This window comes from Spermophilus citellus, assembly GCF_964194105.1.
Source record: "Spermophilus citellus genome assembly, chromosome: 16".
NCBI classification, from domain to species: domain Eukaryota; kingdom Metazoa; phylum Chordata; class Mammalia; order Rodentia; family Sciuridae; genus Spermophilus; species Spermophilus citellus.
Genome location: NC_138196.1, coordinates 27,010,190 through 27,133,993, shown reverse-complemented (window position 1 = coordinate 27,133,993; position 123,804 = coordinate 27,010,190). Strand labels below are relative to the sequence as shown.

The 123,804-nt window shown below is 41.3% G+C and overlaps 5 protein-coding genes across 5 annotated transcripts; all 5 read right to left on the bottom strand.

Moving 5' to 3' along the window:
• Positions 1–6,942: 6,942 nt before the first annotated feature.
• On the bottom strand, positions 6,943–27,937 carry LOC308635286 (ubiquitin carboxyl-terminal hydrolase 17-like protein 6; the record flags this gene model as incomplete). Its single annotated transcript, XM_081269646.1, has 6 exons — positions 6,943–7,104; positions 7,813–9,263; positions 9,354–9,454; positions 17,596–17,692; positions 18,046–18,172; positions 27,707–27,937. The coding sequence occupies 6 exons, from the start codon at positions 27,935–27,937 to the stop codon at positions 6,943–6,945; spliced, it is 2,169 nt and encodes a 722-aa protein (XP_081125772.1).
• Positions 27,938–28,847: 910 nt separating this feature from the next.
• Positions 28,848–30,431, bottom strand: LOC308635285 (ubiquitin carboxyl-terminal hydrolase 17-like protein 6; the record flags this gene model as incomplete). Its single annotated transcript, XM_081269645.1, has 1 exon — positions 28,848–30,431. The coding sequence occupies one exon, from the start codon at positions 30,429–30,431 to the stop codon at positions 28,848–28,850; it is 1,584 nt and encodes a 527-aa protein (XP_081125771.1).
• Positions 30,432–55,323: 24,892 nt separating this feature from the next.
• Positions 55,324–75,238, bottom strand: LOC308635284 (ubiquitin carboxyl-terminal hydrolase 17-like protein 6; the record flags this gene model as incomplete). The annotated part of the gene is made up of 5 exons (XM_081269644.1): positions 55,324–56,789; positions 56,880–56,980; positions 64,893–64,986; positions 65,340–65,466; positions 75,008–75,238. The coding sequence occupies 5 exons, from the start codon at positions 75,236–75,238 to the stop codon at positions 55,324–55,326; spliced, it is 2,019 nt and encodes a 672-aa protein (XP_081125770.1).
• A 910-nt stretch (positions 75,239–76,148) lies between these two features.
• LOC308635283 (ubiquitin carboxyl-terminal hydrolase 17-like protein 6) lies at positions 76,149–97,066 on the bottom strand (the record flags this gene model as incomplete). The annotated part of the gene is made up of 6 exons (XM_081269643.1): positions 76,149–77,614; positions 77,705–77,805; positions 85,766–85,859; positions 86,213–86,339; positions 95,495–95,547; positions 96,970–97,066. 6 exons carry the CDS (start codon positions 97,064–97,066, stop codon positions 76,149–76,151), a joined length of 1,938 nt encoding a protein of 645 aa, XP_081125769.1.
• Positions 97,067–97,694: 628 nt separating this feature from the next.
• Positions 97,695–123,140, bottom strand: LOC308635282 (ubiquitin carboxyl-terminal hydrolase 17-like protein 6; the record flags this gene model as incomplete). Its single annotated transcript, XM_081269642.1, has 3 exons — positions 97,695–99,160; positions 99,251–99,351; positions 122,878–123,140. The coding sequence occupies 3 exons, from the start codon at positions 123,138–123,140 to the stop codon at positions 97,695–97,697; spliced, it is 1,830 nt and encodes a 609-aa protein (XP_081125768.1).
• Between the last annotated feature and the right edge of the window lie 664 nt (positions 123,141–123,804).

Here is a 123,804-nt window from a genome sequence, read left to right as displayed (position 1 = left end):
ATTGAAAAAAGGATGGTACATCATGAAATAGAATGCTGTGTGACCATTAAAAATGATGTGGTCGTAAGAGTACATCCAAATGTATTTAAAGTTGCTTTCAAAACAAGGAACTCCTAATTGAAGCAATGGTTAATTGAGAGTAGGTACAGAATAGGAATTTATTTTTCTAATTGTGTTTCTTATTTTTTACACTACATTTACAACTTTGCTTTTAAGTTTGTATAAGAAAAATTGATGGTACATTGCTAAAGACCTTGCATTTTGGGCCAAGAGGTTCTTACAGCCTTTAAAATGCACACAGGATATTGGCCAACATCAAGGAGCTTACCCCTGGCTTGTTCTCCTACATTCCTTTCCATTAGGAAGGGTGAGCACAGCATCTCCCAAATAAGATCTAAACAGGGAAGAAATTAGTCCAGGTTAGAATTCTCAAAATGAAGAATCTCTGCACTCCACAGAACGAGGGTGTGAAAGGAAAACATTGCTTAGATAGAGGCTGTTTAATCCATTTTATGGGATGAATTTGAACAATGAGAAACTCAGGGCACATTAGTCTGCTAGGGCTGCCATAATAAAATACCACAGACTGGGTGTCTTAAGCAACAGAAATTATTTTCTCATATTTCTAGAGGCTGGAAGCCCAAGATGAAGGTATTGACAGGGTTACTTTCTTCTGGGGCCTCTCTCTTTGGCTTGCATATGTGGCTGCCTTCTCCTATGTCCCCACATGGCCTTTCCTCTGTGGCTATGTCCTGATCTCCTCTTCTTCGAAGAACACCAGTCTAGAACCTTCCTAGTGACCTCATTGTAACTTAATTACTTCTTTAAAGGCCCTACCATTAAATTCTGAGGCTCTGGGGGTTAAGACTTCCACACCTGATTTGGGGAGGTACACAAGTCAGCCCATAACTCAGGGTTATCCTGGCACTGTGGCTATCAAACTGGAGGACAGGTGGCCTGATGGTAGGTTTTATCTAAGAAATAGGGTGCTTACCCTTTGTTTCAGAGATGCTCTCTACAGAAGTATAATTCTTTCTTTAAGGCACAAGATTTGGAGACTAGAAATAATTGTGAAACTCGGTAAGTGAGGATGAAGGATTGCTGTCATTCTGTCTGTGAGGCTGAGTTCTCTCTGACAGGATGGGGTAAGAGGAAGGAAAGTTTAAGAAGCCCCTCTCTGGACTGTGGGGAGCCCCAGAATTTTCTCACTACAAGTCAAAGGAAGATTTCCAAATGAGAACAGAGAAGTAAATCCAATTATGCCCTGCCCAAAGGGACTGATGGTCAGTTAAATTCAAATCCCTTCAATTTTACAAGTAAATAAATAGATTTCAGCTTCCTCTATGATGACAAATCTGGACCCATCAGCTACATGAGATTTTTAAAGCTTTACAATCCTAGACATGTCTCTGTCAATGCAAAAAAAAAAAAAAAAAAAAAAGCTTTGTAAGCAAAAACCATTCTCCTTAACTGCACACTATTTTAAATTCCTCCATTATTCTTGAAAACAAAATCAATTATTGACAATCTGAGGCTATCTCTAGAACAGAAAGCATTCACTCTTTTCCTCCCCACAAATCAATAAATGATCCTCATCTCGTTCAAATTTTCTTCCTCAATATGGACACCACAATGGAGTCAGCAGAGTTAGAGTTCTTTAAACAAAAGAGAGATGATTATCTAAGAATTTGATTTCCCAAAAGCCTGGAGAAATGGGGGGGAGGGAGAGAGAATGATTCCATGTGCAAATATAAGTGTACACAACACTCACAAACTGGGAATTCCTCCAACAGGATGGATTTGAATGCTTCAGTGCTATCCCAGGCCTGTGGTTATCAAGGAGAGGAATTTGCTCAAGAGGGAAAAGGAGCCACTACTCAAAAGGAAGGTGATACTAATTCTATCCACAGTCCCAGACAAATATTAATCTTTCTGTATCTTCCTATAATTACAGTCACACTTTCACTCACTGACAAGAAATCCTCTTGGTTTTAAGCAGCAGCTCTCCTTCCGCTGGGCCTTTGAAGAAGATAAAGGATCACAATCCTAAAATTGCCACCAGGAGGCGCAAGCGATACATTCCTGCCTCTCCTGGTTTACCCGGACCAGATCTGTGATCTTTATTGAACTGAATTTTGTCCACCGGCTAAAGGTGGACCTAAAGTCCAGCCAAGGAAGAAGAAGCAATAAGGGGAAAAGAAAATGAGTATGTTGGTGAGTTGCTGGAAGGCCAGGGTCAAAGGCTCCTGATTCAGCACTCAGGAGGACTGCTTGCTGATTCCCAGTCTGATATCGCCCCGCATCTGTTGTCTACTCTCTAGCAAAACCCAACATCTCATCACTCCCTCGCATACACTTCTGTGTCCTGGCTCGGTGGTTCCCTGCATCTGTCATACCCTTCTACTCTCCACCTGCTTGTTCCTTGTTTGCACTCCCCCAGGCCATCTCCAGAAGCCTGCCCTGTTCCTGCAGCCCAGGTGACAGTTTGCTTTCCAGAAGCTGCCCTAAGTTCCTGAGTGACCTCTCACCTCATCATTAACCCCCATGCTACTGAGATTTGGGGGACTTTTGTGTTTGTCGGAAAGGAACTTGTTGACCCTATCTGCGTAGATAGGACACCCAGCTCACTCCGGAGTGCGGATCCACTTTCTTTATGCCAGTTGTCAGGTGTGAACTATCTAACAATGTTAGAGGTTTTGTCTTGAGCCTCCCATTGTCTGTGGCATAAGAAGCACTCTGCTCCACTTACCCTCCTGGTCTTCACATTATCTTCCACCTAGAAAACTGCTTTAATAAGTGAATTGATCAAATCCAAACAAAACCAAAAGATGGTCTTTGATTTTACGATGAACCATATAACCTGAAATTGCCAGATGTGACCAGTAGATGGTGATCTTGAACCAGTGAAGTAAAATGTTGCTTTCCCCCCCCCCCCCCCCGAGTGAAAATCATGAGCCAAAGAAGCAAAAGGAAGATAAATAGAAAAAGGAACAAAAGGAAAAGCAACTTGCCCCAGTAGTGACCTTTCTACTTGGCATGGCTGTTCACAAACTGGACTTCCTAAACAAAATGGAGTCACTATAGTCAAGACATCTGTCTCATCAGAGTTTGTTCAATTTTTTCTCTCTAATATAGGGTATGGTTCTATTTGTAATTCATGTTGAACTGAGAAAATGAATACAATTTAACTGACTACCATGAATTTGTTTATCTTGACACTGTGAGAAACACAGGAAAGCAGAGATGAGAGAACATTTAACTCATAGGTGGAATTGCTATACTTTCTCATTTTTGTTGACTTTTTCTGAAGGGTTCCACCAGTTATCACAAAGGATCAATTTGGAATAAGACTCAGGAAGTTCAGGATGAGGAATACAGGTAAATTCTGAAGGTATAGAGGGGGGAGGTATTTGAGAGCTGGAAATTACTAATGTTGATGAATAGACAACTAGAACATTTTAAAAATCTTAGTTCCCCTGTGTAGATAACTAGTAACCCACAGTGCAATGCAATAAACTAGAGGTATGTTAGACAAGAGAGTGACATTACTTGTGGATCTATTTTTACATATTTATTTGTTTACTTAGCTACTAAAAATTGACCCAAGGAAGCTTTACCACTGAGCCACAACCCCAGTCCTTTCTTTTATTTTGAGAAAGGGTTTTGTAAAATGCTGATGGTCTCACTAACTTCCTGAGGCAGGCCTCAAACTTGCAGCCCTCCTGCCTCAGCCTCCTGAGTTCCTGAGATTAAAGGTGTGCACCACCAACTCCAGTTCATGTGCATGTATTTATTTCAAAAACCAAGTTGGAGTATGAAGCAGTATATTGGAAATAGTACATAAAATTTCTTTCAGTTTTCAAATGTGTGTGTGTGTGTGTGTGTGTGTGTGTGTGTGTGTATATATATATCACAATGTTTTAATATGCATAAATGTAAAGCAATAAGTTTCAAAGTATTTTAGATGTTCATAGCAGCACAATTCACAATAGCAAGACTGTGGAAGCAACCTAGATGCCCTTCAATAGATGAATGGATTAAAAAAATGTGGCATTTATACACAATGGAGTATTACTCTGCATTAAGAAATGAAAAAATTATAGAATTTGGAGGGAGATGGATGGCATTAGAGCAGATTATGCTAAGTGAAGCTAGCCAATCCCTAAAAAACAAACGCCAAATGTCTTCTTTGATATAAGGAGAATAACTAAGAACAGAGTAGGGAAGAAGAGCATGAGAAGATGACTAAAATTAAACAGGGATGAGAGGTGGGAGGGACAGGGAGAGAGAAGGGAAATTGCTTGGAAATGGAAGGAGACCCTTAGGGTTATACAAAATTACATACAAGAGGAAGTGAGGGGAAAGGGAAAAAGAATACAAGGGGGAGAAATGAATTACAGTAGAGGGGGTAGAGAGAGAAAAGGGGAGGGGAGGGGAGGGGAGGGGGATAGTGGAGGATAGGAAAGGCAGCAGAATACAACAGACATGAGTATGTCAATAAGTAAATCAGTGGAAGTGTAACTGATGTGACTCTGCAATCTGTATACAGGGTAAAAATGAGAGTTCATAACCCACTTGAATCAAAGTGTGAAATATGATATATCAAGAACTATGTAATGTTTTGAAAAAACAATAAAAAAATCAAAGTATTTTAGAAATGATTGGATCATGATTGGATAAGATGTGATTGGATCCTATTGACTAGATTGAGAGTGTTATCATGTGACTTTGAAAGGTGATCTCATCAAACTGCCTTTCTAGAGCCATTGTATGTAGATTGGGTGAGAGATTCCCCTTCAATTGGTCTAGTGCTTCAGTGAAACAAATCATCTAAAACCTGTTCACTTTCCTTTTTTTTTAATTTGTAATAATAAACATGTAAATCAAATAAATTAGAGATTTCAATTCAGGAAATGACAAATTTGATGACGATATAAATTAGGTTATTAAAATGTCAAAATCCAGCTCTATTATATTTCTTCTCTTAATGTTCATGGGAAGGGATAGGGGCTTCTATTAAATATTCCTGAAAATATACACAATTAATCTTAATTGGATAAAAGTAGGTTAGATATACTTCCCAAGTACATATTTTACAAATTATATTATTGAGATTTGACATAAAATACTTAGAAATACAGAAAAAGCAACATAGATAAAATATAAGATTTTTTAATTTTAAATAAAATTCAGATAGTTCAGAGAATAAAGGTAAATATGAGTGGGAAATTGCTATGTACCTGGAAATTAAGCACTTGATCAAACTATGGTATATGACCCACATTTGTGTTAAAGGCATTTAAATTTATAAATGAATTAATTCAGCTTTGAAACCATCTGGTCCTGGACCTTATTTTTTTTTTCTTCAGAGTAACCAATACAATTTTGTTTACAAAAAACCATGAGCCTCCTCTTATTTTTATTTTTAATTTTTCAGAGTGAATGAGAATGATCTTTACACACTTGTTTGCACTTTCCAAATATTCTGCAATGGGCATATTTCACATTTAAAACAAAACAACACCCAAAGTCGATGACTTCCCAAGAAGGAAAGATTCATGCTGATGTCAGTCATGAGAAGTCACAAAATGCCTCTCCTCCCTGGTCCCCAGGCATACTGGGGAGCTGGAGTGCAGCTCGCTGCCTGGATTCCTTCCCCAGTACTCCAAAACTGAACAAAACAAACAACATGGCCAAATGATAAGCAGTGGCTTATAAAGCATTTAACAAATGACATCCACAGAAACTTTTAGGAATTATATTTGTTAGCTCTACAAGTAGAAAAACCTTGCTGTTAGGTCTCAACATCTAAAAAAAAGAGAAAAGCTGACCACAGAGACCGTGGTTATCTTGCCCTGCTGTGGGACGGGCGAGGTGCACTAGTAAGAGCAATCCCAGCCCATTTACCCAAAGACTATGACCTGGGGTGCCCCAAGGCTTGCAACAGACTTCTCTTAGCTCCCACTATAGTAAAGTGCAAAATCTGGGTGACAGCTGAAGGCCCCCCAGACCAGATCCTCCTTCAGCAGCTGCTCCCACAGGCAGACTGTCAGTGTCCCAGGGTCACAGAAATCAGAGATGCAGCCCTGGAGGTGAGGAAGGAGCTGCTGTCATTTTTCTGAACCTTGTAAAGGTCCCCTTGAACGAGAACTTGGAGTACAGCATGGCCAAGTGGCACTGAGTGTCAATAAAGCCCTGCTTCAGGCTGGGCTCCTCATGGCCCCATGTCAGGGAGCTAGATGCCTGTCCGCCACAGGGATGAGGTGGAGTCTCCGCTCAGAATGTCCTTTTCTCCTTCACTTCTTCCAGGGAGCTTCTGCACACCTGCAGGGAGTGGGACTCTGGGTCTCTGGAGGGGCTCTGGGAGATCACTGAGGAGCTGGGGGGTGATCACTTAGGAGGCTGTGTCCTGGCTGCTGCCCACAGAGGGGTGCCAGGAGTCTTGGGCTGCTGGCCTGTAGCTGGTGTAGTCACACCAAGGACTTCTGTACAAATGAGGGGTACATGTTGTGGTCACTGGAGAGGGAAGAAGGCTCTGGAACTGCGGAGTACTTCAGGGAGACAGGCTCCTCCTGAGAGAATCTGACCCGGAGACTCGTCCACGTCACACCAGTGGCCTCCTCATGGAGGGTGTTCGATCACCACCTTCCTATCTGAATGCTTTTGGATTTCTCAACCCATCTTTGAATGTTGGAGCCATCCAAAAATTCTAGCAGGGGAGAGGGCTTGTCAATGACTGTCCTTTGGTCACCAAGTGACTCCTCAGCAGGTTCCCCCTGAGGGTCCACAATCACCCTGGTGTCACAGAAGCTGCCCCTGTCAGGCTGTTCCTCCTGGGCTCTGACCTCTGGGGGCAAGTCTTTCTCTTTCTGAGGAGTGACCTTGATGCTCAGGGCTGGTCCTTCCATAGGGTTGGGACACACTTCTGGGCTGGGCTTCACCCTAGGGGTGGCAGCTTCTTTCCTTCTGGGCACTGGATTTCCCTGGGATGTCCTGTAGAGCCTTCAGGTAGATCAGCTCGGAGTCCTGGCCCCAGCCTATTCCAGCTGCTTTTCTGGGCTTCGTTTGGTCCTTCCATCCCATCCTGCTGACCTTCAGCTTCAGCTGCAAGGAGAAGTATCTTTGGAATCAACCTTAAGGCTGCAGGCTTCTTCCTCTAGAAAAGCCATTTCTTCTAGGGAGGGATTCGCAGGGCGCATAGACAATCCCTTGGACAAAAGAAGGCCCAATGCTCCTAATTAGGCAGCCTTTGGAAGTGGCCCTGCCCACACATGGACCACAGGAAGAAGAGGAAGGAGAGGCGAGGGAGGATAGGAGCAGAGATAGAAGAGGAGGAGAAGGATTTCTGCAGGGGGATGAGTCCCTGCATAACCGCGTCCACATCCTCATGACCTTTCAGGTGCCTGGGGCTGCTGCCCCCTCAGGAACAGGGGGTGAGCTGGCAGCTGGAGAGTGCCATGTCCCTGGGCTCTGGAGGCAGCTGAGCTTGTTGGGACAACCTTCTGCAGTGGTACTTGACCTTGAACTGCTTGGATGCCACGGGCACCTTTCCCTCTTTCCACTGCCCATCCACCACTGTTCTCAAGGTTTCAGAGATGCCATGGCACTTTGGAGAAGTCCCAATGATTGGAGACTGACTAAAGGCTTTGGTTTGACTCCCAAACCCACAACTGGATTCTGTGATCACCCAGGCTTCTGTTTGCACTCCTCTACTTCAGGGAACTCAAAGCACTCCAGGGACTGCTAAGTACTTACCATTAGTTTGCAATACAAAGGCCTTCACAGTGCCCTGGATTGCTAGACCACAATTACTGTCCTCTTGCCCTGCTTGTTCTTCTTCTTGTTGGCTCTGGGCCTTCCTGCAAGACACGGGAGTTGGCCAGTGTTCACCAACTCCTCACGCATGCTGTGCTTGGTATCCTTGCTCTGCTTGTATTTTTCCTGCTTATCCATTATGTTCTCCTTTTCTCTGTGTTTTGACTGGTGAATCACAACAACATTGGGAGGCAGAGTGAATTCCACTTTCCTGAGGTTGAATTCAGACTTTGGTCGGTTCTGTTCTTGGAGAAATTTCCACTGATCCAAGGTGATTTCTCCAGTAGCTGTATCCACCAAGCGCTCTTCTGGCTCTACTGCTTTGCTACAGGAGTCTCCTTGGAGCTCTCCTTGAGTGGCTCTCAAGATATTGTCCTCAGGCCCAAGCGCTATTGTTTCCCTGCCCAGGGACACACTCCCATTGTCAGTTTCAAGTTCACTCTTCTGGACATAAAAGAGGACATAGGCACGCTGACTCAGGACACAAGTAATGTCACAGGCCACTACCTTAGCATCGTCCATTTTGTACCACTGGCCATTGCCAGCTTTTATGTAACAATAGTAGTGTCCGCTGCGACAGCTCACCCCGGCATGGACCAGCACAGCATAGAGGGCGTACACCAGTGGGCCTCTGCCCTGCTGAGACATGTATGGCTGCATGTCAAGACACTCAGGATAGTGCACGAGCTTAGCCATTTTTTCCCCTGTGAGATCCGAGAACCGTTTCAATACAAGCATAAGAACCTTTGGTGCCTTCTGCATGGTCAGGGTCTTGCAGGCTGGCCTCTTCTTCTGACAAACACCACACTGGTAGGCGTTCTCCCCTTCCAGCCACTCAGGCTTCACCAAGTGCTCCAGTGCATGCTGCACACTGGGAGCTGCCGTGATGTCTAGCATAATGTCCAGGTAGGGGTCAAAAGTGTCTGAAAGGCCACAGCAGTGGAGACACTTGATTTGCGATCTCCAGCACCCTCCAAATATCTGGCGCATGAGGGTAGGGTCCTTGGAGTGAGCACCCGGCCTCTTGTGCCCACGCAGACATGCTTCCTGCATGGCATGGAGAGTAAAGAGCAGAAATTCATGGGCATCTTCTTGCCGGGAAGTGTGGAAGCCGTCAACCAAAGCAGGCAGGGGCTGAATGACATCCCCAGGGTGGCGGAGAGCCCGCCTCACGTGGGCTTGCATCACACACAGCATGCAGGCCCTGTGACGAGGACAGCGCTGGCAGTGCTCCTGGGACAGCATGTAGTTGGCCAGCGGAGGTGTGTATGTCAGGCACTGCAGGGCTGCATTCACGTAGCAAGTGTTTCCCATGTTCTGCAGCCCAGCACCAGCCGCGGACGGTCTCTGCCAGTTCAGACAAAGTTTCCCTCTAGGAGCCAGCAGTGGCCCCACAGGAGCTGAATTCTTATTTAAGTGTGCATCAGGGCAAGGTGACAACGATGACTCTGCAGGTAGAGAAGGACCCAAATGGACTTTAGCATCAGCTGCATTTGATGAACATTCAGGTTTTATACAGTCATGAAACTGAGACTCACCTCCACAGTGGGGTGAAGCTGCCTCCATGTCTCCAGGAGCAGTGACCACCAGGTCTCCCCGCTGAATCTCGAGAGGAGAGAGCTTCTCCTTCGGAGCCGGCCTTCAAATGACAGCCGGGTCCATGTTTTCAGCCTTTTATAGCTCAGCCTCCTGACCACACCCACTAACTTCCTGACAGATCCACCAATCACCTGCAAGCACTTAATTGGATTAGGGATTTGGGTGTGGTCAGTTCACTTCCTGGAGAGACTGGTTGACTCTTTTTCCTGTTTGTGGATCTCTGGAGTTTTTGTTTTTTTGTTTGTTTGTTTGTTTTTTGAGAGAGAGAGCGAGGGCGAGAGAGAGAGAGAGAGAGAGAGAGAGAGAGAGAGAGAGAGAGAGAGAATTTTTAATATTTTTTTTTTCATTGTCCGGTGGACACAGCATCTTTATTTTATTTTTACGTGGTTCCGGGGATCGAACCCAGCACCAGGCACATGCCAGGCGAGCGCTGTTACCGCTTTAGCCACATCCCCAGCCCAAGGAGTATTTTTATAACCCCATTTCATAAGCATTTTGAGGCGTGCACATATTCATAATGGTAATATCTCAATTAAAATGTTTTTACTTATTAAAATATATAAGTATTATTAAACTTTTAAACCACTTTTCTGATTAAAAAGATACATTTCTTTTCCTTCTCAATAAACCAAGTCATGCTGGACGGGTCCTGACACATTTCCATGATGGTTTTGAATTCAAAAGGAAGTCCTTTAGGAATATGTCTGCTTGTCTTTGGCAGAAATATCAAGGAGGCAGGGAATAAGATTTTTATTATGTTCAAGATAATGTGACATCTAGGAAGCTGACTCTGCTCCTGTGGTGTTTGCCCAGCAGCCACCTTCCTGACAGCCTGCTGACAGACTAGGGATGGACAGATGGACCTCAGGTTGGATTCCCTTCCCAATGGGTTCTTCAGAGTATGGCTGGGGAAAAGAGTAGAGGAGAAACAGGAGATGATGGAGGTGTAGTCCTTGGGTAAGCCTCACTTCATTTTAAACAGGGGTGTTTGCGTTTAGAAGGATTATATTAATCATTCAACATTTGAATGACTGCAGGAAGATTCAAATTTCAAAGGAAACCTACTCCACCATTCTGGGCTCTATGGGGAGGTCCAGGAGTTCTATGGAAACTGGTCGTTTTTGCCCTGGGCATTTTAAACTGTAAATTGAACAAATTAATGGGCTTCATCCTGGTAGTTTCATCCATGCACATGTCAAGCTTTCCCCTGTTCACCCAACCTTCTACCCATTTCCCCTTCTTCTGTCTTCAATTTCCATCTCTCACCCTAGCCATACCCTTCCCAGTCCTTGGGGATCCCACCTCTACCTTTCAGTCATCTGTTTCCTTTAGTTTCCACACATGAGAGAAAACACTGGAGCCTTTTATGTTTTAAATCTTTATTTATTTATTCACTTGTATGTGGTGCTGAGGATCAAACCCAGGGTCTCACACCTGCAAGGCAAGCGATCTACCACTGAGCTACAGCCCAGCCCTGGAGCCTTATCTTTCAGTGTGTAGAATGTGGGGTCTTCCAGTTCCAGGAAAGCTCTTGACGTTGACAGGATTTCCTTCTTCATGGCCGAATGTCAGTGGTTAGTTCATTTTTGCTTTTTCTCTTGTGTCCTCCTCAGTTTTGGTAAATAAACAGGTGAAGGTTGGCTCTGAAAGGAAAGTGACCACGACACTTGGAGTGACCAAGAGATCTTTATTGTGGTGAGAGAGAGAGAGAGAGAGAGAGAGAGAGAGAGAGAGAGAAAGAGAGAGAGTGAGAGAGAAAGAGAGTGAGAGAAAGAGAAAGAGAGAGAGTGAGAGAGAGTGAAAGAGAAAGAGAGTGAGAGAGAGAGAGAAAGAGAGAGAGTGAGAGAGAGAGAGAAGACAGCAAAGCACAAGAGAGAAAAAAAAGAGAAAAGAGAGGGAGAGGGAGAGAGAGAGAGAGGGGAAGAGAGAGTGACAGGAAGGAGAGAGAAGGAGAGGGGAGAGTTTTGATAGCCAAAATCTGACGGGGTCTCTGGGTCTGCAAGCTGCTTTGTTGGCCCACAGTGATTGGATCATACAGTAGTTGCTAAGGGTCTCATCTTCTGCCCTCAATGAGAGGGAAGAAGTTAGATGTGGGTTTCCTTTGCACCAGATGTGTGGGGGTCAAGTGTTCAGCCTTGAGTGGGGTTAAGTGTTCTGACTTGAGGCAAACAAGGGATAAGGAACCAGATGGGTGAGGGTCAAGTGTTCAGCCCACCCTGCAGCTGACATTGGTTCAGCCTGCTCTGCCACTAACAGGCCCCATGGAATCGGTTTCTAAATGTTCCCCCCTTTCAATTGTATGGAAGCATGTGAGAAGCATTGCTTTTAGATCCTGTCAAAAATTTGCTGAAACTCAGCAGTGATCCTATCTACCAATGGATGTTCCTTGGGAGAATCTTTACAACAACTGGTTCAATTCCTTCCTTGTGTTTTGAATATATACTGAGGTCAATTTTAAAATGTCATGGGCATTTTATGTCCAAGGGAAGGAATTTGGGTAGGAATTTATCCACTTCCTCAAGATTTTAAAATTTATTAGCATTTTTTTTTTCAAAAAGAATTCCTCATGATTCAGGATTCCCTTAGTTTCTCTGGTGTCAGTTGTAAGGTCTCCTGTCACCTCTAATTTATTCAGGTCACCTGCCTCTCCTCTGTTATTTTATTTGTGTTTATATTTTCTGGTCTTTGTAGCAAAAGGCCTTTCAATTTTATTTATTATTTGGGTAAATGGGCTGGGATTGCTCTTACTAGTAGTGCACCTCGCCCGTCCCACAGCAGGGCAAGATAACCACGGTCTCTGTGGTCAGCTTTTCTCTTTTTTTTAGACGTTGAGACCAAACCAGATGGAAACTGTTGGAAGTTGGGCCAGAGCTTGAGGAAGTAGTCCCCTAATGCCCTTGGGGAATAAGCACCTCATCCCTGGCTCCTCACTCTCTCTGCTCCTGGTTGCCATTAGAGAGTATCTTTTCTCTCTCATGCCCTTGTGCCAGGATGTTCTGCCTCACCTCAGGCCTAAAGTATTGCAGTCAGGTGGCCATGGGTTGAAACTCTAAAACTGAGTCCAAAACAAAATGCTTGTTCTATAAGTTCTTCTTGTCATATATTTTGTTCACAGCCACAAAACCTGGCAATGAGGGGGGTAGTTTATTCGTGCAATTACAGACACTGTGAGCTAATCAAAGAAAGGGAAGGCACCTGAGAGAACCTGAAAAGCTGAGTGGTGTTACAGGAATCTATTACTTGTGTTAGGAGGTGTGCAGACAGAATCAAACTCTGAACAGGTCCCCTTCAGGCACAGAGGAAGCAACTGTGGGCCTGGGTACAGTGTAGTGGTACAGTGCTTGTCTAGCCAGCCCAAAGAATCAAACACTGCAACAAACACAAACACACCCAAATCTGCAAATTCTCACAAAATATAAGGAGACATATGAGAGGAAACAAAACTCAGGGTGTCAAAATTCAGGTCCAGAGCCCCACAGCCCCCAAGGAACTGCACCAAAGACTGAGAAAGAGAGAATCAACAGGCCCCAAGGAGATCATGATGCAGCCACCACCTGCATGAGGTCCTGTGAGAGGCTTCCAGAGGATCCAACCTGCTCTGACTTGGACTTCTGACCTGTGAGTCTATGACTTAATGGATTTTATTGGTGTTGCCACTCAGTTTCTGGCAATGTGCTGCACATAACTAGAAAAGAAGCACAGAGAATTTCCCCTTCTCCCTCCAACAATTCACAACATAAATTGAACATCCAAAGAAGATTTAAATGATGCACATGAAAGAGATGGGGAACAGGCTGAGAAAGAGAATCATGTGAAACAAATTTCATTTGTATCTTCTAAATCCAGTTGATTCTGACGTTGGTGAAAATCAGGAAAAAAGAAAAAAAAAACTACCAAATATATCTCCTTGGTGGTATAATCAAGACTTTCTACATATTACACAAATGCCAGCACAAATTAATATTGGTTTCCTTGTTCAAAGAACATGGGGGGGGCTGGGAATGTGGCTCAAGCGGTAGCGCGCTCGCCTGGCATGCGTGAGGCCCGGGTTCGATCCTCAGCACCACATACCAACAAAGATGTTGTGTCAGCCGAGAACTAAGAAATAAATATTAAAAATTCTCTCTCTCTCTCTCTCTCTCTCTCTCTCTCTCTCTCTCTCTATCCTCTCTCACTCTCTCTTACAAAAAAAAAAGAACATGGGGAAATTATCATTAAATGCAACAAATTGCAAACCAAACTTTTTGTTTCATTATGTCTCTCAGGTTAAAATTGTGTTTTTTGTGTTTTAATTATTGTTGATCTGAGTAATAGGAATACAACTGTCACTTAATAATGTAAATTCAATCATTCCACTTGCTTCACCTTTGCAAATACCAGATTAAGTGGAGAGATGAGAGAACATTAAACTTGAATGTGAAGTCCTTGAAAATGCAAATTTAAAAATAAACTTGTTTAATTCTGAAAAGTTCCCCCAGTGGACACAAGGGAACCAATGTGAATGAAGCTCAAGAAGTTCCTGAGGAATACAAGGGGTGGGGTATGCTCTGAAGGTACACAGGATTGAGGAAACCCTGTCTAGGACCTGGACAGTGTCAATATGACTTTCCTGTCAAACACTCTGGTTGGTTGAAAGCTGAGAGTTGAAACTGTAGGTTACTACATTCTTTTCTTGACAGGGTTTAAAATAAGCATATGCCATTTAAGAAAGATCACTTATTATGACCTTTTCAATCAAACATCATTCATATGGCTTATTTTACAGGGACTTGTGTATGTCAAGAGAGGATTCAAATTACTTCAACTTTTTTCATATTGATTAAGGGTGTTCTTCAATTATGGGGTGCTCAGATTTAGATTTCACAAGTACAATTGAACATTTCTTCACATTTTTTCATGGCTTTATTGAGGTAAAATTGAAGTACAATGAAATGCACATAGTGGAAGCATGCAATTTGATAGTTTTGACATGTACGTAACTAATACAATCTTATATTTTAAATTTGAAGCATTTCCATTGCCTTTTAAAAAAGTTAAAATCATGCAGATTGTTTAATGCATAATTGATTATATTAGAAATCAATCACCTTAAGATCTATAGAATCCCATCACCACACTTCAGGCCCTTCAACACAAAATGGAACACCTATACATACCTCACAGGTCAAGGAAGAAGGCACAAGAGAAGGAAATAAACAGTGTTTTGGAAGAAGTGATAATAAAAGCTTCAAATATTAGAATTTCTGGGATAAAAGAGCACTCAGATGAACATTTATAACTTAACATATTACTAAGAAAGAAGCTAGGTTAAGAATCAAATAATTTTCAAATTTGGAAGTAGGAAAAAATATGAGTAGGAGCAAAAATATGTGAACTACAGAGAAAAAAATTTTTAGTTCTTATATCTTGTAATAGCAGGTTAGAATATAGGCTACAGAAACTCAAGTTTGTCTCCATCATGGGTTCCTACATGCAGAACATTGGCAGGACCTCCCAAACAGCTGACATTCCTACGATTGATTTCTTGTACATTTTCTTGTGCAGTCTAAGGTAGTAAGATTGACTGAAGCCTTTCCCACATAGATGCCACTCATGAGGTTTCTCTCCATTGAGCTGGCTCGATTTTTCTAAGGTTAGGGTCTTAAAGAGAGGCCTTTCCACACAGGCAACACTCCCATGGCCACTCTCCAAGGCAAGTCATGTTTCATTTTTCCATACTAGGGTGATGGCCAAGGAGTATGCCACACAGCTGGCATGCATGTTATTTTTCTCCAGTGTGTGTTCTCTCATGAACTCTGAGACCAGATGATCGACTGAAGGCTTTCCCACACATAGGGCATTTGTATGGTTTCTCTCCAGTATGTGTTTTCTCATGGTGTCTCAGGCCAGATGATAGACTGAAGGCTTTCCCACATACACCACATACATATGGGTTCTCACCAGTGTGGATTCTCTGATGTGGTTTAAGGTAACAAGATTGACTGAAGGCTTTCCCACACAGGTGGCATTGATAGGGTTTCTCTCCAGTGTGTGTTCTCTGATGAAGTTTAAGGTAGCATGTTTGACTAGAGGATTTCTCACATAATTGACATTGATATGGTTTCTCTCCCGTGTGGATTATCTGATGACGACTAAGGTGAACTGAATTGCTGAAGGCTTTCCCACACACATGGCATTTGTATGGTCTGTCTCCAGTGTGAATTTTTGCATGTATTCTAAGGTAGCATGATTGACCAAAGGATTTCCCACACAATTGACATTGGTATGGTTTCTCTCCCGTGTGGGTTATCTGATGACGACGAAGATGAACTGATTTGCTGAAGGCTTTCCCACACACACGGCATTTGTATGGTTTCTCTCCTGTGTGGATTTTATCATGCATTTGAAGGTTGTATAATTTACAAAAAGCTTTCCCACACCGATGACATCTGTATAGTTTCTCTCCAGTATGGACTTTCTCATGCATTTTGAGGTTGTAAGACTTCCTGAAGGCTTTCTGACACACGTGGCATTCATTTTGTTTATCACCTGTTTGGGTTCTCTCATGTTGTCTATGCTTAGAGCAGTAACTGAAGACTTTCTCAGAAAAATTATATTCACAATTCTTTCCCCCTGTTCTAGTTTCATTGAGTCTGCTTAGATCAGAGGTTTGATTAAAGGATTTGCTGCATAGATGACATTCATATTGTATCTCTCCAGGGTCATTCTTGTTGAATTTTCTAGGTTGTAAACAGTTCCTATGTCCTTTCAAATATTCTTGCCCTTCACATGAGACACAATCATTTTTCTTGTTTTCACCAAGATACAAATTGTCAGCAAGGGATGGTGCACAGTGTTTGTTGTCCCAGTAGTTCCTTTCTTTTCTCCATTTTAAGGAATACTCTTTAAAATGAGATTCCTGTTTTGTAAAGAAGATGAACATTTCTTAACAATGTCTCCATATAAACTTAATTTTTTTTGCATAAGAATCTTAGAACAATCCATTGTAATATGAAAATGAAAATCTTCTTACTTTTAATTTCGTGAACATTGTAGATAATTCCCAGGTGAGCCAAGTATTTTCCATTTACTAGTATTTTATTTAAAGGGGCTCTGATTAACTTTATGGTCTTCAGTATTTCAAATAGCTACATGAGAAATGCTTGTGCATTTGGAATCTTTTTAATTTCTCCCAGAATGCAAGCTATACAGATGTTTTAACACAGAAGTTGTGTATTCCCAACATAATGACAGCCATCAAATTGTACTTGGTCACTAATTTATTCCACAGACAGGTTTTTAACTTACATAATGAGTGTTCCCATTCTTGAAACTTACCATTGACCTGTTGATGGGTGTAGCCTTTCTTTTCAAAACTGCTCTGCATATCATTTCATGTTTTTGATATTCATTTACATCCCTAGAAAAGTTGGAAATACAAATTGGTAGCATGAAATTCAGAGACACAAAGTTGAAAGTCAACAATCTCATGAGAATGTCTTTTTTCATCATTGACTCTTTCATGGAGGATATGGCTTAGATTAAAAAAAATACATATCTTGGAAAAATAGAACACTGGGAATTATAAAAAAAAACATCATCATAGAATTATTGTTAAAAAAGTAATGGAGAAAAAAATTTAAAGGAGAAAATCTGAAAAAGAGACATGAAAATTGACCTAAAAAACACACTAACAGGTTTTCCCCTCAATGAAAATCTAAATATAGTGGAAACATTTTGAATTTAGATTAAAAGAAGCTACATCATACATGAGAAATTTTGTCCCATGGTCCCCTACTATATTTTAGACAACCACATTAATTTCACAGCTATGTCAGTTAATATTTCCAAGCTCAGTCACTGGCTGGGCAACCATCTCTGTAGAATCACAAATGTCTCTGTCTCTTACCTGCACTCTGCCTTGGGAGAAATCCTGTCCCTTCTCCCATCCACAGGATTTTTCCTTCCTCCAGATACAAATTCACATCTGATTTGCAGAACAGATACCCTATGCATGGTAAAAAAAAAAAAAAAAAAAAGCCATTGGATTTTAGCATTTCTGCCAAGAAATGTGCATTAGCGACAAGACCAAGAAGATGAGTTAACAACAATAGAGAACCAAGGCACTGGGAGAAAGTATTTAGCAGAGAAAATTTTGAAGTTCACTCACTGCAGCAGAATAAAGTTAGAATGCTCCCATACCAGGGAGGACTGAAGGCACCAATGCTCACAATGACATTCAAAGAATGCCAGATCAGCAGCAGTTGTTTCAGGTACTTCATCTCTCCACTAAATATTACTTTCAAATGGAATCCAGATAATCACACAGAAATGTTCAGAATTCTCTTGTTTTGGTATTCAATCCTCCAGCACAGTGACAATATAAGTATAATGATTTATAAATATCAGGTCTATGTATAATTTAAGTTTAATGGATACATAACATTATGGTGTGGACTATATTGTAGTGTGGTGTAAAATAAGTTGTAATTAAAGTAATAAATAAGATCAGCTTTCTTGCATGTAATTGTAAGTTCTATGAGAAAGTCAGGACAGAGATTGGAATTGAATAGAGAGAGGCTATTCCAGATACTGTTATTGAAGAAATAGGTATACCCTCACATCTTTCATATATATCATTAATGGACTTACCAACTGATACCAGATGATTAATGATTTCCAGCATCACTGATCCGTGTAGCATTTTCTGACATGAGTCCAGCATGGCCCACTCTTCTTGGGTGAAACTTTTGCTTACATCTTCAGTGGTCACCAATTCCTAGAACGGTATTGACAACTAGTTTAGGAAGAGCAAGGAGATCAACTTCACAAAAGAAGGGTTGAGAGGACAGCATGAGGCAGAGGGGAAACTAGGTGTGCAGGAGATCAAACTGTTAAAGCACCAGCCTATTCATTTTCAGCTTCCAACATTCTTAATTTCAGAAACCCAGAATGTACATACATTGAATTCATAGAATTTATACTAAAGGAATATGGAATGATAGAGAATCATGAAATATGAAAAAAAAATTTAAGGACTGGTAAGAATAACTTTCAATCAGGCTATTATAAAGTTTTCACTTGAATCTTTTCAACTAAAATTTAAATCCCCATTTATTTAAATAACTTTCCAGAATTATCACCAGGCCAACCTTAACATTAATTTGTCATCTTGAAAATTGGTTATGTATAAAATAGTCATTTTCACAAAGAGGTATCTAATATCCCTCATCAGTAAAATATTTAGTAAAAAATGTGAGTGTTTAAACAGCCAATGAATTTTTTTATATCTTCAAAACATGATTAAACTATAACCCTATAACCAGAAAAATGCAGTCATTCTTGAACCAATCTTCAGAATTTTTGAGAACTGAGCAAACTACATGTAACTTGGTGTCAGTAGGAAGAGTCACTCTTCTCAATGTGACCAAGGAGGTCAGAATAAGGTGAAGGACAGACATTTGAGCAGCACAAGGCAAAGTCTCTGAGACTTGTACTCTGAGGCAGAATCCCAGCAACCAACCCTTACTACAACTCTCATCCTCAATTCTCTCTTGAGCTCCAAAGACTACTTTTCAAAATCTCTCTGATATCTTGATCTCATTTCTCTATTTCTTTATTAGTTTTCATGTATCCAGTTGTTCAAAATATTTGCTTCCTCTACTACGTGATTTACTAGTATATTTTAATGACAAACATCAATTAAGTTAACATACCTTGGTGTAAACAACTTCCAGTATGAAATATGAAGGAATATTTTATTAGTAAGTTGTAACAATATTGGGAATAAAAATGATCTTGATTAATTAGGTTTTTCTTGGGGGGGGATTATCAAAAGTTGACATTTGGGCTGGGGATGTGGCTCAAGCGGTAGCATGCTCGCCTGGCATGCATGCGGCCCGGGTTCGATCCTCAGCACCACATACCAACAAAGATGTTGTATCCGCCAAGAACTAAAAAATAAATATTAAAATTCTCTCTCTCTCTCTCTCTCTCTCTCTCTCTCTCTCTCTCTCAAAAAGTAGTGGCAAGGGTAAAAGGTGAAGAGGAAGCAGGCTGTGTTGTCCAGCAATTTCACAGTCTGAGCTAGAAAACCATTCTGATACTGAGAAGAAATCAGTATGGGAGAGAAATTGGCTTTTCCCAGCAATGTAGAGAATGTGGGAGTCTTGCCAGCTTACAGACATTCTGTGTCCACTTGCTGCCCAAGAAATTAGAAATCCCTGCAGTTTCTTTTGGTTTTTGTTTGGTTTGGTTTTTTTCTTTTATTATTCTTTGTTTTGGTGAAGCCAGAATTAGACAGGCAGTCAGCATAGATAGGCAAATCAAATCAGGTCAGATGAAGAGGCCAATTTTGAGTGAGTCTGGAAGCTGGACACTGTCCCTTGAGGGATAAAAATGTCATTCCTTTAGGAAGCTTTCTCCACACTCAGGGAGAAATTACCCCAGCTCCTACCTGTTGCTAAGGTGACCTGTCCCAGGAATTGTTCCTCCCTATAGTGAACTATAAGGTTGTTAATGAATTTGCCCTGAGCTGCTCCACCCTGCCCTTTGCCCTTCAGCCCAACTTTTTCCCACCTTTTGACCATCCTGCTGAGCATTTCCTTGGCCTAGTCCTGTAAGCAGGAAGGAGAAAGATAAGAAGAGGGAAGGAGAACAAAGGAAGTCTAGGACCTATAAAAAGGGCAGGACACCTCACTTCTTGGGATACCAGGATAGCAGCTATGGCGCCCTTCTCCCTCACAGGAGAAGTCTGTTACCCAGTTTTAAATAAACCCTGCTTTATATGCTTGCCTCAGCATGCTTCTCTAATGCTACACTTCAACATGTGAGGGAGCAGAACTTGTAATGAGGTATCATGGGGATTGCTTTTGATTGTGTACCCAAGATGAAGTGGCCATGGGTCCTGTATTTTCACTGACTTCCGTGCCCAAGTCTTGAGTCCACCTGGACACAGGAGTGGGAATGTGCTAAAGTTTTACCCGGAGCTTTGGGCAGTGACAGAAAATTTGGCTTCTAGGCTGTAGGTCTGCAGAGTGGAGACAACCAAAAGGGGAGTTCCATTTCAAAGAGGGGATCTGAACTCTCAGATAGGGACAAAGCCGCCAGGACATAGAGCTCTGTATATAGTTGGGGTGTGGAAAGGTGCTACCTTCTGCATTCTAGCTCAGTATGCCCCAGTTCCCCCATGCCCAGAGGTGTCTGGAGGCAATTTTCAGACTCCTCCCCCAGCAAATGGGAAGCACCTGAGTCTTGCAATCTGCATTGACTCACAGGCTGTTCAGGAGAGGGGACTGGCCAGCATCTGCAGCCAGAGCCACACTCCCAATATAGACAGAAAAAGAGAGCCACTCTGAGGACTTATTCTGCTCTGAACAGGAAAATTTCTTCCAACGCTCATTAGCAGGCAAGAAGCAGGCAGAGCTAAGCAGACAGACCCCTGACAAGTTTGTCCAGTTTGGGTCAAAGTTGAGATGCAAAAATGAGTAGAATGATTTCATGTCAAAAACACTTTCATACTCAGGGATGTTTAATCCAAATCTATGGAAACCTCCCCATTTTAAAATCCTCAGCAAGGACAAAACCCAGATCCCTTTGTGATTGTTTTTGCACTACTTCTTTACTCTCAAGTGTCCTGTAAAATCTCCCCACATTCGTTCTTTCAAAGATCTATTAAACAGGGAAAGTTTTCAATTACCTGGAATTTTCCTCAGTAGTTTTCTCTCTCCTCCATCCCTTTCATTACTCTTTCATTCTTCTTCCTCTTATTTTTCTGTGGTCTTCCTTCCCTTTCTCACTTGTTTCCTTTGTATTTTCTTTTTCATCCCCTTCCAATACATTGAATAGTGTTCATAGTTTGACTAATGCTTAAGGCTTCAGCTACTGTTGAAACACAACACAAAGAAAAGATCACTGACTCCAATTTTACATCAAATTAAAGAAATCTTATATTGTGTACACAAGAGAGCTGGCCAGTGACTATCTCACCCCAAAAGCTGGGCCAGAGAACAGCAACAACTCACAGGAAAGAAAAGGTTTTTATAGCACAAAAAGGTACAAAGGGAGTGTTGTGGTAACTTACAGCTAACAGGGATCTGGCAAATGTAATACAAAGGCCGATGTTAATGATCAGGTTAATGATCTACATGGCTTCACATTTCAAGGTAGAGAGTAAATTGAGATTCTAACATCAGAATTATGTGGCACTGCTCAGGTGTTAGGGAGGGTTTTTATCTGGTCAAGGAGAGACAGTCATGCGTGAGTTCAGAGGATGGGCAGGAATTCCAAACAAGTTTGTACAGCAGAGGGTCAGGCCAAATAGAAATCTTACTACTTTATAATAAAACCGAAACTAACTTTTCATAACTTTGTGACAAAATGACTCCCAACCTTAAAATGGAATTAGGCTGGGTTCATCACCATCTATTGTATTTATTTCTTACTTTTCTCATATTGAACATCGTTTTAGAGATCAGTAGTAAATTGTTAACATATGTTAATGAAATGTTATCATATGTTACATGGATGGCTAAAAGTGAGCTCTACTCTCCTCTCTAATTGGAACTGGAGATTGAACTTCCCTTTCTGATTACATTAGAGGACCCTCACACAACAGAAGCAACAGAGTCCATTGCAGCCTGTGCTCCAACAACTTAGAGCATATAAAAACCTGAAGAGACAAGCCAGCAGGAGGCCTCCATAGGTTACAACCACAGTAAGAGGGCCTTCAGAATTGCACTAACCAGTGACACGCAATAGAAAAGAGTCTTTACAAGTTAATGGACAACAGATAAAATGCAACTGTATTTTCTAATATGGCATGAATGGCATTAAGTAGACACTGTAAATTAATTTTCCTTTTAAATCATTTTTCCATTTTGTTTTGTGACTCCATTCTGTAAAACAACCATGCCAAGTAGAAGGGTTATAATGGGGGCAAGATGTTCTTTTCGTTTTGCTATAGAAACCTTTAAGAACATGGAAATACCTAACAGGGCATTGTTTCTATACCTAGGGCAACAGGGCTCTGTTTCTGTAACTGGGGTGATTGGGTAACTGTGATTAGTCAGGCTTCCCACCGCTTGACTGCACTCTCCCGCTTCTGTAACCTGGCTGGTTTGCATTGGCTGGACTCCTGAACATCCCTTTTGTGGTTTTCAGGCTTATAAGGAGTGCCCTTGTACTCAATAGAGGCTTGATTTGATTATATGTGAGTGGTCTGGAAGTCCATTTATGAAACAGGACAAAGCTTTACTATAACACCGGATCACCACTGTAGTCAAGCACTTCTTCATATTTAAACTAACTGTATTTGTTTTACATTTAAGTTTCTTTTCTTTGCTCCATCTATTATTGCACTGATTTTAATTGTACTTGATGTAGTATTAATGAGAACTTTGTGCTGGACTCTGCCCCCAGCACCCAAGCAGGGCAATGTGCCTTCGAGTAATCAGGAAGACATTGTCCTGGACCATGTGTTTTCAAGGCAGCCATCTGTCAATAACACCAACATGAGAACACTCTGCCCTGCTGTCTTCCACCCAAACCCTGAAATTGCTTTCTACTCACCTCCTGGGCCAAAAAAATGTAGAGAGAGTGACTGGCACTGGCACCTGCCAGGAGAATTTAAGGCACTCTGGGTAGAACCCTGTCCTCTGTGCGAAGATAGCGGTCCAAAGGCCAGAGGGGTCTCCCTTAAAGTTGCCAAGGCTGCCTCCAAAAGGCATGGCATGGGCCAAGCATCACACCTAGGTACCACCAGGTGTCCTGATGTGACCAAACAGCCCTGTCTGCAGCCTGCAGCATGTAGAGAGAGACCAAGACCCCAGACTCAGCATCAGGGCCCCAGGTGAAAGTCAAGCCCATGGATCCATAAAAAAAAAAAAATAGAAAAAACCCCACCTTACTTAGCAGCAGCCCCTTCAAAACTCCCCAGGGGGCATTTTCTCCCCCTCACACTGTGCTCTTCTGTCAGTCCCAGCACTTTCTACTCAGTATCTTCTCCATAAAACTTAGGAGCTCACACTGTCTCTGTTGCCTAGGGATCAGAATGTTATTGGTTGAAGAAGTAATTCCATGTCCGGGGCTCTGAGCACTAACACTCTCAGAGCTGGGCTGTGATATGTGGCAATGATGAAGGGATTTTTCAGATACAATTTCCACTCACTGTCAGTTAATCACAGGGAAAAATCCAGAGTGAATCAAAGTTGACCAGGTGAGCCTGACACTTTTATCCTCCTGACTCACAAAGGGGAATTACAGGCAGTTTTCAACCCTAAGAAGGTCTCTCGCTGGCATTAAAGAAGCAACCTTGGGTTGGTTGTGAGATGCAGTGGTGCACTGCAAAACCAGCAAGCCTGAGGCCCTGACTGCCCTCTCCTGAAATGGAAGAAAAAAATCATACAGGGTACCTCATAGAATACAAAGGGACAGGGACATATAGGAGGGGACAGAAGTCAGAGTATGGAAACTGAGGTCCCCAGCCCCCATGGAATGGAACCCTTCCAACAGTCTGTGGGATATGAAGAGGACCAGCAGGCTCTCCTGAGATCACAGCCCCAGACAACACCTACTGGAGGGCCCTGAGAGGTTTGCAGAGGACCCAGCCTGGCTGGACCTGGAATCCTGACTTATAAATCAGTGACTTAATTGTTTTTAACCATTTATTTTGTCCCAATATTTAGACATATTTGGAATAAAATGTGTAGATACATTTTTCTCCTTCTCCCTCTTTCACTACTGCATGAATCCAACCTCCAAATAATGGCTAAACTATGTACATGCAGCAGACAGAAACCTGACTGCAAAAAGGAAATGATGTTGATTAAGCAGCATCCTCATTTTTGGAGTCCACTTGAAAGTGGTGAAATGCAGAGAGAAACAGACAGGGGACCCCCAATCAGTCTCTTCTTTTTGGAGGTGACGTAGTGTGTGCTGGATCTTAGTACAAAATTATAATTGGGACACTTGTTCAAGGAGCATCCTAAGAGTGGTAGTTAATGATAAGAAATTGTGAATCTTCATCAGTTTTGTTATACCGATATGAGACCCTCAAATAACTCTCAGACTACACATGGCCATTCCAATGAAGCCTTTATTGCTGGCCAGCAGTGGACACTCTACTCTCTTAAAGTAAGATGGTGAGAGTGGCTCACTCCCTTCAGTCTGACCTCATATTTAAGCCAAAAAAACATGAAAGGGACATTATTGGTTTACCAATGCAAGAAGCCAAGTTACAGAAGTGAGAGATGACAATCAGGCCCCAGGAGGCTTAGCCAATAAGAATAAGCCCAGTTACCCTAGTTACAGAAACCAAAGGCTGCTGTTAGGTATTTCCATGTTCCTGAGGGCTTCCACAACAAAAGGAAAAACAACTTGCCCCAGTAGTGACCTTTCTACTTGGCATGGCTGTTCACAAACTGGACTTCCTAAACAAAATGGAGTCACTATAGTCAAGACATCTGTCTCATCAGAGTTTGTTCAATTTTTTCTCTCTAATATAGGGTATTGTTCTATTTGTAATTCATGTTGAACTGAGAAAATGAATACAATTTGACTGACTACCATGAATTTGTTTATCTTGACACTGTGAGAAACACAGGAAAGCAGAGATGAGAGAACATTTAACTCATAGGTGGAATTGCTAAACTTTCTCATTTTTGTTGACTTGTCCTGAAGGGTTCCACCAGTTATCACAAAGGATCAATTTGGAATAAGACTCAGGAAGTTCAGGATGTGGAATACAGGTAAATTCTGAAGGTATAGAGGGGGGAGGTATTTGAGAGCTGGAAATTACTAATGTTGATGAATAGACAACTAGAACATTTTAAAAATCTTAGTTCCCCTGTGTAGATAACTAGTAACCCACAGTGCAATGGAATAAACTAGAGGTATGTTAGACAAGAGAGTGACATTACTTGTGGATCTATTTTTACATATTTATTTGTTTATTTAGCTGCTAGAAATTGACCCAAGGATGCTTTACCACTGATCCACAACCCCAGTCCTTTCTTTGATTTTGAGAAAGTGTTTTGTGAAATGCTGATGGTCTCACTAACTTCCTGAGGCAGGCCTCAAACTTGCAACCCTCCTGCCTCAGCCTCCTGAGTTCCTGAGATTAAAAGTGTGCACCACCAACTCCAGTTAATGTGCTTGTATTTATTTCAAAAACCAAGTTGGAGTATGAAGCAGTATATTGGAAATAGTACATAAAATTTCTCTCAGTTTTCAAATGTGTGTGTGTGTGTTTTAATATGCATAAATGTCAAGCAATAAGTTTCAAAGTATGTTAGAAATGATTGGATCATGATTGGATCAGATGTGATTGGATCCTTTTGAGTAGATTGAGAGTGCTATCATGTGACTTTGAAAGGTGATCTCATCAAACTGCCTTTCTAGAGCCATTGTATGTAGATTGGGTGAGAGATTCCCCTTCAATTGGTCTAGTGCTTCAGTGAAACAAATCATCTAAAACCTGTTCACTTTCCTTTTTTATTTAATTTGTAATAATAAACATGTAAGTCAAATAAATTAGAGATTTCAATTCAGGAAATGACAAACTTGATGACGATATAAATTAGGTTATTAAAATGTCAAAATCCAGCTCTATTATGTTTCTTTTCTTAATGTTCATGGGAAGGGATAGGGGCTTCTATTAAATATTCCTGAAAATATACACAATTAATCTTAATTGGATAAAAGAAGGTTAGATATACTTCCCAAGTACATATTTTACAAATTATATTATTGAGATTTGACATAAAATACTTAGAAATACAGAAAAAGCAACATAGATAAAATATAAGATTTTTTAATTTTAAATAAAATTCAGATAGTTCAGAGAATAAAGGTAAATATGAGTGGGAAATTGCTATGTACCTGGAAATTAAGCACTTGATCAAACTATGGTATATGACCCACATTTGTGTTAAAGGCATTTAAATTTATAAATGAATTAATTCAGCTGTGAAACCATCTGGTCCTGGACCTTTTTTTTTTTCTTCAGAGTAACCAATACAATTTTCTTTACAAAAAACCATGAGCCTCCTCTTATTTTTATTTTTAATTTTTCAGAGTGAATGAGAATGATCTTTACACACTTGTTTGCACTTTCCAAATATTCTGCAATGGGCATATTTCACATTTAAAACAAAACAACACCCAAAGTCGATGACTTCCCAAGAAGGAAAGATTCATGCTATTGTCAGTCATGAGAAGTCACAAAATGCCTCTCCTCCCTGGTCCCCAGGCATACTGGGGAGCTGGAGTGCAGCTCGCTGCCTGGATTCCTTCCCCAGTACTCCAAAACTGAACAAAACAAACAACATGGCCAAATGATAAGCAGTGGCTTATAAAGCATTTAACAAATGACATCCACAGAAACTTTTAGGAATTATATTTGTTAGCTCTACAAGTAGAAAAACCTTGCTGTTAGGTCTCAACATCTAAAAAAAAGAGAAAAGCTGACCACAGAGACCATGGTTATCTTGCCCTGCTGTGGGACGGGCGAGGTGCACTAGTAAGAGCAATCCCAGCCCATTTACCCAAAGACTATGACCTGGGGTGCCCCAAGGCCTGCAACAGACTTCTCTTAGCTCCCACTATAGTAAAGTGCAAAATCTGGGTGACAGCTGAAGGCCCCCCAGACCAGATCCTCCTTCAGCAGCTGCTCCCACAGGCAGATTGTCAGTGTCCCAGTGTCATAGAAGTCAGAGATGCAGCCCTGGAGGTGAGGAAGGAGCTGCTGTCATTTTTCTGAACCTTGTAAAGGTCCCCTTGAACGAGAACTTGGAGTACAGCATGGCCAAGTGGCACTGAGTGTCAATAAAGCCCTGCTTCAGGCTGGGCTCCTCATGGCCCCATGTCAGGGAGCTAGATGCCTGTCCGCCACAGGGATGAGGTGGAGTCTCCGCTCAGAATGTCCTTTTCTCCTTCACTTCTTCCAGGGAGCTTCTGCACACCTGCAGGGAGTGGGACTCTGGGTCTCTGGAGGGGCTCTGGGAGATCACTGAGGAGCTGGGGGGTGATCACTTAGGAGGCTGTGTCCTGGCTGCTGCCCACAGAGGGGTGCCAGGAGTCTTGGGCTGCTGGCCTGTAGCTGGTGTAGTCACACCAAGGACTTCTGTACAAATGAGGGGTACATGTTGTGGTCACTGGAGAGGGAAGAAGGCTCTGGAACTGCGGAGTACTTCAGGGAGACAGGCTCCTCCTGAGAGAATCTGACCCGGAGACTCGTCCACGTCACACCAGTGGCCTCCTCATGGAGGGTGTTCCATCACCACCTTCCTATCTGAATGCTTTTGGATTTCTCAACCCATCTTTGAATGTTGGAGCCATCCAAAAATTCTAGCAGGGGAGAGGGCTTGTCAATGACTGTCCTTTGGTCACCAAGTGACTCCTCAGCAGGTTCCCCCTGAGGGTCCACAATCACCCTGGTGTCACAGAAGCTGCCCCTGTCAGGCTGTTCCTCCTGGGCTCTGATCTCTGAGGGCAAGTCTTTCTCTTTCTGAGGATTGACCTTGATGCTCAGGGCTGGTCCTTCCATAGGGTTGGGACACACTTCTGGGCTGGGCTTCACCCTAGGGGTGGCAGCTTCTTTCCTTCTGGGCACTGGATTTCCCTGGGATGTCCTGTAGAGCCTTCAGGTAGATCAGCTGGGTGTCCTGGTCCCCAGCCTATTCCAGCTGCTTTTCTGGGCTTCGTTTGGTCCTTCCATCCCATCCTGCTGACCTTCAGCTTCAGCTGCAAATTCAGAGTTCATGGAGTTAGGAGAACTATCTTTAGAATCAACCTTAAGGCTGCAGGCTTCTCCCTCTAGAAAAGCCATTTCTTCTAGGGAGGGATTCGCAGGGCTCATAGACAATCCCTTGGACAAAAGAAGGCCCAATGCTCCTAATTAGGCAGCCTTTGGAAGTGGCCCTGCCCACACCTGGACCACAGGAAGAAGAGGAAGGAGAGGCGAGGGATGATAGGAGCAGAGATAGAAGAGGAGGAGAAGGATTTCTGCAGGGGGATGAGTTCCTGGATAACCGCATCCACATCCTCATGACCTTTCAGGTGCCTGGGGCTGCTGCCCCCTCAGGAACAGGGGGTGAGCTGGCAGCTGGAGAGTGCCACGTCCCTGGGCTCTGGAGGCAGCTGAGCTTGTTGGGACAACCTTCTGCAGTGGTACTTGACCTTGAACTGCTTGGATGCCATGGGCACCTTTCCCTCTTTCCACTGCCCATCCACCACTATTCTCAAGGTTTCAGGGATGCCATGGCACTTTGGAGAAGTCCCAATGATTGGAGACTGACTAAAGGCTTTGGTTTGACTCCCAAACCCACAACTGGATTCTGTGATCACCCAGGCTTCTGTTTGCACTCCTCTACTTCAGGGAACTCAAAGCACTCCAGGGACTGCTAAGTACTTACCATTAGTTTGCAATACAAAGGCCTTCACAGTGCCCTGGATTGCTAGACCACAATTACTGTCCTCTTGCCCTGCTTGTTCTTCTTCTTGTTGGCTCTGGGCCTTCCTGCAAGACACGGGAGTTGGCCAGTGTTCACCAACTCCTCACGCATGCTGTGCTTGGTATCCTTGCTCTGCTTGTATTTTTCCTGCTTATCCATTATGTTCTCCTTTTCTCTGTGTTTTGACTGGTGAATCACAACAACATTGGGAGGCAGAGTGAATTCCACTTTCCTGAGGTTGAATTCAGACTTTGGTCGGTTCTGTTCTTGGAGAAATTTCCACTGATCCAAGGTGATTTCTCCAGTAGCTGTATCCACCAAGCGCTCTTCTGGCTCTACTGCTTTGCTACAGGAGTCTCCTTGGAGCTCTCCTTGAGTGGCTCTCAAGATATTGTCCTCAGGCCCAAGCGCTATTGTTTCCCTGCCCAGGGACACACTCCCATTGTCAGTTTCAAGTTCACTCTTCTGGACATAAAAGAGGACATAGGCACGCTGACTCAGGACACAAGTAATGTCACAGGCCACTACCTTAGCATCGTCCATTTTGTACCACTGGCCATTGCCAGCTTTTATGTAACAATAGTAGTGTCCGCTGCGACAGCTCACCCCGGCATGGACCAGCACAGCATAGAGGGCGTACACCAGCGGGCCTCTGCCCTGCTGAGACATGTATGGCTGCATGTCGAGACACTCAGGATAGTGCACGTGCTTAGCCATTTTTTCCCCTGTGAGATCCGAAAACCGTTTCAATACAAGCATAAGAACCTTTGGTGCCTTCTGCAGGGTCAGGGTCTTGCAGGCTGGCCTCTTCTTCTGACAAACACCACACTGGTAGGCGTTCTCCCCTTCCAGCCACTCAGGCTTCACCAAGTGCTCCAGTGCATGCTGCACACTGGGAGCTGCCGTGATGTCTAGCATAATGTCCAGGTAGGGGTCAAAAGTGTCTGAAAGGCCACAGCAGTGGAGACACTTGATTTGCGATCTCCAGCACCCTCCAAATATCTGGCGCATGAGGGTAGGGTCCTTGGAGTGAGCACCCGGCCTCTTGTGCCCACGCAGACATGCTTCCTGCATGGCATGGAGAGTAAAGAGCAGAAATTCATGGGCATCTTCTTGCCAGGAAGTGTGGAAGCCGTCAACCAAAGCAGGCAGGGGCTGAATGACATCCCCAGGGTGGCGGAGAGCCCGCCTCACGTGGGCTTGCATCACACACAGCATGCAGGCCCTGTGACGAGGACAGCGCTGGCAGTGCTCCTGGGACAGCATGTAGTTGGCCAGCGGAGGTGTGTATGTCAGGCACTGCAGGGCTGCATTCACGTAGCAAGTGTTTCCCATGTTCTGCAGCCCAGCACCAGCCGCGGACGGTCTCTGCCAGTTCAGACAAAGTTTCCCTCTAGGAGCCAGCAGTGGCCCCACAGGAGCTGAATTCTTATTTAAGTGTGCGTCAGGGCAAGGTGACAACGATGACTCTGCAGGTAGAGAAGGACCCAAATGGACTTTAGCATCAGCTGCATTTGATGAACATTCAGGTTTTATACAGTCATGAAACTGAGACTCACCTCCACAGTGGAGTGAAGCTGCCTCCATGTCTCCAGGAGCAGTGACCACCAGGTCTCCCCGCTGAATCTGGAGAGGAGAGAGCTTCTCCTTCGGAGCCGGCCTTCAAATGACGGCCGGGTCCATGTTTTCAGCCTTTTATAGCTCAGCCTCCTGACCACACCCACTAACTTCCTGACAGATCCACCAATCACCTGCAAGCACTTAATTGGATTAGGGATTTGGGTGTGGTCAGTTCACTTCCTGGAGAGACTGGTTGACTCTTTTCCCTGTTTGTGGATCTCACTTTTTTTTTTTTTTTTTTTTGAGAGAGAGAGAGAGAATTTTTAATATTTATTTTTTTTTCATTGTTCGGTGGACATCTTTATTTTATTTTTATGTGGTGCCGGGGATCGAACCCAACTCCAGGGACATGCCAGGCGAGCGCTGTTACCACTTTAGCCACATCCCCAGCCCAAGGAGTATTTTTATAACCCCATTTCATAAGCATTTTGAGGCGTGCACATATTCATAGTGGTAATATCTCAATTAAAATGTTTTTACTTATTAAAATATATAAGTATTATTAAACTTTTAAACCACTTTTCTGATTAAAAAGATACATTTCTTTTCCTTCTCAATAAACCAAGTCATGCTGGACGGGTCCTGACACATTTCCATGATGGTTTTGAATTCAAAAGGAAGTCCTTTAGGAATATGTCTGCTTGTCTTTGGCAGAAATATCAAGGAGGCAGGGAATAAGATTTTTATTATGTTCAAGATAATGTGACATCTAGGAAGCTGACTCTGCTCCTGTGGTGTTTGCCCAGCAGCCACCTTCCTGACAACCTGCTGACAGACTAGGGATGGACAGATGGACCTCAGGTTGGATTCCCTTCCCAATGGGTTCTTCAGAGTATGGCTGGGGAAAAGAGTAGAGGAGAAACAGGAGATGATGGAGGTGTAGTCCTTGGGTAAGCCTCACTTCATTTTAAACAGGGGTGTTTGCGTTTAGAACGATTATATTAATCATTCAACATTTGAATGACTGCAGGAAGATTCAAATTTCAAAGGAAACCTACTCCACCATTCTGGGCTCTATGGGGAGGTCCAGGAGTTCTATGGAAACTGGTCGTTTTTGCCCTGGGCATTTTAAACTGTAAATTGAACAAATTAATGGGCTTCATCCTGGTAGTTTCATCCATGCACATGTCAAGCTTTCCCCTGTTCACCCACCCTTCTACCCATTTCCCCTTCTTCTGTCTTCAATTTCCATCTCTCACCCTAGCCATACCCTTCCCAGTCCTTGGGGGTCCCACCTCTACCTTTCAGTCATCTGTTTCCTTTAGTTTCCACACATGAGAGAAAACACTGGAGCCTTTTATGTTTTAAATCTTTATTTATTTATTCACTTGTATGTGGTGCTGAGGATCAAACCCAGGGTCTCACACCTGCAAGGCAAGCGATCTACCACTGAGCTACAGCCCAGCCCTGGAGCCTTATCTTTCAGTGTGTAGAATGTGGGGTCTTCCAGTTCCAGGAAAGCTCTTGACGTTGACAGGATTTCCTTCTTCATGGCTGAATGTCAGTGGTTAGTTCATTTTTGCTTTTTCTCTTGTGTCCTCCTCAGTTTTGGTAAATAAACAGGTGAAGGTTGGCTCTGAAAGGAAAGTGACCACGACACTTGGAGTGACCAAGAGATATTTATTGTGGTGAGAGAGAGAGAGAGAGAGAGAGAGAGAGAGAGAGAGAGAGAGAGAGAAAGAGAGAGTGAGAGAGAGAGAGAGAGTGAGAGAGAGAAAGAGAGAGTGAAAGAGAAAGAGAGTGAGAGAGAGAGAGAAAGAGAAAGAGAGAGAGTGAGAGAGAGAGAGAAGACAGCAAAGCACAAGAGAGAGAAAAAAGAGAAAACTAGAGGGAGAGGGAGAGAGAGAGAGGGGGGAAGAGAGAGTGACAGGAAGGAGAGAGAAGGAGAGGGGAGAGTTTTGATAGCCAAAATCTGATGGGGTCTCTGGGTCTGCAAGCTGCTTTGTTGGCCCACAGTGATTGGATCATACAGTAGTTGCTAAGGGTCTCATCTTCTGCCCTCAGTGAGAGGGAAGAAGTTAGATGTGGGTTTCCTTTGCACCAGATGTGTGGGTGTCAAGTGTTCAGCCTTGAGTGGGGTTAAGTGTTCTGACTTGAGGCAAACAAGGGATAAGGAACCAGATGGGTGAGGGTCAAGTGTTCAGCCCACCCTGCAGCTGACATTGGTTCAGCCTGCTCTGCCACTAACAGGCCCCATGGAATCGGTTTCTAAATGTTCCCCCCTTTCAATTGTATGGAAGCATGTGAGAAGCATTGCTTTTAGATCCTGTCAAAAATTTGCTGAAACTCAGCAGTGATCCTATCTACCAATGGATGTTCCTTGGGAGAATCTTTACAACAACTGGTTCAATTCCTTCCTTGTGTTTTGAATATATACTGAGGTCAATTTTGAAAGATCATGGGCATTTTATGTCCAAGGGCAGGAATTTGGGTAGGAATTTATCCACTTCCTCAAGATTTTAAAATTTATTAGCTTTTTTTTTCAAAAAGAATTTCTCATGATTCAGGATTCCCTTAGTTTCTCTGGTGTCAGTTGTAAGGTCTCCTGTCACCTCTAATTTATTCAGGTCACCTGCCTCTCCTCTGTTATTTTGTGTTTATATTTTCTGGTCTTTGTAGCAAAAGGCCTTTCAATTTTATTTATTATTTCATCACAACAGTTGTTTGTGTTATGCATCTTCTGTGATATTTATTATTTTATTTTTTTCTACTTTCGGAGGTTTGGGAGGCTTACTTATTGGAGATCACTCACGCGTTATATTCACATATATAAACATATTTGTATATTTATCTAGGCACTCCTTGCCAGAAGCTTTCCTTTTAGTGCTTCCTACGGTGGCATTCCACAGGTTTTGCTATATTGTTACCCCATTTCCATTAGGCTAACGACATTGTTTAATTTCTCCCTTTCGGTTTTCAAAGATTAACTGTTTCTTGAATAGTCAGTCACTCCATTTCCAGATCTTAATCAAATGTCCGTGTTTGTTGCTATTTATATCTTTATCCCATTATGATCAGGAAAATGCAGGGTAGTATGTCAATATTTTGAATCTGTCAGTTCTTGATTTGGGGGCCTAATATATCACATGGAGATGTCAAGTATAAATATTTCCTTTGTTCAATTCTAGTTCAAATACATCGATTTCATATTTATTAGAAACTAGCTAAATAGCAAGGCAGTAATGTTAAGCCAGCACATAAGAATCAAGATCATGAGCTCAAGTTTAAGTATAAAAGAAAATAGATGTTCTTTGGGACATTGTCCCTGAAAACTGTCTACTCTGACCTCAAAGGTAGCAATGAAAATCAAGCAGGGAAACCACACTGCATTTGCGGTTTTCAAATAGGTGTCTAAGAGCATTACGTCTACCAGTCCTCGTGGCCATGGTCATCTCATCACTCAGGAAAATCACTTCCTCTCCTGGCACTGACACTGTGCCACAACAGAGAGGTGCCTGTTCTCTAGAATCAGCCACTCGTGGTGCAAATCTACCCTTACATTCCCATGCAGTGTGTCTAGTCTATGGCAGGGTCCTGTTCCTGGACCAGGTGGCCACAGCAGAGAATGGAGAAACATCTGGGGAAGGGACATCACATTGAGGGTAACAGACTTGACTCTGTGGTCATGAGCTCTGCTCAGTGTACAGGGGAAGAAAGTATCTGTTTCTCTGTGAATATGACATTTTTCCTTTCTTTTCCTTGTGACTCAGAAAATTCTAAAAGCAAGCCCCTGAGGAAGGCAGACCTGACTCCAAGGAGATGAGGCCGTGGATGGGTCATTCCCCACAGCCTCAGCCACACAGACTCATGAAACCCAGAATGTGAAAGGCAGCAGTGGGTCCCAGGGCTCCCCCACCAGAGGAGGAGGACCCCAGGTAAGAGGAGGCCTAGGTATATGGAGAGCCAGGGGGTGACTTGGATCAATGAGCCTGGGTTAGATCCTGCATGCTTCTGTCACTGTAACTGAATTGTCCATCCCAGTCCCCTGAGGGCCTAGCCTGGGAACTCCTCACCAGGCCAACTGGTCTGTTGAGATGCTGCCAGAGTCCACTATGTCTCCAAATAAGTATCATATCCAGCCAGGGTGTTGTGCATTTGTTCAAACCTGACTCCACATCCTCTGTTTCAGGATCTCCAGTTCTTCCTACTAGTGTCCTTGTCAATTCTGTGTCAACTCTAGGGAACAACCCTAGAATCTCAAATAGCATAGTAATCAATATGTCCCCCATCTGAATCCCTCCGAAAAAGGCAGTACTGAACTCAGAGTGGAAAATCTGTCCTTTGTTGACAATGGAGCCATGGTTGTGGTTCTGCTGATGCACTAAAATTTCATTTTCCACCCACAGGGGAAGGACAAGGACCATGGGGCTTTTGGACACAGTGCCAGGAGCAGAAGATGCCCCATGAAGTGCTGGGATGGGGCACTGGGCCCACAACCCTTGGGCCCAAAGGAAATGGTAGGAGACCCTCAATGTTACACAAAATTACATAGAAGAGGTTGTGAGGGGAAAGGGGGGGGAAACAAGGGAGACAATTGAACAACAGCAGATGAGGTAGAGAGGGAAGATGGGAATTGAGGGGAAGGAGGATAGAAGGGGATAGGAAAGGTAGCAGAATACAACAGTCACTAATATGCCATTATGTAAAAAATGTGAGTGTGTAACCGATGTGATTCTGCAATTTCTATTTGGGGTAAAAATGGGAGTTCATAACCCACTTGAGTCAAATGTATGAAAGATGATATATCATGAGCTTTGTAATGTTTTGAACATCCAATAATAAAAAAAAAAAATCCGGTTTGGTGGCACATGGCTGAAATCCCAACAGCAAGGAAGGCTGAGGCAGGAGGATCACAAGTTCAAAGCCAGCCTCAGCAACTTAGCAAGGCCCTGTTGCCAAATTAAAAAAATAAAAAGGGCTGAAGATGTGTTTCAGTGGTTAAGCTCCTGTGAGTTCAATCCCTGATACCAAAAACTTTTTAAAAAATTCTTAAATATTGGGTACCCACCAATAAAAACAGTAGAAAAATAAATTAAATGTATAATATTTTTTAAAAGTTCTGGGACATAATTCAATGGTAGAACACTTGCTTAGTGTGTATAAGGACCTGGGTTCAATCCCCAGTACCACCAGAAAAAAAAAAAAAAAAAGCTAAAGAAAGTTCTAGACAGTACCCTACACACAAAGAATGTTCTCTAATAACAGAAACCTCAAAAAAGAAGGAACATCAAAGCAAGTTAAAAAAAGAAAATTTGAATAAGAACAATAGGCTATCCTACTTGTTAAATCATATTTGATAACTGAAGCAAAATTTATAATGCTATCTGGTATGGAGGTCAGTGAATATAGAAGGAAATACTTCACAAATATATTTTAACAAAAGGAAGGCTAAAGAAACCTAAGCACAGGTAAATTTTCTATTCTTCACTTGAATTGGGAAAACACTGATATCAGCCAAATGAGACACTTTGCAGATAGATAGATAGTTCCACCTATAGTAACCACTAAGAAAGTTATCAAAAAGAGGTCCCCCAAAATGTTATCAATAAATCCAGATAATACCCTAAAAACTGTTCAAATAACACACAGAAAAAGAGGACAGGAGAAATAAATTGAAAACAAACAATAAAATGCAGATGTAAACCTTAACATATATGAAAATGCAAGCTATGCATTGGGAGAAAATATGTACAAACTACATATCCAACAAAGTACTAGTGTGTACAATATAATAAGAACTCTCTAAACTCAATAATTTTAAAAGACTTATTAGAGAATGGGCAAAAGACATGAAGAAACATTTTACCTATGGAGATACATATACAGATGGGAATTAAGTGCATGAAAGATGTTCTATGTCATTAGCATTAGAGAACAAAAAGTTAAAACCACAATGGCATGGCAATGCACATCTATCAGGGCAGCTAAAATAAAAATAAATTAAGGACAACAAATGCTGATGAGAAAGTGGAGAAACGATCCTTATACATTGCTGGTAGGACTATAAAATAATATAACCACTCTGGAAAATAGTTTGGCAGTTTCTAAACTAAACTTGCATTCTCAGGCATTTGCTTATCTCAAAGAAATGAAAAATATATTCACACAAAAACCTGTACACAGAAATTCATAGCAGCTTTAATCATAATAACTGAAACCTGGAAGCAACACAGATATTCTCAGCAAGTACACAGTTAAACTCTATACTATGCCACCTCTATGCCATGGAAAACTAGACAGCAAGAACAAGCTATTGATACATGCAATAACTTGACTCCATCTCCAGGGAATTATGTTGAGTCAAAGAGCCCATCTCAAAATATGACAAACTGTATGATTCCATTTAGATACCATTCTTAAATTGACAAAGTTGTAGAAATGGAGAACAGATTAGTTGTTCCCAGAGATCAGAAATGGGGAGGGGAGGGAAGAGTGGGTGTGGTTATCAGAGAATGACACCAAGCTTCTTTCTGGTGATGAAGACATCTATATCTGGACTATATCAATGTCAATGCCTTGGGTGTTATATCTGCAAAATGTTAACACTCAATGAAAGTAGATAAAGGGTACAGAGGATCATTATGTATTATTTCTTACAACTGAATTTGAACCTACAATTTTCTTATAATTTAAATTTTATATTTTTCATAGCTTTTTTCATAGCATTGTCCTGAGAGAGATTACCCACTCCTATTTTTGACCAGTAGTCCAATTCCTATTTTGTTTCTAACCTAAGCACATTTAAATTCTAAATATTCTGTTACTCTGGTCACAATGAAGGAAAGTCAATGTGTTAAAGTTAATATTTATTACAAATAAATTTTACCTAATGGCTGCTAATCATTTACCTTTTGCACTAATCAAAACTTTCTATGTCTTTATTGGGAACTGGATTTTGCTAAACACTGATTTCTTTATTAGAATGCCCACTGAAAAGATAAACAACTGAATGGGTGAAGAAAGATGATAGAATCATTAGCTTCAGTCATGAATAGAGGAAAAGGGCAAAAAAGAGAGAAAAGAAAAGTAAAAGGAGGAGAGATAGAAAACAAGTGAAACACAAAGAAAAAATACGTATACAATCTGGCTTATACCTCTTCTTATAAAAAGGTTGGTTTGCTTGGGGCTTAAGAAATTATTATGAAGATCCAAGTCATTATTCAGGAAATGAAACTGACTGGGTCATTTGCTCTTCATGCTTTGCTTTGTTTCAAGAGTTAGATAGACAGGAATTCATATAATCATATAATTGAACATATACATATGATCACATCCAGAAAGAACTGGCCCATGGCAAAAATAATAATTATGACTTGACTTCTACTTCTCACCCCAGAAAATAGATCTATCTGGCTAAGAAAATGCCCAGAAAACTAGTGGCTTCTGCATATATTTGGGTGGAGTTTTTGTTTGTTTGCTTCTTTTGCCAAAAGTTCAGGGTTAAAGCTATCAAAATTAAATCAGTGAGCTATTCTTCACTAAAAAAAATGAACTGCAGACTAATTGATAGTTTCTACAATCACATATCTCTAAATTCAGGGCAATTTTATTTATTGTTTATTATTGAATTAGCATACTCTTGAGAAATTAGTTGCCCTTTTGATATCATCAAAGGCCAGTAACACAGGGCTCAGCAGTAGAGTGCTCGCCCTGCATGTGGGAGGCCCTGGGTTCATCCTCAGCACCACATAAAAAGAAATAAGTAAAATAATTGTGTCCAACTACAACTAAAAAAATAAATATTTTTTAAAAGGCCAGTAGCACATTATATTATTGATAAATTAATATCTGCTCACTTGACAGAACTGTGAGCAGGCTTATTGATTAATCAACAGGTTGGAACTGGTGTATGGATTATGGAGATTTGCCAAGGCATAGAGCAAGATTAATTAGTCCTGATACAATAATCTGACCATATGATTTTTTAGTCAGAGTTAATCTAATTAATTAGAAAATTACAGTGAAAACCCAGGGCATTTCTGGGAATTGGTGGTCGTCTGGAACTAAGAACTTCAGCTTTGTTTTAGCTCCTTTATCCCTCGTCAAAAATCCCAACTGCTATTAATCCCTCCAGAACTCTATTGTTGGCATGGTTTCTGCAATCCTTCTCCAAACCCTCCACTTCCACCATCGCCTTGCCACTTGATATTGACTTGGAGATCCTGAAAGAGAATGGCTGTTGTTGGAAGTTATGAAGAAATATAAGTAGTTCTGGGCTGTGATGAATCCATAGAGAATTAATTTCCCTAAACCCACATGATTAGATATAACTATTACAGATATAATGTTTATATTCCCCTTTCAACCCAAAGAATAACTATGACCTTAAATCAAAGTATAATATTTATTTTACTACTGTTGACTTTTTCTAATGAACACTTAGAAACTATTGCTAAATAAATCAAAAATACAAAATCAGTATTTAATGAATACCATGAAACATACAAAAGTGATTCCTTCACTCAAAAGAAAAGGTAGGTACAGAAACAAAGTTAAAACATGTGTTGGGTAAATAACAATAGAAGGAGCCTATATAGCAATCCTTGGTTGACTGCCACAGAGCTGTTCAATCAGAAAAAAGTAAAGATGCTCACAACAATGTTCAAAATTGTACTGATAGTTTGAAGAACCCTATGTCTTATTTTGTTCAGATAGAAGACTTTGGAAGATTTTAATAGAAGAGGAAGAATTTGAGTCGGCTTCTGGAGAATAGCAGAATTTTTTTCCTTTTTTCATGTTTTTTTATTTGTTTTAATTAGTGACCCATGACACTACAATGACCTTGACATATCATACATTTGAATCAGATGGGATATAATTTCTCATTTTTCTGAGTGTACAGGTTGCAGAATCACATTGGTCATGCAGTCACATATATACACACAGTAATAATAATGTCTGTTTCATTCTACTATCCTTCCTATCCCTGCCATCTCCTCCCCTCCACTCCCACCTAATCTAAAGAATAGCAGAATTTAGAGAGCATCCAAACAACCCAGAGCAGTGCAGTGTGAGCTCCTGATAACAGAGCTAACCAGTCTGGGTGACAGAGAGTTTGGGAAGAAAAATGAATGGGGGAGGGGGGATTAAGCCAAAGACACTGACTTCAAGATGGCATCAGAAGCCTACTTACTTAACTCTTATCTCAAATATAAAAATATTGTAGAATCTTTGCCAACTCTGGAACTTAATATGGTATTTCCTAGACTCCAGAAACTTCTAAAAAATGCTACAAGATAAGTATAACTAGAATCAAACTGAAGAAAGGCCCGACCATTTCAGGGAATAGGGAGTTGAATTCCTCAGAGGGAACAAAATTATATATCCCTGCAAATTCTGAGTCATAGGGTTGTATGAAGGTCACAGGGACTGAACATCAATTCCAAGACTCTGGAAAAGTAGGAAGAAATAAAGCACTACAATATGCTCTCCTTTCCAGCTAACACTAAGATGGTCTATATGTCAAGACTAAAGAGAATGAGGTCATTCTATTAATTGAATTCCTCTGAAGTGCAACACCGACATTCCTCTTGGGAAAATGTGTAGATGAGCCTTGAGTTGTAAGGTGAGTTCGCTCCATGGGCCTTGCTATTGTCTAGGTCAAGGAGGAGAGGAGGGTCTCCTTTGCTTTAGGGGAAAGAAACTGAAGTTCCCAGGAGAAATTAGGGTAGATGAGGAAAGAGAATCCTCAAAGCTGGGAACAGACACACCCATAGAGATGTGGTAGCCTAAACAGACTTTGGGGAAGAACAAGAATATCCAGGAGATGGATGACTCACTGTGGGGGCCTGCTACATAAAGTCCTACACATGAATACTCACCTCCCTGATGAAATCTTCGGGTAATTCTAGGAGGCTCTTGGATGCTTTTTGTCTAAGTAAATTACTTTGAGTGATAATAACTTCTTCATTCAAACTGATGTGTGTGACAGGAGTTGGGGGAAGGTGAACAGAAGATTCATGGCTTTTTTTAATTTTATAGTTTTGCACCACAGTTATTTTTAAAAAAATACATTCATTTATTTATTTGGTGCTGAGGATCAAACCCAGAATCTCACCTGTGCAAGGCAAGTGCTCTGTCACTGAGCCACAATCCCAGTCCCAGATTCATGTCTTGATACAAAAGCCAGGTACATCATAAGAACCTGGGATTGGTTTCAGGTGATAAAAATCATGGGAAGACTTCTTGACTTTTCTAGGATGTGTTCAGACAGAATAAGTCAACAATGGCAAGATTACTGTGGGAAGGTGTTAGACCACAATGCAAAGAAAAGACTACTTACTCCAATTGAAATCAAATCAAAGAAAGCTTGTAATTCCGACTGGCCCAGGCTGTTTCTCCCGAAAAACTCGAGAACAGAAGACAGCCCAGTAGCTCTCTAGGAGCATAGGTTTATAGCACAGAAAGTTACACAAAAGGAGGGTGTCTTGAGAATTTACAGATAACAAAATTTTTATATTTAATATTGCATTCAGGAGAAATAGAAATAATGAGCAGAAAATTTTAAATTACAATTGAAAAAATTAAAATGAATGTTTAGTTGCCAAGTCTTGCCAGATAACAAAATTTTGACAAGCATAACACAAAGGTTAGTTAATATTTTAGCTGGTCCCGATGTCAGAATCTATTAAGGCACCATTAGAGCTTCAGAGAGGGTCATTATCTGGCCAGGGAGAGCCAGAATTTATGAGGCTCCACTAAAGTTTTGGAAAGGGTTGTTATCTGGTCAGGGAAAGCCTGGCATGGGTGAGTTCAAGGCATGGGAAGGCATTCCAAGCAAGTTTAGAAATCACAGTGATTTATAGTAAAGACAAAATGAACCTTTCATGCCTTTGTGGCTGCCACAGTTCGGCTGGGCAAAATAACCGGGAGGTGACAAGTAACTTGAAGGTTGAAGCGGGAACTGAGCGGGAACTCAAGGTAGCAGGAGCCCCTTTATTACAGCAGAGGCATATATACCTAACTGATTACACACAGCTTGGCTCAATTAGCATCATCCAGATACGGCAATCAGCCAATAAGGAATCCCATCATCTTAATGGCTCCGTGGCATTGCCTCACAAACTACTCCTCCTGGCAAACTGCCAGGCACCATCTTGACTTGATTTGTGGTCCCCAACATGTGGCGAGATGGCTCCCAATCTTAAGAGGGAATTAGGCTAGGTTTATCAGAAGGCAGGAGAGGGTTGTAAGCAATTGACATCTGTGATATACCACGTGAAGGGGTGAATTTGAATCAAATTCAAAAAACTTTCCACCTTCCAGAGATTATAAAAAGAACATACTTGCCAGGTGTGGTGGCACTTGCCTGTGTAATCCCAGCAATTCAGGAGGCTGAGGCAGAAAGATCATAGGTTTGAAGCCAGCCTCAGCAACTTAGCAAAGCCCTAAGCAACTTAGTGAGAACCTGTCTCAAAAAAATTTTTTTAATTAAAATTATTTTTAAAAAAGCTAGGGATGTGGCTTACTCATTAAATGCCTTGTGTTTAATCCCTGGTGCCACACACACACACAAAAAAAAAAAAAATAGAATGTACTCATATTTAATACTGTGAGTTAAAAAACAAACCAGACACTAAACCTCATGAGACCTAGATAAGTGACCCAGCACTAATAAAGAGCAAGAAATAGCCCAATACACTTCAGCACAATAATGGGTCCATTATTTCTAAAGGCAGAGCCAGAGTATTTTCTTTACCTAAACTATTATTTATTAAAAAATTGCTTTTTAGACAGACAATTTAGTTGATGGTTTGGCAGTTCTGCTGACATGAATACCACCCTAGAATTGAACCATGTTCACCTTCCCTGAACTCCAGCTCATTCTTCTGACTAAAAACTTGTGTAGAGACAAACATCGTCTTTTCCAGTAATTTCATGGAGACGCAAGATGTACTCAGGCAGGTACTAAGACAGAAGATTACTTCCTGTGGATTCAGTTTCTTGAGGGAGAATAAGGCATTATCCAAATAAGAAATTTAAAGAAGGGAGTAGATAAAACCCAGTGCAAGGGTGTGAGGATTAAAGAGTCAGAGAATGAAGACCAAATCTTTGCACAGCTCTATAGAAAAGCAAAAGCCAAGCCCTGAGAAGTGACAAGAAGAAAAATAATAATGTCTGGGAAATATTTGACACCACAACAAAGTTCCCTGCTTTGTATCTGATTGGGACCTGAGCTTCTGACAACAGATCCAAATCAAGCAAAAACAACGTTCTCCAATTCAGAGAGGCCAAGAACTTAACTGACGGTATGGAGAACACAAAGTCTGAACCTACAATCAACTTCAGAGAACTAAATGTGGGTACAAAAGGGAAAGGCTAGTGTCCACCTCACATAATATGCCAACTGGGGTGTTGCTATGGTGAGTTCACAATGAGGGTGGTCAGGCAGTTAGAGCCATAGACAGAGCCTCTGCTAGTCTTTTTTTTTTTTTTTTTTTTTTAAAGAGAGAAGAGAGAGAGAGAGAGAGAATTTTAATATTTATTTTTTAGTTCTCGGCAGACACAACATCTTTGTTGGTATGTGGTGCTGAGGATCGAACCCGGGCCGCACGCGTGCCAGGCGAGCGCGCTACCACTTGAGCCACAACCCCAGCCCTCTGCTAGTCTTTTTTGCCACAATAGACATCGAAAGCAGCTTGGCTCAGCTGTGAAGTTGTGGGCCATTGTACTGCCTTGAGCTACAGCTGTTTTGAAGTGTCTCACAGTCCATTAGAAATAAAAGTGACAAAATAAAACCACAAAAAAGACAGGTGATACTTGAATCTCTGAATTGCAAATTCTAACATTGGAAACTACAGGCAAATTTATCTGTAAGATTAAGCTAACAAGGTGCTATAATTTGGGTCTGGAATATACCCCAAAAGACTACATGTTAAAGGTTTGGCTCTGAGCTTGGTGCCATTGAGAGATGACGGAACCTTTAAAAGGTGGGGCCTAGTAAGAGATCTTTAGGTTATTGGAGGTGTGCCTTTGAAGGGGAATGTAAGGACCGCACCAGCCTCTCCTTTGCTCCCTTGTCATGGGAGCACCATAATGGAGGACTTTTCCATTCTAATCCTCTTTTTGGAGCAAGAACATCTTGACCAGAAGTATCCTCAAGCCATCTGACTTCCATCATTGTCTGAGTGGTCACAGCTTAGCTCCATGTTCACCCTGAACAGAGAAAACAGGACCAGTGTGATTGACATGGAGTAGCCTACCCACTATAGCAATTAGCATATCATAATTGGTAAGGGAAGGTAGACTTCTGGCAAGCCACATTTTCTAGGTACAGGGTAATGTGCCCATTAGAAATTCATTCAGCTGCAAGTAGCAGGAAGCATAGGTACTAGCAGGAGAGGTATTCATAGGCCTACATAATTAGAAGTCATGTAGTTCCTTTCCCTCTTTCTGCTTTGCCATCCCTAGTCTGTTAGTCTTTACCCTTGACTTTTCCTGTACCTCTGACATAACATTTGCATCACATTTGCCTTCAGGGAATTTAGCAAGGATGAAGAAAAAAAGGGCAAAGAAGTGATGAGTTTTCTTTTGGAAAGCCTTTGCCTTTCTGTTCAGAAAAGGACTCTACTTGTGTTTACATCTCACTGGTCAGAACCATGCCCCATGCCAGGACTATCTACAAGGTGAGTAGAAAATTGAGCAATTATGCTGCATAGTTTGCTGCGATCAACAAAATCTGAGTTCAGTGACTAGAGAAAAATGGAAGAGATGGATATCTGATATGCAAATAGCAGCATCTGCCAGACACAATAGAAATAAAAAAGTCTGGCACTTTTAAAAATCAAATCCCTTGCAAATTTAAAAATCAGTCTTCTTATAAATCCTTGAATGTAAGAGAAAGCAAGAACTGTAATACTATCTACATCAATCACAATAATAACAATACATAGCAAAGCACAGAGAAATAATCCCCAAATACTCAGAAAAGAAAAAGATTTTGAGCCTTAAATAGTTTTAAAATTACATTTTTACAAAAAAAATCAACTAATTGAAGAAACTAGAAAAAATAAATGAAAGCAGGAAGTGGGAATTACTTATTAAAAAGTAAAATTAACTAATTATGAAATTTAAAAAAAGATTGACAAGCAAATATTAAGAATGTCCCTTAAGAAGATCAATAAGAGACACAAACTGTTGGCAACTCTAACCAAGACCGAAAAGGAGAAAATGAAAATATAAAAACAAGGAATAGAATCAAATAACAGATAAAAAGGCAAAAATTTCAACTACAAAACAATATCATTGTGTGGCTTTTCAATAAGTGAGACATTGTTATGATAAATAAGATTATTTTGATCAAATTAATAATTTCTATGCAGATATACATTACCACATTCAGCTCTAGAAGAAATTAAACTATTTGGAAAATAAACCAAATAGAAAAGTAAGAAACATACACAAAGAAGAAAATGTCTCATTTTTTAAAATATTTTTATTTTTTAGTTGTAGTTGGGCACAATACCTTTATTTTATTGATTTATTTTTATGTGGCGCTAAGGATCAAACCCGGGACCTTGCATGTCCTAGGTGAGTACTCTGCCGCTGAGCCCAAACCCCCACCAGAAAATGTCTCAATTTTTAATGGAACTGGGATAGCCATATACTGAAACCTATGAAGGAGAGAAGGAAAGAAGAAAACAAGTGAATCATTCCTAAAAATATAATACAAAATAAAATATGAGACTATTAAATCTGGTTCCAACCTAAATAAATAATCTATCACTACCAGAAAAACAATGAAGTAAAAAAGTATATAATATTAGGAAAATCTATGTAGATAACTTATCATATTCACAAACCAAAGATAAAAAAGATATTAGATAGGTGTCAGTAAGGACATCTGATGAAATCCAACATCCATTCTGGGGAAAAATTAGAAACTGAAAATGTTACAAATAGAAGGAAACTTCCTGGACATGTAAGCAAATAGTTATCAGAAGTTACTATTAAATATAATAAGTAGTGAAATGAAATTATTGCTAGAAACAAGATGAGCATATTTGATTTCACCACAATTATTCAACATTGTTCTGAAAGTTCTATTCAGTACAATTAGAAAAGAAGAATTAAGAGATATACATAGTACACAGAAATATATATCAATACCATGTTTGGCATATGATATGAGCGTCTCCCTGTAAAATCCTATAGAATCAATGAAAATTTTATATATAACAGTTATTGCTCAACAAATATATAATTTTATTACTATCATAACTAGCCAATTAAAAAATGTAAAGGGAAAGGTCCGCATTCATGACACAAACAGGAAAACAAAAACTACCCAGGGATAAACTTGAGATATACATGAGACCTAGATTAAGGAAACTGCAAAGCTTTACTAAGAGACATTTTTTAAAATGGAGAAAAACAAGAAATAAGCTATGTTCCCTACAGAAAAATTTTGATTATGTTAGATGATTTTTCTCCCAAATTAATCTATAACATTAATGCAATGCAAATAAAAAAAACTTGTTGGAATTTTACAAAATAATTCTAAATTCATTTAGATGAGCCAATTATAGGAGAATATCCAGGAATTTTTTGAAAATTAGGAGGATTGCTTTACAGACATTAATATATACTACAGAACTGCAATATTTAAAACAGCATAGTACTGACTCAGGATCTGACAGAATATAATAGAAAGTCCAAAAGAGACCCAATTTTAGAATAGTTTGGAAGGTAATACCATAAACATAGTTTTTCTAACCCCTGTATTAGTGTCAATAACTGAGTTAGGGACTATGGTACACACCTATAATCCCAGTGGTTTGGGAGGCTGAGACACAAGGATTGAAAGTTCAAGGCCAGCCTCAGCAACTTAGTGAGGCCTCAGAAACTTAGTGATGTTATAGTTTAAGCACCATCCCAGGTTTCATAAAATGACTTCCAGACCACTCACGTACAATTGAATCAAGCCTTTATTGAAGCACACCGCATGGCAACTGACTGGGAGCATAAAGTCTGTTCTGGATCCGCCAGGAACAATTTTAAGGGCCTTCCTTTTAAGCTTGAAAAACACAAAAGGGACATTTGGGGGTTTAGCCAATGCAAGCAAGCCAAGTTACAGAAGCAGGAGATTGCAGTCAGGCGGCAGGAAGCTTAGCCAATCACAATTAGCCCATTCACCCCAGTTACAGAAACAGAGCCCCATTAGATATTTCCATGTTCTTGAGGGTTTCTACAACAAAAGGAAAAACAACTTGCCCCAATCATGACCTTTCTATTTGGCATGGCTGTTTTACAAAATGGAGTTACTAAACAAAATGGAGTCACTTTGGCTTGATTATCACAGTGAGACCCTGTCTCAAAATTTAAAAAGGGGGGTGGGGGGTTAGGGATGTAATTCGATGTTTAAGCAGTCCTGAGGGTTCAATCCCCAATACCAAAAAAAAAAAAAAAAAATAGTGTTCAATAATTGGTCCTGGGGTAACTGGATAATTATTAGAAAATCCAGAGACCTTAAATACTGTATACTTCACAACTTATTCCAATATAAATTCTAGATGGACATAATTTTAAATAGCACTTCATAAATTTTTATAATACATTTATTTTTTGTTTGTGAAGAAATCATGAATTCAATTAAAAGGTAAATGTCAGACTGACATAACTGAGAGATAAACATGACTGAGCCAGTATCTTTAACTCATAAAGCAGCTTTTATAGTTTTGTAATGTTTTTAAAATACCTGACTTTTAATAAAGAAAAACACAAATTACCAATAAATCTGTACGATTAATGTTTAATCTTCATAAATAATAAAAGAAATTCAAATCATTATACAATAATAAGTGACAATTTTTTACCCGTGAGATTGACAAAAAGGCAAAAGATTGAAAGTAGGCAATGTTGGAGAGGTTACAGACAAGAACACTTTGGATACTTTGGACAATTGGAAAATATGCACACATATTCTCTAAATGGGGAATTTTGACCATGCAAATCTATTCATATCAAAAAATTTTTCACTTTTAAAAAATATTTAAAATGATGTCCATTGCAGCATTATTTATAACAATGAAAAATAGGAGACTAATTGAAAAAAGGATGGTACATCATGAAATAGAATGCTGTGTGACCATTAAAAATGATGTGGTCGTAAGAGTACATCCAAATGTATTTAAAGTTGCTTTCAAAACAAGGAACTCCTAATTGAAGCAATGGTTAATTGAGAGTAGGTACAGAATAGGAATTTATTTTTCTAATTGTGTTTCTTATTTTTTACACTACATTTACAACTTTGCTTTTAAGTTTGTATAAGAAAAATTGATGGTACATTGCTAAAGACCTTGCATTTTGGGCCAAGAGGTTCTTACAGCCTTTAAAATGCACACAGGATATTGGCCAACATCAAGGAGCTTACCCCTGGCTTGTTCTCCTACATTCCTTTCCATTAGGAAGGGTGAGCACAGCATCTCCCAAATAAGATCTAAACAGGGAAGAAATTAGTCCAGGTTAGAATTCTCAAAATGAAGAATCTCTGCACTCCACAGAACGAGGGTGTGAAAGGAAAACATTGCTTAGATAGAGGCTGTTTAATCCATTTTATGGGATGAATTTGAACAATGAGAAACTCAGGGCACATTAGTCTGCTAGGGCTGCCATAATAAAATACCACAGACTGGGTGTCTTAAGCAACAGAAATTATTTTCTCATATTTCTAGAGGCTGGAAGCCCAAGATGAAGGTATTGACAGGGTTACTTTCTTCTGGGGCCTCTCTCTTTGGCTTGCATATGTGGCTGCCTTCTCCTATGTCCCCACATGGCCTTTCCTCTGTGGCTATGTCCTGATCTCCTCTTCTTCGAAGAACACCAGTCTAGAACCTTCCTAGTGACCTCATTGTAACTTAATTACTTCTTTAAAGGCCCTACCATTAAATTCTGAGGCTCTGGGGGTTAAGACTTCCACACCTGATTTGGGGAGGTACACAAGTCAGCCCATAACTCAGGGTTATCCTGGCACTGTGGCTATCAAACTGGAGGACAGGTGGCCTGATGGTAGGTTTTATCTAAGAAATAGGGTGCTTACCCTTTGTTTCAGAGATGCTCTCTACAGAAGTATAATTCTTTCTTTAAGGCACAAGATTTGGAGACTAGAAATAATTGTGAAACTCGGTAAGTGAGGATGAAGGATTGCTGTCATTCTGTCTGTGAGGCTGAGTTCTCTCTGACAGGATGGGGTAAGAGGAAGGAAAGTTTAAGAAGCCCCTCTCTGGACTGTGGGGAGCCCCAGAATTTTCTCACTACAAGTCAAAGGAAGATTTCCAAATGAGAACAGAGAAGTAAATCCAATTATGCCCTGCCCAAAGGGACTGATGGTCAGTTAAATTCAAATCCCTTCAATTTTACAAGTAAATAAATAGATTTCAGCTTCCTCTATGATGACAAATCTGGACCCATCAGCTACATGAGATTTTTAAAGCTTTACAATCCTAGACATGTCTCTGTCCATGCAAAAAAAAAAAAAAAAAAAAAAAAGCTTTGTAAGCAAAAACCATTCTCCTTAACTGCACACTACTTTAAATTCCTCCATTATTCTTGAAAACAAAATCAATTATTGACAATCTGAGGCTATCTCTAGAACAGAAAGCATTCACTCTTTTCCTCCCCACAAATCAATAAATGATCCTCATCTCGTTCAAATTTTCTTCCTCAATATGGACACCACAATGGAGTCAGCAGAGTTAGAGTTCTTTAAACAAAAGAGAGATAATTATCTAAGAATTTGATTTCCCAAAAGCCTGGAGAAATGGGGGGGGAGGGAGAGAGAATGATTCCATGTGCAAATATAAGTGTACACAACACTCACAAACTGGGAATTCCTCCAACAGGATGGATTTGAATGCTTCAGTGCTATCCCAGGCCTGTGGTTATCAAGGAGAGGAATTTGCTCAAGAGGGAAAAGGAGCCACTACTCAAAAGGAAGGTGATACTAATTCTATCCACAGTCCCAGACAAATATTAATCTTTCTGTATCTTCCTATAATTACAGTCACACTTTCACTCACTGACAAGAAATCCTCTTGGTTTTAAGCAGCAGCTCTCCTTCCGCTGGGCCTTTGAAGAAGATAAAGGATCACAATCCTAAAATTGCCACCAGGAGGCGCAAGCGATACATTCCTGCCTCTCCTGGTTTACCCGGACCAGATCTGTGATCTTTATTGAACTGAATTTTGTCCACCGGCTAAAGGTGGACCTAAAGTCCAGCCAAGGAAGAAGAAGCAATAAGGGGAAAAGAAAATGAGTATGTTGGTGAGTTGCTGGAAGGCCAGGGTCAAAGGCTCCTGATTCAGCACTCAGGAGGACTGCTTGCTGATTCCCAGTCTGATATCGCCCCGCATCTGTTGTCTACTCTCTAGCAAAACCCAACATCTCATCACTCCCTCGCATACACTTCTGTGTCCTGGCTCGGTGGTTCCCTGCATCTGTCATACCCTTCTACTCTCCACCTGCTTGTTCCTTGTTTGCACTCCCCCAGGCCATCTCCAGAAGCCTGCCCTGTTCCTGCAGCCCAGGTGACAGTTTGCTTTCCAGAAGCTGCCCTAAGTTCCTGAGTGACCTCTCACCTCATCATTAACCCCCATGCTACTGAGATTTGGGGGACTTTGGTGTTTGTCGGAAAGGAACTTGTTGACCCTATCTGCGTAGATAGGACACCCAGCTCACTCCGGAGTGCGGATCCACTTTCTTTATGCCAGTTGTCAGGTGTGAACTATCTAACAATGTTAGAGGTTTTGTCTTGAGCCTCCCATTGTCTGTGGCATAAGAAGCACTCTGCTCCACTTACCCTCCTGGTCTTCACATTATCTTCCACCTAGAAAACTGCTTTAATAAGTGAATTGATCAAATCCAAACAAAACCAAAAGATGGTCTTTGATTTTACGATGAACCATATAACCTGAAATTGCCAGATGTGACCAGTAGATGGTGATCTTGAACCAGTGAAGTAAAATGTTGCTTCCCCCCCCCCCAGAGTGAAAATCATGAGCCAAAGAAGCAAAAGGAAGATAAATAGAAAAAGGAACAAAAGGAAAAGCAACTTGCCCCAGTAGTGACCTTTCTACTTGGCATGGCTGTTCACAAACTGGACTTCCTAAACAAAATGGAGTCACTATAGTCAAGACATCTGTCTCATCAGAGTTTGTTCAATTTTTTCTCTCTAATATAGGGTATGGTTCTATTTGTAATTCATGTTGAACTGAGAAAATGAATACAATTTAACTGACTACCATGAATTTGTTTATCTTGACACTGTGAGAAACACAGGAAAGCAGAGATGAGAGAACATTTAACTCATAGGTGGAATTGCTATACTTTCTCATTTTTGTTGACTTTTTCTGAAGGGTTCCACCAGTTATCACAAAGGATCAATTTGGAATAAGACTCAGGAAGTTCAGGATGAGGAATACAGGTAAATTCTGAAGGTATAGAGGGGGGAGGTATTTGAGAGCTGGAAATTACTAATGTTGATGAATAGACAACTAGAACATTTTAAAAATTTAGTTCCCCTGTGTAGATAACTAGTAACCCACAGTGCAATGGAATAAACTAGAGGTATGTTAGACAAGAGAGTGACATTACTTGTGGATCTATTTTTACATATTTATTTGTTTACTTAGCTACTAAAAATTGACCCAAGGAAGCTTTACCACTGAGCCACAACCCCAGTCCTTTCTTTTATTTTGAGAAAGGGTTTTGTAAAATGCTGATGGTCTCACTAACTTCCTGAGGCAGGCCTCAAACTTGCAGCCCTCCTGCCTCAGCCTCCTGAGTTCCTGAGATTAAAGGTGTGCACCACCAACTCCAGTTAATGTGCATGTATTTATTTCAAAAACCAAGTTGCAGTATGAAGCAGTATATTGGAAATAGTACATAAAATTTCTTTCAGTTTTCAAATGTGTGTGTGTGTTTGTGTGTATGTGTGTGTGTATATATATATATATATCACAATGTTTTAATATGCATAAATGTCAAGCAATAAGTTTCAAAGTATTTTAGATGTTCATAGCAGCACAATTCACAATAGCAAGACTGTGGAAGCAACCTAGATGCCCTTCAATAGACGAATGGATAAAAAAAATGTGGCATTTATACACAATGGAGTATTACTCTGCATTAAGAAATGAAAAAATTATAGAATTTGGAGGGAAATGGATGGCATTAGAGCAGATTATGCTAAGTGAAGCTAGCCAATCCCTAAAAAACAAACGCCAAATGTCTTCTTTGATATAAGGAGAATAACTAAGAACAGAGTAGGGAAGAAGAGCATGAGAAGATGACTAAAATTAAACAGGGATGAGAGGTGGGAGGGACAGGGAGAGAGAAGGGAAATTGCTTGGAAATGGAAGGAGACCCTTAGGGTTATACAAAATTACATACAAGAGGAAGTGAGGGGAAAGGGAAAAAGAATACAAGGGGGAGAAATGAATTACAGTAGAGGGGGTAGAGAGAGAAAAGGGGAGGGGAGGGGAGGGGAGGCGGATAGTAGAGGATAGGAAAGGCAGCAGAATGCAACAGACATGAGTATGTCAATAAGTAAATCAGTGGAAGTGTAACTGATGTGACTCTGCAATCTGTATACGGGGTAAAAATGAGAGTTCATAACCCACTTGAATCAAAGTGTGAAATATGATATATCCAGAACTATGTAATGTTTTGAAAAACCAATAAAAAATCAAAGTATTTTAGAAATGATTGGATCATGATTGGATCAGATGTGATTGGATCCTATTGACTAGATTGAGAGTGTTATCATGTGACTTTGAAAGGTGATCTCATCAAACTGCCTTTCTAGAGCCATTGTATGTAGATTGGGTGAGAGATTCCCCTTCAATTGGTCTAGTGCTTCAGTGAAACAAATCATCTAAAACCTGTTCACTTTCCTTTTTTATTTAATTTGTAATAATAAACATGTAAGTCAAATAAATTAGAGATTTCAATTCAGGAAATGACAAACTTGATGACGATATAAATTAGGTTATTAAAATGTCAAAATCCAGCTCTATTATATTTCTTCTCTTAATGTTCATGGGAAGGGATAGGGGCTTCTATTAAATATTCCTGAAAATATACACAATTAATCTTAATTGGATAAAAGAAGGTTAGATATACTTCCCAAGTACATATTTTACAAATTATATTATTGAGATTTGACATAAAATATTTAGAAATACAGAAAAAGCAACATAGATAAAATATAAGATTTTTTAATTTTAAATAAAATTCAGATACTTCAGAGAATAAAGGTAAATATGAGTGGAAAATTGCTATGTACCTGGAAATTAAGCACTTGATCAAACTATGGTATATGACCCACATTTGTGTTAAAGGCATTTAAATTTATAAATGAATTAATTCAGCTGTGAAACCATCTGGTCCTGGACCTTATTTTTTTTTCTTCAGAGTAACCAATACAATTTTGTTTACAAAAAACCATGAGCCTCCTCTTATTTTTATTTTTAATTTTTCAGAGTGAATGAGAATGATCTTTACACACTTGTTTGCACTTTCCAAATATTCTGCAATGGGCATATTTCACATTTAAAACAAAACAACACCCAAAGTCGATGACTTCCCAAGAAGGAAAGATTCATGCTGATGTCAGTCATGAGAAGTCACAAAATGCCTCTCCTCCCTGGTCCCCAGGCATACTGGGGAGCTGGAGTGCAGCTCGCTGCCTGGATTCCTTCCCCAGTACTCCAAAACTGAACAAAACAAACAACATGGTCAAATGATAAGCAGTGGCTTATAAAGCATTTAACAAATGACATCCACAGAAACTTTTAGGAATTATATTTGTTAGCTCTACAAGTAGAAAAACCTTGCTGTTAGGTCTCAACATCTAAAAAAAAGAGAAAAGCTGACCACAGAGACCGTGGTTATCTTGCCCTGCTGTGGGATGGGCGAGGTGCACTAGTAAGAGCAATCCCAGCCCATTTACCCAAAGACTATGACCTGGGGTGCCCCAAGGCCTGCAACAGACTTCTCTTAGCTCCCACTATAGTAAAGTGCAAAATCTGGGTGACAGCTGAAGGCCCCCCAGACCAGATCCTCCTTCAGCAGCTGCTCCCACAGGCAGACTGTCAGTGTCCCAGGGTCACAGAAGTCAGAGATGCAGCCCTGGAGGTGAGGAAGGAGCTGCTGTCATTTTTCTGAACCTTGTAAAGGTCCCCTTGAACGAGAACTTGGAGTACAGCATGGCCAAGTGGCACTGAGTGTCAATAAAGCCCTGCTTCAGGCTGGGGTCCTCATGGCCCCATGTCAGGGAGCTAGATGCCTGACCGCCACAGGGATGAGGTGGAGTCTCCGCTCAGAATGTCCTTTTCTCCTTCACTTCTTCCAGGGAGCTTCTGCACACCTGCAGGGAGTGGGACTCTGGGTCTCTGGAGGGGCTCTGGGAGATCACTGAGGAGCTGGGGGGTGATCACTTAGGAGGCTGTGTCCTGGCTGCTGCCCACAGAGGGGTGCCAGGAGTCTTGGGCTGCTGGCCTGTAGCTGGTGTAGTCACACCAAGGACTTCTGTACAAATGAGGGGTACATGTTGTGGTCACTGGAGAGGGAAGAAGGCTCTGGAACTGCAGAGTACTTCAGGGAGACAGGCTCCTCCTGAGAGAATCTGACCCGGAGACTCGTCCACGTCACACCAGTGGCCTCCTCATGGAGGGTGTTCCATCACCACCTTCCTATCTGAATGCTTTTGGATTTCTCAACCCATCTTTGAATGTTGGAGCCATCCAAAAATTCTAGCAGGGGAGAGGGCTTGTCAATGACTGTCCTTTGGTCACCAAGTGACTCCTCAGCAGGTTCCCTCTGATGGTCCACAATCACCCTGGTGTCACAGAAGCTGCCCCTGTCAGGCTCTTCCTCCTGGGCTCTGACCTCTGGGGGCAAGTCTTTCTCTTTCTGAGGAGTGACCTTGATGCTCAGGGCTGGTCGTTCCATAGGGTTGGGACACACTTCTGGGCTGGGCTTCACCCTAGGGGTGGCAGCTTCTTTCCTTCTGGGCACTGGATTTCCCTGGGATGTCCTGTAGAGCCTTCAGGTAGATCAGCTGGGTGTCCTGGTCCCCAGCCTATTCCAGCTGCTTTTCTGGGCTTCGTTTGGTCCTTCCATCCCATCCTGCTGACCTTCAGCTTCAGCTGCAAATTCAGAGTTCATGGAGTTAGGAGAACTATCTTTGGAATCAACCTTAAGGCTGCAGGCTTCTTCCTCTAGAAAAGCCATTTCTTCTAGGGAGGGATTCGCAGGGCGCATAGACAATCCCTTGGACAAAAGAAGGCCCAATGCTCCTAATTAGGCAGCCTTTGGAAGTGGCCCTGCCCACACCTGGACCACAGGAAGAAGAGGAAGGAGAGGCGAGGGATGATAGGAGCAGAGATAGAAGAGGAGGAGAAGGATTTCTGCAGGGGGATGAGTTCCTGGATAACCGCATCCACATCCTCATGACCTTTCAGGTGCCTGGGGCTGCTGCCCCCTCAGGAACAGGGGGTGAGCTGGCAGCTGGAGAGTGCCACGTCCCTGGGCTCTGGAGGCAGCTGAGCTTGTTGGGACAACCTTCTGCAGTGGTACTTGACCTTGAACTGCTTGGATGCCATGGGCACCTTTCCCTCTTTCCACTGCCCATCCACCACTATTCTCAAGGTTTCAGGGATGCCATGGCACTTTGGAGAAGTCCCAATGATTGGAGACTGACTAAAGGCTTTGGTTTGACTCCCAAACCCACAACTGGATTCTGTGATCACCCAGGCTTCTGTTTGCACTCCTCTACTTCAGGGAACTCAAAGCACTCCAGGGACTGCTAAGTACTTACCATTAGTTTGCAATACAAAGGCCTTCACAGTGCCCTGGATTGCTAGACCACAATTACTGTCCTCTTGCCCTGCTTGTTCTTCTTCTTGTTGGCTCTGGGCCTTCCTGCAAGACACGGGAGTTGGCCAGTGTTCACCAACTCCTCACGCATGCTGTGCTTGGTATCCTTGCTCTGCTTGTATTTTTCCTGCTTATCCATTATGTTCTCCTTTTCTCTGTGTTTTGACTGGTGAATCACAACAACATTGGGAGGCAGAGTGAATTCCACTTTCCTGAGGTTGAATTCAGACTTTGGTCGGTTCTGTTCTTGGAGAAATTTCCACTGATCCAAGGTGATTTCTCCAGTAGCTGTATCCACCAAGCGCTCTTCTGGCTCTACTGCTTTGCTACAGGAGTCTCCTTGGAGCTCTCCTTGAGTGGCTCTCAAGATATTGTCCTCAGGCCCAAGCGCTATTGTTTCCCTGCCCAGGGACACACTCCCATTGTCAGTTTCAAGTTCACTCTTCTGGACATAAAAGAGGACATAGGCACGCTGACTCAGGACACAAGTAATGTCACAGGCCACTACCTTAGCATCGTCCATTTTGTACCACTGGCCATTGCCAGCTTTTATGTAACAATAGTAGTGTCCGCTGCGACAGCTCACCCCGGCATGGACCAGCACAGCATAGAGGGCGTACACCAGCGGGCCTCTGCCCTGCTGAGACATGTATGGCTGCATGTCGAGACACTCAGGATAGTGCACGTGCTTAGCCATTTTTTCCCCTGTGAGATCCGAAAACCGTTTCAATACAAGCATAAGAACCTTTGGTGCCTTCTGCAGGGTCAGGGTCTTGCAGGCTGGCCTCTTCTTCTGACAAACACCACACTGGTAGGCGTTCTCCCCTTCCAGCCACTCAGGCTTCACCAAGTGCTCCAGTGCATGCTGCACACTGGGAGCTGCCGTGATGTCTAGCATAATGTCCAGGTAGGGGTCAAAAGTGTCTGAAAGGCCACAGCAGTGGAGACACTTGATTTGCGATCTCCAGCACCCTCCAAATATCTGGCGCATGAGGGTAGGGTCCTTGGAGTGAGCACCCGGCCTCTTGTGCCCACGCAGACATGCTTCCTGCATGGCATGGAGAGTAAAGAGCAGAAATTCATGGGCATCTTCTTGCCGGGAAGTGTGGAAGCCGTCAACCAAAGCAGGCAGGGGCTGAATGACATCCCCAGGGTGGCGGAGAGCCCGCCTCACGTGGGCTTGCATCACACACAGCATGCAGGCCCTGTGACGAGGACAGCGCTGGCAGTGCTCCTGGGACAGCATGTAGTTGGCCAGCGGAGGTGTGTATGTCAGGCACTGCAGGGCTGCATTCACGTAGCAAGTGTTTCCCATGTTCTGCAGCCCAGCACCAGCCGCGGACGGTCTCTGCCAGTTCAGACAAAGTTTCCCTCTAGGAGCCAGCAGTGGCCCCACAGGAGCTGAATTCTTATTTAACTGTGCGTCAGGGCAAGGTGACAACGATGACTCTGCAGGTAGAGAAGGACCCAAATGGACTTTAGCATCAGCTGCATTTGATGAACATTCAGGTTTTATACAGTCATGAAACTGAGACTCACCTCCACAGTGGAGTGAAGCTGCCTCCATGTCTCCAGGAGCAGTGACCACCAGGTCTCCCCGCTGAATCTCGAGAGGAGAGAGCTTCTCCTTCGGAGCCGGCCTTCAAATGACAGCCGGGTCCATGTTTTCAGCCTTTTATAGCTCAGCCTCCTGACCACACCCACTAACTTCCTGACAGATCCACCAATCACCTGCAAGCACTTAATTGGATTAGGGATTTGGGTGTGGTCAGTTCACTTCCTGGAGAGACTGGTTGACTCTTTTTCCTGTTTGTGGATCTCTGGAGTTTTTGTTTTTTTGTTTGTTTGTTTGTTTTTTGAGAGAGAGAGCGAGGGCGAGAGAGAGAGAGAGAGAGAGAGAGAGAGAGAGAGAGAGAGAGAGAGAGAATTTTTAATATTTTTTTTTTCATTGTCCGGTGGACACAGCATCTTTATTTTATTTTTACGTGGTTCCGGGGATCGAACCCAGCACCAGGCACATGCCAGGCGAGCGCTGTTACCGCTTTAGCCACATCCCCAGCCCAAGGAGTATTTTTATAACCCCATTTCATAAGCATTTTGAGGCGTGCACATATTCATAATGGTAATATCTCAATTAAAATGTTTTTACTTATTAAAATATATAAGTATTATTAAACTTTTAAACCACTTTTCTGATTAAAAAGATACATTTCTTTTCCTTCTCAATAAACCAAGTCATGCTGGACGGGTCCTGACACATTTCCATGATGGTTTTGAATTCAAAAGGAAGTCCTTTAGGAATATGTCTGCTTGTCTTTGGCAGAAATATCAAGGAGGCAGGGAATAAGATTTTTATTATGTTCAAGATAATGTGACATCTAGGAAGCTGACTCTGCTCCTGTGGTGTTTGCCCAGCAGCCACCTTCCTGACAGCCTGCTGACAGACTAGGGATGGACAGATGGACCTCAGGTTGGATTCCCTTCCCAATGGGTTCTTCAGAGTATGGCTGGGGAAAAGAGTAGAGGAGAAACAGGAGATGATGGAGGTGTAGTCCTTGGGTAAGCCTCACTTCATTTTAAACAGGGGTGTTTGCGTTTAGAAGGATTATATTAATCATTCAACATTTGAATGACTGCAGGAAGATTCAAATTTCAAAGGAAACCTACTCCACCATTCTGGGCTCTATGGGGAGGTCCAGGAGTTCTATGGAAACTGGTCGTTTTTGCCCTGGGCATTTTAAACTGTAAATTGAACAAATTAATGGGCTTCATCCTGGTAGTTTCATCCATGCACATGTCAAGCTTTCCCCTGTTCACCCAACCTTCTACCCATTTCCCCTTCTTCTGTCTTCAATTTCCATCTCTCACCCTAGCCATACCCTTCCCAGTCCTTGGGGATCCCACCTCTACCTTTCAGTCATCTGTTTCCTTTAGTTTCCACACATGAGAGAAAACACTGGAGCCTTTTATGTTTTAAATCTTTATTTATTTATTCACTTGTATGTGGTGCTGAGGATCAAACCCAGGGTCTCACACCTGCAAGGCAAGTGATCTACCACTGAGCTACAGCCCAGCCCTGGAGCCTTATCTTTCAGTGTGTAGAATGTGGGGTCTTCCAGTTCCAGGAAAGCTCTTGACGTTGACAGGATTTCCTTCTTCATGGCCGAATGTCAGTGGTTAGTTCATTTTTGCTTTTTCTCTTGTGTCCTCCTCAGTTTGGGTAAATAAACAGGTGAAGGTTGGCTCTGAAAGGAAAGTGACCACGACACTTGGAGTGACCAAGAGATCTTTATTGTGGTGAGAGAGAGAGAGAGAGAGAGAGAGAGAGAGTGAGAGAGAAAGAGAGTGAGAGAAAGAGAAAGAGAGAGAGTGAGAGAGAGTGAAAGAGAAAGAGAGTGAGAGAGAGAGAGAAAGAGAGAGAGTGAGAGAGAGAGAGAAGACAGCAAAGCACAAGAGAGAAAAAAAAGAGAAAAGAGAGGGAGAGGGAGAGAGAGAGAGAGGGGAAGAGAGAGTGACAGGAAGGAGAGAGAAGGAGAGGGGAGAGTTTTGATAGCCAAAATCTGACAGGGTCTCTGGGTCTGCAAGCTGCTTTGTTGGCCCACAGTGATTGGATCATACAGTAGTTGCTAAGGGTCTCATCTTCTGCCCTCAATGAGAGGGAAGAAGTTAGATGTGGGTTTCCTTTGCACCAGATGTGTGGGGGTCAAGTGTTCAGCCTTGAGTGGGGTTAAGTGTTCTGACTTGAGGCAAACAAGGGATAAGGAACCAGATGGGTGAGGGTCAAGTGTTCAGCCCACCCTGCAGCTGACATTGGTTCAGCCTGCTCTGCCACTAACAGGCCCCATGGAATCGGTTTCTAAATGTTCCCCCCTTTCAATTGTATGGAAGCATGTGAGAAGCATTGCTTTTAGATCCTGTCAAAAATTTGCTGAAACTCAGCAGTGATCCTATCTACCAATGGATGTTCCTTGGGAGAATCTTTACAACAACTGGTTCAATTTCTTCCTTGTGTTTTGAATATATACTGAGGTCAATTTTAAAATGTCATGGGCATTTTATGTCCAAGGGAAGGAATTTGGGTAGGAATTTATCCACTTCCTCAAGATTTTAAAATTTATTAGCATTTTTTTTTCAAAAAGAATTCCTCATGATTCAGGATTCCCTTAGTTTCTCTGGTGTCAGTTGTAATGTCTCCTGTCACCTCTAATTTATTCAGGTCACCTGCCTCTCCTCTGTTATTTTATTTGTGTTTATATTTTCTGGTCTTTGTAGCAAAAGGCCTTTCAATTTTATTTATTATTTGGGTAAATGGGCTGGGATTGCTCTTACTAGTAGTGCACCTCGCCCGTCCCACAGCAGGGCAAGATAACCACGGTCTCTGTGGTCAGCTTTTCTCTTTTTTTTAGACGTTGAGACCAAACCAGATGGAAACTGTTGGAAGTTGGGCCAGAGCTTGAGGAAGTAGTCCCCTAATGCCCTTGGGGAATAAGCACCTCATCCCTGGCTCCTCACTCTCTCTGCTCCTGGTTGCCATTAGAGAGTATCTTTTCTCTCTCATGCCCTTGTGCCAGGATGTTCTGCCTCACCTCAGGCCTAAAGTATTGCAGTCAGGTGGCCATGGGTTGAAACTCTAAAACTGAGTCCAAAACAAAATGCTTGTTCTATAAGTTGTTCTTGTCATATATTTTGTTCACAGCCACAAAAACTGGCAATGAGGGGGGTAGTTTATTCGTGCAATTACAGACACTGTGAGCTAATCAAAGAAAGGGAAGGCACCTGAGAGAACCTGAAAAGCTGAGTGGTGTAACAGGAATCTATTACTTGTGTTAGGAGGTGTGCAGACAGAATCAAACTCTGAACAGGTCCCCTTCAGGCACAGAAGAAGCACCTGTGGGCCTGGGTACAGTGCAGTGGTACAGTGCTTGTCTAGCCAGCCCAAAGAATCAAACACTGCAACAAACACAAACACACCCAAATCTGCAAATTCTCACAGAATATCAAGAGACATATGAGAGGAAACAAAACTCAGGGTGTCAAAATTCAGGTCCAGAGCCCCACAGCCCCCAAGGAACTGCACCAAAGACTGAGAAAGAGAGAATCAACAGGCCCCAAGGAGATCATGATGCAGCCACCACCTGCATGAGGTCCTGTGAGAGGCTTCCAGAGGATCCAACCTGCTCTGACTTGGACTTCTGACCTGTGAGTCTATGACTTAATGGATTTTATTGGTGTTGCCACTCAGTTTCTGGCAATGTGCTGCACATAACTAGAAAAGAAGCACAGAGAATTTCCCTTTCTCCTTCCAACAATTCACAACATAAATTGAACATCCAAAGAAGATTTAAATGATGTACATGAAAGAGATGGAGAACGGGCTGAGAAAGAGAATCATGTGAAACAACTTTCATTTGTATCTTCTAAATCCAGTTGATTCTGATGTTGGTGAAAATCAGGAAAAAGAAAAAAAAACTACCAAATATATCTCCTTGGTGGTATAATCAAGACTTTCTACATATTACACAAATGCCAGCACAAATTAATATGGGTTTTCTTGTTCAAAGAACATGGGGAAATTATCATTAAATGCAACAAATTGCAAACCAAACTTTTTGTTTCATTATGTCTCTCACGTTAAAATTGTGTTTTTTGTGTTTTAATTATTGTTGATCTGAGTAATAGGAATACAACTGTCACTTAATAATGTAAATTCAATCATTCCACTTGCTTCACCTTTGCAAATACCAGATTAAGTGGAGAGATGAGAGAACATTAAACTTGAATGTGAAGTCCTTGAAAATGCAAATTTAAAAATAAACTTGTTTAATTCTGAAAAGTTCCCCCAGTGGACACAAGGGAACCAATGTGAATGAAGCTCAAGAAGTTCCTGAGGAATACAAGGGGGTGGGGTATGCTCTGAAGGTACACAGGATTGAGGAAACCCTGTCTAGGACCTGGACAGTGTCAATATGACTTTCCTGTCAAACACTCTGGTTGGTTGAAAGCTGAGAGTTGAAACTGTAGGTTACTACATTCTTTTCTTGACAGGGTTTAAAATAAGCATATGCCATTTAAGAAAGATCACTTATTATGACCTTTTCAATCAAACATCATTCATATGGCTTATTTTACAGGGACTTGTGTATGTCAAGAGAGGATTCAAATTACTTCAACTTTTTTCATATTGATTAAGGGTGTTCTTCAATTATGGGGTGCTCAGATTTAGATTTCACAAGTACAATTGAACATTTCTTCACATTTTTTTCATGGCTTTATTGAGGTAAAATTGAAGTACAATGAAATGCACATAGTGGAAGCATGCAATTTGATAGTTTTGACATGTACGTAACTAATACAATCTTATATTTTAAATTTGAAGCATTTCCATTGCCTTTTAAAAAAGTTAAAATCATGCAGATTGTTTAATGCATAATTGATTATATTAGAAATCAATCACCTTAAGATCTATAGAATCCCATCACCACACTTCAGGCCCTTCAACACAAAATGGAACACCTATACATACCTCACAGGTCAAGGAAGAAGGCACAAGAGAAGGAAATAAACAGTGTTTTGGAAGAAGTGATAATAAAAGCTTCAAATATTAGAATTTCTGGGATAAAAGAGCACTCAGATGAACATTTATAACTTAACATATTACTAAGAAAGAAGCTAGGTTAAGAATCAAATAATTTTCAAATTTGGAAGTAGGAAAAAATATGAGTAGGAGCAAAAATATGTGAACTACAGAGAAAAAAATTTTTAGTTCTTATATCTTGTAATAGCAGGTTAGAATATAGGCTACAGAAACTCAAGTTTGTCTCCATCATGGGTTCCTACATGCAGAACATTGGCAGGACCTCCCAAACAGCTGACATTCCTACGATTGATTTCTTGTACATTTTCTTGTGCAGTCTAAGGTAGTAAGATTGACTGAAGCCTTTCCCACATAGATGCCACTCATGAGGTTTCTCTCCATTGAGCTGGCTCGATTTTTCTAAGGTTAGGGTCTTAAAGAGAGGCCTTTCCACACAGGCAACACTCCCATGGCCACTCTCCAAGGCAAGTCATGTTTCATTTTTCCATACTAGGGTGATGGCCAAGGAGTATGCCACACAGCTGGCATGCATGTTATTTTTCTCCAGTGTGTGTTCTCTCATGAACTCTGAGACCAGATGATCGACTGAAGGCTTTCCCACACATAGGGCATTTGTATGGTTTCTCTCCAGTATGTGTTTTCTCATGGTGTCTCAGGCCAGATGATAGACTGAAGGCTTTCCCACATACACCACATACATATGGGTTCTCACCAGTGTGGATTCTCTGATGTGGTTTAAGGTAACAAGATTGACTGAAGGCTTTCCCACACAGGTGGCATTGATAGGGTTTCTCTCCAGTGTGTGTTCTCTGATGAAGTTTAAGGTAGCATGTTTGACTAGAGGATTTCTCACATAATTGACATTGATATGGTTTCTCTCCCGTGTGGATTATCTGATGACGACTAAGGTGAACTGAATTGCTGAAGGCTTTCCCACACACATGGCATTTGTATGGTCTGTCTCCAGTGTGAATTTTTGCATGTATTCTAAGGTAGCATGATTGACCAAAGGATTTCCCACACAATTGACATTGGTATGGTTTCTCTCCCGTGTGGGTTATCTGATGACGACGAAGATGAACTGATTTGCTGAAGGCTTTCCCACACACACGGCATTTGTATGGTTTCTCTCCTGTGTGGATTTTATCATGCATTTGAAGGTTGTATAATTTACAAAAAGCTTTCCCACACCGATGACATCTGTATAGTTTCTCTCCAGTATGGACTTTCTCATGCATTTTGAGGTTGTAAGACTTCCTGAAGGCTTTCTGACACACGTGGCATTCATTTTGTTTATCACCTGTTTGGGTTCTCTCATGTTGTCTATGCTTAGAGCAGTAACTGAAGACTTTCTCAGAAAAATTATATTCACAATTCTTTCCCCCTGTTCTAGTTTCATTGAGTCTGCTTAGATCAGAGGTTTGATTAAAGGATTTGCTGCATAGATGACATTCATATTGTATCTCTCCAGGGTCATTCTTGTTGAATTTTCTAGGTTGTAAACAGTTCCTATGTCCTTTCAAATATTCTTGCCCTTCACATGAGACACAATCATTTTTCTTGTTTTCACCAAGATACAAATTGTCAGCAAGGGATGGTGCACAGTGTTTGTTGTCCCAGTAGTTCCTTTCTTTTCTCCATTTTAAGGAATACTCTTTAAAATGAGATTCCTGTTTTGTAAAGAAGATGAACATTTCTTAACAATGTCTCCATATAAACTTAATTTTTTTTACATAAGAATCTTAGAACAATCCATTGTAATATGAAAATGAAAATCTTCTTACTTTTAATTTCGTGAACATTGTAGATAATTCCCAGGTGAGCCAAGTATTTTCCATTTACTAGTATTTTATTTAAAGGGGCTCTGATTAAATCTATGGTCTTCAGTATTTCAAATAGCTACATGAGAAATGCTTGTGCATTTGGAATCTTTTTAATTTCTCCCAGAATGCAAGCTATACAGATGTTTTAACACAGAAGTTGTGTATTCCCAACATAATGACAGCCATCAAATTGTACTTGGTCACTAATTTATTCCACAGACAGGTTTTTAACTTACATAATGAGTGTTCCCATTCTTGAAACTTACCATTGACCTGTTGATGGGTGTAGCCTTTCTTTTCAAAACTGCTCTGCATATCATTTCATGTTTTTGATATTCATTTACATCCCTAGAAAAGTTGGAAATACAAATTGGTAGCATGAAATTCAGAGACACAAAGTTGAAAGTCAACAATCTCATGAGAATGCCTTTTTTCATCATTGACTCTTTCATGGAGGATATGGCTTAGATTAAAAAAAATACATATCTTGGAAAAATAGAACACTGGGAATTATAAAAAAAAACATCATCATAGAATTATTGTTAAAAAAGTAATGGAGAAAAAAATTTAAAGGAGAAAATCTGAAAAAGAGACATGAAAATTGACCTAAAAAACACACTAACAGGTTTTCCCCTCAATGAAAATCTAAATATAGTGGAAACATTTTGAATTTAGATTAAAAGAAGCTACATCATACATGAGAAATTTTGTCCCATGGTCCCCTACTATATTTTAGACAACCACATTAATTTCACAGCTATGTCAGTTAATATTTCCAAGCTCAGTCACTGGCTGGGCAACCATCTCTGTAGAATCACAAATGTCTCTGTCTCTTACCTGCACTCTGCCTTGGGAGAAATCCTGTCCCTTCTCCCATCCACAGGATTTTTCCTTCCTCCAGATACAAATTCACATCTGATTTGCAGAACAGATACCCTATGCATGGTAAAAAAAAAAAAAAAAAAAAAAAAGCCATTGGATTTTAGCATTTCTGCCAAGAAATGTGCATTAGCGACAAGACCAAGAAGATGCGTTAACAACAATAGAGAACCAAGGCACTGGGAGAAAGTATTTAGCAGAGAAAATTTTGAAGTTCACTCACTGCAGCAGAATAAAGTTAGAATGCTCCCATACCAGGGAGGACTGAAGGCACCAATGCTCACAATGACATTCAAAGAATGCCAGATCAGCAGTTCTTTCAGGTACTTCATCTCTCCACTAAATATTACTTTCAAATGGAATCCAGATAATCACACAAAAATGTTCAGAATTCTCTTGTTTTGGTATTCAATCCTCCAGCACAGTGACAATATAAGTATAATGATTTACAAATATCAGGTCTATGTATAATTTAAGTTTAATGGATACATAACATTATGGTGTGGACTATATTGTAGTGTGGTGTAAAATAAGTTGTAATTAAAGTAATAAATAAGATCAGCTTTCTTGCATGTAATTGTAAGTTCTATGAGAAAGTCAGGACAGAGATTGGAGTTGAATAGAGAGAGGCTATTCCAGATACTGTTATTGAAGAAATAGGTATACCCTCACATCTTTCATATATATCATTAATGGACTTACCAACTGATACCAGATGATTAATGATTTCCAGCATCACTGATCCGTGTAGCATTTTCTGACATGGGTCCAGCATGGCCCACTCTTCTTGGGTGAAACTTTTGCTTACATCTTCAGTGGTCACCAATTCCTAGGACGGTATTGACAAGCTAGTTTAGGAAGAGCAAGGAGATCAACTTCACAAAAGAAGGGTTGAGAGGACAGCATGAGGCAGAGGGGAAACTAGGTGTGCAGGAGATCAAACTGTTAAAGCACCAGCCTATTCATTTTCAGCTTCCAACATTCTTAATTTCAGAAACCCAGAATGTACATACATTGAATTCATAGAATTTATACTAAAGGAATATGGAATGATAGAGAATCATGAAATATGAAAAAAAAATTTAAGGACTGGTAAGAATAACTTTCAATCAGGCTATTATAAAGTTTTCACTTGAATCTTTTCAACTAAAATTTAAATCCCCATTTATTTAAATAACTTTCCAGAATTATCACCAGGCCAACCTTAACATTAATTTGTCATCTTGAAAATTGGTTATGTATAAAATAGTCATTTTCACAAAGAGGTATCTAATATCCCTCATCAGTAAAATATTTAGTAAAAAATGTGAGTGTTTAAACAGCCAATGAATTTTTTTATATCTTCAAAACATGATTAAACTATAACCCTATAACCAGAAAAATGCAGTCATTCTTGAACCAATCTTCAGAATTTTTGAGAACTGAGCAAACTACATGTAACTTGGTGTCAGTAGGAAGAGTCACTCTTCTCAATGTGACCAAGGAGGTCAGAATAAGGTGAAGGACAGACATTTGAGCAGCACAAGGCAAAGTCTCTGAGACTTGTACTCTGAGGCAGAATCCCAGCAACCAACCCTTACTACAACTCTCATCCTCAATTCTCTCTTGAGCTCCAAAGACTACTTTTCAAAATCTCTCTGATATCTTGATCTCATTTCTCTATTTCTTTATTAGTTTTCATGTATCCAGTTGTTCAAAAAATTTGCTTCCTCTACTACGTGATTTACTAGTATATTTTAATGACAAACATCAATTAAGTTAACATACCTTGGTGTAAACAACTTCCAGTATGAAATATGAAGGAATATTTTATTAGTAAGTTGTAACAATATTGGGAATAAAAATGATCTTGATTAATTAGGTTTTTCTTGGGGGGGGATTATCAAAAGTTGACATTTGGGCTGGGGATGTGGCTCAAGCGGTAGCATGCTCGCCTGGCATGCATGCGGCCCGGGTTCGATCCTCAGCACCACATACCAACAAAGATGTTGTGTCCGCCAAGAACTAAAAAATAAATATTAAAATTCTCTCTCTCTCTCTCTCTCTCTCTCTCTCTCTCTCTCTCTCAAAAAGTAGTGGCAAGGGTAAAAGGTGAAGAGGAAGCAGGCTGTGTTGTCCAGCAATTTCACAGTCTGAGCTAGAAAACCATTCTGATACTGAGAAGAAATCAGTATGGGAGAGAAATTGGCTTTTCCCAGCAATGTAGAGAATGTGGGAGTCTTGCCAGCTTACAGACATTCTGTGTCCACTTGCTGCCCAAGAAATTAGAAATCCCTGCAGTTTCTTTTGGTTTTTGTTTGGTTTGGTTTTTTTCTTTTATTATTCTTTGTTTTGGTGAAGCCAGAATTAGACAGGCAGTCAGCATAGATAGGCAAATCAAATCAGGTCAGATGAAGAGGCCAATTTTGAGTGAGTCTGGAAGCTGGACACTGTCCCTTGAGGGATAAAAATGTCATTCCTTTAGGAAGCTTTCTCCACACTCAGGGAGAAATTACCCCAGCTCCTACCTGTTGCTAAGGTGACCTGTCCCAGGAATTGTTCCTCCCTATAGTGAACTATAAGGTTGTTAATGAATTTGCCCTGAGCTGCTCCACCCTGCCCTTTGCCCTTCAGCCCAACTTTTTCCCACCTTTTGACCATCCTGCTGAGCATTTCCTTGGCCTAGTCCTGTAAGCAGGAAGGAGAAAGATAAGAAGAGGGAAGGAGAACAAAGGAAGTCTAGGACCTATAAAAAGGGCAGGACACCTCACTTCTTGGGATACCAGGATAGCAGCTATGGCGCCCTTCTCCCTCACAGGAGAAGTCTGTTACCCAGTTTTAAATAAACCCTGCTTTATATGCTTGCCTCAGCATGCTTCTCTAATGCTACACTTCAACATGTGAGGGAGCAGAACTTGTAATGAGGTATCATGGGGATTGCTTTTGATTGTGTACCCAAGATGAAGTGGCCATGGGTCCTGTATTTTCACTGACTTCCGTGCCCAAGTCTTGAGTCCACCTGGACACAGGAGTGGGAATGTGCTAAAGTTTTACCCGGAGCTTTGGGCAGTGACAGAAAATTTGGCTTCTAGGCTGTAGGTCTGCAGAGTGGAGACAACCAAAAGGGGAGTTCCATTTCAAAGAGGGGATCTGAACTCTCAGATAGGGACAAAGCCGCCAGGACATAGAGCTCTGTATATAGTTGGGGTGTGGAAAGGTGCTACCTTCTGCATTCTAGCTCAGTATGCCCCAGTTCCCCCATGCCCAGAGGTGTCTGGAGGCAATTTTCAGACTCCTCCCCCAGCAAATGGGAAGCACCTGAGTCTTGCAATCTGCATTGACTCACAGGCTGTTCAGGAGAGGGGACTGGCCAGCATCTGCAGCCAGAGCCACACTCCCAATATAGACAGAAAAAAAGAGAGCCACTCTGAGGACTTATTCTGCTCTGAACAGGAAAATTTCCTCCAACGCTCATTAGCAGGCAAGAAGCAGGCAGAGCTAAGCAGACAGACCCCTGACAAGTTTGTCCAGTTTGGGTCAAAGTTGAGATGCAAAAATGAGTAGAATGATTTCATGTCAAAAACACTTTCATACTCAGGGATGTTAAATCCAAATCTATGGAAACCTCCCCATTTTAAAATCCTCAGCAAGGACAAAACCCAGATCCCTTTGTGATTGTTTTTGCACTACTTCTTTACTCTCAAGTGTCCTGTAAAATCTCCCCACATTCGTTCTTGAAAAGATCTATTAAACGGGCAAAGTTTTCAATTACCTGGAATTTTCCTCAGTAGTTTTCTCTCTCCTCCATCCCTTTCATTACTCTTTCATTCTTCTTCCTCTTATTTTTCTGTGGTCTTCCTTCCCTTTCTCACTTGTTTCCTTTGTATTTTCTTTTTCATCCCCTTCCAATACATTGAATAGTGTTCATAGTTTGACTAATGCTTAAGGCTTCAGCTACTGTTGAAACACAACACAAAGAAAAGATCACTGACTCCAATTTTACATCAAATTAAAGAAATCTTATATTGTGTACACAAGAGAGCTTGCCAGTGACTATCTCACCCCAAAAGCTGGGCCAGAGAACAGCAACAACTCACAGGAAAGAAAAGGTTTTTATAGCACAAAAAGTTACAAAGGGAGTGTTGTGGTAACTTACAGCTAACAGGGATCTGGCAAATGTAATACAAAGGCCGATGTTAATGATCAGGTTAATGATCTACATGGCTTCACATTTCAAGGTAGAGAGTAAATTGAGATTCTAACATCAGAATTATGTGGCACTGCTCAGGTGTTAGGGAGGGTTTTTATCTGGTCAAGGAGAGACAGTCATGGGTGAGTTCAGAGGATGGGCAGGAATTCCAAAAAAGTTTGTACAGCAGAGGGTCAGGCCAAATAGAAATCTTACTACTTTATAATAAAACCGAAACTAACTTTTCATAACTTTGTGACAAAATGACTCCCAACCTTAAAATGGAATTAGGCTGGGTTCATCACCATCTATTGTATTTATTTCTTACTTTTCTCATATTGAACATCGTTTTAGAGATCAGTAGTAAATTGTTAACATATGTTAATGAAATGTTATCATATGTTACATGGATGGCTAAAAGTGAGCTCTACTCTCCTCTCTAATTGGAACTGGAGATTGAACTTCCCTTTCTGATTACATTAGAGGACCCTCACACAACAGAAGCAACAGAGTCCATTGCAGCCTGTGCTCCAACAACTTAGAGCATATAAAAACCTGAAGAGACAAGCCAGCAGGAGGCCTCCATAGGTTACAACCACAGTAAGAGGGCCTTCAGAATTGCACTAACCAGTGACACGCAATAGAAAAGAGTCTTTACAAGTTAATGGACAACAGATAAAATGCAACTGTATTTTCTAATATGGCATGAATGGCATTAAGTAGACACTGTAAATTAATTTTCCTTTTAAATCATTTTTCCATTTTGTTTTGTGACTCCATTCTGTAAAACAACCATGCCAAGTAGAAGGGTTATAATGGGGGCAAGATGTTCTTTTCGTTTTGCTATAGAAACCTTTAAGAACATGGAAATACCTAACAGGGCATTGTTTCTATACCTAGGGCAACAGGGCTCTGTTTCTGTAACTGGGGTGATTGGGTAACTGTGATTAGTCAGGCTTCCCACCGCTTGACTGCACTCTCCCGCTTCTGTAACCTGGCTGGTTTGCATTGGCTGGACTCCTGAACATCCCTTTTGTGGTTTTCAGGCTTATAAGGAGTGCCCTTGTACTCAATAGAGGCTTGATTTGATTATATGTGAGTGGTCTGGAAGTCCATTTATGAAACAGGACAAAGCTTTACTATAACACCGGATCACCACTGTAGTCAAGCACTTCTTCATATTTAAACTAACTGTATTTGTTTTACATTTAAGTTTCTTTTCTTTGCTCCATCTATTATTGCACTGATTTTAATTGTACTTGATGTAGTATTAATGAGAACTTTGTGCTGGACTCTGCCCCCAGCACCCAAGCAGGGCAATGTGCCTTCGAGTAATCAGGAAGACATTGTCCTGGACCATGTGTTTTCAAGGCAGCCATCTGTCAATAACACCAACATGAGAACACTCTGCCCTGCTGTCTTCCACCCAAACCCTGAAATTGCTTTCTACTCACCTCCTGGGCCAAAAAAATGTAGAGAGAGTGACTGGCACTGGCACCTGCCAGGAGAATTTAAGGCACTCTGGGTAGAACCCTGTCCTCTGTGCAAAGATAGCGGTCCAAAGGCCAGAGGGGTCTCCCTTAAAGTTGCCAAGGCTGCCTCCAAAAGGCATGGCATGGGCCAAGCATCACACCTAGGTACCACCAGGTGTCCTGATGTGACCAAACAGCCCTGTCTGCAGCCTGCAGCATGTAGAGAGAGACCAAGACCCCAGACTCAGCATCAGGGCCCCAGGTGAAAGTCAAGCCCATGGATCCATAAAAAAAAAAAAAAATAGAAAAAACCCCACCTTACTTAGCAGCAGCCCCTTCAAAACTCCCCAGGGGGCATTTTCTCCCCCTCACACTGTGCTCTTCTGTCAGTCCCAGCACTTTCTACTCAGTATCTTCTCCATAAAACTTAGGAGCTCACACTGTCTCTGTTGCCTAGGGATCAGAATGTTATTGGTTGAAGAAGTAATTCCATGTCCGGGGCTCTGAGCACTAACACTCTCAGAGCTGGGCTGTGATATGTGGCAATGATGAAGGGATTTTTCAGATACAATTTCCACTCACTGTCAGTTAATCACAGGGAAAAATCCAGAGTGAATCAAAGTTGACCAGGTGAGCCTGACACTTTTATCCTCCTGACTCACAAAGGGGAATTACAGGCAGTTTTCAACCCTAAGAAGGTCTCTCGCTGGCATTAAAGAAGCAACCTTGGGTTGGTTGTGAGATGCAGTGGTGCACTGCAAAACCAGCAAGCCTGAGGCCCTGACTGCCCTCTCCTGAAATGGAAGAAAAAAATCATACAGGGTACCTCATAGAATACAAAGGGACAGGGACATATAGGAGGGGACAGAAGTCAGAGTATGGAAACTGAGGTCCCCAGCCCCCATGGAATGGAACCCTTCCAACAGTCTGTGGGATATGAAGAGGACCAGCAGGCTCTCCTGAGATCACAGCCCCAGACAACACCTACTGGAGGGCCCTGAGAGGTTTGCAGAGGACCCAGCCTGGCTGGACCTGGAATCCTGACTTATAAATCAGTGACTTAATTGTTTTTAACCATTTATTTTGTCCCAATATTTAGACATATTTGGAATAAAATGTGTAGATACATTTTTCTCCTTCTCCCTCTTTCACTACTGCATGAATCCAACCTCCAAATAATGGCTAAACTATGTACATGCAGCAGACAGAAACCTGACTGCAAAAAGGAAATGATGTTGATTAAGCAGCATCCTCATTTTTGGAGTCCACTTGAAAGTGGTGAAATGCAGAGAGAAACAGACAGGGGACCCCCAATCAGTCTCTTCTTTTTGGAGGTGACGTAGTGTGTGCTGGATCTTAGTACAAAATTATAATTGGGACACTTGTTCAAGGAGCATCCTAAGAGTGGTAGTTAATGATAAGAAATTGTGAATCTTCATCAGTTTTGTTATACCGATATGAGACCCTCAAATAACTCTCAGACTACACATGGCCATTCCAATGAAGCCTTTATTGCTGGCCAGCAGTGGACACTCTACTCTCTTAAAGTAAGATGGTGAGAGTGGCTCACTCCCTTCAGTCTGACCTCATATTTAAGCCAAAAAAACATGAAAGGGACATTATTGGTTTACCAATGCAAGAAGCCAAGTTACAGAAGTGAGAGATGACAATCAGGCCCCAGGAGGCTTAGCCAATAAGAATAAGCCCAGTTACCCTAGTTACAGAAACCAAAGGCTGCTGTTAGGTATTTCCATGTTCCTGAGGGCTTCCACAACAAAAGGAAAAACAACTTGCCCCAGTAGTGACCTTTCTACTTGGCATGGCTGTTCACAAACTGGACTTCCTAAACAAAATGGAGTCACTATAGTCAAGACATCTGTCTCATCAGAGTTTGTTCAATTTTTTCTCTCTAATATAGGGTATTGTTCTATTTGTAATTCATGTTGAACTGAGAAAATGAATACAATTTGACTGACTACCATGAATTTGTTTATCTTGACACTGTGAGAAACACAGGAAAGCAGAGATGAGAGAACATTTAACTCATAGGTGGAATTGCTAAACTTTCTCATTTTTGTTGACTTTTCCTGAAGGGTTCCACCAGTTATCACAAAGGATCAATTTGGAATAAGACTCAGGAAGTTCAGGATGAGGAATACAGGTAAATTCTGAAGGTATAGAGGGGGGAGGTATTTGAGAGCTGGAAATTACTAATGTTGATGAATAGACAACTAGAACATTTTAAAAATCTTAGTTCCCCTGTGTAGATAACTAGTAACCCACAGTGCAATGGAATAAACTAGAGGTATGTTAGACAAGAGAGTGACATTACTTGTGGATCTATTTTTACATATTTATTTGTTTATTTAGCTGCTAGAAATTGACCCAAGGATGCTTTACCACTGATCCACAACCCCAGTCCTTTCTTTGATTTTGAGAAAGTGTTTTGTGAAATGCTGATGGTCTCACTAACTTCCTGAGGCAGGCCTCAAACTTGCAACCCTCCTGCCTCAGCCTCCTGAGTTCCTGAGATTAAAGGTGTGCACCACCAACTCCAGTTAATGTGCTTGTATTTATTTCAAAAACCAAGTTGGAGTATGAAGCAGTATATTGGAAATAGTACATAAAATTTCTCTCAGTTTTCAAATGTGTGTGTGTGTGTGTTTTAATATGCATAAATGTCAAGCAATAAGTTTCAAAGTATGTTAGAAATGATTGGATCATGATTGGATCAGATGTGATTGGATCCTTTTGAGTAGATTGAGAGTGCTATCATGTGACTTTGAAAGGTGATCTCATCAAACTGCCTTTCTAGAGCCATTGTATGTAGATTGGGTGAGAGATTCCCCTTCAATTGGTCTAGTGCTTCAGTGAAACAAATCATCTAAAACCTGTTCACTTTCCTTTTTTATTTAATTTGTAATAATAAACATGTAAGTCAAATAAATTAGAGATTTCAATTCAGGAAATGACAAACTTGATGACGATATAAATTAGGTTATTAAAATGTCAAAATCCAGCTCTATTATGTTTCTTTTCTTAATGTTCATGGGAAGGGATAGGGGCTTCTATTAAATATTCCTGAAAATATACACAATTAATCTTAATTGGATAAAAGAAGGTTAGATATACTTCCCAAGTACATATTTTACAAATTATATTATTGAGATTTGACATAAAATACTTAGAAATACAGAAAAAGCAACATAGATAAAATATAAGATTTTTTAATTTTAAATAAAATTCAGATAGTTCAGAGAATAAAGGTAAATATGAGTGGGAAATTGCTATGTACCTGGAAATTAAGCACTTGATCAAACTATGGTATATGACCCACATTTGTGTTAAAGGCATTTAAATTTATAAATGAATTAATTCAGCTGTGAAACCATCTGGTCCTGGACCTTTTTTTTTTTCTTCAGAGTAACCAATACAATTTTCTTTACAAAAAACCATGAGCCTCCTCTTATTTTTATTTTTAATTTTTCAGAGTGAATGAGAATGATCTTTACACACTTGTTTGCACTTTCCAAATATTCTGCAATGGGCATATTTCACATTTAAAACAAAACAACACCCAAAGTCGATGACTTCCCAAGAAGGAAAGATTCATGCTATTGTCAGTCATGAGAAGTCACAAAATGCCTCTCCTCCCTGGTCCCCAGGCATACTGGGGAGCTGGAGTGCAGCTCGCTGCCTGGATTCCTTCCCCAGTACTCCAAAACTGAACAAAACAAACAACATGGCCAAATGATAAGCAGTGGCTTATAAAGCATTTAACAAATGACATCCACAGAAACTTTTAGGAATTATATTTGTTAGCTCTACAAGTAGAAAAACCTTGCTGTTAGGTCTCAACATCTAAAAAAAAGAGAAAAGCTGACCACAGAGACCATGGTTATCTTGCCCTGCTGTGGGACGGGCGAGGTGCACTAGTAAGAGCAATCCCAGCCCATTTACCCAAAGACTATGACCTGGGGTGCCCCAAGGCCTGCAACAGACTTCTCTTAGCTCCCACTATAGTAAAGTGCAAAATCTGGGTGACAGCTGAAGGCCCCCCAGACCAGATCCTCCTTCAGCAGCTGCTCCCACAGGCAGATTGTCAGTGTCCCAGTGTCATAGAAGTCAGAGATGCAGCCCTGGAGGTGAGGAAGGAGCTGCTGTCATTTTTCTGAACCTTGTAAAGGTCCCCTTGAACGAGAACTTGGAGTACAGCATGGCCAAGTGGCACTGAGTGTCAATAAAGCCCTGCTTCAGGCTGGGCTCCTCATGGCCCCATGTCAGGGAGCTAGATGCCTGTCCGCCACAGGGATGAGGTGGAGTCTCCGCTCAGAATGTCCTTTTCTCCTTCACTTCTTCCAGGGAGCTTCTGCACACCTGCAGGGAGTGGGACTCTGGGTCTCTGGAGGGGCTCTGGGAGATCACTGAGGAGCTGGGGGGTGATCACTTAGGAGGCTGTGTCCTGGCTGCTGCCCACAGAGGGGTGCCAGGAGTCTTGGGCTGCTGGCCTGTAGCTGGTGTAGTCACACCAAGGACTTCTGTACAAATGAGGGGTACATGTTGTGGTCACTGGAGAGGGAAGAAGGCTCTGGAACTGCGGAGTACTTCAGGGAGACAGGCTCCTCCTGAGAGAATCTGACCCGGAGACTCGTCCACGTCACACCAGTGGCCTCCTCATGGAGGGTGTTCCATCACCACCTTCCTATCTGAATGCTTTTGGATTTCTCAACCCATCTTTGAATGTTGGAGCCATCCAAAAATTCTAGCAGGGGAGAGGGCTTGTCAATGACTGTCCTTTGGTCACCAAGTGACTCCTCAGCAGGTTCCCCCTGAGGGTCCACAATCACCCTGGTGTCACAGAAGCTGCCCCTGTCAGGCTCTTCCTCCTGGGCTCTGACCTCTGGGGGCAAGTCTTTCTCTTTCTGAGGAGTGACCTTGATGCTCAGGGCTGGTCGTTCCATAGGGTTGGGACACACTTCTGGGCTGGGCTTCACCCTAGGGGTGGCAGCTTCTTTCCTTCTGGGCACTGGATTTCCCTGGGATGTCCTGTAGAGCCTTCAGGTAGATCAGCTGGGTGTCCTGGTCCCCAGCCTATTCCAGCTGCTTTTCTGGGCTTCGTTTGGTCCTTCCATCCCATCCTGCTGACCTTCAGCTTCAGCTGCAAATTCAGAGTTCATGGAGTTAGGAGAACTATCTTTAGAATCAACCTTAAGGCTGCAGGCTTCTCCCTCTAGAAAAGCCATTTCTTCTAGGGAGGGATTCGCAGGGCTCATAGACAATCCCTTGGACAAAAGAAGGCCCAATGCTCCTAATTAGGCAGCCTTTGGAAGTGGCCCTGCCCACACCTGGACCACAGGAAGAAGAGGAAGGAGAGGCGAGGGATGATAGGAGCAGAGATAGAAGAGGAGGAGAAGGATTTCTGCAGGGGGATGAGTTCCTGGATAACCGCATCCACATCCTCATGACCTTTCAGGTGCCTGGGGCTGCTGCCCCCTCAGGAACAGGGGGTGAGCTGGCAGCTGGAGAGTGCCACGTCCCTGGGCTCTGGAGGCAGCTGAGCTTGTTGGGACAACCTTCTGCAGTGGTACTTGACCTTGAACTGCTTGGATGCCATGGGCACCTTTCCCTCTTTCCACTGCCCATCCACCACTATTCTCAAGGTTTCAGGGATGCCATGGCACTTTGGAGAAGTCCCAATGATTGGAGACTGACTAAAGGCTTTGGTTTGACTCCCAAACCCACAACTGGATTCTGTGATCACCCAGGCTTCTGTTTGCACTCCTCTACTTCAGGGAACTCAAAGCACTCCAGGGACTGCTAAGTACTTACCATTAGTTTGCAATACAAAGGCCTTCACAGTGCCCTGGATTGCTAGACCACAATTACTGTCCTCTTGCCCTGCTTGTTCTTCTTCTTGTTGGCTCTGGGCCTTCCTGCAAGACACGGGAGTTGGCCAGTGTTCACCAACTCCTCACGCATGCTGTGCTTGGTATCCTTGCTCTGCTTGTATTTTTCCTGCTTATCCATTATGTTCTCCTTTTCTCTGTGTTTTGACTGGTGAATCACAACAACATTGGGAGGCAGAGTGAATTCCACTTTCCTGAGGTTGAATTCAGACTTTGGTCGGTTCTGTTCTTGGAGAAATTTCCACTGATCCAAGGTGATTTCTCCAGTAGCTGTATCCACCAAGCGCTCTTCTGGCTCTACTGCTTTGCTACAGGAGTCTCCTTGGAGCTCTCCTTGAGTGGCTCTCAAGATATTGTCCTCAGGCCCAAGCGCTATTGTTTCCCTGCCCAGGGACACACTCCCATTGTCAGTTTCAAGTTCACTCTTCTGGACATAAAAGAGGACATAGGCACGCTGACTCAGGACACAAGTAATGTCACAGGCCACTACCTTAGCATCGTCCATTTTGTACCACTGGCCATTGCCAGCTTTTATGTAACAATAGTAGTGTCCGCTGCGACAGCTCACCCCGGCATGGACCAGCACAGCATAGAGGGCGTACACCAGCGGGCCTCTGCCCTGCTGAGACATGTATGGCTGCATGTCGAGACACTCAGGATAGTGCACGTGCTTAGCCATTTTTTCCCCTGTGAGATCCGAAAACCGTTTCAATACAAGCATAAGAACCTTTGGTGCCTTCTGCAGGGTCAGGGTCTTGCAGGCTGGCCTCTTCTTCTGACAAACACCACACTGGTAGGCGTTCTCCCCTTCCAGCCACTCAGGCTTCACCAAGTGCTCCAGTGCATGCTGCACACTGGGAGCTGCCGTGATGTCTAGCATAATGTCCAGGTAGGGGTCAAAAGTGTCTGAAAGGCCACAGCAGTGGAGACACTTGATTTGCGATCTCCAGCACCCTCCAAATATCTGGCGCATGAGGGTAGGGTCCTTGGAGTGAGCACCCGGCCTCTTGTGCCCACGCAGACATGCTTCCTGCATGGCATGGAGAGTAAAGAGCAGAAATTCATGGGCATCTTCTTGCCGGGAAGTGTGGAAGCCGTCAACCAAAGCAGGCAGGGGCTGAATGACATCCCCAGGGTGGCGGAGAGCCCGCCTCACGTGGGCTTGCATCACACACAGCATGCAGGCCCTGTGACGAGGACAGCGCTGGCAGTGCTCCTGGGACAACATGTAGTTGGCCAGCGGAGGTGTGTATGTCAGGCACTGCAGGGCTGCATTCACGTAGCAAGTGTTTCCCATGTTCTGCAGCCCAGCACCAGCCGCGGACGGTCTCTGCCAGTTCAGACAAAGTTTCCCTCTAGGAGCCAGCAGTGGCCCCACAGGAGCTGAATTCTTATTTAAGTGTGCGTCAGGGCAAGGTGACAACGATGACTCTGCAGGTAGAGAAGGACCCAAATGGACTTTAGCATCAGCTGCATTTGATGAACATTCAGGTTTTATACAGTCATGAAACTGAGACTCACCTCCACAGTGGAGTGAAGCTGCCTCCATGTCTCCAGGAGCAGTGACCACCAGGTCTCCCCGCTGAATCTCGAGAGGAGAGAGCTTCTCCTTCGGAGCCGGCCTTCAAATGACAGCCGGGTCCATGTTTTCAGCCTTTTATAGCTCAGCCTCCTGACCACACCCACTAACTTCCTGACAGATCCACCAATCACCTGCAAGCACTTAATTGGATTAGGGATTTGGGTGTGGTCAGTTCACTTCCTGGAGAGACTGGTTGACTCTTTTTCCTGTTTGTGGATCTCTGGAGTTTTTGTTTTTTTGTTTGTTTGTTTGTTTTTTGAGAGAGAGAGCGAGGGCGAGAGAGAGAGAGAGAGAGAGAGAGAGAGAGAGAGAGAGAGAGAGAGAGAATTTTTAATATTTTTTTTTTCATTGTCCGGTGGACACAGCATCTTTATTTTATTTTTACGTGGTTCCGGGGATCGAACCCAGCACCAGGCACATGCCAGGCGAGCGCTGTTACCGCTTTAGCCACATCCCCAGCCCAAGGAGTATTTTTATATCCCCATTTCATAAGCATTTTGAGGCGTGCACATATTCATAATGGTAATATCTCAATTAAAATGTTTTTACTTATTAAAATATATAAGTATTATTAAACTTTTAAACCACTTTTCTGATTAAAAAGATACATTTCTTTTCCTTCTCAATAAACCAAGTCATGCTGGACGGGTCCTGACACATTTCCATGATGGTTTTGAATTCAAAAGGAAGTCCTTTAGGAATATGTCTGCTTGTCTTTGGCAGAAATATCAAGGAGGCAGGGAATAAGATTTTTATTATGTTCAAGATAATGTGACATCTAGGAAGCTGACTCTGCTCCTGTGGTGTTTGCCCAGCAGCCACCTTCCTGACAGCCTGCTGACAGACTAGGGATGGACAGATGGACCTCAGGTTGGATTCCCTTCCCAATGGGTTCTTCAGAGTATGGCTGGGGAAAAGAGTAGAGGAGAAACAGGAGATGATGGAGGTGTAGTCCTTGGGTAAGCCTCACTTCATTTTAAACAGGGGTGTTTGCGTTTAGAAGGATTATATTAATCATTCAACATTTGAATGACTGCAGGAAGATTCAAATTTCAAAGGAAACCTACTCCACCATTCTGGGCTCTATGGGGAGGTCCAGGAGTTCTATGGAAACTGGTCGTTTTTGCCCTGGGCATTTTAAACTGTAAATTGAACAAATTAATGGGCTTCATCCTGGTAGTTTCATCCATGCACATGTCAAGCTTTCCCCTGTTCACCCAACCTTCTACCCATTTCCCCTTCTTCTGTCTTCAATTTCCATCTCTCACCCTAGCCATACCCTTCCCAGTCCTTGGGGATCCCACCTCTACCTTTCAGTCATCTGTTTCCTTTAGTTTCCACACATGAGAGAAAACACTGGAGCCTTTTATGTTTTAAATCTTTATTTATTTATTCACTTGTATGTGGTGCTGAGGATCAAACCCAGGGTCTCACACCTGCAAGGCAAGTGATCTACCACTGAGCTACAGCCCAGCCCTGGAGCCTTATCTTTCAGTGTGTAGAATGTGGGGTCTTCCAGTTCCAGGAAAGCTCTTGACGTTGACAGGATTTCCTTCTTCATGGCCGAATGTCAGTGGTTAGTTCATTTTTGCTTTTTCTCTTGTGTCCTCCTCAGTTTGGGTAAATAAACAGGTGAAGGTTGGCTCTGAAAGGAAAGTGACCACGACACTTGGAGTGACCAAGAGATCTTTATTGTGGAGAGAGAGAGAGAGAGAGAGAGAGAGAGAGAGAGAGAGAGAGAGAGAAAGAGAGTGAGAGAAAGAGAAAGAGAGAGAGTGAGAGAGAGTGAAAGAGAAAGAGAGTGAGAGAGAGAGAGAAAGAGAGAGAGTGAGAGAGAGAGAGAAGACAGCAAAGCACAAGAGAGAAAAAAAAGAGAAAAGAGAGGGAGAGGGAGAGAGAGAGAGAGGGGAAGAGAGAGTGACAGGAAGGAGAGAGAAGGAGAGGGGAGAGTTTTGATAGCCAAAATCTGACGGGGTCTCTGGGTCTGCAAGCTGCTTTGTTGGCCCACAGTGATTGGATCATACAGTAGTTGCTAAGGGTCTCATCTTCTGCCCTCAATGAGAGGGAAGAAGTTAGATGTGGGTTTCCTTTGCACCAGATGTGTGGGGGTCAAGTGTTCAGCCTTGAGTGGGGTTAAGTGTTCTGACTTGAGGCAAACAAGGGATAAGGAACCAGATGGGTGAGGGTCAAGTGTTCAGCCCACCCTGCAGCTGACATTGGTTCAGCCTGCTCTGCCACTAACAGGCCCCATGGAATCGGTTTCTAAATGTTCCCCCCTTTCAATTGTATGGAAGCATGTGAGAAGCATTGCTTTTAGATCCTGTCAAAAATTTGCTGAAACTCAGCAGTGATCCTATCTACCAATGGATGTTCCTTGGGAGAATCTTTACAACAACTGGTTCAATTCCTTCCTTGTGTTTTGAATATATACTGAGGTCAATTTTAAAATGTCATGGGCATTTTATGTCCAAGGGAAGGAATTTGGGTAGGAATTTATCCACTTCCTCAAGATTTTAAAATTTATTAGCATTTTTTTTTTCAAAAAGAATTCCTCATGATTCAGGATTCCCTTAGTTTCTCTGGTGTCAGTTGTAATGTCTCCTGTCACCTCTAATTTATTCAGGTCACCTGCCTCTCCTCTGTTATTTTATTTGTGTTTATATTTTCTGGTCTTTGTAGCAAAAGGCCTTTCAATTTTATTTATTATTTGGGTAAATGGGCTGGGATTGCTCTTACTAGTAGTGCACCTCGCACTTCCCACAGCAGGGCAAGATAACCACGGTCTCTGTGGTCAGCTTTTCTCTTTTTTTTAGACGTTGAGACCAAACCAGATGGAAACTGTTGGAAGTTGGGCCAGAGCTTGAGGAAGTAGTCCCCTAATGCCCTTGGGGAATAAGCACCTCATCCCTGGCTCCTCACTCTCTCTGCTCCTGGTTGCCATTAGAGAGTATCTTTTCTCTCTCATGCCCTTGTGCCAGGATGTTCTGCCTCACCTCAGGCCTAAAGTATTGCAGTCAGGTGGCCATGGGTTGAAACTCTAAAACTGAGTCCAAAACAAAATGCTTGTTCTATAAGTTGTTCTTGTCATATATTTTGTTCACAGCCACAAAAACTGGCAATGAGGGGGGTAGTTTATTCATGCAATTACAGACACTGTGAGCTAATCAAAGAAAGGGAAGGCACCTGAGAGAACCTGAAAAGCTGAGTGGTGTAACAGGAATCTATTACTTGTGTTAGGAGGTGTGCAGACAGAATCAAACTCTGAACAGGTCCCCTTCAGGCACAGAAGAAGCAACTGTGGGCCTGGGTACAGTGCAGTGGTACAGTGCTTGTCTAGCCAGCCCAAAGAATCAAACACTGCAACAAACACAAACACACCCAAATCTGCAAATTCTCACAGAATATCAAGAGACATATGAGAGGAAACAAAACTCAGGGTGTCAAAATTCAGGTCCAGAGCCCCACAGCCCCCAAGGAACTGCACCCACCCCAAAGACTGAGAAAGAGAGAATCAACAGGCCCCAAGGAGATCATGATGCAGCCACCACCTGCATGAGGTCCTGTGAGAGGCTTCCAGAGGATCCAACCTGCTCTGACTTGGACTTCTGACCTGTGAGTCTATGACTTAATGGATTTTATTGGTGTTGCCACTCAGTTTCTGGCAATGTGCTGCACATAACTAGAAAAGAAGCACAGAGAATTTCCCCTTCTCCTTCCAACAATTCACAACATAAATTGAACATCCAAAGAAGATTTAAATGATGTACATGAAAGAGATGGAGAACGGGCTGAGAAAGAGAATCATGTGAAACAACTTTCATTTGTATCTTCTAAATCCAGTTGATTCTGATGTTGGTGAAAATCAGGAAAAAGAAAAAAAAAACTACCAAATATATCTCCTTGGTGGTATAATCAAGACTTTCTACATATTACACAAATGCCAGCACAAATTAATATTGGTTTTCTTGTTCAAAGAACATGGGGAAATTATCATTAAATGCAACAAACTGCAAACCAAACTTTTTGTTTCATTATGTCTCTCAGGTTAAAATTGTGTTTTTTCTGTTTTAATTATTGTTGATCTGAGTAATAGGAATACAACTGTCACTTAATAATGTAAATTCAATCATTCCACTTGCTTCACCTTTGCAAATACCAGATTAAGTGGAGAGATGAGAGAACATTAAACTTGAATGTGAAGTCCTTGAAAATGCAAATTTAAAAATAAACTTGTTTAATTCTGAAAAGTTCCCCCAGTGGACACAAGGGAACCAATGTGAATGAAGCTCAAGAAGTTCCTGAGGAATACAAGGGGGTGGGGTATGCTCTGAAGGTACACAGGATTGAGGAAACCCTGTCTAGGACCTGGACAGTGTCAATATGACTTTCCTGTCAAACACTCTGGTTGGTTGAAAGCTGAGAGTTGAAACTGTAGGTTACTACATTCTTTTCTTGACAGGGTTTAAAATAAGCATATGCCATTTAAGAAAGATCACTTATTATGACCTTTTCTATCAAACATCATTCATATGGCTTATTTTACAGGGACTTGTGTATGTCAAGAGAGGATTCAAATTACTTCAACTTTTTTCATATTGATTAAGGGTGTTCTTCAATTATGGGGTGCTCAGATTTAGATTTCACAAGTACAATTGAACATTTCTTCACATTTTTTTCATGGCTTTATTGAGGTAAAATTGAAGTACAATAAAATGCACATAGTGGAAGCATGCAATTTGATAGTTTTGACATGTACGTAACTAATACAATCTTATATTTTAAATTTGAAGCATTTCCATTGCCTTTTAAAAAAGTTAAAATCATGCAGATTGTTTAATGCATAATTGATTATATTAGAAATCAATCACCTTAAGATCTATAGAATCCCATCACCACACTTCAGGCCCTTCAACACAAAATGGAACACCTATACATACCTCACAGGTCAAGGAAGAAGGCACAAGAGAAGGAAATAAACAGTGTTTTGGAAGAAGTGATAATAAAAGCTTCAAATATTAGAATTTCTGGGATAAAAGAGCACTCAGATGAACATTTATAACTTAACATATTACTAAGAAAGAAGCTAGGTTAAGAATCAAATAATTTTCAAATTTGGAAGTAGGAAAAAATATGAGTAGGAGCAAAAATATGTGAAGTACAGAGAAAAAAAATTTTAGTTCTTATATCTTGTAATAGCAGGTTAGAATATAGGCTACAGAAACTCAAGTTTGTCTCCATCATGGGTTCCTACATGCAGAACATTGGCAGGACCTCCCAAACAGCTGACCTCCCAAACAGCAGGACCTCCCAAACAGCTGACATTCCTACGATTGATTTCTTGTACATTTTCTTGTGCAGTCTAAGGTAGTAAGATTGACTGAAGCCTTTCCCACATAGATGCCACTCATGAGGTTTCTCTCCATTGAGCTGGCTCGATTTTTCTAAGGTTAGGGTCTTAAAGAGAGGCCTTTCCACACAGGCAACACTCCCATGGCCACTCTCCAAGGCAAGTCATGTTTCATTTTTCCATACTAGGGTGATGGCCAAGGAGTATGCCACACAGCTGGCATGCATGTTATTTTTCTCCAGTGTGTGTTCTCTCATGAACTCTGAGACCAGATGATCGACTGAAGGCTTTCCCACACATAGGGCATTTGTATGGTTTCTCTCCAGTATGTGTTTTCTCATGGTGTCTCAGGCCAGATGATAGACTGAAGGCTTTCCCACATACACCACATACATATGGTTTCTCACCAGTGTGGATTCTCTGATGTGGTTTAAGGTAACAAGATTGACTGAAGGCTTTCCCACACAGGTGGCATTGATAGGGTTTCTCTCCAGTGTGTGTTCTCTGATGAAGTTTAAGGTAGCATGTTTGACTAGAGGATTTCTCACATAATTGACATTGATATGGTTTCTCTCCCGTGTGGATTATCTGATGACGACTAAGGTGAACTGAATTGCTGAAGGCTTTCCCACACACATGGCATTTGTATGGTCTGTCTCCAGTGTGAATTTTTGCATGTATTCTAAGGTAGCATGATTGACCAAAGGATTTCCCACACAATTGATATTGGTATGGTTTCTCTCCCGTGTGGGTTATCTGATGACGACGAAGATGAACTGATTTGCTGAAGGCTTTCCCACACACACGGCATTTGTATGGTTTCTCTCCTGTGTGGATTTTATCATGCATTTGAAGGTTGTATAATTTACAAAAAGCTTTCCCACACCGATGACATCTGTATAGTTTCTCTCCAGTATGGACTTTCTCATGCATTTTAAGGTTGTAAGACTTCCTGAAGGCTTTCTGACACACGTGGCATTCATTTTGTTTATCACTTGTTTGGGTTCTCTCATGTTGTCTATGCTTAGAGCAGTAACTGAAGACTTTCTCAGAAAAATTATATTCACAATTTTTTTCCCCTGTTCTAGTTTCATTGAGTCTGCTTAGATCAGAGGTTTGATTAAAGGATTTGCTGCATAGATGACATTCATATTGTATCTCTCCAGGGTCATTCTTGTTGAATTTTCTAGGTTGTAAACAGTTCCTATGTCCTTTCAAATATTCTTGCCCTTCACATGAGACACAATCATTTTTCTGGTTTTCACCAAGATACAAATTGTCAGCAAGGGATGGTGCACAGTGTTTGTTGTCCCAGTAGTTCCTTTCTTTTCTCCATTTTAAGGAATACTCTTTAAAATGAGATTCCTGTTTTGTAAAGAAGATGAACATTTCTTAACAATGTCTCCATATAAACTTAATTTTTTTTGCATAAGAATCTTAGAACAATCCATTGTAATATGAAAATGAAAATCTTCTTACTTTTAATTTCGTGAATACTGTAGATAATTCCCAGGTGAGCCAAGTATTTTCCATTTACTAGTATTTTATTTAAAGGGGCTCTGATTAACTTTATGGTCTTCAGTATTTCAAATAGCTACATGAGAAATGCTTGTGCATTTGGAATCTTTTTAATTTCTCCCAGAATGCAAGCTATACAGATGTTTCAACACAGAAGTTGTGTATTCCCATCATAATGACAGCCATCAAATTGTACTTGGTCACTAATTTATTCCACAGACAGGTTTTTAACTTACATAATGAGTGTTCCCATTCTTGAAACTTACCATTGACCTGTTGATGGGTGTAGCCTTTCTTTTCAAAACTGCTCTGCATATCATTTCATGTTTTTGATATTCATTTACATCCCTAGAAAAGTTGGAAATACAAATTGGTAGCATGAAATTCAGAGACACAAAGTTGAAAGTCAACAATCTCATGAGAATGTCTTTTTTCATCATTGACTCTTTCATGGAGGATATGGCTTAGATTAAAAAAAATACATATCTTGGAAAAATACAACACTGGGAATTATAAAAAAAAAACATCATCATAGAATTATTGTTAAAAAAGTAATGGAGAAAAAAATTTAAAGGAGAAAATCTGAAAAAGAGACATGAAAATTGACCTAAAAAACACACTAACAGGTTTTCCCCTCAATGAAAATCTAAATATAGAGGAAACATTTTGAATTTAGATTAAAAGAAGCTACATCATACATGAGAAATTTTGTCCCATGGTCCCCTACTATATTTTAGACAACCACATTAATTTCACAGCTATGTCAGTTAATATTTCCAAGCTCAGTCACTGGCTGGGCAACCATCTCTGTAGAATCACAAATGTCTCTGTCTCTTACCTGCACTCTGCCTTGGGAGAAATCCTGTCCCTTCTCCCATCCACAGGATTTTTCCTTCCTCCAGATACAAATTCACATCTGATTTGCAGAACTATACCCTATGCATGGTAAAAAAAAAAAAAAAAAAAAAAAAAGCCATTGGATTTTAGCATTTCTGCCAAGAAATGTGCATTAGCGACAAGACCAAGAAGATGAGTTAACAACAATAGAGAACCAAGGCACTGGGAGAAAGTATTTAGCAGAGAAAATTTTGAAGTTCACTCACTGCAGCAGAATAAAGTTAGAATGCTCCCATACCAGGGAGGACTGAGGGCACCAATGCTCACAATGACATTCAAAGAATGCCAGATCAGCAGTTGTTTCAGGTACTTCATCTCTCCACTAAATATTACTTTCAAATGGAATCCAGATAATCACACAAAAATGTTCAGAATTCTCTTGTTTTGGTATTCAATCCTCCAGCACAGTGACAATATAAGTATAATGATTTATAAATATCAGGTCTATGTATAATTTAAATTTAATGGATACATAACATTATGGTGTGGACTATATTGTAGTGTGGTGTAAAATAAGTTGTAATTAAAGTAATAAATAAGATCAGCTTTCTTGCATGTAATTGTAAGTTCTATGAGAAAGTCAGGACAGAGATTGGAATTGAATAGAGAGAGGCTATTCCAGATACTGTTATTGAAGAAATAGGTATACCCTCACATCTTTCATATATATCATTAATGGACTTACCAACTGATACCAGATGATTAATGATTTCCAGCATCACTGATCCGTGTAGCATTTTCTGACATGGGTCCAGCATGGCCCACTCTTCTTGGGTGAAACTTTTGCTTACATCTTCAGTGGTCACCAATTCCTAGAACGGTATTGACAAGCTAGTTTAGGAAGAGCAAGGAGATCAACTTCACAAAAGAAGGGTTGAGAGGACAGCATGAGGCAGAGGGGAAACTAGGTGTGCAGGAGATCAAACTGTTAAAGCACCAGCCTATTCATTTTCAGCTTCCAACATTCTTAATTTCAGAAACCCAGAATGTACATACATTGAATTCATAGAATTTATACTAAAGGAATATGGAATGATAGAGAATCATGAAATATGAAAAAAAAATTTAAGGACTGGTAAGAATAACTTTCAATCAGGCTATTATAAAATTTTCACTTGAATCTTTTCAACTAAAATTTAAATCCCCATTTATTTAAATAACTTTCCAGAATTATCACCAGGCCAACCTTAACATTAATTTGTCATCTTGAAAATTGGTTATGTATAAAATAGTCATTTTCACAAAGAGGTATCTAATATCCCTCATCAGTAAAATATTTAGTAATGTGAGTGTTTAAACAGCCAATGAATTTTTTTATATCTTCAAAACATGATTAAACTATAACCCTATAACCAGAAAAATGCAGGCATTCTTGAACCAATCTTCAGAATTTTTGAGAACTGAGCAAACTACATGTAACTTGGTGTCAGTAGGAAGAGTCACTCTTCTCAATGTGACCAAGGAGGTCAGAATAAGGTGAAGGACAGACATTTGAGCAGCACAAGGCAAAGTCTCTGAGACTTGTACTCTGAGGCAGAATCCCAGCAACCAACCCTTACTACAACTCTCATCCTCAATTCTCTCTTGAGCTCCAAAGACTACTTTTCAATATCTCTCTGATATCTTGATCTCATTTCTCTATTTCTTTATTAGTTTTCATGTATCCAGTTGTTCAAAAAATTTGCTTCCTCTACTACGTGATTTACTAGTATATTTTAATGACAAACATCAATTAAGTTAACATACCTTGGTGTAAACAACTTCCAGTATGAAATATGAAGGAATATTTTATTAGTAAGTTGTAACAATATTGGGAATAAAAATGATCTTGATTCATTAGGTTTTTTTTGGGGGGGGGGATTATCAAAAGTTGACATTTGGGCTGGGGATATGGCTCAAGCGGTAGCATGCTCGCCTGGCATGCATGCGGCCCAGGTTCGATCCTCAGCACCACATACCAACAAAGATGTTGTGTCCGCCAAGAACTAAAAAATAAATATTAAAATTCTCTCTCTCTCTCTCTCTCTCTCTCTCTCTCTCTCAAAGTAGTGGCAAGGGTAAAAGGTGAAGAGGAAGCAGGCTGTGTTGTCCAGCAATTTCACAGTCTGAGCTAGAAAACCATTCTGATACTGAGAAGAAATCAGTATGGGAGAGAAATTGGCTTTTCCCAGCAATGTAGAGAATGTGGGAGTCTTGCCAGCTTACAGACATTCTGTGTCCACTTGCTGCCCAAGAAATTAGAAATCCCTGCAGTTTCTTTTGGTTTTTGTTTGGTTTGGTTTTTTTCTTTTATTATTCTTTGTTTTGGTGAAGCCAGAATTAGACAGGCAGTCAGCATAGATAGGCAAATCAAATCAGGTCAGATGAAGAGGCCAATTTTGAGTGAGTCTGGAAGCTGGACACTGTCCCTTGAGGGATAAAAATGTCATTCCTTTAGGAAGCTTTCTCCACACTCAGGGAGAAATTACCCCAGCTCCTACCTGTTGCTAAGGTGACCTGTCCCAGGAATTGTTCCTCCCTATAGTGAACTATAAGGTTGTTAATGAATTTGCCCTGAGCTGCTCCACCCTGCCCTTTGCCCTTCAGCCCAACTTTTTCCCACCTTTTGACCATCCTGCTGAGCATTTCCTTGGCCTAGTCCTGTAAGCAGGAAGGAGAAAGATAAGAAGAGGGAAGGAGAACAAAGGAAGTCTAGGACCTATAAAAAGGGCAGGACACCTCACTTCTTGGGATACCAGGATAGCAGCTATGGCGCCCTTCTCCCTCACAGGAGAAGTCTGTTACCCAGTTTTAAATAAACCCTGCTTTATATGCTTGCCTCAGCATGCTTCTCTAATGCTACACTTCAACATGTGAGGGAGCAGAACTTGTAATGAGGTATCATGGGGATTGCTTTTGATTGTGTACCCAAGATGAAGTGGCCATGGGTCCTGTATTTTCACTGACTTCCGTGCCCAAGTCTTGAGTCCACCTGGACACAGGAGTGGGAATGTGCTAAAGTTTTACCAGGAGCTTTGGGCAGTGACTGAAAATTTGGCTTCTAGGCTGTAGGTCTGCAGAGTGGAGACAACCAAAAGGGGAGTTCCATTTCAAAGAGGGGATCTGAACTCTCAGATAGGGACAAAGCTGCCAGGACATAGAGCTGTGTATATAGTTGGGGTGTGGAAAGGTGCTACCTTCTGCATTCTAGCTCAGTATGCCCCAGTTCCCCCATGCCCAGAGGTGTCTGGAGGCAATTTTCAGACTCCTCCCTCAGCAAATGGGAAGCACCTGAGTCTTGCAATCTGCATTGACTCACAGGCTGTTCAGGAGAGGGGACTGGCCAGCATCTGCAGCCAGAGCCACACTCCCAATATAGACAGAAAAAGAGAGCCACTCTGAGGACTTATTCTGCTCTGAACAGGAAAATTTCTTCCAACACTCATTAGCAGGCAAGAAGCAGGCAGAGCTAAGCAGACAGACCCCTGACAAGTTTGTCCAGTTTGGGTCAAAGTTGAGATGCAAAAATGAGTAGAATGATTTCATGTCAAAAACACTTTCATACTCAGGGATGTTAAATCCAAATCTATGGATACCTCCCCATTTTAAAATCCTCAGCAAGGACAAAACCCAGATCCCTTTGTGATTGTTTTTGCACTACTTCTTTACTCTCAAGTGTCCTGTAAAATCTCCCCACATTCGTTCTTGCAAAGATCTATTAAACGGGCAAACTTTTCAATTACCTGGAATTTTCCTCAGTAGTTTTCTCTCTCCTCTATCCCTTTCATTACTCTTTCATTCTTCTTCCTCTTATTTTTCTGTGGTCTTCCTTCCCTTTCTCACTTGTTTCCTTTGTATTTTCTTTTCTTCCCCTTCCAATACATTGAATAGTGTTCATAGTTTGACTAATGCTTAAGGCTTCAGCTACTGTTGAAACACAACACAAAGAAAAGATCACTGACTCCAATTTTACATCAAATTAAAGAAATCTTACATTGTGTACACAAGAGAGCTGGCCAGTGACTATCACACCCCAAAAGCTGGGCCAGAGAACAGCAGCAACTCACAGGAAAGAAAAGGTTTTTATAGCACAAAAAGTTACAAAGGGAGTGTTGTGGTAACTTACAGCTAACAGGGATCTGGCAAATGTAATACAAAGGCTGATGTTAATGATCAGGTTAATGATCTACATGGCTTAACATTTCAAGGTAGAGAGTAAATTGAGATTCTAACATCAGAATTATGTGGCACTGCTCAGGTGTTAGGGAGGGTTTTTATCTGGACAAGGAGAGACAGGCATGGGTGAGTTCAGAGGATGGGCAGGAATTCCAAACAAGTTTGTACAGCAGAGGGTCAGGCCAAATAGAAATCTTACTACTTTATAATAAAACCGAAACTAACTTTTCATAACTTTGTGACAAAATGACTCCCAACCTTAAAATGGAATTAGGCTGGGTTCATCACCATCTATTGTATTTATTTCTTACTTTTCTCATATTGAACATCATTTTAGAGATCAGTAGTAAATTGTCAACATATGTTAATGAAATGTTATCATATGTTACATGGATGGCTAAAAGTGAGCTCTACTCTCCTCTCTAATTGGAACTGGAGATTGAACTTCCCTTTCTGATTACATTAGAGGACCCTCACACAACAGAAGCAACAGAGTCCATTGCAGCCTGTGCTCCAACAACTTAGAGCATATAAAAACCTGAAGAGACAAGCCAGCAGGAGGCCTCCATAGGTTACAACCACAGTAAGAGGGCCCTCAGAATTGCACTAACCAGTGACACGCAATAGAATATAGAAAAGTCTTTACAAGTTAATTGACAACACATAAAATGCAACTGTATTTTCTAATATGGCATGAATTGCATTAAGTAGACACTGTAAATTAATTTTCCTTTTAAATCATTTTTCCATTTTGTTTTGTGACTCCATTCTGTAAAACAACCATGCCAAGTAGAAGGGTTATAATGGGGGCAAGATGTTCTTTTCGTTTTGCTATAGAAACCTTTAAGAACATGGAAATACCTAACAGGGCATTGTTTCTATACCTAGGGCAACAGGGCTCTGTTTCTGTAACTGGGGTGATTGGGTAACTGTGATTAGTCAGGCTTCCCACTGCTTGACTGCACTCTCCCGCTTCTGTAACCTGGCTGGTTTGCATTGGCTGGACTCCTGAACATCCCTTTTGTGGTTTTCAGGCTTATAAGGAGTGCCCTTGTACTCAATAGAGGCTTGATTTGATTATATGTGAGTGGTCTGGAAGTCCATTTATGAAACAGGACAAAACTTTACTATAACACCGGATCACCACTGTAGTCAAGCACTTCTTCATATTTAAACTAACTGTATTTGTTTTACATTTAAGTTTCTTTTCTTTGCTCCATCTATTATTTCACTGATTTTAATTGTACTTGATGTAGTATTAATGAGAACTTTGTGCTGGACTCTGCCCCCAGCACCCAAGCAGGGCAATGTGCCTTCGAGTAATCAGGAAGACATTGTCCTGGACCATGTGTTTTCAAGGCAGCCATCTGTCAATAACACCAACATGAGAACACTCTGCCCTGCTGTCTTCCACCCAAACCCTGAAATTGCTTTCTACTCACCTCCTGGGCCAAAAAATGTAGAGAGAGTGACTGGCACTGGCACCTGCCAGGAGAATTTAAGGCACTCTGGGCAGAACCCTGTGCTCTGTGTGAAGATAGCGGTCCAAAGGCCAGAGGGGTCTCCCTTAAAGTTGCCAAGGCTGCCTCCAAAAGGCATGGCATGGGCCAAGCATCACACCTAGGTACCACCAGGTGTCCTGATGTGACCAAACAGCCCTGTCTGCAGCCTGCAGCATGTAGAGAGAGACCAAGACCCCAGACTCAGCATCAGGGCCCCAGGTGAAAGTCAAGCCCATGGATCCATAAAAAAAAAAAATAGAAAAAACCCCACCTTACTTAGCAGCAGCCCCTTCAAAACTCGCCAGGGGGCATTTTCTCCCCCTCACACTTTGCTCTTCTGTCAGTCCCAGCACTTTCTACTCAGTATCTTCTCCATAAAACTTAGGAGCTCACACTGTCTCTGTTGCCTAGGGACCAGAATGTTATTGGTTGAAGAAGTAATTCCATGTCCGGGGCTCTGAGCACTAACACTCTCAGGGCTGGGCTGTGATATGTGGCAATGATGAAGGGATTTTTCAGATACAATTTCCACTCACTGTCAGTTAATCACAGGGAAAAATCCACAGTGAATCAAAGTTGACCAGGTGAGCCTGACACTTTTATCCTCCTGACTCACAAAGGGGAATTACAGGCAGTTTTCAACCCTAAGAAGGTCTCTCGCTGGCATTAAAGAAGCAACCTTGGGTTGGTTGTGAGATGCAGTGGTGCACTGCAAAACCAGCAAGCCTGAGGCCCTGACTGCCCTCTCCTGAAATGGAAGAAAAAAAATCATACAGGGTACCTCATAGAATACAAAGGGACAGGGATATATAGGAGGGGACAGAAGTCAGAGTATGGAAACTGAGGTCCCCAGCCCCCATGGAATGGAACCCTTCCAACAGTCTGTGGGATATGAAGAGGACCAACAGGTCTCTCCTGAGATCACAGCCCCAGACAACACCTACTGGAGGGCCCTGAGAGGTTTGCAGAGGACCCAGCCTGGCTGGACCTGGAATCCTGACTTATAAATCAGTGACTTAATTGTTTTTAACCATTTATTTTGTCCCAATATTTAGACATATTTGGAATAAAATGTGTAGATACATTTTTCTCCTTCTCCCTCTTTCACTACTGCATGAATCCAACCTCCAAATAATGGCTAAACTATGTACATGCAGCAGACAGAAACCTGACTGCAAAAAGGAAATGATGTTGATTAAGCAGCATCCTCATTTTTGGAGTCCACTTGAAAGTGGTGAAATGCAGAGAGAAACAGACAGAGGACCCCCAATCAGTCTCTTCTTTTTGGAGGTGACATAGTGTGTGCTGGATCTTAGTACAAAATTATAATTGGGACACTTGTTCAAGGAGCATCCTAAGAGTGGTAGTTAATGATAAGAAATTGTGAATCTTCATCAGTTTTGTTATACCGATATGAGACCCTCAAATAACTCTCAGACTACACATGGCCATTCCAATGAAGCCTTTATTGCTGGCCAGCAGTGGACACTCTACTCTCTTAAAGTAAGATGGTGAGAGTGGCTCACTCCCTTCAGTCTGACCTCATATTTAAGCCAAAAAAACATGAAAGGGACATTATTGGTTTACCAATGCAAGAAGCCAAGTTACAGAAGTGAGAGATGACAATCAGGCCCCAGGAGGCTTAGCCAATAAGAATAAGCCCAGTTACCCTAGCTACAGACACCAAAGGCTGCTGTTAGGTATTTCCATGTTCCTGAGGGCTTCCACAACAAAAGGAAAAACAACTTGCCCCAGTAGTGACCTTTCTACTTGGCATGGCTGTTCACAAACTGGACTTCCTAAACAAAATGGAGTCACTATAGTCAAGACATCTGTCTCATCAGAGTTTGTTCAATTTTTTCTCTCTAATATAGGGTATGGTTCTATTTGTAATTCATGTTGAACTGAGAAAATGAATACAATTTGACTGACTACCATGAATTTGTTTATCTTGACACTGTGAGAAACACAGGAAAGCAGAGATGAGAGAACATTTAACTCATAGGTGGAATTGCTAAACTTTCTCATTTTTGTTGACTTTTTCTGAAGGGTTCCACCAGTTATCACAAAGGATCAATTTGGAATAAGACTCAGGAAGTTCAGGATGAGGAATACAGGTAAATTCTGAAGGTATAGAGGGGGGAGGTATTTGAGAGCTGGAAATTACTAATGTTGATGAATAGACAACTAGAACATTTTAAAAATCTTAGTTCCCCTGTGTAGATAACTAGTAACCCACAGTGCAATGGAATAAACTAGAGGTATGTTAGACAAGAGAGTGACATTACTTGTGGATCTATTTTTACGTATTTATTTGTTTATTTAGCTACTAGAAATTGACCCAAGGAAGCTTTACCACTGAGCCACAACCCCAGTCCTTTCTTTGATTTTGAGAAAGGGTTTTGTAAAATGCTGATGGTCTCACTAACTTCCTGAGGCAGGCCTCAAACTTGCAGCCCTCCTGCCTCAGCCTCCTGAGTTCCTGAGATTAAAGGTGTGCACCACCAACTCCAGTTAATGTGCGTGTATTTATTTCAAAAACCAAGTTGGAGTATGAAGCTGTATATTGGAAATAGTACATAAAATTTCTTTCAGTTTTCAAATGTGTGTGTGTGTGTGTGTGTGTGTGTGTGTGTGTATATATATATATATATATCACAATGTTTTAATATGCATAAATGTCAAGCAATAAGTTTCAAAGTATTTTAGAAATGATTGGATCATGATTGGATCAGATGTGATGGGATCCTATTGACTAGATTGAGAGTGCTATCATGTGACTTTGAAAGGTGATCTCATCAAACTGCCTTTCTAGAGCCATTGTATGTAGATTGGGTGAGAGATTCCCCTTGAATTGGTCTAGTGCTTCAGTGAAACAAATCATCTAAAACCTGTTTACTTTCCTTTTTTATTTAATTTGTAATAATAAACATCTAAATCAAATAAATTAGAGATTTCATTTCAGGAAATGACAAACTTGATGATGATATAAATTAGGTTATTAAAATGTCAAAATCCAGCTCTATTATATTTCTTTTCTTAATGTTCATGGGAAGGTGTAAAGGTAAAATTTCTAAGCTGCAAAATCCTGAGTTAAAGTTAAAGTGTAAAAGACTAGGGCATTGTAAAGCTTCTAGATTACAAGGCCTGGGCTAAAAAGTAAAAGACCATTGTTAGAATTTAAATAGTCTATTGTTACAATTTCCCTGCTATCCCCGGAACCTGTAATCTCTGTGAAGTTGTTAGAACAATACGAGAGCTGCCCAGTAAATATCTCCAATGATTCCCTGGTTGTTTAATAGCTAAGGGTTCCAGGTAGCATGGCACATAAAGCATATAGGCCCCAGAACCAATCAGTTTGAATGTGTACCCCACTTAGAAGTGACCAATCACCCCTGCCCAAACTGTTCCCACCAATGAATGGACTAATCATGTATTAGAATTGTTGTTCAATTTTCCCGCGCCTCATGATGATTTGTTCTGATGTATGCAAAGCCCACCACCCTCTCCAAAAAGTGTACTTAAGCTCTGCTTGACCTCTGCTCTGGACTCTGGGCTGCTCTCCCTTCTTGAGTGAGCACAGAGTCCCAGCGCGCTGGAATGGATCCCTCTAATAAAAATCCCCCTTGCCATTGCATGAAGTTAGTCTCCTGTGGTCTCTCCTTCTCCGATGCTTCGCCAGACCCTTACAAAGGGATAGGGGCTTCTATTAAATATTCCTGAAAATATACACAATTAATCTTAATTGGATAAAAGAAGGTTAGATATACTTCCCAAGTACATATTTTACAAATTATATTATTGAGATTTGACATAAAATACTTAGAAATACAGAAAAAACAACATAGATAAAATATAAGATTTTTAAATTTTAAATAAAATTCAGATAGTTCAGAGAATAAAGGTAAATATGAGTGGGAAATTGCTATGTACCTGGAAATTAAGCAGTTGATCAAACTATGGTATATGACCCACATTTGTGTTAAAGGCATTTAAATTTATAAATGAATTAATTCAGCTTTGAAACCATCTGGTCCTGGACCTTATTTTTTTTTCTTCAGAGTAACCAATACAATTTTGTTTACAAAAAACCATGAGCCTCCTCTTATTTTTATTTTTAATTTTTCAGAGTGAATGAGAATGATCTTTACACACTTGTTTGCACTTTCCAAATATTCTGCAATGGGCATATTTCACATTTAAAACAAAACAACACCCAAAGTTGATGACTTCCCAAGAAGGAAAGATTCATGCTGATGTCAGTCATGAGAAGTCACAAAATGCCTCTCCTCCCTGGTCCCCAGGCATACTGGGGAGCTGGAGTGCAGCTCGCTGCCTGGATTCCTTCCCCAGTACTCCAAAACTGAACAAAACAAACAACATGGCCAAATGATAAGCAATGGCTTATAAAGCATTTAACAAATGACATCCACAGAAACTTTTAGGAATTATATTTGTTAGCTCTACAAGTAGAAAAACCTTGCTGTTAGGTCTCAACATCTAAAAAAAAGAGAAAAGCTGACCACAGAGACCGTGGTTATCTTGCCCTGCTGTGGGACGGGCGAGGTGCACTAGTAAGAGCAATCCCAGCCCATTTACCCAAAGACTATGACCTGGGGTGCCCCAAGGCCTGCAACAGACTTCTCTTAGCTCCCACTATAGTAAAATGCAAAATCTGGGTGACAGCTGAAGGCCCCCCAGACCAGATCCTCCTTCAGCAGCTGCTCCCACAGGCAAACTGTCAGTGTCCCAGGGTCACAGAAGTCAGAGATGCAGCCCTGGAGGTGAGGAAGTAGCTGCTGTCATTTTTCTGAACCTTGTAAAGGTCCCCTTGAACCAGAACTTGGAGTACAGCATGGCCAAGTGGCACTGAGTGTCAATAAAGCCCTGCTTCAGGCTGGGCTCCTCATGGCCCCATGTCAGGGAGCTAGATGCCTGTCCGCCACAGGGATGAGGTGGAGTCTCCACTCAGAATGTCCTTTTCTCCTTCACTTCTTCCAGGGAGCTTCTGCACACCTGCAGGGAGTGGGACTCTGGGTCTCTGGAGGGGCTCTGGGAGCTCACTGAGGAGCTGGGGGGTGATCACTTAGGAGGCTGTGTCCTGGCTGCTGCCCACAGAGGGGTGCCAGGAGTCTTGGGCTGCTGGCCTGTAGCTGGTGTAGTCACACCAAGGGCTTCTGTACAAATGAGGGGTACATGTTGTGGTCAGTGGAGAGGGAAGAAGGCTCTGGAACTGCGGAGTACTTCAGGGAGACAGGCTCCTCCTGAGAGAATCTGACCCAGAGACTCGTCCACGTCACACCAGTGGCCTCCTCATGGAGGGTGTTCCATCACCACCTTCCTATCTGAATGCTTTTGGATTTCTCAACCCATTTTTGAATGTGGGAGCCATCCAAAAATTCTAGCAGGGGAGAGGGCTTGTCAATGACTGTCCTTTGGTCACCAAGTGACTCCTCAGCAGGTTCCCCCTGAGGGTCCACAATCACCCTGGTGTCACAGAAGCTGCCCCTGTCAGGCTCTTCCTCCTGGGCTCTGACCTCTGGGGGCAAGTCTTTCTCTTTCTGAGGAGTGACCTTGATGCTCAGGGCTGGTCCTTCCATAGGGTTGGGACACACTTCTGGGCTGGGCTTCACCCTACGGGTGGCAGCTTCTTTCCTTCTGGGCACTGGATTTCCCTGGGATGTCCTGTAGAGCCTTCAGGTAGATCAGCTGGGTGTCCTGGTCCCCAGCCTATTCCAGCTGCTTTTCTGGGCTTCGTTTGGTCCTTCCATCCCATCCTTCTGACCTTCTTCTTCAGCTGCAAATTCAGAGTTCATGGAGTTAGGAGAACTATCTTTGGAATCAACCTTAAGGCTGCAGGCTTCTTCCTCTAGAAAAGCCATTTCTTCTAGGGAGGGATTCGTAGGGCGCATAGACAATCCCTTGGACAAAAGAAGGCCCAATGCTCCTAATTAGGCAGCCTTTGGAAGTGGCCCTGCCCACACATGGACCACAGGAAGAAGAGGAAGGAGAGGCGAGGGAGGATAGGAGCAGAGATAGAAGAGGAGGAGAAGCATTTCTGCAGGGGGATGAGTTCCTGGATAACCGCATCCACATCCTCATGACCTTTCAGGTGCCTGGGGCTGCTGCCCCCTCAGGAACAGGGGGTGAGCTGGCAGCTGGAGAGTGCCACGTCCCTGAGCTCTGGAGGCAGCTGAGCTTGTTGGGACAACCTTCTGCAGTGGTACTTGACCTTGAACTTCTTGGATGCCACGGGCACCTTTCCCTCTATCCACTGCCCATCCACCACTGTTCTCAAGGTTTCAGAGATGCCATGGCACTTTGGAGAAGTCCCAATGATTGGAGACTGACTAAAGGCTTTGGTTTGACTCCCAGACCCACAACTGGATTCCTTGATCACCCAGGCTTCTGTTTGCACTCCTCTACTTCAGGGAACTCAAAGCACTCCAGGGACTGCTAAGTACTTACCATTAGTTTGCAATACAAAGGCCTTCACAGTGCCCTGGATTGCTAGACCACAATTACTGTCCTCTTGCCCTGCTTGTTCTTCTTCTTGTTGGCTCTGGGCCTTCCTGCAAGACACGGGAGTTGGCCAGTGTTCACCAACTCCTCACGCATGCTGTGCTTGGTATCCTTGCTCTGCTTGTATTTTTCCTGCTTATCCATTATGTTCTCCTTTTCTCTGTGTTTTGACTGGTGAATCACAACAACATTGGGAGGCAGAGTGAATTCCACTTTCCTGAGGTTGAATTCAGACTTTGGTCGGTTCTGTTCTTGGAGAAATTTCCACTGATCCAAGGTGATTTCTCCAGTAGCTGTATCCACCAAGCGCTCTTCTGGCTCTACTGCTTTGCTACAGGAGTCTCCTTGGAGCTCTCCTTGAGTGGCTCTCAAGATATTGTCCTCAGGCCCAAGCGCTATTGTTTCCCTGCCCAGGGACACACTCCCATTGTCAGTTTCAAGTTCACTCTTCTGGACATAAAAGAGGACATAGGCACGCTGACTCAGGACACAAGTAATGTCACAGGCCACTACCTTAGCATCGTCCATTTTGTACCACTGGCCATTGCCAGCTTTTATGTAACAATAGTAGTGTCCGCTGCGACAGCTCACCCCGGCATGGACCAGCACAGCATAGAGGGCGTACACCAGTGGGCCTCTGCCCTGCTGAGACATGTATGGCTGCATGTCGAGACACTCAGGATAGTGCACGTGCTTAGCCATTTTTTCCCCTGTGAGATCCGAGAACCGTTTCAATACAAGCATAAGAACCTTTGGTGCCTTCTGCAGGGTCAGGGTCTTGCAGGCTGGCCTCTTCTTCTGACAAACACCACACTGGTAGGCGTTCTCCCCTTCCAGCCACTCAGGCTTCACCAAGTGCTCCAGTGCATGCTGCACACTGGGAGCTGCCGTGATGTCTAGCATAATGTCCAGGTAGGGGTCAAAAGTGTCTGAAAGGCCACAGCAGTGGAGACACTTGATTTGCGATCTCCAGCACCCTCCAAATATCTGGCGCATGAGGGTAGGGTCCTTGGAGTGAGCACCCGGCCTCTTGTGCCCACGCAGACATGCTTCCTGCATGGCATGGAGAGTAAAGAGCAGAAATTCATGGGCATCTTCTTGCCGGGAAGTGTGGAAGCCGTCAACCAAAGCAGGCAGGGGCTGAATGACATCCCCAGGGTGGCGGAGAGCCCGCCTCACGTGGGCTTGCATCACACACAGCATGCAGGCCCTGTGACGAGGACAGCGCTGGCAGTGCTCCTGGGACAGCATGTAGTTGGCCAGCGGAGGTGTGTATGTCAGGCACTGCAGGGCTGCATTCACGTAGCAAGTGTTTCCCATGTTCTGCAGCCCAGCACCAGCCGCGGACGGTCTCTGCCAGTTCAGACAAAGTTTCCCTCTAGGAGCCAGCAGTGGCCCCACAGGAGCTGAATTCTTATTTAAGTGTGCGTCAGGGCAAGGTGACAAAGATGACTCTGCAGGTAGAGAAGGACCCAAATGGACTTTAGCATCAGCTGCATTTGATGAACATTCAGGTTTTATACAGTCATGAAACTGAGACTCACCTCCACAGTGGAGTGAAGCTGCCTCCATGTCTCCAGGAGCAGTGACCACCAGGTCTCCCCGCTGAATCTCGAGAGGAGAGAGCTTCTCCTTCGGAGCCGGCCTTCAAATGACAGCCGGGTCCATGTTTTCAGCCTTTTATAGCTAAGCCTCCTGACCACACCCACTAACTTCCTGACAGATCCACCAATCACCTGCAAGCACTTAATTGGATTAGGGATTTGGGTGTGGTCAGTTCACTTCCTGGAGAGACTGGTTGACTCTTTTTCCTGTTTGTGGATCTCTGGAGTTTTTGTTTTTTTGTTTGTTTGTTTGTTTTTTGAGAGAGAGAGCGAGAGAGAGAGAGAGAGAGAGAGAGAGAGAGAGAGAGAGAGAATTTTTAATATTTTTGTTTTTCATTGTTCGGTGGACATCTTTATTTTATTTTTATGTGGTGCCGGGGATCCAACCCAACTCCAGGGACACGCCAGGCGAGCGCTGTTACCGCTTTAGCCACATCCCCAGCCCAAGGAGTATTTTTATAACCACATTTCATAAGCATTTTGAGGCGTGCACATATTCATAGTGGTAATATCTCAATTAAAATGTTTTTACTTATTAAAATATATATGTATTATTAAACTTTTAAACCACTTTTCTGAGAAAAAGATACATTTCTTTTCCTTCTCAATAAACCAAGTCATGCTGGACGGGTCCTGACACATTTCCATGATGGTTTTGAATTCAAAAGGAAGTCCTTTAGGAATATGTCTGCTTGTCTTTGGCAGAAATATCAAGGAGGCAGGGAATAAGATTTTTATTATGTTCAAGATAATGTGACATCTAGGAAGCTGACTCTGCTCCTGTGGTGTTTGCCCAGCAGCCACCTTCCTGACAGCCTGCTGACAGACTAGGGATGGACAGATGGACCTCAGGTTGGATTCCCTTCCCAATGGGTTCTTCAGAGTATGGCTGGGGAAAAGAGTAGAGGAGAAACAGGAAATGATGGAGGTGTAGGTCCTTGGGTAAGCCTCACTTCATTTTAAACAGGGGTGTTTGCGTTTAGAAGGATTATATTAATCATTCAACATTTGAATGACTGCAGGAAGATTCAAATTTCAAAGGAAACCTACTCCACCATTCTGGGCTCTATGGAGTTCTATGGAAACTGGTCGTTTTTGCCCTGGGCATTTTAAACTGTAAATTGAACAAATTAATGGGCTTCATCCTGGTAGTTTCATCCATGCACATGTCAAGCTTTCCCCTGTTCATCCACCCTTCTACCCATTTCCCCTTCTTCTGTCTTCAATTTCCATCTCTCACCCTAGCCATACCCTTCCCAGTCCTTGGGGATCCCACCTCTACCTTTCAGTCATCTGTTTCCTTTAGTTTCCACACATGAGAGAAAACACTGGAGCCTTTTATGTTTTAAATCTTTATTTATTTATTCACTTGTATGTGGTGCTGAGGATCAAACCCAGGGTCTCACACCTGCAAGGCAAGCGATCTACCACTGAGCTACAGCCCAGCCCTGGAGCCTTATCTTTCAGTGTGTAGAATGTGGGGTCTTCCAGCTCCAGGAAAGCTCTTGACGTTGACAGGATTTCCTTCTTCATGGCTGAATGTCAGTGGTTAGTTCATTTTTGCTTTGTCTCTTGTGTCCTCCTCAGTTTTGGTAAATAAACAGGTGAAGGTTGGCTCTGAAAGGAAAGTGACCACGACACATGGAGTGACCAAGAGATCTTTATTGTGGTGGTGTCTGATTAACAGGGAAGGAAAAAGAGAGAGAGAGAGAGAGAGAGAGAGAGAGAGAGAGAGAGAGAGAGAGAGAGAGAGAGAAAGAGAGTGAGAGAGAGAGAAAGAGAAAGAGAGAGAGTGAGAGAGAAAGAGAGTGAGAGAGAGAGAAACAGAGAAAGAGAGAGAGTGAGAGAGAGAGAAGACAGCAAAGCACAAGAGAGAGAAAAAAGAGAAAAGAGAGGGAGAGGGAGAGAGAGAGAGAGGGGAAGAGAGAGTGACAGGAAGGAGAGAGAAGGAGAGGGGAGAGTTTTGATAGCCAAAATCTGACGGGGTCTCTGGGTCTGCAAGCTGCTTTGTTGGCCCACAGTGATTGGATCATACAGTAGTTGCTAAGGGTCTCATCTTCTGCCCTCAGTGAGAGGGAAGAAGTTAGATGTGGGTTTCCTTTGCACCAGATGTGTGGGTGTCAAGTGTTCAGCCTTGAGTGGGGTTAAGTGTTCTGACTTGAGGCAAACAAGGGATAAGGAACCAGATGGGTGAGGGTCAAGTGTTCAGCCCACCCTGCAGCTGACATTGGTTCAGCCTGCTCTGCCACTAACAGGCCCCATGGAATCGGTTTCTAAATGTTCCCCCCTTTCAATTGTATGGAAGCATGTGAGAAGCATTGCTTTTAGATCCTGTCAAAAATTTGCTGAAACTCAGCAGTGATCCTATCTACCAATGGATGTTCCTTGGGAGAATCTTTACAACAACTGGTTCAATTCCTTTCTTGTGTTTTGAATATATACTGAGGTCAATTTTGAAAGGTCATGGGCATTTTATGTCCAAGGGCAGGAATTTGGGTAGGAATTTATCCACTTCCTCAAGATTTTAAAATTTATTAGCTTTTTTTTTCAAAAAGAATTCCTCATGATTCAGGATTCCCTTAGTTTCTCTGGTGTCAGTTGTAAGGTCTCCTGTCACCTCTAATTTATTCAGGTCACCTGCCTCTCCTCTGTTATTTTATTTGTGTTTATATTTTCTGGTCTTTGTAGCAAAAGGCCTTTCAATTTTATTTATTATTTCATCACAACAGTTGTTTGTGTTATGCATCTGCTGTGATATTTATTATTTTATTTTTTTCTACTTTCGGAGGTTTGGGAGCCTTACTTATTGGAGATCACTCACGCGTTATATTTACATATATAAACATATTTGTATATTTATCTAGGCACTCCTTGCCAGAAGCTTTCCTTTTAGTGCTTCCTACGGTGGCATTCCACAGGTTTTGCTATATTGTTACCCCATTTCCATTAGGCTAACGACATTGTTTAATTTCTCCCTTTCGGTTTTCAAAGATTAACTGTTTCTTGAATAGTCAGTCACTCCATTTCCAGATCTTAATCAAATGTCCGTGTTTGTTGCTATTTATATCTTTATCCCATTATGATCAGGAAAATGCAGGGTAGTATGTCAATATTTTGAATCTGTCAGTTCTTGATTTGGGGGCCTAATATATCACATGGAGATGTCAAGTATAAATATTTCCTTTGTTCAATTCTAGTTCAAATACATCGATTTCATATTTATTAGAAACTAGCTAAATAGCAAGGCAGTAATGTTAAGCCAGCACATAAGAATCAAGATCATGAGCTCAAGTTTAAGTATAAAAGAAAATAGATGTTCTTTGGGACATTGTCCCTGAAAACTGTCTACTCTGACCTCAAAGGTAGCAATGAAAATCAAGCAGGGAAACCACACTGCATTTGTGGTTTTCAAATAGGTGTCTAAGAGCATTACGTCTACCAGTCCTCGTGGCCATGGTCATCTCATCACTCAGGAAAATCACTTCCTCTCCTGGCACTGACACTGTGCCACAACAGAGAGGTGCCTGTTCTCTAGAATCAGCCACTCGTGGTGCAAATCTACCCTTACATTCCCATGCAGTGTGTCTAGTCTATGGCAGGGTCCTGTTCCTGGACCAGGTGGCCACAGCAGAGAATGGAGAAACATCTGGGGAAGGGACATCACATTGTGGGTAACAGACTTGACTCTGTGGTCATGAGTTCTGCTCAGTGTACAGGGGAAGAAAGTATCTGTTTCTCTGTGAATATGACATTTTTCCTTTCTTTTCCTTGTAACTCAGAAAATTCTAAAAGCAAGCCCCTGAGGAAGGCAGACCTGACTCCAAGGAGATGAGGCCGTGGATGGGTCATTCCCCACAGCCTCAGCCACACAGACTCATGAAACCCAGAATGTGAAAGGCAGCAGTGGGTCCCAGGGCTCCCCCACCAGAGGAGGAGGACCCCAGGTAAGAGGAGGCCTAGGTATATGGAGAGCCAGGGGGTGACTTGGATCAATGAGCCTGGGTTAGATCCTGCATGCTTCTGTCACTGTAACTGAATTGTCCATCCCAGTCCCCTGAGGGCCTAGCCTGGGAACTCCTCACCAGGCCAACTGGTCTGTTGAGATGCTGCCAGAGTCCACTATATCTCCAAATAAGTATCATATCCAGCCAGGGTGTTGTGCATTTGTTCAAACCTGACTCCACATCCTCTGTTTCAGGATCTCCAGTTCTTCCTACTAGTGCCCTTGTCAATTCTGTGTCAATTCTAGGGAACAACCCTAGAATCTCAAATAGCATAGTAATCAATATGTCCCCCATCGGAATCCCTCCAAAAAAGGCAGTACTGAACTCAGAGTGGAAAATCTGTCCTTTGTTGACAATGGAGCCATGGTTGTGGTTCTGCTGATGCACTAAAATATCATTTTCCACCCACAGGGGAAGGACAAGGACCATGGGGCTTTTGGACACAGTGCCAGGAGCAGAAGATGCCCCATGAAGTACTGGGATGGGGCACTGGGCCCACAACCCTTGGGCCCAAAGGAAATGGTGGAGACCCTCAATGTTACACAAAATTACATAGAAGAGGTTGTGAGGGGAAGGGGGGGGAAACAAGGGAGACAATTGAACAACAGCAGATGAGGTAGAGAGGGAAGATGGGAATCGAGGGGAAGGGGGATAGAAGGGGATAGGAAAGGTAGCAGAATACAACAGTCACTAATATGCCATTATGTAAAAAATGTGAGTGTGTAACCGATGTGACTCTGCAATTTCTATTTGGGGTAAAAATGGGAGTTCATAAACCACTTGAGTCAAATGTATGAAAGATGATATATCATGAGCTTTGTAATGTTTTGAACAACTAATAATAAAAAAAAAAACAGGTTTGGTGGCACATGGCTGAAATCCCAACAGCAAGGAAGGCTGAGGCAGGAGGATCACAAGTTCAAAGCCAGCCTCAGCAACTTAGCAAGGCCCTGTTGCCAAATTAAAAAAATAAAAAGGGCTGAAGATGTGTTTCAGTGGTTAAGCACCTGTGAGTTCAATCCCTGATACCAAAAACTTTTAAAAAAATTCTTAAATGTTGGGTACCCACCAATAAAAACAGTGAAAAAATAAATTAAATGTATAATATTTTTTAAAAGTTCTGGGACATAATTCAATGGTAGAACACTTGCTTAGTGTGTATAAGGACCTGGGTTCAATCCCCAGTACCACCAGAAAAAAAAAAAAGCTAAAGAAAGTTCTAGACAGTACCCTACACACAAAGAATGTTCTCTAATAACAGAAACCTCAAAAAAGAAGGAACATCAAAGTAAGTTAAAAAAAGAAAATTTGAATAAGAACAATAGGCTATCCTACTTGTTAAATCATATTTGATAACTGAAGCAAAATTTATAATGCTATCTGGTATGGAGGTCAGTGAATATAGAAGGAAATACTTGGCAAATATATTTTAACAAAAGGAAGGCTAAAGAAACCTAAGCACAGGTAAATTTTCTATTCTTCACTTGAATTGGGAAAACACTGATATCAGCCAAATGAGACACTTTGCAGATAGATAGATAGTTCCACCTATAGTAACCACTAAGAAAGTTATCAAAAAGAGATCCCCCAAAATGTTATCAATAAATCCAGATAATACCCTAAAAACTGTTCAAATAACACACAGAAAAAGAGGACAGGAGAAATAAATTGAAAACAAACAATAAAATGCAGATGTAAACCTTAACATATATGAAAATGCAAGCTATGCATTGGGAGAAAATATGTACAAACTACATATCCAACAAAGTACTAGTGTGTACAATATAATAAGAACTCTCTAAACTCAATAATTTTAAAAGTCTTATTAGAGAATGGGCAAAAGACATGAAGAAACATTTTACCTATGGAGATACATATACAGATGGTAATTAAGTGCATGAAAGATGTTCTATGTCATTAGCATTAGAGAACAAAAAGTTAAAACCACAATGGCATGGCAATGCACATCTATCGGGGCAGCTAAAATAAAAATAAATTAAGGACAACAAATGCTGATGAGAAAGTGGAGAAACGATCCTTATACATTGCTGGTAGGACTATAAAATAATATAACCACTCTGGAAAATAGTTTGGCAGTTTCTAAACTAAACTTGCATTCTCAGGCATTTGCTTATCTCAAAGAAATGAAAAATATATTCACACAAAAACCTGTACACAGAAATTCATAGCAGCTTTAATCATAATAACTGAAACCTGGAAGCAACACAGATATTCTCAGCAAGTACACAGTTAAACTCTATACTATGCCACCTCTATGCCATGGAAAACTAGACAGCAAGAACAAGCTATTGATACATGCAATAACTTGACTCCATCTCCAGGGAATTATGTTGAGTCAAAGAGCCCATCTCAAAATATGACAAACTGTATGATTCCATTTAGATACCATTCTTAAATTGACAAAGTTGTAGAAATGGAGAACAGATTAGTTGTTCCCAGAGATCAGAAATGGGGAGGGGAGGGAGGAGTGGGTGTGGTTATCAGAGAATGACACCAAGCTTCTTTCTGGTGATGAAGACATCTATATCTGGACTATATCAATGTCAATACCTTGGGTGTTATATCTGCAAAATGTTAACACTCAATGAAAGTAGATAAAGGGTACAGAGGATCATTATGTATTATTTCTTACAACTGAATTTGAACCTACAATTTTCTTATAATTTAAATTTTATATTTTTCATAGCTTTTTTCATAGCATTGTCCTGAGAGAGATTACCCACTCCTATTTTTGACCAGTAGTCCAATTCCTATTTAGTTTCTAACCTAAGCACATTTAAATTCTAAATATTCTGTTACTCTGGTCACAATGAAGGAAAGTCAATGTGTTAAAATTAATATTTATTACAAATAAATTTTACCTAATGGCTGCTAATCATTTACCTTTTGCACTAATCACAACTTTCTATGTCTTTATTGGGAACTGGATTTTGCTAAACGCTGAATTCTTTATTAGAATGCCCACTGAAAAGATAAACAACTGAATGGGTGAAGAAAGATGATAGAATCATTAGCTTCAGTCATGAATAGAGGAAAAGGGCAAAAAAGAGAGAAAAGAAAAGTAAAAGGAGGAGAGATAGAAAACAAATGAAACACAAAGAAAAAATACGTATAAAATCTGGCTTATACCTCTTCTTATAAAAAGGTTGGTTTGCTTGGGGCTTAAGAAATTATTATGAAGATACAAGTCATTATTCAGGAAATGAAACTGACTGGGTCATTTGCTCTTCATGCTTTGCTTTGTTTCAAGAGTTAGATAGACAGGAATTCATATAATCATATAATTGAACATATACATATGATCACATCCAGAAAGAACTGGCCCATGGCAAAAATAATAATTATGACTTGACTTCTACTTCTCACCCCAGAAAATAGATCTATCTGGCTAAAAAAATGCCCAGAAAACTAGTGGCTTCTGCATATATTTGGGTGGAGTTTTTGTTTGTTTGCTTCTTTTGCCAAAAGTTCAGGGTTAAAGCTATCAAAATTAAATCAGTGAGCTATTCTTCACTAAAAAAAAATGAACTGCAGACTAATTGATAGTTTCTACAATCACATATCTCTAAATTCAGGGCAATTTTATTTATTGTTTATTATTGAATTAGCATACTCTTGAGAAATTAGTTGCCCTTTTGATATCATCAAAGGCCAGTAACACAGGGCTCAGCAGTAGAGTGCTCGCCCTGCATGTGGGAGGCCCTGGGTTCATCCTCAGCACCACATAAAAAGAAATAAGTAAAATAATTGTGTCCAACTACAACTAAAAAAATAAATATTTTTTAAAAGGCCAGTAGCACATTATATTATTGATAAATTAATATCTGCTCACTTGACAGAACTGTGAGCAGGCTTATTGATTAATCAACAGGTTGGAACTGGTGTATGGATTATGGAGATTTGCCAAGGCATAGAGCAAGATTAATTAGTCCTGATACAATAATCTGACCATATGATTTTTTAGTCAGAGTTAATCTAATTAATTAGAAAATTACAGTGAAAACCCAGGGCATTTCTGGGAATTGGTGGTCATCTGGAACTAAGAACTTCAGCTTTGTTTTAGCTCCTTTATCCCTCGTCAAAAATCCCAACTGCTATTAATCCCTCCAGAACTCTATTGTTGGCATGGTTTCTGCAATCCTTCTCCAAACCCTCCACTTCCACCATCGCCTTGCCACTTGATATTGACTTGGAGATCCTGAAAGAGAATGGCTGTTGTTGGAAGTTATGAAGAAATATAAGTAGTTCTGGGCTGTGATGAATCCATAGAGAATTAATTTCCCTAAACCCACATGATTAGATATAACTATTACAGATATAATGTTTATATTCCCCTTTCAACCCAAAGAATAACTATGACCTTAAATCAAAGTATAATATTTATTTTACTACTGTTGACTTTTTCTAATGAACACTTAGAAACTATTGCTAAATAAATCAAAAATACAAAATCAGTATTTAATGAATACCATGAAACATACAAAAGTGATTCCTTCACTCAAAAGAAAAGGTAGGTACAGAAACAAAGTTAAAACATGTGTTGGGTAAATAACAATAGAAGGAGCCTATATAGCAATCCTTGGTTGACTGCCACAGAGCTGTTCAATCAGAAAAAAGTAAAGATGCTCACAACAATGTTCAAAATTGTACTGATAGTTTGAAGAACCCTATGTCTTATTTTGTTCAGATAGAAGACTTTGGAAGATTTTAATAGAAGAGGAAGAATTTGAGTTGGCTTCTGGAGAATAGCAGAATTTTTTTCCTTTTTTCATGTTTTTTTATTTGTTTTAATTAGTGACCCATGACAGTACAATGACCTTGACATATCATACATTTGAATCAGATGAGATCTAATTTCTCATTTTTCTGAGTGTACAGGTTGCAGAATCACATTGGTCATGCAGTCACATATATACACACAGTAATAATAATGTCTGTTTCATTCTACTATCCTTCCTATCCCTGCCATCTCCTCCCCTCCACTCCCACCTAATCTAAAGAATAGCAGAATTTAGAGAGCATCCAAACAACCCAGAGCAGTGCAGTGTGAGCTCCTGATAACAGAGCTAACCAGTCTGGGTGACAGAGAGTTTGGGAAGAAAAAATGAATGGGGGAGGGGGGATTAAGCCAAAGACACTGACTTCAAGATGGCATCAGAAGCCTACTTACTTAACTCTTATCTCAAATATAAAAATATTGTAGAATCTTTGCCAACTCTGGAACTTAATATGGTATTTCCTAGACTCCAGAAACTTCTAAAAAATGCTACAAGATAAGTATAACTAGAATCAAACTGAAGAAAGGCCCGACCATTTCAGGGAATAGGGAGTTGAATTCCTCAGAGGGAACAAAATTATATACCCCTGCAAATTCTGAGTCATAGGGTTGTATGAAGGTCACAGGGACTGAACATCAATTCCAAGACTCTGGAAAAGTAGGAAGAAATAAAGCACTACAATATGCTCTCCTTTCCATCTAACACTAAGATGGTCTATATGTCAAGACTAAAGAGAATGAGGTCATTCTATTAATTGAATTCCTCTGAAGTGCAACACCGACATTCCTCTTGGGAAAATGTGTAGATGAGCCTTGAGTTGTAAGGTGAGTTCGCTCCATGGGCCTTGCTATTGTCTAGGTCAAGGAGGAGAGGAGGGTCTCCTTTGCTTTAGGGGAAAGAAACTGAAGTTCCCAGGAGAAATTAGGGTAGATGAGGAAAGAGAATCCTCAAAGCTGGGAACAGACACACCCATAGAGATGTGGTAGCCTAAACAGACTTTGGGGAAGAACAAGAATATCCAGGAGATGGATGACTCACTGTGGGGGCCTGCTACATAAAGTCCTACACATGAATACTCACCTCCCTGATGAAATCTTCGGGTAATTCTAGGAGGCTCTTGGATGCTTTTTGTCTAAGTAAATTACTTTGAGTGATAATAACTTCTTCATTCAAACTGATGTGTGTGACAGGAGTTGGGGGAAGGTGAACAGAAGATTCATGGCTTTTTTTAATTTTATAGTTTTGCACCACAGTTATTTTTAAAAAAAAATACATTCATTTATTTATTTGGTGCTGAGGATCAAACCCAGAATCTCACCTGTCAAGGCAAGTGCTCTGTCACTGAGCCACAATCCCAGTCCCAGATTCATGTCTTGATACAAAAGCCAGGTACATCATAAGAACCTGGGATTGGTTTCAGGTGATAAAAATCATGGGAAGACTTCTTGACTTTTCTAGGATGTGTTCAGACAGAATAAGTCAACAATGGCAAGATTACTGTGGGAAGGTGTTAGACCACAATGCAAAGAAAAGACTACTTACTCCAATTGAAATCAAATCAAAGAAAGCTTGTAATTCCGACTGGCCCAGGCTGTTTCTCCCGAAAAACTCGAGAACAGAAGACAGCCCAGTAGCTCTCTAGGAGCATAGGTTTATAGCACAGAAAGTTACACAAAAGGAGGGTGTCTTGAGAATTTACAGATAACAAAATTTTTATATTTAATATTGCATTCAGGAGAAATAGAAATAATGAGCAGAAAATTTTAAATTACAATTGAAAAAATTAAAATGAATGTTTAGTTGCCAAGTCTTGCCAGATAACAAAATTTTGACAAGCATAACACAAAGGTTAGTTAATATTTTAGCTGGTCCCGATGTCAGAATCTATTAAGGCGCCATTAGAGCTTCAGAGAGGGTCATTATCTGGCCAGGGAGAGCCAGAATTTATGAGGCTCCACTAAAGTTTTGGAAAGGGTTGTTATCTGGTCAGGGAAAGCCTGGCATGGGTGAGTTCAAGGCATGGGAAGGCATTCCAAGCAAGTTTAGAAATCACAGTGATTTATAGTAAAGACAAAATGAACCTTTCATGCCTTTGTGGCTGCCACAGTTCGGCTGGGCAAAATAACCGGGAGGTGACAAGTAACTTGAAGGTTGAAGCGGGAACTGAGCGGGAACTCAAGGTAGCGGGTACCCAAGGTAGCAGGAGCCCCTTTATTACAGCAGAGGCATATATACCTAACTGATTACACACAGCTTGACTCAATTAGCATCATCCAGATACGGCAATCAGCCAATAAGGAATCCCATCATCTTAATGGCTCCGTGGCATTGCCTCACAAACCACTCCTCCTGGCAAACTGCCAGGCGCCATCTTGACTTGATTTGTGGTCCCCAACATGTGGCGAGATGGCTCCCAATCTTAAGAGGGAATTAGGCTAGGTTTATCAGAAGGCAGGAGAGGGTTGTAAGCAATTGACATCTGTGATATACCACGTGAAGGGGTGAATTTGAATCAAATTCAAAAACCTTTCCACCTTCCAGAGATTATAAAAAGAACATACTTGCCAGGTGTGGTGGCACTTGCCTGTGTAATCCCAGCAATTCAGGAGGCTGAGGCAGAAAGATCATAGGTTTGAAGCCAGCCTCAGCAACTTAGCAAAGCCCTAAGCAACTTAGTGAGAACCTGTCTCAAAAAAATTTTTTTAATTAAAATTATTTTTTAAAAAAGCTAGGGATGTGGCTTACTCATTAAATGCCTTGTGTTTAATCCCTGGTGCCACACACACACACAAAAAAAAAAAAATAGAATGTACTCATATTTAATACTGTGAGTTAAAAAACAAACCAGACACTAAACCTCATGAGACCTAGATAAGTGACCCAGCACTAATAAAGAGCAAGAAATAGCCCAATACACTTCAGCACAATAATGGGTCCATTATTTCTAAAGGCAGAGCCAGAGTATTTTCTTTACCTAAACTATTATTTATTAAAAATTGCTTTTTAGACAGACAATTTAGTTGATGGTTTGGCAGTTCTGCTGACATGAATACCACCCTAGAATTGAACCACGTTCACCTTCCCTGAACTCCAGCCCATTCTTCTGACTAAAAACTTGTGTAGAGACAAACATCATCTTTTCCAGTAATTTCATGGAGACGCAAGATGTACTCAGGCAGGTACTAAGACAGAAGATTACTTCCTGTGGATTCAGTTTCTTGAGGGAGAATAAGGCATTATCCAAATAAGAAATTTAAAGAAGGGAGTAGATAAAACCCAGTGCAAGAGTGTGAGGATTAAAGAGTCAGAGAATGAAGACCAAATCTTTGCACAGCTCTATAGAAAAGCAAAAGCCAAGCCCTGAGAAGTGACAAGAAGAAAAATAATAATGTCTGGGAAATATTTGACACCACAACAAAGTTCCCTGCTTTGTATCTGATTGGGACCTGAGCTTCTGACAACAGATCCAAATCAAGCAAAAACAACGTTCTCCAATTCAGAGAGGCCAAGAACTTAACTGACGGTATGGAGAACACAAAGTCTGAACCTACAATCAACTTCAGAGAACTAAATGTGGGAACAAAAGGGAAAGCCTAGTGTCCACCTCACATAATATGCCAACTGGGGTGTTGCGATGGTGGGTTCACAATGAGGGTGGTCAGGCAGTTAGAGCCATAGACAGAGCCTCTGCTAGTCTTTTTTGCCACAATAGACATTGAAAGCAGCTTGGCTCAGCTGTGAAGTGGTGGGCCAGTGTACTGCCTTGAGCTACAGCTGTTTTGAAGTGTCTCACAGTCCATTAGAAATAAAAGTGACAAAATAAAACCACAAAAAAGACAGGTGATACTTCAATCTCTGAATTGCAAATTCTAACATTGGAAACTACAGGCAAATTTACCTGTAAGATTAAGCTAACAAGGTGCTATAATTTGGGTCTGGAATATACCCCAAAAGACTACATGTTAAAGGTTTGGCTCTGAGCTTGGTGCCATTGAGAGATGACGGAACCTTTAAAAGGTGGGGCCTAGTAAGAGATCTTTAGGTTATTGGAGGTGTGCCTTTGAAGGGGAATGTAAGGACCACACCAGCCTCTCTTTTGCTCCCTTGTCGTGGGAGCACGATAATGAAGGACTTTTCCATTCTAATCCTCTTTTTGGAGCAAGAACATCTTGACCAGAAGTATCCTCAAGCCATCTGACTTCCATCATTGTCTGAGTGGTCACAGCTTAGCTCCATGTTCACCCTGAACAGAGAAAACAGGACCAGTGTGATTGACATGGAGTAGCCTACCCACTATAGCAATTAGCATATCATAATTGGTAAGGGAAGGTAGACTTCTGGCAAGCCACATTTTCTAGGTACAGGGTAATGTGCCCATTAGAAATTCATTCAGCTGGAAGTAGCAGGAAGCATAGGTACTAGCAGGAGAGGTATTCATAGGCCTACATAATTAGAAGTCGTGTAGTTCCTTTCCCTCTTTCTGCTTTGCCATCCCTAGTCTGTTAGTCTTTACCCTTGACTTTTCCTGTACCTCTGACATAACATTTGCATCACATTTGCCTTCAGGGAATTTAGCAAGGATGAAGAAAAAAAGGGCAAAGAAGTGATGAGTTTTCTTTTGGAAAGCCTTTGCCTTTCTGTTCAGAAAAGGACTCTACTTGTGTTTACATCTCACTGGTCAGAACCATGCCCCATGCCAGGACTATCTACAAGGTGAGTAGAAAATTGAGCAATTATGCTGCATAGTTTGCTGCGATCAACAAAATCTGAGTTCAGTGACTAGAGAAAAATGGAAGAGATGGATATCTGATATGCAAATAGCAGCATCTGCCAGACACAATAGAAATAAAAAAGTCTGGCACTTTTAAAAATCAAATCCCTTGCAAATTTAAAAATCAGTCTTCTTATAAATCCTTGAATGTAAGAGAAAGCAAGAACTGTAATACTATCTACATCAATCACAATAATAACAATACATAGCAAAGCACAGAGAAATAATCCCCAAATACTCAGAAAAGAAAAAGATTTTGAGCCTTAAATAGTTTTAAAATTACATTTTTACAAAAAAAATCAACTAATTGAAGAAACTAGAAAAAATAAATGAAAGCAGGAAGTGGGAATTACTTATTAAAAAGTAAAATTAACTAATTATGAAATTTAAAAAAAGATTGACAAGCAAATATTAAGAATGTCCCTTGAGAAGATCAATAAGAGACACAAACTGTTGGCAACTCTAACCAAGACCGAAAAGGAGAAAATGAAAATATAAAAACAAGGAATAGAATCAAATAACAGATAAAAAGGAAAAAATTTCAACTACAAAACAATATCATTGTGTGGCTTTTCAATAAGTGAGACATTGTTATGATTAATAAGATTATTTTGATCAAATTAATAATTTCTATGCAGATATACATTACCACATTCAGCTCTAGAAGAAATTAAACTATTTGGAAAATAAACCAAATAGAAAAGTAAGAAACATACACAAAGAAGAAAATGTCTCATTTTTTTAAATATTTTTATTTTTTAGTTGTAGTTGGGCACAATACCTTTATTTTATTGATTTATTTTTATGTGGCGCTAAGGATCAAACCCGGGACCTTGCATGTCCTAGGTGAGTACTCTGCCGCTGAGCCCAAACCCCCACCAGAAAATGTCTCAATTTTTAATGGAACTGGGATAGCCATATACTGAAACCTATGAAGGAGAGAAGGAAAGAAGAAAACAAGTGAATCATTCCAAAAAATATAATACAAAATAAAATATGAGACTATTAAATCTGGTTCCAACCTAAATAAATAATCTATCACTACCAGAAAAACATTGAAACAAAAAAGTATATAATATTAGGAAAATCTATGTAGATAACTTATCATATTCACAAACCAAAGATAAAAAAGATATTAGATAGGTGTCAGTAAGGACATCTGATGAAATCCAACATCCATTCTGGGGAAAAATTAGAAACTGAATATGTTACAAACAGAAGAAACTTCCTGGACATGTAAGCAAATAGTTATCAGAAGTTACTATTAAATATAACAAGTAGTGAAATGAAATTATTGCTAGAAACAAGATGAGCATATTTGATTTCACCACAATTATTCAACATTGTTCTGAAAGTTCTATTCAGTACAATTAGAAAAGAAGAATTAAGAGATATACATAGTACACAGAAATATATATCAATACCATGTTTGGCATATGATATGAGCGTCTCCCTGTAAAATCCTATAGAATCAATGAAAATTTTATATATAACAGTTATTGCTCAACAAATATATAATTTTATTACTATCATAACTAGCCAATTAAAAAATGTAAAGGGAAAGGTCCGCATTCATGACACAAACAGGAAAACAAAAACTACCCAGGGATAAACTTGAGATATACATGAGACCTAGATTAAGGAAACTGCAAAGCTTTACTAAGAGACATTTTTTAAAATGGAGAAAAACAAGAAATAAGCTATGTTCCCTACAGAAAAATTTTGATTATGTTAGATGATTTTTCTCCCAAATTAATCTATAACATTAATGCAATGCAAATAAAAAAAACTTGTTGGAATTTTACAAAATAATTCTAAATTCATTTAGATGAGCCAATTATAGGAGAATATCCAGGAATTTTTTGAAAATTAGGAGGATTGCTTTACAGACATTAATATATACTACAGAACTGCAATATTTAAAACAGCATAGTACTGACTCAGGATCTGACAGAATATAATAGAAAGTCCAAAAGAGACCCAATTTTAGAATAGTTTGGAAGGTAATACCATAAACATAGTTTTTCTAACCCCTGTATTAGTGTCAATAACTGAGTTAGGGACTATGGTACACACCTATAATCCCAGTGGTTTGGGAGGCTGAGACAAAAGGATTGAAAGTTCAAGGCCAGCCTCAGCAACTTAGTGAGGCCTCAGAAACTTAGTGATGTTATAGTTTAAGCACCATCCCAGGTTTCATAAAATGACTTCCAGACCACTCACGTACAATTGAATCAAGCCTTTATTGAAGCACACCGCACGGCAACTGACTGGGAGCATAAAGTCTGTTCTGGATCCACCTCGAACAATTTTAAGGGCCTTCCTTTTAAGCTTGAAAAACACAAAAGGGACGTTTGGGGGTTTAGCCAATGCAAGCAAGCCAAGTTACAGAAGCAGGAGATTGCAGTCAGGCGGCAGGAAGCTTAGCCAATCACAATTAGCCCATTCACCCCAGTTACAGAAACAGAGCCCCATTAGATATTTCCATGTTCTTGAGGGTTTCTACAACAAAAGGAAAAACAACTTGCCCCAATCATGACCTTTCTATTTGGCATGGCTGTTTTACAAAATGGAGTTACTAAACAAAATGGAGTCACTTTGGCTTGATTATCACAGTGAGACCCTGTCTCAAAATTTAAAAGGGGGGGGGGGTTAGGGATGTAATTCGATGTTTAAGCACTCCTGGGGGTTCAATCCCCAATACCAAAAAAAAAAAAAAAAATAGTGTTCAATAATTGGTCCTGGGGTAACTGGATAATTATTAGAAAATCCAGAGACCTTAAATACTGTATACTTCACAACTTATTCCAATATAAATTCTAGATGGACATAATTTTAAATAGCACTTCATAAATTTTTATAATACATTTATTTTTTGTTTGTGAAGAAATCATGAATTCAATTAAAAGGTAAATGTCAGACTGACATAACTAAGAGATAAACATGACTGAGCCAGTATCTTTAACTCATAAAGCAGCTTTTATAGTTTTGTAATGTTTTTAAAATACCTGACTTTTAATAAAGAAAAACACAAATTACCAATAAATCTGTACGATTAATGTTTAATCTTCATAAATAATAAAAGAAATTCAAATCATTATACAATAATAAGTGACAATTTTTTACCCGTCAGATTGACAAAAAGGCAAAAGATTGAAAGTAGGCAATGTTGGAGAGGTTACAGACAAGAACACTTTGGATACTTTGGACAATTGGAAAATATGCACACATATTCTCTAAATGGGGAATTTTGACCATACAAATCTATTCATATCAAAAAAATTTTCACTTTTAAAAAATATTTAAAATGATGTCCATTGCAGCATTATTTATAACAATGAAAAATAGGAGACTAATTGAAAAAAGGATGGTACATCATGAAATAGAATGCTGTGTGACCATTAAAAATGATGTGGTCATAAGAGTACATCCAAATGTAATTAAAGTTGCTTTCAAAACAAGGAACTCCTAATTGAAGCAATGGTTAATTGAGAGTAGGTACAGAATAGGAATTTATTTTTCTAATTGTGTTTCTTATTTTTTACACTACATTTACAACTTTGCTTTTAAGTTTGTATAAGAAAAATTGATGGTATATTGCTAAAGACCTTGCACTTTGGGCCAAGAGGTTCTTACACCCTTTAAAATGCACACAGGATATTGGCCAACATCAAGGAGCTTACCCCTGGCTTGTTCTCCTACATTCCTTTCCATTAGGAAGGGTGAGCACAGCATCTCCCAAATAAGATCTAAACAGGGAAGAAATTAGTCCAGGTTAGAATTCTCAAAATGAAGAATCTCTGCACTCCACAGAACGAGGGTGTGAAAGGAAAACATTGCTTAGATAGAGGCTGTTTGATCCATTTTATGGGATGAATTTGAACAATGAGAAACTCAGGGCACATTAGTCTGCTAGGGCTGCCATAATAAAATACCCCAGACTGGGTGTCTTAAGCAACAGAAATTATTTTCTCATATTTCTAGAGGCTGGAAGCCCAAGATGAAGGTATTGACAGGGTTACTTTCTTCTGGGGCCTCTCTCTTTGGCTTGCATATGTGGCTGCCTTCTCCTATGTCCCCACATGGCCTTTCCTCTGTGGCTATGTCCTGATCTCCTCTTCTTCGAAGAACACCAGTCTAGAACCTTCCTAGTGACCTCATTGTAACTTAATTACTTCTTTAAAGGCCCTACCATTAAATTCCGAGGCTCTGGGGGTTAAGACTTCCACACCTGATTTGGGGAGGTACACAAGTCAGCCCATAACTCAGGGTTATCCTGGCACTGTGGCTATCAAACTGGAGGACAGGTGGCCTGATGGTAGGTTTTATCTAAGAAATAGGGTGCTTACCCTTTGTTTCAGAGATGCTCTCTACAGAAGTATAATTCTTTCTTTAAGGCACAAGATTTGGAGACTAGAAATAATTGTGAAACTCGGTAAGTGAGGATGAAGGATTGCTGTCATTCTGCCTGTGAGGCTGAGTTCTCTCTGACAGGATGGGGTAAGAGGAAGGAAAGTTTAAGAAGCCCCTCTCTGGACTGTGGGGAGCCCCAGAATTTTCTCACTACAAGTCAAAGGAAGATTTCCAAATGAGAACAGAGAAGTAAATCCAATTATGCCCTGCCCAAAGGGACTGATGGTCAGTTAAATTCAAATCCCTTCAATTTTACAAGTAAATAAATAGATTTCAGCTTCCTCTATGATGACAAATCTGGACCCATCAGCTACATGAGATTTTTAAAGCTTTACAATCCTAGACATGTCTCTGTCCATGCAAAAAAAAAAAAAAAAAAAAAAAAAAAAAGCTTTGTAAGCAAAAACCATTCTCCTTAACTGCACACTACTTTAAATTCCTCCGTTATTCTTGAAAACAAAATCAATTATTGACAATCTGAGGCTATCTCTAGAACAGAAAGCATTCACTCTTTTCCTCCCCACAAATCAATAAATGATCCTCATCTCGTTCAAATTTTCTTCCTCAATATGGACACCACAATGGAGTCAGCAGAGTTAGAGTTCTTTAAACAAAAGAGAGATGATTATCTAAGAATTTGATTTCCCAAAAGCCTGGAGAAATGGGGGGGAGGGAGAGAGAATGATTCCAGGTGCAAATATAAGTGTACACAACACTCACAAACTGGGAATTCCTCCAACAGGATGGATTTGAATGCTTCAGTGCTATCCCAGGCCTGTGGTTATCAAGGAGAGGAATTTGCTCAAGAGGGAAAAGGAGCCACTACTCAAAAGTAAGGTGATACTAATTCTATCCACAGTCCCAGACAAATATTAATCTTTCTGTATCTTCCTATAATTACAGTCACACTTTCACTCACTGACAAGAAATCCTCTTGGTTTTAAGCAGCAGCTCTCCTTCCGCTGGGCCTTTGAAGAAGATAAAGGATCACAATCCTAAAATTGCCACCAGGAGGCGCAAGCGATACATTCCTGCCTCTCCTGGTTTACCCGGACCAGATCTGTGATCTTTATTGAACTGAATTTTGTCCACCGGCTAAAGGTGGACCTAAAGTCCAGCCAAGGAAGAAGAAGCAATAAGGGGAAAAGAAAATGAGTATGTTGGTGAGTTGCTGGAAGGCCAGGGTCAAAGGCTCCTGATTCAGCACTCAGGAGGACTGCTTGCTGATTCCCAGTCTGATATGGCCCTGCATCTGTTGTCTACTCTCTAGCAAAACCCAACATCTCATCACTCCCTCGCATACACTTCTGTGTCCTGGCTCGGTGGTTCCCTGCATCTGTCATACCCTTCTACTCTCCACCTGCTTGTTCCTTGTTTGCACTCCCCCAGGCCATCTCCAGAAGCCTGCCCTGTTCCTGCAGCCCAGGTGACAGTTTGCTTTCCAGAAGCTGCCCTAAGTTCCTGAGTGACCTCTCACCTCATCATTAACCCCCATGCTACTGAGATTTGGGGGACTTTTGTGTTTGTCGGAAAGGAACTTGTTGACCCTATCTGCATAGATAGGACACCCAGCTCACTCCGGAGTGCGGATCCACTTTCTTTATGCCAGTTGTCAGGTGTGAACTATCTAACAATGTTAGAGGTTTCGTCTTGAGTCTCCCATTGTCTGTGGCATAAGAAGCACTCTGCTCCACTTACCCTCCTGGTCTTCACATTATCTTCCACCTAGAAAACTGCTTTAATAAGTGAATTGATCAAATCCAAACAAAACCAAAGGATGGTCTTTGATTTTACGATGAACCATATAACCTGAAATTGCCAGATGTGACCAGTAGATGGTGATCTTGAACCAGTGAAGTAAAATGTTGCTTCCCCCCCCCCCCCCAGAGTGAAAATCATGAGCCAAAGAAGCAAAAGGAAGATAAATAGAAAAAGGAACAAAAGGAAAAGCAACTTGCCCCAGTAGTGACCTTTCTACTTGGCATGGCTGTTCACAAACTGGACTTCCTAAACAAAATGGAGTCACTATAGTCAAGACATCTGTCTCATCAGAGTTTGTTCAATTTTTTCTCTCTAATATAGGGTATGGTTCTATTTGTAATTCATGTTGAACTGAGAAAATGAATACAATTTAACTGACTACCATGAATTTGTTTATCTTGACACTGTGAGAAACACAGGAAAGCAGAGATGAGAGAACATTTAACTCATAGGTGGAATTGCTATACTTTCTCATTTTTGTTGACTTTTTCTGAAGGGTTCCACCAGTTATCACAAAGGATCAATTTGGAATAAGACTCAGGAAGTTCAGGATGAGGAATACAGGTAAATTCTGAAGGTATAGAGGGGGGAGGTATTTGAGAGCTGGAAATTACTAATGTTGATGAATAGACAACTAGAACATTTTAAAAATCTTAGTTCCCCTGTGTAGATAACTAGTAACCCACAGTGCAATGGAATAAACTAGAGGTATGTTAGACAAGAGAGTGACATTACTTGTGGATCTATTTTTACATATTTATTTGTTTACTTAGCTACTAAAAATTGACCCAAGGAAGCTTTACCACTGAGCCACAACCCCAGTCCTTTCTTTGATTTTGAGAAAGGGTTTTGTAAAATGCTGATGGTCTCACTAACTTCCTTGAGGCAGGCCTCAAACTTGCAGCCCTCCTGCCTCAGCCTCCTGAGTTCCTGAGATTAAAGGTGTGCACCACCAACTCCAGTTCATGTGCATGTATTTATTTCAAAAACCAAGTTGGAGTATGAAGCAGTATATTGGAAATAGTACATAAAATTTCTTTCAGTTTTCAAATGTGTGTGTGTGTGTGTGTGTGTGTGTATCACAATGTTTTAATATGCATAAATGTCAAGCAATAAGTTTCAAAGTATTTTAGATGTTCATAGCAGCACAATTCACAATAGCAAGACTATGGAAGCAACCTAGATGCCCTTCAATAGACGAATGGATAAAAAAAAATGTGGCATTTATACACAATGGAGTATTACTCTGCATTAAGAAATGAAAAAATTATAGAATTTGGAGGGAGATGGATGGCATTAGAGCAGATTATGCTAAGTGAAGCTAGCCAATCCCTAAAAAACAAACGCCAAATGTCTTCTTTGATATAAGGAGAATAACTAAGAACAGAGTAGGGAAGAAGAGCATGAGAAGATGACTAAAATTAAACAGGGATGAGAGGTGGGAGGGACAGGGAGAGAGAAGGGAAATTGCTTGGAAATGGAAGGAGACCCTTAGGGTTATACAAAATTACATACAAGAGGAAGTGAGGGGAAAGGGAAAAAGAATACAAGGGGGAGAAATGAATTACAGTAGAGGGGGTAGAGAGAGAAAAGGGGAGGGGAGGGGAGGGGAGGTGGATAGTAGAGGATAGGAAAGGCAGCAGAATGCAACAGACATGAGTATGTCAATAAGTAAATCAGTGGAAGTGTAACTGATGTGACTCTGCAATCTGTATACGGGGTAAAAATGAGAGTTCATAACCCACTTGAATCAAAGTGTGAAATATGATATATCAAGAACTATGTAATGTTTTGAAAAACCAATAAAAAAAAATCAAAGTATTTTAGAAATGATTGGATCATGATTGGATCAGATGTGATTGGATCCTATTGACTAGATTGAGAGTGTTATCATGTGACTTTGAAAGGTGATCTCATCAAACTGCCTTTCTAGAGCCATTGTATGTAGATTGGGTGAGAGATTCCCCTTCAATTGGTCTAGTGCTTCAGTGAAACAAATCATCTAAAACCTGTTCACTTTCCTTTTTTATTTAATTTGTAATAATAAACATGTAAGTCAAATAAATTAGAGATTTCAATTCAGGAAATGACAAACTTGATGACGATATAAATTAGGTTATTAAAATGTCAAAATCCAGCTCTATTATATTTCTTCTCTTAATGTTCATGGAAAGGGATAGGGGCTTCTATTAAATATTCCTGAAAATATACACAAATAATCTTAATTGGATAAAAGAAGGTTAGATATACTTCCCAAGTACATATTTTACAAATTATATTATTGAGATTTGACATAAAATACTTAGAAATACAGAAAAAGCAACATAGATAAAATATAAGATTTTTTAATTTTAAATAAAATTCAGATAGTTCAGAGAATAAAGGTAAGTATGAGTGGGAAATTGCTATGTACGTGGAAATTAAGCAGTTGATCAAACTATGGTATATGACCCACATTTGTGTTAAAGGCATTTAAATTTATAAATGAATTAATTCAGCTGTGAAACCATCTGGTCCTGGACCTTTTTTTTTTTTTTCTTCAGAGTAACCAATACAATTTTGTTTACAAAAAACCATGAGCCTCCTCTTATTTTTATTTTTAATTTTTCAGAGTGAATGAGAATGATCTTTACACACTTGTTTGCACTTTCCAAATATTCTGCAATGGGCATATTTCACATTTAAAACAAAACAACACCCAAAGTCGATGACTTCCCAAGAAGGAAAGATTCATGCTGATGTCAGTCATGAGAAGTCACAAAATGCCTCTCCTCCCTGGTCCCCAGGCATACTGGGGAGCTGGAGTGCAGCTCGCTGCCTGGATTCCTTCCCCAGTACTCCAAAACTGAACAAAACAAACAACATGGCCAAATGATAAGCAGTGGCTTATAAAGCATTTAACAAATGACATCCACAGAAACTTTTAGGAATTATATTTGTTAGCTCTACAAGTAGAAAAACCTTGCTGTTAGGTCTCAACATCTAAAAAAAAGAGAAAAGCTGACCACAGAGACCGTGGTTATCTTGCCCTGCTGTGGGATGGGCGAGGTGCACTAGTAAGAGCAATCCCAGCCCATTTACCCAAAGACTATGACCTGGGGTGCCCCAAGGCCTGCAACAGACTTCTCTTAGCTCCCACTATAGTAAAGTGCAAAATCTGGGTGACAGCTGAAGGCCCCCCAGACCAGATCCTCCTTCAGCAGCTGCTCCCACAGGCAGACTGTCAGTGTCCCAGGGTCACAGAAGTCAGAGATGCAGCCCTGGAGGTGAGGAAGGAGCTGCTGTCATTTTTCTGAACCTTGTAAAGGTCCCCTTGAACGAGAACTTGGAGTACAGCATGGCCAAGTGGCACTGAGTGTCAATAAAGCCCTGCTTCAGGCTGGGATCCTCATGGCCCCATGTCAGGGAGCTAGATGCCTGTCCGCCACAGGGATGAGGTGGAGTCTCTGCTCAGAATGTCCTTTTCTCCTTCACTTCTTCCAGGGAGCTTCTGCACACCTGCAGGGAGTGGGACTCTGGGTCTCTGGAGGGGCTCTGGGAGCTCACTGAGGAGCTGGGGGGTGATCACTTAGGAGGCTGTGTCCTGGCTGCTGCCCACAGAGGGGTGCCAGGAGTCTTGGGCTGCTGGCCTGTAGCTGGTGTAGTCACACCAAGGACTTCTGTACAAATGAGGGGTACATGTTGTGGTCAGTGGAGAGGGAAGAAGGCTCTGGAACTGCAGAGTACTTCAGGGAGACAGGCTCCTCCTGAGAGAATCTGACCCGGAGACTCGTCCACGTCACACCAGTGGCCTCCTCATGGAGTGTGTTCCATCACCACCTTCCTATCTGAATGCTTTTGGATTTCTCAACCCATCTTTGAATGTTGGAGCCATCCAAAAATTCTAGCAGGGGAGAGGGCTTGTCAATGACTGTCCTTTGGTCACCAAGTGACTCCTCAGCAGGTTCCCTCTGATGGTCCACAATCACCCTGGTGTCACAGAAGCTGCCCCTGTCAGGCTGTTCCTCCTGGGCTCTGACCTCTGGGGGCAAGTCTTTCTCTTTCTGAGGAGTGACCTTGATGCTCAGGGCTGGTCCTTCCATAGGGTTGGGACACACTTCTGGGCTGGGCTTCACCCTAGGGGTGGCAGCTTCTTTCCTTCTGGGCACTGGATTTCCCTGGGATGTCCTGTAGAGCCTTCAGGTAGATCAGCTGGGTGTCCTGGTCCCCAGCCTATTCCAGCTGCTTTTCTGGGCTTCGTTTGGTCCTTCCATCCCATCCTTCTGACCTTCAGCTTCAGCTGCAAATTCAGAGTTCATGGAGTTAGGAGAACTATCTTTGGAATCAACCTTAAGGCTGCAGGCTTCTTCCTCTAGAAAAGCCATTTCTTCTAGGGAGGGATTCGCAGCGCGCATAGACAATCCCTTGGACAAAAGAAGGCCCAATGCTCCTAATTAGGCAGCCTTTGGAAGTGGCCCTGCCCACACATGGACCACAGGAAGAAGAGGAAGGAGAGGCGAGGGAGGATAGGAGCAGAGATAGAAGAGGAGGAGAAGGATTTCTGCAGGGGGATGAGTTCCTGGATAACCGCATCCACATCCTCATGACCTTTCAGGTGCCTGGGGCTGCTGCCCCCTCAGGAACAGGGGGTGAGCTGGCAGCTGGAGAGTGCCACGTCCCTGGGCTCTGGAGGCAGCTGAGCTTGTTGGGACAACCTTCTGCAGTGGTACTTGACCTTGAACTGCTTGGATGCCACGGGCACCTTTC